Raw genomic sequence first — 121,896 nt, 5'->3', positions numbered from 1 at the left:
CTTCTTCCAGCCCAGCGTTCCTCATGATGTACTCTGCATATAAGTTAAATAAGCAAGGTGACAATATACAACCTTGACGTACACCTTTTCCTACTTGGAACCAGTCTGTTGTTCCATGTTGGACTGTGAAGAAAGCTGATCGCCGAAGAATCGATGCTTTTGAACTGTGGTGTTGGAGAAGACTCTTGAGAGTCCCTTATACTGCAAGGAGATCCAACCAGTCCATTCTAAAGGAGATCAATCCTGGGTGTTCATTGGAGGGACTGATGCTAAAGCTGAAACTGCAATACTTTGGCCACCTCATGCGACGAGTTGACTCACTGGAAAAGACTCTGATGCTGGGAAAGGTTGGGGGCGGGAGGAGAAGGGGACGACGGAGAATGAGATGGCTGGATGCCATCACCGACTCTGTGGACATGAGTTTGAGTGTACTCCGGGAGTTGGTGATGGACAGGGAGGCCTGGCGTGCTGTGATTCGTGGGGTCGCGGAGAGTCGGACACGACTGAGCGACTGAACTGAACTGAACTGAATGGCAGAACTGGTTAAAAGTAAATACAGTCAAGTGACAGAATATACCTTTACTTCTGCAAATGTAAGTCCTTCCCCTCCTTTCTGGGAGAAATACATTTTCAGAGTGTGGACTGTGAAACGGCATACGATGCAAAGACAGAAAACAAAGAAGTTTGCAAATTCTTTATATTTCCAGCTGTTGAGACAATATTTCTGAGAGCTGAGGTTACCTCTAGCGGCGAAACCAGAGCCAGCTATTAAGCAGCCAGAATGCTACAGTAATTGAATACATGACCATTTCTCTTTTAGCCCGTTCTTTGTTCTCCTCTTCCAGAAGTTGTAGAAGTCTATTTAGTTTGATTATCTGTCATCTTAATGAAGCTGTATCTACAACTGTCATGTCTTCTGAAGTTCCTTCAATCATTGCATCTATATTTGAAATGCCATACCTGACACTGTCATGATGAGGATTAGAAGTGGCAGCAGCAGACCCCCACCCAACACAGGTATGGAGTCAGTTTTGACCAGCTGTCCATTTTGGCGAACAGCGTTTTCACTCATAGAGCGTTCTCTTTTTAGCCTGCCAACTGCACGGATTTCTTCATTTTGAGGGGTTGGAGCAGGTCTTTCTAAATCTAGAAAATCTAGCGGTCTTTCACTCAGTGTAAGCACACCAGGTGGTGTTTTTAGAGCCAGAGGCTTAAAGGGAGTTGACTGTATAAGGTCAAGGTCTTCTGGTCTTGAAAATGGAATGTCTTCATTATTTCCTGCTACCACACCCTTCTCTCTGGAACTTGCATAATCACACTAGCGTTTGAAACTCCTTCCTGAAATCCTTGTTCCAGGTCAGCATTTGATGGTGCTACCTTTAATTTTTCTGGGACCCTCATTCGCTGACTAATACCTTCGGTATATTCCATTTCATACTGAATTCGACTAATTTTCTCCATCTCAGCAGCAGTGGAGAAGGAAAGGCCGCCCCACTCACTAAATGTGTACCAATTACTGCTTGCTCTTTGGCATTATCTGCTTCTGTGCTTCATATTAAATCCATTAACTTGCCTCAGTATGCACGTGCTGGATTTAGAACCACTTTTGTCCCCCTGGGCCCGCTGCAGGGTCCCCGGCGAGGGCTGCCGCCCACCGGCTCCCGGGGTGCTCCCTCCCCACCACTTTATTTGCTTGACTACTCAGCACGGGTGTTACCTGCCTGGCTCCCTCACCCAGAGGGAACCCCCAGTCTATTCCAAGCTATGCCATTCCCACTCCAGACTTGGGTGACCGCCTGCATGCTCGGCTGCTCCCTGCGAGCAGGGACTTTGCATGGATGTGGCCTGACTCCCTGGCTGCGAACTCCGTGTCAAGCACCCAGAGTGTAACAAGTGAGTCTGTAGAAATGCCGAATGAACGAATGACACAGCACGGCTGGACAAGTCAGGCTTTGCCCAGGAGAATGGAGGGGACTGTGGGCAAGGGAGAGCAAGGACAGAGGTCCTCTTGGTCTCCGCCAATGTGGGAAGAGCCCTTTCACTTCCTTCCAGCAGGGTCGTCAAACTCAGTGACACTGAAACCGATGCTCGGAGAGCATCAGGGAGGCAGGGAGCCTGGGCCACCTTTCAGAGCGGCCCCTCCGCCCCTCATATCAGCAGAGGTGTGGCTGCGGCCTGGATCAGTCCAAACCTCAGTCCTGCCTCAAGCATAGGAATGAACGATGCTTCCCGATTGAGAGTGAGAACCCACTCCACCTTTTATCAGACAGCCTCCTAGCCTCCCCGCCAACCAGCCTCCCAGCCCCTAGCATCCTAGTTTACTCTTGAGTGGGAGCCCATAGGGTCCAGAGCTTGCAGCTGGAGGCAGGGCACATGGCACACTCCTCTTTCCGGCTTCCCCCGTTTGCCTTCCCAGCAGGCCACCGCCTTCACCGCCCCCCCCCACCCCAGCACAGCCTGATGAAAGAGCAATGGTGCAAAATTCGTTGGGGAGAAAAACAGGAAGTGGAGCCAGAGAGCTCGGCTGCAGAAGCTCTACCCCAGCGGAGACTGTGGCAGCCCCCTGCCACCCGCGGCCTTACAGGAAAATGGTGAGGGGGCAGCCCCAGCCCGAGCATCGCGGAGGTGGGGGTGAGGGGAGAATCCGGTAAGAACCCTTTGTCCGTGAAGGGCTTCATCCCTAGATCAAACATCACACCTGCATCCTACATTTCACATCTTTTCTCACCTACTCAGGGCAACTCCTCAATGTTGGTACCTTTACCCCATCTTACAGATGAGGAAATAAACCCAGAGAGGTTAAGTGACTTGGCCGAGGCCACACAGCCTTTCCCACGGCTGGGTCACGGCTCCTCGAGTCTTTCTCAGGCTTTGATTTCTATTTGTGGTGTGTTTTTGTTCTGGGCCTGTGAGCGCTCAGTGGGTGAGGGGAGGGTGTGTGTGTGGTGCGGGAGGGCTGTTTCTGGCTCCTACGTCTGAGCACATCTGAGCTGGTGGGAAGACAGGGAGCAGGAGAAGAGGAGAGGAGAGCCTGGGACGGGGTGTGTGTAGGGGGGAAGGAACTGGAATGACGACCTCGGAGTGAGGCTCCCCAAATACTAAATCAGGCGTTTACAACCTCAGCTGGCCGACTGTCCAAAGGGCTTAGAACTCCAGTTGAGTTCAGAAGCTACTTTCCCTCCCAGGCCTGGAACTCGGGGAGCCCCAATTCTCTCTATATGTATACATGTCTGAGAAGCAACATCTGAATGGGGCCCCAGGGAAAAGAAGCAGGACTTGAGGTGGCCTGAGTGCAGCGAGGTAATGGGGTGGGGAGGTTTACCCCTCAAAGGCCGCTCCCCATCCAAGCCCAAGCTCTCACTTGGACCCCAGCTCTTCCCCACCCGGGGATCACGAAGCCTGCCTTACTCTGTCTGCCTCATCCCGGGACAGACCCTGGACCCCAACCTGGGGCTTCTGGGGACCTCCCCAAGGAGTTCCCACCCCAAGCCTCTCCCTGCCCAGGTCCGCCCCCAGATCTTGACCCATGGGCTTCAGCCCCACTTGCTACATGCACCTGTTTTCTGGTCACCCCCTCTACCTCCAGCCGTCGGTGGGCACCCCCTCTCCCTCACATTCCACAGAGCTGTCTCGCCCCTGCGCAAGCTGCTTCTGGCCCGCGGGCCTCTGAAGTGGAAACTGTGATGTCGTGCTGTGGCTTTCTGCACCGCCGCTGCCACCAGGCAACCTCCCTGAGATAGGGCGCCCTTCCCAGAAACGTCTGGGCTGTGAGACCACAGGGCCCAGTGCTCTCCCCGTGGGCTGCAGGCGAGAGGGGCCCCTGAATCAGCATCAACGCGTCCCTCCTCCCTCTGACCCCTGCGGGTAGCAGCATCCCCCAGCCTTTCCTCTGTGCAGGAGTCCGGGCCTCTGGTCCCCAGCCCCTCCCGTCTAAGAGGGCGCTGTGATGACCTGCTGGTACAGGAAAATGCTTAGAACAACGTTGGCCCTTAGGGAGAGCTCAAAAGACGTGTATTACCATCATCTCCTTTAATCCTCACAGCAATCCCCTAAGTGAGCATTATGCTCCTATTTAACAAGTGAGAAAACAGAGGCAGAGAGAGAGGCAGCTGCGGGCAGCACGAAGGGGCTGATGAGGGATTTGAACCTAGGTCTCTTGGAAGCTGTGCTATCAGGCCATGCAGAGGGCTTGCCCACCTCCCCTGGTTTAGGCCAGATTTGCATGTACACACAGGCATGCACACACACACACCAGCACATATACACACATACACACACCCCAGCTTTGGATGTACATACACTGCACACACATACATACACAGCAGCACACACTGCACGCACACACGCAAGCTTTGGATGTACATACATTGCACACGCACGCACGTACACACCTAGTGCCTCTCCCACCCCTGTAGAAGGGCTCGATGGGATGCGAGGCTGTACCTCTACAAAGAAGTTTGAGTGGAGCCCGGGGCGGAGCCTTCCGGCCGCGGGGCCACCTTCTCCCACGCAGCCTCTCCTTTGAACGCCAAGAGATCACGGGCGCCACCTGGTGGTAACTCGAGGTAACGGCACCGCTGTCCCAGCCGTGCTCCACTGCGCTCACCGCGCTCCCTGCGGTCCCATGGAAGTCGGCCAAGCTAGTGGATTCCAGGACTTGGCATTCACTCTCCTTTCTGCCTAGCTCCCTTCAGGGATGGGGAAATGAGCAACCCTTGTGTTGCTGTGTTTGGGCTGCTGGTGGTTTGGGGTGGATATTGTGTGGAGAAGCTTATTTTGCTGAAAATACTTTGTATATTGCAACAAACTTCCTGTTCTTTTCTTAATTCCTGTATGCAGTTCAGTTCAGTTGCTCAGTCGTGTCCGACTCTCTGCAACCCCATGAATCACAGCACGCCAGGCCTCCCTGTTCATCACCAACTCCTGGAGTTCACTCAAACTCATGTCCATAGAGTCGGTGATGCCATCCAGCCATCTCATTCTCTGTCGTCCCCTTCTCCTCCCGCCCTCAATCCTTCCCACCATCAGAGACTTTTCCAGTGAGTCAACTCTTCACATGAGGTGGCCAAAGTATTGGAGTTTCAGCTTTAGTATCAGTCCTTCCAATGAACACCCAGGATTCATCTCCTTTAGAATGGACTGGTTGTATCTCCTTGCAGTCCAAGGGACTCTCAAGAGCCTTCTCCAGCACTACGGTTCAAAAGCATCATTCGGCGATCAGCTTTCTTCACAGTCCAACTCTCACATCCATACATGACCACTGGAAAAACCATAGCCTTGACTAGACGGACCTTGGTTGGCAAAGTAATGTCTCTGCTTTTTAATATGCTATCTAGGTTGGTCATAACATTCCTTCCAAGAAGTAAGCGTCTTTTAATTTCATGGCTGTAGTCAGCATCTGCAGTGACTTTGGAGCCCAAAAAAATAAAGTCTGACACTGTTTTCACTGTTTCCTCATCTATTTCCCATGGAGTGATGGGACCAGATGCCATTATCTTTGTTTTCTGAATGTTGAGCTTCCTGTATGCAGGTGGCAGGTTATTCCAGAGGTGCTTTTCCTGTTTAGCTTGGCACTGGCAGCTCAGCTCTTCCCTTCTCCCACCCCCTTCTCCCAGAAGCTCAGTTCCTGGGTCTGGGGGTGCCGGCTGCACCTTGTTCCTGGACTTTGCTCCCAGGATCCTGGTTGGGTGGCCAGCAGCCTGGTGGCCTCTGCACTTGGGCCTGTGGCTGTCCCCTCCAAGGAAGCTTCCTGCAGCCTGACTTCCCAGCGGCCTGCCCTCATCCCGCACCCTCCCTGCCCCGGGGGCCGAGGCGCCTCGCTGTCTACTTCTCTTCTTTTGTGTGCCATTCAGGTGTCAGCAGACCTCACCATCCATGTGACCGTCAAGGGGTGGGCGCTGCAGGTGCCACTCATCCATTAACACACGTTGTCAAATGCTGCCAAACGTGGCCCGGAGAGCGCAGGGTGGCCTATGTCCCTGACCTTGAGGACACTCTAAAGTGTGTGTGGGGGTGGTTTGGAGTGGATGGGAGGCAGATGATACAGGAATAAGCAAGAAGCAAACAGACACATTCATAATACGTCACAGGCAGTGTGCGCTGTGCAGAAGAAAGCAGGCAGGGGGCCACCATCGCCAGACCCCCCAGGGGCCCTCCTCACCCTGCTTAGTCTCCACACCCCACATCAGGGGGCTGCTGCCCTCTCCCCATAAGCTGCCTTCCTCAGCGTCTGGGCTACTGGCCCCCCGCAAGGACCCGCCCCCTCCCCCCTTCCCCTGCCTCACCCTCAGGCTCTGATGCCTCCCACCAGGCCACCCTCCTGTGCGGGTCCCTGCTCACCTGGCTGGGACTCCAACATCCACACCTGGCCACCCAGGGCAGCCGCTGTGTGGCCTGTCTGCCCCCTCCCGGTGCCTTTTGGACAGAATTCATAATGAAGGAAAGGAAGGAAAGGAAGGGGAGGAGGGGGAGAAAGCCGCCTCTCCACCTGATATTTTGAAAAATTTCAAACTTTCCAAAAACCTGAAAGAGTAGTACAGTGAGTGCCGTACACCCTAAAGATACCTAAGATGGGAAGCAACACAGCCTGGAGGGAAGCAGGTGGAGGGAATGGTCCAGAAGGAAGGAAGACAGTAACAAAGCAGAAGTGGGAGGGGCTGGGCTGCTTGGGAGCACGGACGGTCCCTGGTGACAGGCAGGCGGGAATGGGAGCACCGACAGTCCCTGGTGACAGGCAGGCGGGAATGGGAGCATGGACGGTCCCTGGTGACAGGCAGGCGGGAATGGGAACACGGACGGTCCCTGGTGACAGGCAGGTGGGAATGGGAGCATGGACGGTCCCTGGTGACAGGCAGGCGGGAAGAAGACAGAAGACCGCTGTCCATAGACTGGTGGCTAGGTTGTGGGAATACAGGGACTTCTGGGTTTTTTTTTTTCCTGTTAATTAGGAAGCAAGCTCATCAGCTGAGAGAGACGAGAGGGGAAGAGGTGCTGAGAATGGAGGCGAGAAGCGGGGGCGTCAAAGTCCGTCTGGGATCCTGTGCAGAGGAGCTCTGGGAGAGGTGTGGCTGTGCGTTCTCCAGATGCTTTGGGCTTTGGTCCGCGTGAATCTGCACCTCTGTCTTCCCTCCCCAGCCCCTGCCCGGTCTCGCTCCCCGCCTCACCGTGGAGTTCCCCAGCTCTGGGGTTGGGCAGGGGAGGAGAGTGAAGCTCCTGCCTCCCCCTGGCCTGGGTCTCTCTGCTGAAGTTGGTCTGAGCCGGTTTCTCTCACTCTATCTCCTTGAACACTTTACTCGAAACTTCCAACTTCAGTTTCTCTCCTCTTATCCATCTGCCCTCCTGTCCCAGGCAGATCCTATTTCCAGAAGAATTCGTTGCTCTATAGGCATTAGCTAGGTGAAGACAAAGTTCTGGAAAGTTCCAAGGTCCTGAGTGGGTGTGATCACAACCAGTGCTTACCAAGCATCAGGCACTGTTGTAAGCAATCTTCACCCAGTTAACTTACCTGGGTCTCCCAGTCCTCCACTCAGCCTCTGCTATGATTTCCACAGCACCCAGGAAAGGTGGGGGAGCAGTCCAGAAGCTGCCAGGTCCCATGCAGCTGGATGGTACAGGAGGTCCTGGTACAGGGTTCTGGTAGGATTGGTGTGTTGCTGTTGCTGTCGTTCAGTCTCTTAGCCGTGTCTGACTCTGCAGCCCCATGGACTGCAGCACACCGGGCCTCTCTGTCCTTCACCATCTCCCGGAGCCTGCTCAAACACACGTCCATTGAGTCAGTGATGCCATCCAACCATCGCATCCTCTGTTGCCCCCTCCTCCTGTCCTCAGTCTTTCCCAGCATCAGGGTCTTTCCCAGTGAGTTGGCTCTTCACATCAGGTGTGAAAGTATTGGAGAACTGGTATATAAGAAGCAAAGGGGAGTTAAAATTTTCCAGATGAAGATTTCCCTGGTGGTCTTGTGATTAAGAATCTACCTTCCAATTAGGGGGACACGGGTTTGATCCCTGGTGGGGAACTAAGATCCCACAAACTGTGGGGCAAGTAAGCCTGCTTGTGGCAAGGAAGATCCAGCACAGCCAAAAAAAGAAAAAGAATTTCCAGATGGCTTTTCAAGCAGGTTATTAAACCGAGTGACAGGCCTCTTTGATCACATGGCTCTGACAACCAGAAACTGGGCGAGTGGTGGAAAGAGACAGGAGGACCTGCTCAGGGCCTCTTAAGGGAGGTCCAGGGTGAGTTGTCATGTATGAACGTGAGAGCTGGACCATAAAGAAGGCTGAGCGCCAAAGAATTGATGCTTTCGAACTGTGGTGCTTAAGAAGACACTTGAGAGTCCCTCCTAAAGGAAAGTCCATCCTAAAGGGAATCAACCCTGAATACTCATTGGAAAGACCGATGCTGAAGCTGATGCTCCACTACTTTGGCCACTTGATGTGAAGAGCCGACTCATTGGAAAAGACCCTGATGCTGGGAAAGATTAAAGACAGAAGGAGAAGAGGGCGACAGAGGCTGAGATGGTTGGATGGCATCACTGACTCAATGTACATGAACTTGGCAAACTCTGGGAGATGGTGAGGGACAGGGAGGCCTGGCGTGCTGCAGTCCATGGGGTTGCAAAGCGTCTGACACAACTTGGCAACTGAACAGCAACAACAGGGAGGCTTGTGGTAGGTGATGCTGGTGCTGTTTTTGCCTTCCCACAAGGGGCCCCCTTCCCAACCTTCCAGGGACCCCTTGTTAACAGTAAAAAGGTCCCCAGGCCCTGAGAGCCAGGAAGCAAGGGGCAGGGGAACAACCCACATCAGAGGGGGTGATAGGTCTTGCCTGCCAAGTGTGACGTGATCCTTCCTCTGTCCACATTCTCTCCTCTGAACTCAGAATCCCCAGAACCCAAAGGGATTCTGGCCTCAGGACCAGCAGCTGCTTCCCACCCCCTTCTCCTCCCCACCTTCTCCCGAGGTCCACTGGGGCAGGAACATTTTAAAATGTGTGGGAGATATGTTCTGAGCATTGCTCACATAGGACTCATTCTAACTCATCTTCCACCCAGGGAGCCCAGCGCCACTCACTGTAATGAAACCTGATTCTCAAAAGCAGGGGGTTGCTTAGAAAAACTTATGGTACCAAAGATGAAAAAATGTGCCATCATCAGGATCATGTAGAAGAATATTCAATGAAAAGGGAAAATGCTCAAGAGAGGAGATATTTTTTTTAAAAGCTGCCTTAAAGAAACAAAACTAGCATGCCCCAACATCATCCCAATTTAGCTAAACAAATATGCACATTTTAACTCATTTATTCCTTCAACTGACATCTATCAAAAGAGGAGCCTCCTGAGAGTCAAGCCTCACCCTGCAGGCAGCAGGGTAGGAGCGGGTGGGGGATGGCTGTGAGGAAGCCCACCTGCTCCAGCCTCTCAGGTAAGCCACAGGCAGTCTAAGCCACCGGAGGAAAGTGCCAGGGGCTATGGGAAGGCTTGGAGTCTTCCTGGAGGAAGCGGCACTGGAAGGAAAAGCTGCAGGAGTGAGATACTTGGGCAGAGAGAGTGAGGGAGACCCAGAGACTTTGGAGACCTCACCAGTTTGGGTACAGGCCAGATACAGCCCAGGCAATGCTCAGGCTGAACTGGAGGGGAGGTGGGGGGCTCCTGGCCAAGCCAGATGGGGCCCCGTGAGCCACCAGAATGGGAGCCGCCCAAGAGTCTGAGTTCATCCATCTCCCATCCCTCACACATAGTCTTACAAAGGAAATAAAAATGGGTGGGAAAAATGGGGGTGGCCAGGGAAGGGTCTTCTGAGGAGGTGAGATCTAAGCAGAGACCTTTGGGAAGAGTGTGGAGAGGGTCATCCAGGCAGGAAGTGTCACGTGTCTGTGGGTGCCAAGGCTTGGAAGTGGGAGGGGCCTGAGATATTCCAGCAGCTGCAGAAAGATCACTGCTTTGGAGGAGGCTGCTCCGCCATGTGCAGGGATCCTGGAGGGCGTTTGCGGGGCTTATGTGGTGTCTTAGACCATAAAGAATCTGCCAGCAATGCTGGAGACCTGGGTTTGATCCCTGGGTAGGGAAGATCCCCTGGAGAAGGGAATGGCTATCCACTCCTGTATTCTTGCCTGGAGAACGCCATGGACAGAGGAGCCTGGAGGGCTGCAGTCCGTGGAGTCACAAAGAGTCAGACACGACTGAATGGCTAACACTTTCACGTTTGTCTGTATAAACAATCCTGAAGAACGCAGAATCAGTGTGGCATCACTGCCTGTGCAGCCCAGTCTCATGTGATACCCCGAAGTAAGGCCCTGCTGGCCAGTGGGAGGCACCCTTTTTACCAGGCTCCTTCCTGGGCTGGCTGCATAGGTTTGAGGACCTGAACTTCTCAAAACATCTGGGTGGTTAAATGCCCCAGCTAAAAGACAATTCTAGTCTCTGTTGGTCCTAGGCATCGAGGAAGATGCTCTTTGAGGAAGGTGATCCAAAGTGTGGGGGACACTGAGGTGTGGGGCCTGCAGTTCCTGTACTCTCTTGTCTGGGTCCAAGGGTGGTACTGGGTTGGAGGGTGGGTGGTGAGCCAGGGAGCCAGGGATGAGGGAGGGAGGGGAAGGCAGGGTGAAAGGGGTGGGGCCCCCAGGGACTTGGCTGGATGCTAAGAACCCAGGGAAGCCAGCAGTAAGTGTTGGCAGCACTGGTCTCCTTTGGGTCCCAGGCATTGGGAAGCCATGAACAAGCCCCCCGCCTCCCAGAGCCAGAGGCAAGCCCCTAGTTGCACAGGCAGGACCAGTGAAGGCAATGAAGCTCTGCCTCTAGATTGCTGGGATCCCCAGAACAGCTGTGGCCAGCTTGAGGCAAGTGGGGTTTTCTCAGTGCAGGGTGGGAGCGGGGAGCCCCTCCCCACCTGTTCCTCCATGCACTTAGATGAGCTCGTCTCTCCCCAAACCTCTCCCTGGCACGGGTCCTGCGTAAGACAGAGGGCCCAGGTGCCCTCTCTGCAGCCTGGCCTTCCAGTGCGCTCAGCACCCAATTAACAGGTGAGCGAATGTGACCACCATGACTGAGCAACTGCTCGTCCCTCCCGCCCTGGGCTCTCCACCAGCCTGGTAAAATGCCATGATGTGACATCAACGCCCACAGTTTAGGAGAGCCAGAGACCTTGTGCACGCTGCCCAAGCCCACCCTGATGATGAGGGGCAGAAAGGAGATTTGAGCCCAAATTTATCTGGTGACACCAAGTAGCAACATCCTCGTGGGTCAGTCCCATGGACCAAGCACTGACTGGCGTCGTACTGACCGCCAGGCGTCTAAGCCTCACCACAGCTCTGGGAGGATCCAGATCCACCGTATCGCAGCCACAGGGGCATCCAGAGAGCCCCCCCATTATGAAACCCATGAGTCATTCTGCAGCAAAATGTATGGCTTGCATGCAAAGCATGAGGGTGCAGGGAGTGGGTGGATAATTGAGATCGTAGCCTCACCTCAGTGGTCAGAGATTTAGCCAAGGGAGTTTGTGCCAAATTCAAACACATTCTGTTTTCAGAGCTTTGGGGGCTTAGGGATTGACAATAATGGATTGTGAGTCTAGATTAATAGACTTAATTAGATTAATAATGGATTAATAACTAGATTAATAATGGATTGCTCCCACTTTATAGATTACAAAACTGAGGCACAAAAAGGATTTAACTTTATGTGGGAATTGGTTGAGTTTGAGATTTACATACTTTGTTTGTTTTTATTGGCCATGTTGCATGTCCTGCAGGATCTTAATTCCCTGACCAGGGATTGAACCCCGGCCCTGGCAGTGAAAACACCAAGTCCTAACCACTGGACTGCCAGAGAATTCCTTGAGTTGAGATTTAAATCAGGCCATGTTGTCAGCTTCTGTGCTCCCCTGCCTGCTGTATGCCCAGTCCAGTAACTATGTAACAAGCACCTTTATACTACAGACTCAGTCTTACACCAGCCCCAAAAGATAGAAAACAAGCCCCTAGTTTTTTTCCAGGAGGAAATTGAGTCTCAGGAGAGTAACTTACCGAAGATGAGCAAGCCAGTACCTGACTGGTAGAGGCAGTTTCACCCGGTTCTGCCCGCGCCAAGCACACGTTCTCTCCACTGGGCAGCTAGACTGTGTCCTGGGTATACACGTAAAAGTTTCAAAAGAGTAAATGCTCGTAAATACATACAGTGTACAGAAGGATACAAGAAATCCTGGTGTTTTCACGCCCTCCAGTCCTATTCCGCAGGTTATCAGGGCTGACAGTCGGATATGAGTTCCTTCCTGGCAGGAGGGGCTACATAATTGCAGGGCCCAGTGCAAAAGAAAAATATGGGGCCCTTTGTTCAAAAAAGATGAGGAATTTCAAGATAGTAAACCAAGTGGATCACAGAGTCTTTCTGGATGGGGGGGTGGTCTGTGCCACTGTCTGGGTCTCACACCCATGAACCCAGCTCTGCTCCTTGACCAGGGGTCAAACCCAGGCCCCTTGCATTGGGAGGGTGGAGTCTTAGCCACTGGACCACCAGGGAAGTCCTCTCTCTCTCTTCTTAAAAGGACCCCAGTGCTGTTGGGCTCAGGACTCCACTTTTATGACCTCATTTAATCTTTTTTTTTTTTCAGTTTTATTAGTTTTAACTGGAGGCTAATTACTTTACAATATTGTAGTGGATTTAGCCATACATTGACATGAATCAGTCATGGGTGTACATGTGTCCCCCCATCCTGAACCCCCCTCTCACCTCCCTCCCCATCCCATCCCTCAGGGTTGTCCTCGTGCACCAGATTTGAGTGCCCTGCTTCATGCATCGAACCTGGACTGGTGATCTATTTCACATATGGTAATATACATGTTTCAGTGCTATTCTCTTGAATCGTCCCACCCTCGCCTTTTCCCACAGAGTCCAAAAGTCTGTTCTTACATCTGTGTCTCTTTTGCTGTCTTGCATATAGAGTCGTTGTTCAGTTCAGTTCAGTTCAGTCCCTCAGTCGTGTCTGACTCTTTGGACCCCATGAATCACAGCACGCCAGGCCTCCCTGTCCATCACCAGCTCCCAGAGTTCACTCAAACTCACCTCCATCGAGTCGGTTATGCCATCCAACCATCTCATTCTCTGTCGTCCCCTTCTCCTCTTGCCCCCAATCCCTCCCAGCATCAGAGTCTTTTCCAGTGAGTCATACCATCTTTTAAATTCCATATATGTATTCATTTATATACAGTATTGGTGTTTTTCTTTCTGACTTACTTCACTCAGCATAACAGGCTCCAGTTTCATCCACCTCGTTAGAACTGACTCAAATGCATTCTTTTTTATTGCTGAGTAATAATCTATTGTGTACATGTACCACACGTTTCTTATCTATCTGTCTGCCAAAGGACATCTATGTTGCTTCCATGTCCAATCTATTGTAAACAGTGCTGCAGTGAACATTGGAGTACATGTGTCTCTTTCAGTTCTGGTTTCCTAGGTGTGTATGCCCAGCAGTGGGATTGCTGGGTCGTATGGCAGTTCTATTTCCAGTTTTTTAAGGAATCTCCATACTGTTCTCCATAGTGGCTGTACTAGTTTTCATTCCCACCAACAGTGTAAGAGGGTTCCCTTTTCTCCACATCCTCTCCAGCATTTATTGTTTGTAGACTTTTTGATGGCAGCCATTCTGACCTGCGTGAGATGGTACCTCATTGTGGTTTAGATTTGCATTTCTCTGATAATGAGTGATGTTGAGCAACTTTTCATGTGTTTGTTAGCCATCTGTATGTCTTCTTTGGAGAAATGTCTGTTTAGTTCTTTGGCCCATTTTTTGATGGATGACCTCATTTAATCTTAATGATCTTAAAGAGTCTGTTTCCAAATACAGTCACACTGAGGGTTAGAGCTCAACATATGAATTTTAGGGGAGCACAGTTCAGTCTGTAACATCATCCAGACAGGAAGGCACACGCATCCTAAGTGTACAGCTTGATGAGTTTTCACAAGCCATGCCAGCTGCATCCAGCTCAGGAAAAAGGTACCTAGAACACCACCTCTCCAGGTTCCCTTCCAGGCACTTTCCATCCCCTCAAAGACTAACTAATACAAAACAGACTTGGCTGTGCTCACCCGACAATGCATAGGAAGCCCATCTACCTACACTGGGCTGTGGTGAAGGAAAGGACAGTGTTTAGTGCAGGTGCCCAATGTGGGGCCAAGCACAGAGAATGGGCAGCTTGTGCTCAGAAGACCCGAACTTCCCAGTGGCTTTCAGGGAAGGTTTTTTGTTTTTTTTTAATAATTTGGCTGCATCGGGTCTTAGCTGCAGCACACGGGATCTTTGTTTCGGCACATGAACTCCCTGGTTGTGGTTCACGGGCTCCAGAATGCAAGGGCTCAGTAGTTTGTGGCATGTGGGCTTAGTTGCTTTGCAGCGTGTGGGGTCCTCAGTCCCTGACCAGGGATTGAACCTGTGTCCCCCACATTGCTCGGTGGATTCTTAACCACTGGATCACCAGGGAAGCCCCCCGGGGAAGAATTTTTAAAGGCAAGGTAAGGGAGAAGGTGTCAGAGTGCCTGATCAGCTTGTGGTCGGGAGGTGAGGCAACTGGGTGGTATTTCAGGAGTCAGCATCAACCTTCTGGCTCCAACTGGTCTGGGGTCCAGGTACTGGTGGTCAGCAAGCAGTTAACTTCTTCCACCTGGTGGCAGTTTTAGCATCTGCAAAACAGCTCAAAGAGATGGCTCAGTATATTATCTACAGTCCTTGAGGAGGAACTAAGGGTCCTTGACTTTGTTTTATGGCTAAACCATTCGTATTTTGTCTTGCTTGACTATTTTCCTTTGCTTCTGCATTTTCTCACTTCTCTGACTATATTTGCTCTTTGAAACTCAGAGAAGACCTAAGAGGTTAAACTTTGGTACAAATAAGAGGTGGGAGGGGAACACTGGAATCTCTTCCCAGGAAGGCCCCATGGGGTCCTTCTTGATTTTACAACCACTATTGTGATTCTAACCTTATAGATTACTGTCTGATTTTAAACTTTTGTTTTAGCAAATGTATTCATTTTTAATTATTATTTTTAAAAACAATTTTTTTTTGGCTGTGGTGAGTCTTTGTTGTTGCATGTGGGCTTTCTCTAGGTGCGGTGAGCAGGGGTTACCCTCCTGTTGTGGTGTGCGGGCTTCTCCTTGCAGTGGCTTCTCCTGTTGGGGTGGCTTCTCCTGTTGCAGAGCACAGGTTCTAGGCATGAGGGCTTCAATAGTCGTGGCTCCCAGGTTCAAAAGCTTAGGTTCAGTAGTCATGGCGCACAGGCTTGGTTGCTCGGAAGCCCATGGGGTCTTCCTGGATCAGGATCTAACCCGAGTCCCCTGCATTTTAAGGAGGACTCTCAACCACTGGACCGCCAGGGAAACTCTGTTTTAAATTAGTTTTTAATGTATCTTTTTATTTATTCAGTGTTTTGGACATTCCTTCCAGCATGTGGGATCTTGGACTAGTGACTGAACCCAAGCCCCCTGCATTGGCAGGGTGGAGTCTTAACCACGGGACTATCAGGGGAATCCCTGATTTTGAAATTTTTATATATTTATGTATTCAGTTCTGTGTTCAATGCTGTGTTATGGGTTCATCCATTTTTTTAAAAAAAATCATTGCATTTATTGAGTTAGTTTTTGGTTGTGCTGGGTCTTTGTGGCTGTATGGGCTCTTTTCTACTTGCGGTGAGCGGGGGCTTCTCATTGTGGGGGCTTCTCTTGTGGAGCACAAGCTCTAAAGTGCAGGAGCTTCAGTGGTCACAGTTCCCAGGCTCTAGAGCACAGGCTCAATAGTTGTGGCACAGGGGTTTAGTTGCTCTGAGGCTTGTGGGATCTTCCAGGATCAGGGATTGAACCCGTCTTCTGCACGGGCAGGTGGACTCTTTACCACTGAGTCACCAGGGAAGCCCATGAGTTCATGCATTTTGTTGCACATAGAAAAAAATCTGTTCATTTCATAGCTGTGTCAGTGTCTACATGTGGAAAAGTCCACTTTTACTGTAATTTTTTATTCATTCCATTGTGGATGGACATTTAGTTTGTTTCCTGTTTTGGATCTTGCAGCAACTGCAGGAGAGCAAACAGGGATTGTGAAATGAGGGTCAGCCTCTGAGAATCTAACAAGTGAAGGAATCAGATTTTTTTTAAAAAATTATTTATTTAGCTGTATCAGATCTTAGTTACAGCACACAGGATCTTTCATTGGCAGCACACAGACTCTCCAGTTGCAGTGTTCGGGCTTACTTGCTCTGCAGCATGTGGGGTCTTAGTTCCCCGACCAGGGATCGAACCCAAGTTCTCCTTGCACTGCAAGGCAGATTCTCAACCACTGGACCACCAGGGAAGTCACCCCAAAAGTGCTTTGTTTGACCTCTTGTGTTTATCTGCCTCCATATTTTCCCCCTTCCCTAGCTCATTCAACTCATCAGGATCTCTGGGGGTGGGAACCAGCATCAGCACTTAAGTTCCCCAGGCTTCCCAGGTGGCTCAGTGGTAAAGAATCTGCCTGCCAATGCAGAAGATGCGGGTTCGATCCCTGGGTTGGGAGGATCCCCTGGAGGAGGAAATGGCAACCGACTCTACTATTCTTGTCTGGGAAATCCCATGGACAGAGGAGCCTGGTAGGCTATAGTCCATGGGGTCTCAAAAGAGTTGGACATGACTTAGTGCCTAAACAATAATAGGTGATTCCAGTACCCTGCCAAGGCTGAGAATCAGTGATTCAGGCTTGGAATTTTAGAGCTGTGTGTTAGTGAGGCAAGGAGTTCCAGCCGGTGTGTGGGCGTTGCTTGGGTGATCTTGGTGGGCCCTGCATCAGGAAGTGGGTTCTAAATGCCAGCCTTGGATCAGAAGGAAGATTGGAGGTGGTGGGGAGCAGGTGCTGCCTCCTGGAAACACCCTCAGGGTCCCTTCTTCTGGCAACAGACCGTGAGCACCATCTCTGGAGCTTGTTAGAAATGCAGATACCTGGGTTCTTCCTCAGATTGAAAGTTCAGACTTTTAAGGAGTCCTGTGCACACAAAAGTTTGAAAACCACTGATTTTACAAGTCAGCGAGTTCAGGATCTGGAATCCAGAGCATGCATAAGATTCCTGCTGATGTTGCGTATTGCCACGGGGAGAGGCAGCGCCTGTTTCCTCACCTGTAAACTGTGTCCCGTGGTCTCTCATGTTGTTTCCAACAAGAGGTTCTGGTCCAGTTTGAACTAAGTCTGAGTTAGCTGCAAGTTGAACGCGTTTAAGTTGCCATCATGTACAATGCTAATACCTTTAAAAAGACACTACAAAAATTTAACTGGTGTGTTTCTTTATGGTTTATTTATTTATTTAATTAATGTAGCGATTGATTTTTGGCTGTGCTGAGTCTTTGTTGTGGTGGGTGGTCTTCTCATTGTGATGGCCTCCCTTGTTGCTGAGCACAGGCTCTAGGCTCACAGACTTCAGTAATTGCAGCATTTGGGCTCAGGAATTGTGGCGTTTGGGCTTAGTTGCTTCGAGGCATGTGGAATTTTCCCAGATCAGGAACTGAACTCATGTCACCTGCATTGGCAGGCAGACTTTTATCCACAAGCCACCAGGGAAGTCCCTGATGTGTTTCTAATAATGAGTTAGGGATCAAGTAGAAGATTAGGGATATTTATTAGGAGGAAAATGCATAAGAAAAATAATTAAAGCAACCATCCCATTAAGCAGTGTTATTGTAATGATCAAGGATCCCCCAAGTTCTGGAAATAAATTTTTTTAAATAAACATTTTACTTTGAAACAATTTTAGATTTACAGAAAAGAAGGCACAGAGAATTCCTGCTTACCCTACATCTAGCGTCCACGATTGCCAGTGTCTGGTACAATCTTCACAATGAATAAACTGATATTACTACTAGAAAAAACTCTCTATTTTATTTTTATTAGATTAATATTTTTGAAATCCATAGCAATTCCATGTGTTCTAGTGATTTTATGGGGGAAATATACAAGGTCAACAAAATGTGTTGAGAAGCAACTTCAGGCTGGTTACTGCTTGCTCAGCACGGAAGCAGAAAAAGAGACCTGCTGATGTGGCCTCTTCCTATACTGCTTGGCTGTGCCAGGAGTCACTTGGGGCCATTTATACCAGCCCTTCTATAAAGTCATCAGCTAATGCAGTTGGTAATTTGGCAGATTGGGGTGAAGGGGCCAAATAAAAATGAAATATTGAACACAACTCTCCTGCCCACTTTGCTATTTTTAAGGTCAGAATAGAGATCCATGTTCCTTGGGCTCCACTGCAGTGAATTTGGAAGCTGCAAGTTCATGAGAAGCTGTTGATGTCTCTGCAAACAGAAAATCGAATCTCCAGACACAACCCCAGCTCAGCAAACCTCTCAGCAGCTGCAGGCAGGCCTCAAGGTCATAAAAGTCCCTGACTGGTGATGGATCTAGATCTAGTCATCAAGTCAACCCTAGAAAACCATGAGTTTTCCCTTAATCCCATTTTCTTCCAGCATAATATCTAAGCACGTTGAAAGGGGGAAATCACACATCCCCTGGCTGGAAGGTGGCAGCTGGCAATTCTCAGGGAATGTTCTGGCAATTTGGTGGGCAAGCGAGGGCTATGCCACACGGATTTATGCTGACACGTGTGATTTAGATGGATGAACTTGGAAAGGTCCACTGGTATGGAAGAGTTCAAGTTGTTTAAAGAAATTCTTTCTACAGAAGGCACTGAGCGGCCCCAGCAAGGCACCCTGACACACAGGCTGCCTGACTCTGGCTTGGGTGCCGCAAGCAGTCAGGAAGCCACTACATACGTGTTGCTAGTAATTGCCACACTCGATTCAAGCTTGCTGCCGTTGTTGTTCAGTCACTAATTGGTGTCCGGCTCTTTGCGACCCGGCAGACTGCAGCAAGCCGGGCCTCCCTGTCCCTCACTGGCTCCAGGAGTTTGCCCAAGTTCATGTCCATTGAGTTGGTGATGTTATTCAAAGCTATGTAGCAAATAATTCAGTTAAGTAAAGGAAAAGACAAAACACAGAAATGCTATTATGCTCATAAATTTTTGGCTCAGATCTTACTTGGGTCTCCAAAAATTGAAGCGTTTTTATTTTTTATAATTTTATTTACTTATTTATTTTTGGCTGTTGGGTCTTTGTTGCTGCATCGGCTTTTTTTCCCCTCTAGTTGTGAAGAGCAGGAGGCTACTCTGTAGTTGAGGAGCCGAGTTTTTCGTGGCGGTGGCTTCTCTTGTTGAGGAGCACAGTCTCTAGGGAGCCAGGGCTTCAGTAGTTGTGGCTCATGGGCTAAACTGCCCCTTGACATGTGGAGTCTTCACCAACCATGGGGTCGAACCCATGTCCGCTGCTTTGGCAGGCAGATTCTTAACCACTGGACCATCAGGGAAGTCCCGATAAGTCATCTTTTAAAAATGCTTGTTTGCTCCTGTTCCTTCCTTGCTTGGATTCGACATTGGCTTTCCCTTTGCTCTTAGGATGAAATCTAAAATTCCTCATGTGCCCTTTGTGGGTGACAAATGACATCCTTTGTGGGTGGCTTCTGCTCTCCTGGGCTCAGCTGGAGCTACTCACACCTTCTGCCCCAGGGTTTTTGTCACAGTAACCTTCCAATTCCTTAGGCCACCCTGGGGCCTTTGCATAAGCACTTACTCCTCCTTACAGTGAACTGTCTCATCTCGCCTTAAAGTTTCGTCTCCAACCTCAAGGGCCTATGACCCATGACTTCGAAGCCCTTCAGCTGTGTCACTGTGTACTCACGGGGTGCTTACCTAAGCCCGCCCTCCTGCTCTTTGTAGCCCCCGGGGAGCAGGGACACCTCTATTCTGCCCAATATTGTAGCCCCAGCGCCCGGCACAGCCTGGCGCACTCTAGGGACACCACAGTGCTTATTGTGAAAATCTAGTTATGGATGAAGAAGACGCACAGGAATCCTGTTTCTCTCCCTTCCTTCACCGTGATCTAGCCCGCTCACTGTCACCTGCCAGATGCTTTGGGGGCTGAGAGCAGCTTCCCCCACTTTTACCCTCTGTAACAAAATGCCCTCAGAGCTGCTACAATGAAAAGCATTTTTTCTGGACTTCCCTGGTGGTCCAGTGGTTAAGAATCCACCTGCCAATGCAGGGGACGTGGGTTCGATCCCTGGCACGGGAAGATTCCCCATGGCTCCAGGCAACTAAGCCCTCAAGCCCCAAATACTGAGCCTGCTCTCTAAAGCCGTGTTCTGCAAGAGAAACGTCTACAATGAGAAGCCCCTACATTGAAACTAGAGAATAGCTCCTGCTCACCGCAACAAAGACCCAGTGCAGCAACCCACCCGCCCCCATCACCAAAAAAAAGCATTTTGCAGCGGTGGAGCCACTCCAGACCCCCCAAACATCCTCTAACAGGGGGCTTCTGTCTCTGATTGCCCCTCAGGAGGGACAGGAGGTCCACTAGGCCCTTCCGCTTATGTTGGATGGAGTGCCCCGAGTGCCACGCAGCTGGCCCGCAAGGTGGCTGCTATGCTGTTGGTGATTTTTCTTTTTAATCAGCACACCTCTTTTCTGACATACAGCCTCATGTGCAGCCTAGACTATGAAAACTGAGCTTCTCTGCTGGACTTGGTGCTGAGCACCTGCTCACTTCCCTTTTCCCCCCACCCACCGCCAAGTCCCTCCCTGGAGGCTGAATTGGGGTGGGGACCATCTCTTTACCAACATGACCAGGGAACTTGGATCCTCTGACTGTCTTTCTATCCCACCACATAAGCTGTCTGGGAACCAGGTGCGGGTATCCAAAGGCAAAGTTGGATCAAGGATTTTTGAAGGGAAAAAAACTCCCAAGACAAAAAACCAAACCCTAGATCACCTTCTTTTCCTTTCTAGAATGCAACCAGGCAATGCATATAAAATGCTTTGGGTTCCTCATAAAACTATGAATGGAACAAAACCCCCAAAACCTAAGTACAGAAGACACAGCTTCCCATAAGATGCTTACCCCTATCCCGATGATAAAAAGCAGGAATCGACAAGCCTTCTAGATGCTTGGCAGTAAGGCAAGATCAGATTACCTGCTTGTGCTCTCCGGGAAGGCACGCTGTAAGAGGGATGAGAAAGCACACTTGATACGGAAATAGGCCCGTGATAGTGTAAAGTGAGAAATAAAGTGGCAAGATGCAGGGGGCAGAAAGATGCCATTTTCATAAAAGAAAATATGAAGATACGTATGCAGAAAAAAAAAAGAGTCGACACCAATATTTTAATTGTGAGGTTATGGGTCATTTTCTTTTTTGCTCACTTGTATTTGTAGATTTTCTATAATAAACTTCTTTCCCTTTCATAAGGAGACAACAGAAGATGACATTAGTGAGGTGATAACAGTTCAGTTCAGTTCAGTCGCTCAGTCGTGTCCGACTCTTTGCAATCCCATGAATCACAGCATGCCAGGCCTCCCTGTCCATCACCAACTCCTGGAGTTCACTCAAACTCATGTCCATCGAGCTGGTGATGCCATCCAACCATCTCACTCTCTGTCGTCCCCGTCTCCTCCTGCCCCCAATCCCTCCCAGCATCAGAGTCTTTTCCAGTGAGTCAACTCGTCGCATGAAGTGGCCAAAGTATTGGAGTTTCAGTTTTAGCATCAGTCCTTCCAATGAACACTTAGGATTGATCTCTAGAATGGACTGGTTGGATCTCCTTGCAGTCCAAGGGACTCTCAAGAGTCTTCTCCAGCACCACAGTTCAAAAGCATCAATTCTTTGGCGCTCAGCTTTCTTCACAGTCCAACTCTCACATCTTTACATGACCACGGGAAAAACCATAGCCTTGACTAGACGGACCTTTGTTGGCAAAGTAATGTCTCTGCTTTTGAATATGCTATCTAGGTTGGTCATAACTTTCCTTCCAAGGAGTAAGCATCTTTTAATTTCCTGGATGCAATCAGCATCTGCTGACATTGCTTCCACTGTTTCCCCATCTATTTCCCATGAAGTGATGGGACCAGATGCCATGGTCTTAGTTTTCTGAATGTTGAGCTTCAAGCCAACTTTTTCACTCTCCTCTTTCACTTTCATTAAGAGGCTTTTTAGTTCCTCTTCACTTTCTGCCATAAGGGTGGTGTCATCTACATATCTGAGGTTATTGCTATTTCTCCCAGCAATCTTGATTCCAGCTTGTGCTTCTTCCAGCCCAGCGTTCCTCATGATGTATTCTGCATATAAGTTAAATAAGCAGGGTGACAATATACAACCTTGACGCACTCCTTTTCCTATTTGGAACCAGTCTGTTGTTCCGTGTCCAGTTCTAACTGTTGCTTCCTGACCTGCATACAGGTTTCTCAAGAGGCAGGTCAGGTGGTCTGGTATTCCCATCTCTTTCAGAATTTTCCAGTTTATTGTGATCCACACAGTCAAAAGCTTTGGCATAGTCAATGAAGCAGAAATAGATGTTTTTCTGGAACTCTCTTGCTTTCTCCATGATCCAGCGGATGTTGGCAATTTGATCTCTGGTTCCTCTGCCTTTTCTAAAACCTGCTTGAACATCTGGAAGTTCATGGTTCACATATTGCTAAAGCCTGGCTTGGAGAATTTTGAGCATGACTTTACTAGCGTGTGAGATGAGTGCAATTGTGCGGTAGTTTGAGCATTCTTTGGCATTGCCTTTCTTTGGGATTGGAATGAAGACCGACCTTTTCCAGTCCTGTGGCCACTGCTGAGTTTTCCAAATTTGCTGGCATATTGAGTGCAGCACTTTCACGGCATCATCTTTCAGGACTTGAAATAGCTCAATTGGAATTCCATCACCTCCACTAGCTTTGTTCGTAGTGATGCTTTCTAAGGCCCACTTGACTTCACATTCCAAGATGTCTGGCTCCAGGTGAGTGATCATGCCATCGTGATTATCTTGGTCGTGAAGATCTTTTTTGTACAGTTCTTCTGTGTATTCTTGCCACCTCTTCTTAATATTTTCTGCTTCTGTTAGGTCCATACCATTTCTGTCCTTTATTGAGCCTATCTTTGCATGAAATATTCCCTTGATATCTCTAATTTTCTTGAAGAGATCTCGTTTTTCCTATTCTGTTGTGATAACAGACACACCTAAATCTCTTTCAGAAACCAGGGGGGTGTCTCCCCACAGCCCTCTCAGCTGGGTCTCCTTGTCCCAGTGCAAGGCTGGGTGGGAGCTCTGAGCAGGAGAGCGGGTGTGACTTTTGAGGGAGCCTTGGGTTCTACCTGGGCATGCACTCGCAGGCTCCCTGGAGGAGAGGGCTGCTAAGAACTTTGGCCTCCTGAGGTCACAGTCTCAGAGGACATCACCAGACCTCTGAGATCAGTGAACTCAGATGTGTTTGTGGCTCCATCTTCAGGGCTTCCCAGATGGCACTAATGGTAAAGAACCTGCCTGCCAATGCAGGAGATCCCGTGGAGGAAGGCATGGAAACCCACTGCAGTGTTCTTGCTTGGAGAATCCAGTGGACAGAGGAGCCTTGAGGGCTGCAGTCCTTAGGGTCACAGAGTCAGGCACAACTGAAGTGACGTTGCACACAGGCGCACACACTTGGGGCAGCTTGACCCTGCCGCCACACACGGTCGGCTGTGACCTGTGCATGGTCAGAGTGAGTGGCCCTGCCCCATCCCTTCCCATCTGCTCTCAGGGCCGGTCAGACAGCCTGCCCCGCCATCCTCAGGGAGACAAGGACCCACTGACCACCCTCTCTACAGGTGCCGGGCCTGAATGAGTCCTTTGACATAGTGTGGTGCTTCAGTCATCCCATCAGCCCTGGATGGTGGGCCTGCTTCATAGAGTCAAATCAAGCCCACAGAAATGCAGACTCTGGTCACTGGGTAGCCTGGGCTCAGAACCTGTGCTGGGACATTCAGGAGGCCAGCCCCTGGGGTTCCCATCCAGGCTCCCAGATCACCGGGGCATCTCCCAGTGCTGTCAGGTCCTACCAGGGCCAGCGTGTGGGCTGGGGGTCCACCGGTGCACCTGGGGAGGCTGGTGCCAAGTCCACTTGCTGGGAGGATGGCTGGGCCATTCCAAGTGGGCTCGGGGGGAAAACAAGGTCTCAGTCACGTGGATGATCTAGGGCCAGGTCAGGGGCCGCTGGCTGGGAGGGGGGACGAGGCAGCTGAGCCCCTGCTCTCGCTGCTTACCCAGGGCCTCCTATCTCTGCTCCAGTTCACCCTCCCGCCCAGGCCCACCCAGGTAGCTGACTGTTGTTCAGTTGCTCAGTCATGTCCGACTCTTTGAGACCCCATGGACTGCAGCACGCCACACTTCCGTCCTTTACCATCTCTGAGTTTGCTCAAACTCATGTCCATTGTCGATGACACCATCCAGCCATCTCATTCTCTGTCTACCCCTTCTCCTCCCCCAGACATCTGCCCTCAATCTTTCCCAGCATCAGGATCTGTTCCAGAGTCAGCTCTTCATATCAGATTGCTAAAATATTGGAGCTTCAGCTTCAGTCCTTCCAATGAACGTTCAGGGTTGATTTCCCTTAGGATTGACTGGTTTGATCTTCTTGCAGTCCAAGGGAGTCTCAAGAGTCTTCTCTTTCAATCCACAGTTCGAAAGCATCAATTCTTTGGTGCTCAGCCTTCTTTATGATCCAACTCTCATGTCCATACATGACTACTGGAAAGACCATAGCTTTGACTAGATGGACCTTTGTCAGCAAAGTATGTCTCTGCTGATGTCCTGTTCAAATCCCTCAGCCCTTCTGGGCACACAGCCACTGGTGCCCACCACTCAACACCAGGAGCCCTGGGCCGCTCACCCTGGGCTCTGTATCGAGTGAATATGCCTCCACCCACCCTCCCCCAACACATACACACAACCCTGTCTGGCGCCTGAGCAAAGCAAATGAAGACAAGACAGACTTGTAGTTCAAAGGTTGGTATCTTTTTTGGTTTCCTTTTCTGCTTTTGTAAAGAAAAATAAGGTTGTGTTTTTATTTGAAAGAAAACATAAGTCAGTTCCCTCCGGGCCCAGGCTCTCCCCTGTCTCTGGGGGGCGCTGGGACCACAGGCCCTGGGCAGGAGGGGCCTGGCTGGCCGGGGTGAAAGAAGAGGGCTGGACACTCAGTTGGGGCTTCCTCAAAGCCAAAGAAGGGCATTCGGGAATGGAGTTTGGCTTGGTTAGGCAAAAAGTAAAATTAAAAAACTCGACACACATGCCCACTGTACAGATGGGGGCCACGAGGCATCACCTCCGAGTTGGAACCATCTCTGGCAGTTGGAGTCAGGGACCTGGCGTGGCCCCTGGCCCCCCCAGTTCCCCGTGTTCCGGGGTGGGGGGCAGGGCAGGAAACAGTAGCTCTCAGGAGTGGGGGAAGTCAGAGCAATCTCCTTCCCCACATGGTAAAAAAAAAAAAATTACTAAAAAAGCACCCGAAGCTTAAAAAAACTAAACCTCCCTGGCAGGGAGAACTGGGGGCATCCTGCTTAGAAGCCGAACGCCTGACCTGGCAAAAATGTGTAGAAAAATAAAATTAAAATTTATCCCTGAATGACAGAGTGAAGACCCTTCCCCTGCCCTCACGACCCTCCCCCTAAGGAGACTCAGAGTTCGCCGAGTGGCACAAATGTGCACTGACACACAGGTGTGTGCACGCATGCACGCTGCCCCACACCTGCATCCAGAGCCAGGGGCAGTGGCACAGGGATCCTGACTCCCGCAGGCAGTCTTCTCATTCCTCACGGCACCATGAGGGTCCCTGTGCCCAAGGTCGGGGGGCTGTGTGGGGGACAAACCCACAGCATCAGTTGAAAGGGCAGTGGCTGGACCGAAGTGTTCAGGGTAGGAAGCAGGCTGGCCACGGTGGCCTGCAGACAGAGGTCACACTGAGCCCACTGTGACTGCAGGATGCCTAGAGGAGCCGAATTCACGGCAGGATGGGGGCAGGGGTCCAGGGTCCTCAGAGACCTGCGGGCAGAGGGGCCCAGCAAAGCCCCTGAGGGCAGTGCATGGAGGGGCCTGGAGACGGGGTGGCCCTGGGTAGTGTTCTCAGGGTGGCCGGACTGCTGCCTGGGAAGGTCACCAGAGGTAATAAAATAGGGGTGCAGCAGGGAGAAGGGAGCTTGTCAGGGTGCTTACACTAGTCCAGCTGGGCCCCAGAGACCCAGGAACTCTGAGGAGCCCGGAGCAGGAAACTCACTGCCTCCCCGGGAGAGCCAGAGGGCAGGCCTAGCCCACAGCATGGTGCAGACAAGGGCAGATGGCGCCGGTCCTCACAGGGGTGTCCCCAGGGGCTTTCCTTTCCACTTGACCGGGTCAGGGATTACAGTACAAAGAGGTGACCGCAGCCCGGGGACGCGGGGTCGGGGGGCAGCCCAGCTCCTGCCCCCTCACAGTAGTAGTGGCATTCCTGCCAGGCAGGGCTGGACGGTAGGGAGGGGGCCCCAGAGTCACGCTGCCCCTCCGGGATCTCTGGCTTGGGGATCAGAGTGTCAGCACCAAACGCACAACTGATACCAGCCAAGGAGGAGGGCGGGGAGGAGTGCGCCCCCGAGACCACACCCAGCCCTGCGGTCTATTAGGTGCGGAGAAGGCGTCGGGGAACAGGGCGCCCTCCGGAGGCGAGGTCAAGGGCCCTGGAGAAGAGGGCGGAGGCGGCAGGCCCTCTGGAGGGCCAAGGCCGGCAGTGGTGGAAGCGGCATGCACCTGGGCGCACCCTCCGAGGTTCTCCGGGTGCCGGGAGGCTGCGGACCACGGGTCAGCGCAGGCTCTGGTACAGGTAGGCCGAGGTGAAGACGGCGTTGGCGGTCAAGCTCAAGGCCAGGAGGCCCCGGATCATGGAGGGGCCAAAATGACCTTCCAAGAGAAAAACCGAGAGACCAGTGAGCTGAGCGCTGAGGGGTCGAGGCCCCGACCCCAGGGTGGTGGTCTCCCCTGGGCTGAGGCCCCGCCCCCTTGAAACCTTCCTATCTGAAAAGACCCCAGGAACTTGCTGTCATGTTAAGTTCTGACTTTTTGTTTTTTGCACCCTGCAGCTTGTGGGATCTTCCCTGGCCAGGAACCTGGCCCTTGGTACTGAGAGCACAGAGTCCTAACCACTGGACTGCCAAGGAATTCCCAAGTCCTGACTCCTTGAAGGTGCCTCCGTTCCTGACCCTGCACCATCAGGCAGGTATCTGGCTAGGGCAGTAATACCTGTACCTTGCCGTGGGGACACCAGCTTTACAGTCAGGACAGGAGGAGGCCCTTGCCTGGGCCTCAAGGTGATAAGCTGCTGACTGAGCCCCCCACCCCCAAGTTGATGCTGCTGGGTCATGTCCCAGACCTGACCTGATCTGGGGGTGGCCCCCATTTCTGGTCAGCCCAAAATGTTTGTTTCAGGAAAATCCTTGCTCAATACACATGGCTTCCACATGCCCTGGGGGAGTGTCAGGACCTGACCACTGGGCTTTACCCAGAACCCTGATTCAGTCTCACAGCCCACCCCAGCTCACAAGCTGAGAAGCCTGGATTTGAACCCAGGCAAACTGCTGCCCAGCATGGCCTGCAGCCTCTGCACTGGCCGCCAGCGCGCCCAGGCCAACACCCTCCTGGGGACGTTTATGGAACAGTGACGGTGTTCTGTTCCTGCTGTCCTCCTGAGCTGCCGCAGGCCACATGTGGCCTTGGGACACCTGCTATGTGGCTGGTAACAGCTGGGCAGCCGGATTCTTATTCTGACTACACAGTAAGTGTTAGAGTTAAGCAGCCACCTGAGGCCAGAGGCCCCTGTGACAGCGCAGGTACAGACCCTTTGTAACTTGGGTGTGGGATGCTCTCTGCTGAGCCATAGTGGGCCCAGCAGGTGCAGGGGGTATCAAACCACCCTCGGCCACCCGAGGGCCCTTGAGGGGCTGTTCTCTGACGGACAGGCAGGGACAGTGGCTGCAGACCCGTGCCCCTGCCCTCTCCCTACATGTTCCACAGGGCGCAGACCTCGCCAGCTGCTGGGCTCCTCGGCGCACCCTCGGGTCGTGGTGTCCACCACGCAGGAGGACTGTGACGAGTCGTCCTCTTTCTTGATGGAGTGGCTGCTGCAGCTGCTGCCCCCTTCCAGCACTGACTTCGTGTCTGCAGGGAGAAGGGGCGTTTCAGTGGGAGTTCGGGGTGCACCCCCAGGGACGGATGTGGGCAGCTCCGCCTCCAATCCCAGGATGGTCCGTGAATGCGGCCGCTGGCCATTCAGCCTTGCTTGTCCCAACTCGCCTGGCCTGCCCTGGACGATGGGTGGCCAGCTCCTCACTCAGGTCCTGTCTGCGCAGCTGCCGGGAAGGGAGCTGGCTTTGGGTCAGGAGCCGCAAACTCAAACGCCACTAGGTGTGGAAGACGATGCCACAAGCAGGGCTGCGGAGGGGCAGAGGCTGGGGCGAGGGACCTCTGCCTGCCCTTCCACCTGTCTGGCCCGGTATGGCCTGATCTTCTGATGTCATGAGAGACATAGGAAATCCACAGGTTCATGGGAAACGTCTAGATGGTCAATGTTGAGGCCTAAGTTAAAACGTTCTAGAACGCTTTGTAGAAAAACAGCATTTGAACAAAATAAAAAAATCTGCAGCCCAATGCACGGGAACAGAGGATCCTCCAAGTCAATTGTAAAAGAAGGAAATAAAAGTAGCCAACTAGGGGCAAGGTCCTGAAGGGTTCAAGGTCACCAGAAGCCAGGCTGGGGGGTGTCTGGACTTGGGAAAGCGGCCACAGTCAGGTAAGAGCCAGGACAGGCCCCAAGCGACCTCTCGATGGTGTCCCCACCGCTGCACACTGACTGGAGTCCTCCCATGGCCCGCGGGGCTCTCCCACCTCCAGGGAGAGCTCAGTCAGAGGGCTGTACCCGCCGTGTGCTTTGTGTCCCGCGGTGGCTGCCTCTGTGGGGCCGGGGGTGACTCGACGGTGTAGAGGTTGCCGTTGTGGGGCGAGTGTTCGTCGGAGCTGCTGGGGGTGTGGGGGGCATCCCCAGGGGGCGAAGGGAACAGTAGCAGCTTCTGCCCCTTCAGGTTGAGCCGGGCCGGGCTGATGAGGGGCCGGCGGTGGCGCAGGGAGCCAGCACTGGAGGCCACCGAACCGGCCACGGAGGGCGCCGGGGAAGGGACTGGGGAGGAAGGGCAGCTGCCCGATAGCAGAGAGAAGTAATCTGGAGGTGGGAGAAGGCAGAGATGACAACATTGTGAGTACTCGCTCTGCTTACAGGAGCGCCTGTTCTGATCTGTTGCTTTCTCGTCTATTGACCAAGGGAGAAAGGCAAGGCTGGGCCTAGACTGCTGGCCACAGGGGGCCTTGCTGGGAACTGTGGGAGGGGGCACTCAGGGAGGGGAAGAGGATAGCGGAGCCTCAGCGATGCCCGCTCTGCCCCTCTCCAATTTCTGTCCAAAGTCTCTGCTGCCTCCCTCAGCTGAGAACAAGGCCTGGGGAGAAAGAAACCCTGGAGACCTGCGGTCAGCTAACCTGGGCCCTGCTCATTTCCAAGTGCCACCTCCATCTGTCACCACTGTAAGGACGACGGCACCAAAGCTAGTCCTAGACACTCTGGTGCCCATTTCACAGAAGAGAAAAAAAGAGGCACAGGGGCGTCAGGCACTTGCCCAGGGCTGCAGGGCTGGGAGGCCGGGGGCTGGGATTTGAACAGAATCCCCTCCAGGGGCCTGTCTGCCGTCCTGCCCTGCACACATGCTCTGGAAACCTCGGCTCACACGCTGCCTGCCTAAGCCAGCTTCCCATCACTCCCCTTGGCGTTCAGTTCTTCTTACCTGAAACTGAGACCTCCCCGGGTCGGGACACCTGAGATGGAGGGCGGCTCCCACTGAACAGGTACCCTGAGTCTGGAGACAGAAAGGCAACACAGGTCCCTGGGGAGATGGCCCGTCTCCAACCCCTCCCTGAGGCATGGCTGCTCTGCGTCACCCCACATTCTGTGTCCTCAAGGGCAGGTCCCTGCTTCGCAGATAAGGAAACTGGAACCCACGCAGGTCACACGGGAGGCCAGGCCTGGTGCCTGCCCTGTGCCCTTCTTTTCTCCAGCCATCTTGAGTCCCGTGGGGGAGGGGCCTTCCCGCCTGCCGTGAGCTGAAGGAAGCGGGCGCAAGGCCTGAAGCAGGAGCTGCAGAGGCAGGTAGAACTGGGCAAGACGGATCCTGGACCACCAGGGCCTCCTGGCGCCTGAGCCAAGGGCCGGCCCCAGTGACGGTGACTGTGTCCCAGCCCTCACACGCCACTCTGAGTCCAACCTGTGTACCACAGAACCACCCTGAGCCCTTGGGGCAGGGGGCCTCCTGAGCCCTCACCTCAGGCCTCCCAGGGCAACAACGAGACTGCCTGTGGACACAGCAGGCAGGGGCCATACCCATGCCGTCCGGCAGAAGCCCCAGGGCTTGGGTCCCCGACCCTGGAGGCTCTGCAGAGAACACCGTTCTGCAGATGGGCCCAGCTGTTGGGCCCCCAGGTTCCCAAGTCCAGGGCCTTCCTGTCCACTCCGCTCCCCTCTGTCCCAGCTCCAGGGGCTGTTCACAGAGGGCCCCCAGGGCCCCATCCATCAGTCGCAGGTCTGAGCAGGGCCTGAGCTGCGACTCACCTGCTCAGGGGACTGCTGAATAACCATGACCAAACGAGGCCCTTCTCCCAGCAACATGGCTCACGTCAGGTGACACGGAAATACCTGGAGTCCAGATCTTGGTACTGCTCAGGGCTCAGTCTGACCCCCGTCAATCCTACCCTACAGGCCTCAAGCACTACCCAGTGCTCGGCTCACAGTGTGTCCAGTGAGCCGCCCCTCCCACAGTGTGACCCCCCCGCTACCCAGGAGGGCGCTGGACTGCAGACAGGGCGAGAAGATGCCAGGGCTCCAACCCCACGTCCTGGCGGCCGCAGCTGCTGGGCAGGTTTTGGGGGAACAGGCCCAGGGGATGTCGGGCTGGGCCCACGCGGGGCAACTGCTGAAGGGCTTCAGAGAGACACTGCAGGTCAGGAAGCCCAGCATAACTGAGATGCCGCCCGTGTTCCTGGAGGCCAGATCCTGCCGCACCGTCCTGCCCCCAGGTTATCCCCCAGAGGATAAAGCAAACCCTGTGGGTACCAGGCAGCCTCCCCAAGTGAGGAGGGTCATTGAAGAAGACCCGGCAGGGCCCCTGGAAAGATTCTGCTGGGGAAGGGGAGGGACGAGACAAAGCTTCCTGTGGGGAAGCTTCCTGTGGGGACCAGATGCTGGTCCCACCTGGGCTCCATGAACATGGCAGGCTTGAACCAAAACATCACCTGGTTTAACCCTCACACAGGGTGGGTTCCATGATTGGCCTCCTTTGTTTCTTGCGGGAAACTGAGGCTCAGAATGGTTAAGCCCCTCGACTCAGGCAGTTACTGAGTAGACACCCCAGGGTTTGAACCTCGTTCCGCCAACTCTACAGCAGGACCAGCACCCCCACCTTGAGCTCAGCTGGGTGCCCCGAGCCCCGCACTGCCCGCCAGTGCCTTTGAGTGCCCTTACCTGCGCGTGTCAGAGAGGGGATGGTTCCCAGCGAGAGGGCCCGGCTGAGGCGGCCGGGCAGCGAGGAGGGCGAGGCCCGGCGGGGGGACCGGAACAGCTGCTGGCTGGCGGTCGGCAGGAAGCCGGGTGGCGGGGGGATGAACAAAGATGGCGAGGGGCCCGTGATGCTCAGGCTCGGGCAGGGGACGGCCAGACTGGGGCTGGTGGGGAGGAGGCCAGCGGAGTCTCCTGGGAAGCACCTATGAGAGAGCCGGGGGGGGGGCGTGGGAGAGAGGAGCAGGTCAGCCCCGGGGGGTTCTGGAGCAGGGCCTCCACCTCGGTGGACCCCTCCCCTCCCCCACGGTGCAAGGTGGGGCCCGAGTCGGGGTCCCAGAGGAGGCGTGTGTTAGTTGCAGCAGAAAAGCGGTCTGACCACATTCACGCCATTAGGAGCGGGTGGCTGGGAGGTGCTGGCGTGACCCACCCCTCCCTGCATGCCCCTTCTGGTCCCCCTCAGCCTCACAGCAAACTAAGTCTACTACGAGTCTCGGTATTAAAGTGACACTGTCGCCCTCGTCAACCTCACGCCAACCCTTCACCTTGAAGCAGAAATGCCCACTCCTGTGCCGGGCGCTCAACTGGGCCACTTCCTGCTAGGTGCCCAGAGCCTCCTCGCAGTGGCCGAGCTCGGGGAGCCCCTGCTCCCCCGGGCCTGACCCCGGGAACCCCACTGCTGCTGCTCTCTAGTCTCAGACACCGGACACTCCGCTAAAGCCCCTGGCTGAGCAGAGGGGGAGGCAGCCAGGCTTGGGGATCTCCGGGAAGAGGCTCTGGCAGGACGCCAGCCAGACTCCAACTTAGAAAGAGCCGTGAGCAATCGCGAGGCTGTCCGCAGACAGAAGGTGACAGTGTCTCTTTAACTTGAGCACGGTACAGATCACACGACAGGACCCAGTGGCCCCAAGCCAGAATGTCAACCATGCTTCTGATTAAGGCAACTGATTACAGAGGGGGAGGGGGCAGAGGCAGTTAATAAGGGATTAGTCTGCCGTCTGGACGGAGCTGCAGAGGTCCAGCCTTACCTCGGTCCCAAGGGACAACTGAGCCCAAGGACAGTGTGCCGACGGATGGGCAGGTTGGCTCAGGCCTTGCAGCAGAGCCGGGGGCTGGCTAAGGCGCCCACCCCAGCTGCACACCCGGGGTACCGCTGGCCAAGCTTCAGTCTACTGATCTCCCTGGTTTTCACCCCTTCCCCTCATTTTAAATAACTTCTATGAGAGTGGGTCAGCTGATGCCTGCCTGGAGAATCACGTGACCTTTTTATTGCCTTTCTAAGTGCCAGGAGGCCACCTGGACTTTGGAAGCAAAGGCTGGCCCAGCGTTTGGGGGACATGGAGGAATCAAGGCTATTGAACCTATCAAGCAAATCTATAGAGGACTCTGGGCACCTGGCTGGCTGGCCCCAGGCTGGATGTGCCTAATTCCACCCAAGGACCCGTTCTGCCTAGGGTGATACCTACCTCCTTTCCCCCAAAATGCCTAGGGAAGGTTCTGACTCTAAACACAAGACACAGGTTGGTGATGTCATTTTAGAATTGCGATACCACGCAGCAGGACAGTGACAACCTTGGGAAGTGGTGGGAGGTGGGGGGGACGCTCAGCACCGAGGGGCAGTGTGGGTGTGCTGGGACCCTTGGCTAACTTGCTCTAGTCATACATGGAGCCGTTCCCTGCACCTACCCCAGGACCCCTGGCTGTTGTGTGCAGCAGCAGCCTGAGGGCAGGGTGTGTGGGTGGGCCACAGTGGGGAGTGGGGGGCGGGGGACGACGACACACACAGATACACACATGCCTGGGCCTTTCCAGGGGGCGGCAGCATGTCTGCCTGCCCTGGGCTTCCTGTTGCCTCCACTGGGCAGCCCATAGGCCGGGCCAGGCCAGGCGCTGGCCGAAGTACACCCCAAGTAATTGGCAAGTTAAAGCCCAGTCGGGCCATGGGTCTTAGAGGTGGCCAGCTGGGTATGGCCAGCTCCTTCCTCCCAGATCCTACTCACACCCGGGGCTGCCCACTTGGCACAGGTGCTTTCCCAATCTCTGATGCGAATAAACAAGGTGGCACTGGGGGCTGGTGGGGGGAGGAGGGGACAGTTCTTGTCTGATCCTCTTGTTGGGACACGTGGTGGCATCACTCAACTAGCAGATCGTGTGACGTGTCAAGCATGAGCCTTTGTCCTGGCTCCACAGAAGACAGTCCCCGGGAGCCTCTCTCTGTCAAAGGAGCCCCACCTCTGCCAGGCTCCCAAGTGCTGCACACAGACCAACGCTTCCTCTTAACAATCCCCCCCACCCCCAACCGACCACCTGCGCCCTCAAACCGCATCTCAGAGAGGCGTCCGGCCCCGGAACCCAAGACTGTGTGCCCGCCATGGCTGCACTGCACCCCGTCTAACACTGAGGGGGGCCTTTTGTTCTCCAACCCCATCCCGGCCCAGGCCGGGAGCGGGAGGAGAGAGAAGAGGACATTTAAGGAGCAGTTTATGGAGACAAGGAAATAAATGCGCCACCCGAGGATGGTGGGCCGAGCTGCTTGGTGCCCATGTTGCCAGCTCCCAAACGTGACTCTGGTGGGCGCTCCCGTCCCTTGAAGCCCCCGCCCCTGGCAAAGAAGCCTCTGAAGGAACGAGAAAGAAAAAACAGAAAAGACGTGGTGCCTGACGCCCACCGGTCAAAGCAGGGCCCCGGAGGCATTTATTGAAAATACAGCATCAAACACACTACATCTAAGGCCGGGAGTTGTGGTTACAGCAATTACAGGGTCACTAGACAGTCATCCACGTCTACACAACAGAAAGGACAGGACACTCGGCGACAGTCGCAGGCAGAGGGGACACCGGCCTCTCCCAGGGGCTCCTGGGCAAGCATTATGGGGGAGCGTACTTGGCTTGGGGTGGGGGGAGAAGACGGTCCCACGCCCCTACCCCCCGTTCTGGAGGGCCTGGTGGCGGTCAGAGGGGAGAGGGGCCAACACACTCCCAGGGAATAAGCCACAGTTCCAGTGGCGCCTGCACTTCCTCAGCTGTCGCCAGTAATGTCGGAAGGTGCTGAAATATGCTCCACGTAATGGAATTTGAAGGGACAGACGCGTGGTTTTAAAAATCACACAAACTCTAAAAATGCCAGGAAGCCTTCCTTCGATGAGGTCCATCTCGCGACACGAGGGTGTCTTTCCGTCCCCGCCCGCTAGAGGGCAGGAGAGACATCTGCTCAGCAGGCTCCTGGCCAGCATGAGAGCTGGTTACGGTTATTATAAATAATTTAACTTAAATACACGCGTACACACAGATGTCCTGCTTCTACTCAATGCCAAGAAAAGCGGTAATTAGCACCGTGCTGCCAGTTTCCTTGAGAACAGGGGATTCCAGAGACCAGGGGATACACAGCCAACAGACACCGGTTCCCCGCCTGGCTCCTGCCGCCCCTCTCCAGGAGGCTGGCTCACAGAGGCGAGAGACAGGCCGGCCACCCCACTCCTCCACCTTGTCGGTGCTCTTCCACCTCCCCCTCCACCCAGAGCAAGCTGGGCCCAGCTCCTGACTCACCCAGCTCTCCGCCCACATATCAGGGTGCCGCGCCACCCGACACACAGGTGGGTGGGTGGGCTAGCTTCTCAGGACCCCGAGAATGGAAGGATAGTGGGGCTCGAGCCTGAGCTGGGCACTCTTCACCCGCCCCGTAGGCTCAGCGAGGTGACGGCCCTTTCCTGAGTGTTAACCTCGCACACGTGACTGGCTCGTGCAGTTCCCCGGGTGCATACCTGGAGCGGGATTAGTGCTCACCGTGATGAGAGTAGGACACGAGGCCCTGCAGGGGTGCGCAGCCTTGCTCTACCCCCTGCTCCGGCCCTGGGAGGCAGCTCCCAGGCTGAGAACAGCCTCCAGAGCATGGCCACACCCACGCCAGCACCCCAGGGCCCTGGAGGGGTCTGGCTCTCATTATACAGATGGCGCACAGGCGGGGGTGGCGGGGCCTGGCCCAGGGAGAGTGAGGCCGAGGCCCTATGGACTCTGCGGCTGCCCTACGGGGAGGAGGGAAATAGAAGCCTCTCCAAGGGGCTCCAGAGGCCAGGAGGAAAGTGGTGACAAGCCAAAGAGGGACAAGGGACAAGGACCTGGTGTCATGGGCCTGAGTGTCCCTTGGGCCCCTTACCTGGTGCTAACTTCGGGCAGGTGGAACTTTTTCTGGGCATCACAATGGAGGTGGGGTTTTGGGAGGAAACTGGGGACATCCTGGCATGGAGGGAGGGGGTCAGGGCCGCGCTACCTGCCAATCAGAGTCACCTTGGCCTGGGAAGCCTGAACCCCAGCCCTGCAGGGAGCGAGTGGAGGGCTGGGCTGTAAGGGTTGGGGTCTTGCCTTTCCAGGGCAGAGCCAGGGGCTTCCCAGGAGAGTGGGCAGAGTGTGTGCGCTTTCTGGCTCACAGAAGTGCCCAAAAGATAGGGAAGTAAAGAGCATGCAGACCCCTCCCTCCACCCTCCTGGGCGACCTCCCACCATGGCCTGGCTGTTAGGAGAAACCTGCTGGCTGCGGGAGCAGCACAACTGTCTACCCTCCACCTCCACGTGGGCCTCGCCCCCCAAACTCATGGTCAAGGCCAATCTGGGTTTAAGAACTGCATTCTCCAGCCCTGAGGAAGGAGGCTGAGGGATAATGGGCTCTCAGAGCGGGGAACCCAGGGGGTCAGCCCTGCCTCCTCCTGGTTTCATGAGCTCCTGGGGGGCTGACTGGACAACAGGTAGGACCAAAAGGACAGACCAGAGAAACGAGGGTGGGACGAGGTAGGGGGCTCTGCTTGGCCCTGACTCAGCAGCACCTGCCCACACCAAGCAGCCCGAGTGGTCAGGTCATACGGCGGGGCCCAGCCTGCAGACACCGTCGCCAGCCCATGCTAGGGGCTCAGAGATGGTGCAGGGTGAGAGAAGCAGCAGAGAGCAGGCCCGTATCCCTCTTCCGACGGTGTCAGAGCCAGGAAAGGGGCCATGGCCAGTGTGGGGGTGCCTGAGCTGCCAGTCGAAGCCACGGGGCAGAGGCAGGCAGTATGGGCACTGCCCTGTTCCGGTCTCAGGGCAGTGGCGGTGGGGTCTTTGGCCAGAAAGGTGGCGGCAGTGGTGACCAGCTAGAAAACACTTGGGGGTGCTGGGTGTGGGGTGGCTTGGTGGAGCCAGAAAGGAATGGGGGCGGCCTGATTCCTAGGGGAAGTGGAGGGGCTGGGCCAGGACCCAAAGGTGGGGGTTGGGAGGTGGGGCAGGAGTGAGGCAGGTAAGAAAGAAGCAAGACAGAGGTGCCCTGTCCGGGCTGCGGGCAAAGCCCGGGGCCTGTGGTCCGTCTGTCCTCCCCCCGCAGTCACTGCTGCTTCTCTGACCTTCGGGGCCGGAACCTCCGCGGGCCCGTCGCCTTCCTCGTGGCCACGGCTGCCGTGAAGCCCACCAGGCAGCACAGGGACGTGGTGCTGAACTTGAGCGTGTCCAGCCAGCTGGGTGAGGTGGCCTGCAGGTACTGCTCAGCCAGGTGCAGCCCAAGCAGCAGGGCCCACAGGCCGGTGGAGAAGGCATCGATCCTCCGGAGCCTATGGGGAGAGTGGGAGTGAGGGCCCAGCGAGGGTGGTGAGACCCCTCCCGCCTCCTGCATTCACCCCGGCCCTGCTCAGAGGAGAGGGCCGAGGGCCTGAGCAGAGCGCGGGGCTCTGAACGTCGCTCCCGACACTTCCTCAGCCCACGGCTCTGAGTCAGCATTTCTCTGAGCCTGGGTGCTCCTCCCTCCGAGCTGCGGTGAGAGGAAGGGGACGCCATTCGGTATAGGGTCTGCACCTGCACAGGCAAGCGCTACACCCTGTGAGCCAGGCCACCACTGCAGACTGAGGTGAGGAGCCTGGGGTGGGGAGGGGAGGCAGTGTGGCCCCGGGGCCCTGACTGCTGAGCTTCCTCCCGCTGCGTCCCTGCCCCTCACGCACCTGATGCGGCCGGCCAGCAGCATGGCCAGCAGGCAGGTGAGCAGGCCCAGCACCACGACGCCCATCTGGTGGCTCTGCCCGAAGGCCCAGGCCTCGCGCAGCTTCTCGGCCGCGTGCTCGGGCAGCAGGCCCAGCAGCTGCCGCCAGCCCTCGGCCCCGATGGCTGTTCCATTGTCTGGTGGGGCTGAGCCATTGCTACCAGGTGGTAGGGCCGGGGGTAGCGGGGCTCCCGGGGCAAAGGGGTTGCTGGTGCCGTAGAGCGCAGTGGTCAGCAGGAAGGCACAGGCCAGGAAGGCGAGGGCCCGGAGCACAATGACCTGCGCCGGGGCCTTCACTGCAGACGTGCAGAAGCTCTGAGGGAGGGAGAGGCAGGTCAGCGAGAGGGCCAGAGCCACTGACAGCCCTCCGGGTGCCCACTCTGTGCACGGGGGTCTGGCCAGGGGCCCCAGCACTCGCAGAAGAATCACCAGCTCCTGGTGATCAGAGGTGCCCTAAACTCTCATGCACTCTTGGCTTCGTTTCTGGTTCACCCCTGGGTCCTGTTAACCTGTCTCATTTCTGGGCCTTCACTCCTCTGTGAGCTACTGTGAGTGGGGGCGACTGTGCTGCCACGTTCTCTACAGCAATCCTTCTGATCTGATGGTGACCTCTTCGTTCCAACACATTTTCCAATCATTTTCAAGTTATCATAAGAATCTCCTACTGTGTGGTTTTAACTAGAATTGTAATGAATATACATACAACTCTGGTCAAAGTTAGAAAATATCTCTTATTAACTTTGTTAACTTAGGCCCATTACTATGTCTCTGAATCTATCACAGTGCTGTTATTCAGCTATGCTCCAAAATACAAAGTTAAAGAAAAAGAAAAAACAATAAGTTGTTCAGTCTGAAGGAAGTGGAGAGGAGGAAAGCAAGGGTCAGCGCAGCTCTCTGTGCAAATAGGCGTGTGGGCCAGTGGTCAGGGGCCTGGCTGCAGACTGGAAATCTCACACCAGCTGGTTGGTCAGATGGCCACCACCAGCTAGGCACCTCTGCGGACCCGGGGCAGGGGGAGAATTTCTTTGGGGAGGATGGTTTTTACTTCTAAACCCACCTGCTCCTGTATCACACTTTTTTTATGCCAGGAGACTCCAGCATCTGAGCACAGTGACAAAAACTAATGATGGTTTTAGTCAGCCGCTCCAAGGTTCAAACCCCAGGGACGCTGCACACTAGGCCCTCTGCAAGCGACTCAACCTCCCTGAGCCAGGTTTCCAGGGTACCTTGGAGAACACCCACTACGAAGCTGCTAGAGGAATCTCCAGAGGTGCTGGGAGGTGCCCAGGCTCTGAAGGGCAGCCCAGAAACCCTGGCCATGCACGCAAGTGACACACATTCTCCTTGGGACCCCCCCCGCTCCACTCCAGGTTGGGGCACAGGTTGGGAGGTGGCCCCACTGGAAGGTGGCTGCCCCAGGTGAAGGGCCCAGCTCTGGAGAGCTTCCCCCAGTCACCACCCCAGACTCTGGGGAGGGGTCTCCTGCACAGACTCGGGGGCCAGGACGCCCCCCGCACCTGCATGCAGGCCTGGTCGGCCTCCCGGCGCTTGAACTGGTGGCTGAGCAGCAGGGCGCGGAGCTGGCGGTTCTGGTGCTTGATGTAGTGCTCCACGGCCGCCTGGCACGGCCGGCACAGCTTGTACATCTGCTCCAGGTGATGCCGGTACACCTCGATCTCCTCGTCGAACCTGCCCTGCGGAGGGGTACAGGCTCAGGGTCCCGGGCGTGACCATGAGCAAGTCAGCCCTGTCTGCACCTGCTTCCTTGGGGGCTCGACAGGACCAGCGGCCTGGGAAGAGGGGCCGCCCACAGCCTGGGACACAGCAGGACCCCCAGGGGACGTTCCAACCAGTTCTGTGGCTGCCAAAGACACACCTCGAGGCCAGAGCCTGGCATGTGGCCCCTGCTCAGGCCCTGCTCCCGGACTCCGGACACCACCCAGGCTTGAACAGATGGGCCACCTGGAAGCAGACCTGCCTCCCCACTGACGCCCAGCGGTCCAGGATACACGAGAAAGCCCCTGGCCAGGTCAGGGCCTCAGGAGGAACTGAAGGGCCTCTGCACTTCAGGAACAGCCCAGGAAACGCGAGGCCCACCCTTCCTTCCCCAGGAGATGCAGCACACCCCTCCCTGTTTGCAGAGGAGCCAGACATTTCAGTCTGCAGGGGCAGGAGGGTCCTGGTTTGGTCTCTTACTAGGAGCGAAGGTGTGAGAAACCCACCCTGGCTGCCCCGTCACACATGCCTGCCCTCCTCTTGGCAGCCTTCCCAGCTTTCCCCACTCAGCCCCAGCTCACCTCTATTTTCCTCCCTCCCCACTTCTCTCCCAGACTGGGCCTTGGGAAAAGTCAGGGTCTCTGGGCTTCAGCATTTTCTGTTGAGGTCACGGAACCCCCAGACTGGACGAGGAGAGATGGGCTAGATGACAAGGCTGCTGGCCTCCATGTGGACCCAGGAGGCAAAGGGCTGACATCCAGCCTCTGGGCAGCACCCGTCTCCCCTCGCCCTCCATGAGCCAGAAGCCTCGCCCCTTCCAGAGCAAACCGCCCGCCAGGCAGTGGGCAAGACAGACTCAGAGGGATACGGACAGGATGGACCCAACAGGGCCCCGAGCTGGAGCCCAAGGACCCTGCCTCCCCTTGTCCAGGGACAAATCCCTCTGGACTGGTAGGTGCTCCCAGGCCTGGGGCCCCCACAGCAGTGACCACAAGACAGGAAGTATGAGAATGGGTGCGATCGCACACCCGGAATGCGGGCCAACGCGGGGTTTCAGGTGAGGAGGGGGCGCCCCTCCAGAGGGCTCCCCTCAGCGCTCTATCGCCTCCCGCGCCCCCATCCTGCACCCCCCACGCACCTCGTCGCGCGGCGAGAAGGCGGCCAGCTGCTTGATCTTCGTGGTCTGGTGGTGGCAGCACCGCCGGCACAGCAGCACCTGGCTGCTCACCCACTGCGGGGGCTGGGTGGGGGCGCGGGGGCTGGGCGAGCCGCTCACCACGTGGTTGAGGTGCTCCAGGTACTGTGCGGGGATCGGCTTGTTGTAGTCACCATTCTGAGGGAGGAGGACCTGAGTCAGGGGGAGGCCTCCCCACGGGCAGGAGCCTCCCGCCCCCGCCCAGGCCGGGCGCCGGATGGAGGCCCCACATGCAGACACTCCCCCAAGGTGGATCGCTAACGCTCCCTCTCTTCACATGCAACACAGAAGCTCTTCTTCCAAAGGAACTTCACAGGGAACCCCAACTCGGGCGAGACGCAGAGTCCGAAAAGATCTGGGTCTGAACATAAACCTGCCCGTGTCAGTGCCGCGACTCTGCCCAAGTCACCCTGGCTCCCTGCGCTTTGCGCTGGTCCTCAGAGGAGGCCCTGGATGGTGGCCGGGGCGGGCAGGGGGCGCACCTCCTGGAAGCCGTTGTACTGCTCGCAGTGGGGGCAGTCCCAGCAGTTGCGGTTCCCGTAGGGCACCACCGTGTCCTGGTTGCAGAACCAACAGTTAACGACGGTGTGTGTTGGCTTCACCCTGCGGACAAGGACAGAGTGGAGTCTGCGGGAGGACGAGAGACAGGGACGGTGGGTGGCGAGCAGGGCGGGGGGGCGCCATGGACCTGGGCTTATCCTCAATCAACCAGGCCAAGCCTCCTTGACCCTGGGGTCAGCTGGAGATGCACCAGGAACCCGGGGCCAACCAGGCTACGGGCCGACAGGGACCTGGCTCCAGGACCTCCCTCCCTCTCTCCCTGCAAGGCCCACAGACCTGGGCCCATTCCCAGGTTGTAGAAACGGTGCTCCCTGGGGAATTTCCAGATGGAAGGGGCCTCGGTGCTCACAGAAGCCCCAGGAGAGCCAGGGCCAAGGAGACCAAGGGTGGGGACTGCAGACAGCTGCTCAGTCCGGGGCCAGCTCTCCCTGGCATGGAGACAGGACAGGCTGGCCACAGTGGCCCTTGCCGGTCACACGCGTGGTGACAGGTGGGTGTGCAGGATAATCCCGGCCCAGACACTGAGGGATCTGTGCTCGAGTCCCCTCCATCCATGCCCTGGCTGTTTGGTGGATGTGTGTCAGCGGGTGGGGGAGGTAAGGACATAGCAACTGCCAGGCAAACCCCTCCAGTCCCAGAAATCTACGATAACAGGTGGTGGCAGCTCAAGCCTGGGGTCCTGGCCTTGCCACTACTGTCCCCCTGCTTGTCCCTAGAGTCCATCTCCAACTGTGGGGTTGCCATCTGGGCCTCTGCTGGGATGGGCAATCATACCACACGTGGACACACCTGTTGTCCAGAGGATGGCACGGTCCCTTGCCTCTGGAAGCCAGAGTCCTGGCTCTGCCAATCCCTCTTCTCCCAGCCTTGGCATTCAGGGCCCAAAGACACAAGACACGTAAAGATGCTTTGCAACAACAAGGCGCTGGTTCTGTCACTCCCCTGATTTTGGGGTTATCGGGGGGCCTGGTCCCCTGGGAAGAGAGCTTCTGCTTCTGACTCTGAGCTGCCTCCTGGCCTTCCCTGTCCATGGACCATGGGCAGGTCACAAGAGATCTCCAAGCGCCAGTCTTATTACCCATCATCCGTGGACAAGACAAGTGTGGGAAGTGCTTCCAGAGCCTGGCTGACTGCCCAATAAACAGCAGTTAGATGGGGAGAGCAGGGGAGGAGAGGAGCAAGCCCAGACAGAGAACATGGAACCAGACCCTGCAGGGAAGGGTCCCAGGGTCCACAGTGGGCACCCTGGCTTGCCCCAGCATCACTGAGCTGCAGGGCAAGGTTCAGAAACAGCAGTGCTGGGCAGCCTGGCCCTGTGGTCATGGTGCGGCCTTCAGGGAAAGTCATTTTTTTATCTGGCCGATGGGGATAGTGACAATGCCTGCTCCTGAAAGGGTGCTGAGGGATCAAGTGAGAGAACTGAGGGAAGCACTGGGCTGGGCAGGTGGTCAGCAGAGGCATTCTGACAGCCTCACTGGCCTTCAGGCCAAGAGCAGTGGAAGGAGGCGACTAGCGGTGTGGGAACCCTCTCTGCCGAGAAGCTGCACTTGAGCAATTAAGCACTTGGCTTTCTCTCTGTTAATCTGTAACTGCTTTACAGGCTTTTCTGGAATAGTGCACCGAGGGGGGGTGTGTCCAAAGGGCCGATGAGGCAGGCCCAAACACCTCTCTCCCTGCTCTCCCTGCTGTCCTCACGATGGGCCCCTCTGCTCCCTCCACCCCAGATGCCCACCATACCACGCCTGCCACTGGAGAAAAGCCGGCAGAAGAGCTGGAAGCCCACGAATAAAGACAAACAGGAAGCAAATAAAGACGACCAGTGGTGGGCACCCGTGGTGGGCGATCAGGAACTGAGGCTTTGTGCTTGGGAGCCAGGCATAAAGCCCCTTCCGCCCAGGAAGTCATCATTCTCACCCTCAATCACCAGCTTCGTTGGTGGGGAAGTGAGCCCGGACTGGAAAGGGGTGGCCAGGAAGGGAGCGGGGATTAGCCCTGGGGCAGCCCAGGTGGCGCTAGTGGTAAAGAACCCGCCTGCCAATGCAGGAGACGGGGTTCCATCCCTGGGTCGGGAAGATCCCCTGGAGGAGGGCGTGATAACCCACTCCAGTATTCTTGCCTGGAGAATCCCATGGACAGAGGAGCCTGGTGGGCTACAGTCCCTAGGGTCACATAGAGTCCCACACGACTGAAGTGACTTAGCACGCACACACACGCTGAGCCAGCAGCTCTGGCTTGGTAATCCCTGCCCAGGGTTGTGGGGGTGAGGGTCTTCTCTCACACAGAGAACAGCTGCTGGCTACCCTGGCCAGACGGGTTCCCTCTGGTGGGGTGTCATCCCCCACAGCTCCTTTGGGGAGTGCCCTGAAAGTACGCTCAGGCCTGCGAGCGGCAGACGGACCAGCGATGCCAGGTGTGGATGTTAGTTCTCCAAGGACCAGCGGTGCTCCTGCCTGCCCAGAGCTTCACATGCCAGACACGTGGGCGCATGTGACTCACACTCGCGGGCTGCACTTGACAGCCGACCTTGCAGCTCATAGTCCCCGTAGCAGCTGGGTGGCCCTGGCCTGTGGGGCTGCACCCACCTCCACCGGGCCTGATGCGGGAGCCAGCTCAGCCCCGTCCTGCTCCTGATCAGGCTAACGCCCCCACCCTGTGCGCCTCCTAACCCCTCGACCTACTTCTCTCCCGAGCCAACCACCTCTGTCCCCAGTGAAGCTCTGGTCAAACCCCTTGTGGTGGACAAGTTCGGAGGGGCCAAGAGAGAGTGACCCCGTGACACAGGCAGGAGTGACTTAGATGGGTCGAGGTCAGGCCACCTCCGGTAGAAGACCAGGTCCCAGGGGATGGGTGGTTGGCTTGGAGGCTCTGGAAGGTGCTCGCCCAGCTCCTGCTGCCTGCATGCTGAGCTCCTGGGCTCTGCTGGAGTCAGGGGAGGCCTGAGGTAGCCAAGGGCAGGATGGGCCCCATGGGAGGAACCAGGGGGCAGCCGTTTGCTCTGGAACCATCCCTCCACAGCCCCAAACACACAACAGGAAAAAGATGAACACAGGCCCTAATGATGGTATCGCCTCGTGAGCCCCAAACGTGCACACTTAATCATAGAAAACCTTTTGCCCTGACATCCTGCCATGTCCTAACTAGTCAGGTGGGGGCAGGGGCTTAGTTCCAGCCCACCACTCTGAGGGCTGCAGCTCCATGCCCCTTGGCCCTGGCCCCTGCCAGGGGGCGGGCATCAGCTGTGAGCCCAGCGCCGTGTGACACGGAGGAGACACTGTGTGGGCTCAGTCCCTCTTAAAGGTTGGGGGTAGGGGGGCTCAGAGTCTGGGGGAGGCCGATGTGTCAAGCAGTCTGCCTCACAACAGGCTCTGCGAAGTCCTCCAAGGGGGACCAGCACACAGTCTGTGACCTGTGTACTGGTCCAGTGGGTCTGGAAGATGGTCTCTGACAGTTAGACTGGTTTCCTCAGGGCTTGAGAGGGCAGCCTCCCGCAGGGCGCCAAGAGGACAGCCTCCCAGGTGAGGGGCCCCTGCAGGACCCCATGCACTGCCACGCTTGCTAGTCTGCACCCTGAAGATTGTGACATCCACCTGTGAGAATCCAAGGGCCTCCTGCAGGGCAGAGGCACCAGCACCAACGGGCCTCCAGGCCACCCACTCCAGCCTCGAGGCAAAGCACGCTTTGGTCCACAGCGGTCCAGCCAACACCAGACAGAAGGTCTGGGTCTGCTCTCGGTGGACGGCCCTGGCTCCTCAGCATTGCCCGGCTGGAAAGGCACAGGCTGGGCTGGCAAGGAGACAGAGATGCACGAGGCTCCCCGCTTCTGACCCGGACGCAAGGACAGAACAACGACTGCACAGGGCAGCTGCGACAGATACCATAGCAGAGGGCCAACGGGCAGAGCATCAGCCGTCACCCTCAAGGACAGGCCTGCCGGCCAGCAGGGCCAACAAGCAGATGGCCTTCAAACAGCCGGGACTGCCAGGCAAGGGGGCGGGGACCACCCAGTGTGTGTGCAGGGAGCCAGACTGCATGGCTGCAGGAGAGCGTGGTGAGAGGTGTGCAGGAGTGTGGCTGAGGCCCCACTCTTTTACCCAGGAGGCTGCGCCCTCTCATCTCCAAACACCAGACGGCGGACAATCCAATAACCACGTCTGGGGGCTCCAGCAGCCGTGAGGAGGCTGTGTTGGCAGAAGATGAACACGATGCCCAGCAGCAGAGTACGGGGGTGGGTGTCTGGGTGAAGGAGGCATAGGAAGCCACCAAGACTGCCCAGGTCCAGGGCGAGCAAGTCCGGCGAAGTATAATCTGGGCTTCCACCTGGCCTCCTGGGTGCAGAGCGGCAGCCAAGGTGCTCAGTGAGGACCCAAGGCACGAGGCTTGGTTAGGAGCTGAAGGGCTGTTGTGTCGCTGGGCAGGAAGCCCAATCTGCCCAGCCTCCGTTTTCTCATCTGCTGAATGGGGCCACCAGCAGCACGTACTGCCCCCCAGGTCACAGGCAGTCCAGTCAAGAGGACTCCATGGTCAGGAAGCCAGGCTGGCCCTGCCCGAGGCTCTGGGGACCACAACCCTCAGAGAAGCAGGCTCCTGCCCCTGCTCCATGGGCAGTCCTCCGTCCCTGTCCCTCTTTGCTGAGCCTGCAAACACCCACCTGGCCAAGTCCATTTCCAAAAACAACTCTCCTCATATGCCCTCTCCAGGGTCATTTAAAACCCACACTATGGCCAAAGCTGTTCCTCACTGTCACCAATCTCCTCCCGGAGGAAGAAGGGCTCAGTCTCGGGGCTGATCTTGCTTCTGAATCATGACAGTGGCCAATTTATGACCCCAGACAAAAGCCAGCACTCAAGGAGAATCTCAGAGCCTCCTGAAAAAGGGCTGTCCTCTCGGCCGATGGGTCCCAGTGCCACACCACGACTCAGGTGTACCACTGGTACCCTCGTGGCTCCCCTCAGAGCAGCTCGCAGAACACTGCACGCAGGTCTCAGGCTCTTGCCTCCGGGAAAGGGAAGGCTGTGGCTGGCAGCCCAGGAGGGGAGACAGGCCCCCACCCCCCGCCACCGGAACAGCTGCAGCACAGGACGGAGACACAGTGGGCATATCCAGCGCAAATCCAGCCACACAATGTGGGTGGGGGCCACAAAGCCTGGTGGCAGTGCCTGACCCAGGCTGTGATCTCTGGGCTGACATTCTTCATTCCATTTCCTGGGAGGCAAACCGGGCTCTGGATACACCGCTGCTGTCAAAATTGCTCTGGGAATCTGAGCAAGTGGCGGGCACCTCTGCACCTCAGTACCTTTGTGTATAAAATGACTGGTGTGAACCAGCTGGTCCTGCGAGCCCCTCCAGCTTCCAAAAACTGGGCAGAAGCCAGGACATGTTGAGATGTGGGCTGTCAGGGGTCCCGCGAGGCCGCCCCCTCCGCAGCCTGCCATTCTGGCTCATCCTGCAGACACAGCTGATGTCCCTCCCACCCCCTTCCTCCCCCGGGAAGACTGTGACTCAGTCGCTCTCATGTCTTTTCCCCTTGGGTAAGAAGCGGTACACAGTGGTGGCTAAGGAAGAACAGACAAGCCCTCCAGGTTCAAGTCCCAGCTCCCCCGCCTACTGCTGACTCCCTGGGCAAGTTCCTTCGCTTCTCCCACCTAAGAGCTGGGCTTCCAACATCTGCTGCTGAAGCTACAAACCCATCCATCTCCAGAATGTTCTCACAACCCCACCTTTTTTCCTGTCCCCTGCGAAGGTAGATCAAGTGGGGAGACAGTGGAGCTGCCCTTGAAGTCCTCCTGAAGTAAGAGGGCCAGTAAGCTTTTACCCCTGACCACGGAAGCCCATGACAGGCCAGCTCTGCATAGGGGTCAGCAAGGTCTGCGAACCCGGGCCAGGGCAGGGGGCCGCCACTGAAGCCACCCAGGAGGAGCCCAGCGCAGTATTTAAATACCCCTAAGGTATGTCAAGCTTTCCTGCTTTTAGAGTCCAGGGGTTAGGGACGCAGGCTCCACGGTAGGGATGCTTCAGTTCACATCCTGACTCGTCTAACTGGTAACAATTTTTGCAGCTCTTTTGTCCCTCCGCTTCTCTAGACAGCACCGTTGTGACTGAAATGGACTTATGTGAGATTACAACAACGCCTGAGGCAGCGTATGCCGCCCCAGGAACCGCCGGCTAGTACTTAACCTACCCCAACGTGCTCCTGAGGACCAGGGATCAGGGCTCCGGGCGGAAGAGAGCGCGGCCCGATCCCCGCTCGACTCTCCCGCAGGGTTTGGGGGCCCTGCAGATCCTGCGGCTCGGTCTGCACGGGTCTCCGCGGGGGAGGAAGTTCGTACCCCCCACGCGCCCCACGTTCCTGGGCTCCCCCAACCCGCTTCTCCGCCGCTTCCCGACAGAGGAGCCCCAGCCCGGTTTTCTTTCCGGGGGCGGGGCGTGCACGACGGGTCTCGGCGCGGGGGCTCGCGGGCCGGGCCCACCGCCTCGCCGCGGCCTCGCGGCTGACGGACAAGAAGGCGCCGGGCGACCCGGGAGCCGGCGCGGCTGGGGGCGGCCGCGGGCGGAGGGCGGGGGCGCGATACTCGCAAGCCGCGTGGGCCGCGCGCACTCACCTCCGCGCGATCCGGTAGAGCAGCACGCCGGCGGCGGCGCACGCCGTGAACCCCAGGCCGCCGGCCAGGCCGGCCGTGGGGCAGCGGGCCAGCAGAGCGCTCACTCCCTCCATGGTTCCCGGCGCGAGCGGTGGGCGGTGGCAGGCGGCGGCGGCGACAGGGCCGAGGGCCGCGGATAAGACTCGGAGCGGCGGCGCGCGCCTCCTCCCGCCGTGACCTTCGTCGCTTTGTAGCCGGCGCGGGCCCGCCCCCTGACTCGGCGCGCTCCCGCCGCGCAGCCAATCGGAGCGCGGGGCGAGCCCGGTGGGCGGGGCGCCGGCGGAAGTCGCGGTGTTGGCCCGAGCGCGCCCTCCCGTGGCCGGAGGTGGGAAGTGACGCGGAGTCCGGCCCAGCCCTCTTTTGCTCCCGCCTCTCTCACTGGCGCCTTCCGCAAAAGTGCGCCAACTTCAGCATCTCAAGCTAGCGTCTTTCCCCTGCTTGTCCTGTTTTCCCAATACCTCATCAAACCCGGCCCGTGCACGCGATGCTGTTTTGCGGCAACTTGGAGCTTCTTAAGCTGCTTCCACTGAAGCCACTCCAATGGTCAAAAAATTAGTTTGTAGAAACATGACCCCCGCTCCTGAGGGTAATTGGATCATGAGACAGCCAATGCTTCGGAACGTAATCCAACTATTAGAATGTCAGAACTATAGGTATTGTCCTAGAGGGATGAAACACTTTAAAAAAAGCAACATGCACATTAACTTTAATAATATATGTTTGAATAAACTATCATGTGTTGTTGTTCAGCTGCTCAGTCATGTCCGACTCTGCGACCAGGTGGACTGCAGCACACCAGGCTTCCCTGCCCATCACCATCTCCTGTAGTTTGCTCAAAATCATGTCTATCGAGTTGATGGTGCCATCCAATCATCTCATCCTGTCGTCCCCTTCTCCTTCTGCCTTCAATCTTTCCCAGCATCAGGGTCTTTTCCAATGAGTCATTTCTTTGCATAAGGTGGCCGAAGTATTGGAGCTTCAGCTTCAGCATCAGTCCTTCCAATGAATATTCAGGACTGATTTCCTTTAGGATAGACTGGTTTGATCTCCTTGCAGTCCAAGGGACTCTCAAGAGTCTTCTCCAACACCACAGTTCAAGAGCATAAGTTCTTCAGAGCTCAGCTTTCTTGATGGTCCATCCCTCACATCCATACCTGACTACTGGAAAAACCATAGCTTTGACTATATAGACCTTTGTTGGCAAAGTAACATCTCTGCTTTTTAATATGCTGTCTAGGTTTGTCATAGCTTCTCTTCCAAGGAGCAAGCACCTTTTAATTCATGGCTACAGTCTCCATCTGCAGTGATTTTGGAGCCCAAGAAAATAGTCTCTCACGGTTTCCATTCTTTCCCCATCTATTTGCCATGATCTTAGTTTTTTGAATGTTTTGAGTTTTAAGCTAGCTTTTCCCCTCTCCTCTTTCGCCTTCATCAAGAGATTCTTTAGTTCCTCTTCACTTTCTGCCATAAGGGTGGTGTCATCTGCGTATCTGAGATTATTGATATTTCTCCGGGCAATCTTGATTCCAGCTTGTACTTCATCCTGCCCAGCATTTCACATGAATTACTCTGTATATAGGTTAAATAAGCAGGGTGAAAGTGTACAGCCTTGACATACTCCTTTCCCAATTTGGAACCAGCCCATTGCTCCATGTCTGGTTCTGTATGTTTATAGAAACAGATGATTGTTAATACTAAACTGCAGTTACCTGGGCAGGGGGTGGTAAAGATTCACTTCATGCAAGTGTTTTAGTATTGGTTTGCACTGAATTACTTCTGTAACTAAAAAAAAAAAGGAATATTTGTATTTAATTATGCAGTATCTTAGTGTCGCCACAACTATTCATGTTTTGAGGTTAACATTAGAGTCCTTACTGTCCTGGACTGTCCTGGGTGATTTAGCAGCAGTTACCTTTGACTCCTGTTGCTGGTCAATCTGTCCCACATCCTAGATCTGAGCCTTCACCAGGAATTGCAAAGAGGCAGGGCAGTGATGAGTCTGGTGGATGCTCCACTGTCTTGGAAGTCTTTCCCACATTTCTGCTTTCACCATAAATGAATATCAGTGAAATTTCCCTTCAAAATGTGAGACGCTGCATTTAAGCACCATTCTCTTTCCAAGGAAGACTGCTGGCATGACATTCCCCTTAAAGGAAGGGCTCTGTGATGTATGTGGACAGAAAATGCACCCCATTGTTCTGCACTGGGCATGACTAGTACAAACTCATCCTGAACATCGTAAGCCTTAAGTAAATGGAGTGGAACTATTTGCTGGACCTTGGCCTCAGAGCCAGATCATCGCACAGGCTCTGCGACCCCTTCCACCCGACATGCATCGACTCAACAAGCAGCACAAAGCACGAGCGGTCAGTTTACTACTTACCTCGACAAGTGAGGCAAGCCTCAGTGCCTCTCACATCTGTAAAATGTCGTCGAAACTACACGCCCCACAAGGTTGTCAGAATTAAATGAGAAATTAAGTAGCACCTCACAAACTGCTTGGCACAAAAACAGGTAAGCGATGGGTAAGCCACAGGACTACTGAAAAATGGTGACATCTCCATGATTAAGCTTGTGGAGAAGAGAGCAGTCAATCATGGCATTTTTCCATTAGCAGCTCAGTGGTATTTCCCACCTTAAAATCCAATAACCCCTTTAGAGAGAAAGCACTGCTTTTTCCCTGCTTGGTCTCTCCCTGTTTGTACTCCTGGTACTCAACATTTCTTTCATTTCAATGCCCTGGTTCAGCAACAAGCAGAGAACTAAAGGATGTCAGCTCAACATCAAATTTACCACTTCAAGAATGTGTGAGAATTACCTCCAAAAATTCTCATACCCACCTAGTGGATATTAAGCAACCTAACTTTTTTCTAAAAAAAATTAATTTTGGCTGTGCTAGCTAGGTCTTTGATGCTGCATGGGCTTTCTCTAATTGCGGTGAGTGGGCAGTGCTCTCTCATTGAGGTGTTAGGGCTTCTCTTGTTGCAGAACAAGGGCTTGAGAGCACAGGCTCAGTAGGTGTGGCAAATGGGCTTAGCTGCCCTAAGACATGTGGAATCCTCTCGGATTAGGGATCAAACCCACATCTCCTGCATTGGCAGGTGGATTCTTAACCACTGGACCACCAGGGAAGTCCGAAACCTAACTTTTAACCTATTAAACTCTTGAAAAATTCAGACTTTCATGCATGCAAAGGGTTTCATTCAAGCTGCTTCGGTCAGGTCCAACTCTTCTGCAACCCTGCAGACTGTAGCCTGCCAGGCTCCTCCGTCTGTGGGATTCTCCAGGCAAGAATATTGCAATGGGCTGCCATTTCCTCCTCCAGGGGGTCTTCCCAACCCAGGGATCAAACCTGCGTCTCCTGCATTGCAGGTGGATTCTTTACTGCTGAGCCACCAGGGAAGCCCCCCTTAGATTTTCATATGAATATTAAAATAGGAAGATGTTGCTCAGTTAAATGAGCTTCTGGAATAGAAATCTCTTTGCTGTCAAGCACTACAGAGCTTGACTAAAGTCATTTATTTTTATTTTCATTTAGTGTTGACAGTTGGAGCAAATTATACTAGAGGGCTCAGAAACACCAACCAACCTCCTTTTTGACCAAAAGTGAACAAGTTAACTCAACTGTATTTCAATTTGAAAATATCCTCCTCTCATCCCTACCAGAACATCTGCCACTGAAACTGAAGCTACAAGGTATCCATGATTAGAATCAATTATCCTTCTAAATATTCAGGTTGAAAAATAACCTTACTGTATAATACATACAGACTGCAGTGACAGGGCTAATGGGAAGATTGTACACTGATCTTACCTGCCTTCTCTCTTACTATCTTATTAAAGTTCCTTTATAAATGGGGGCAGAGCCAGGGGTGGTTTAAATCTCTGGTAATTTCTCATTTCCAGGACTTTTAACCTTGTACTAGGGTATTTCAGCATTACCAGTGCCTCCTATCAGGATAAAAGGGGACTCTCTTGGAGGAGCAGGAAGTCAATCCTGCACCCTGCCCCTCTTCTCCAGTGGTGGAGCCCCCAAAACAGGACTGAAGACCCCAGAGGGCAGGTCTGCTGCTCACTAGCCACGTTCCACACTCAGCCAACTAGGGAGGCGCCTAACGCTCTCACAAGTTAGCTGGGCTTGAATAGGCTGAACCTGGGGAAATACATCCAGGGGCAAGGAAGTTGGTAAACTGTCCTTTAGAACTCTTGCCTTTGGCACTTCCCTGGTGGTCCACTGGTTAAGACTCCAAGCTTCCAATGCAGGGGGAATGGGTTTGTTCTCTGGTCAGGGAACTAAGATCCCACATGTTGTGCGGTATGGCCAAAATAATATAAACTCTTGCCTTTGGTTCAGACTGGGAACAGAGGATAACTTCTGGGAAAGGTTTATGGATGCTTAGTTGCTCAGTCGTGTCCGACTCTGTGTGACGCTATGGACTGAAGCCCGCCAGGCTCCTCTGTCCATGGGATTCTCCCAGTCAATACTGGAGTGGGTTGCCTTTTCCTCCTCCAGGGGATCTTCCCAACATAGGGATCAGACCTGAGTCTTCTGTGTCTCCTGCACTGGCAGGTGGGTTCTTTACCACTAAGCTACCTGGGAAAAGGTTTATAGTTTAAAATATTTAGTGTCAGGAAGTTGTATTTATTTTTTTTTTACCTTGGCAGCTGGAGAGCTCAGATGATCAATCTGTAGGAGATCTAGAAATGAAGAAAGGAGACCAGCTGGGAGGTATGTCCTGGTCTGCCCAGTGCCACCAAGCTGTGACATTTCTTACTTTTCCATCAGAGCAGGACCTAACATATTAGGAAACAACTGTACTTTACTTTTAGTTTTTCTCTGTGTTTCTAAGCTTATGCTTAACTGAGGTCGTTCGCTACAGTTTACCAGAAGGTAGACATAAAAGAGGACACAAGCCAAATTCATACGGAAATTAAATACCGTGATTTAATTTACTGGCTGCTTAATCCTGTATTAAGTTAAAAAAACAAAACAAACACAAACACCAACCAAAAGTAGTTATAATTAACTGTTAACGTTAATGAATTTAAACCTTCCAGAAAGCATGAATCCAAAAGGAAATGTCCAACAGGTGATGCAAGCCAGATATTCTATGGCTTTCCTGTTTCGGTCTCAAACATTCTACATGTCAATGGAAAAAAAAAACCTCTCTAGGGTTTCTCAGTTTTATTCTTCTAGAGCACAGTTTTCTGGCCTGTTACTAAGCATGGTCTTCTAACAGGTACACAATTAACTCGTAGGTAGACAACACAATGGCAGTGTTTGGTATCTGCCGGATGAGCTGGGCAAAGAGTCCTCTATAAAAGGCCAGGTAACCTTCTTCCCGGAAGACCAGCCGAGCAGTTTGGATGAAAGACTTGTACTTTGTGCCCTCCTCCCGGAGCCGCGTCCTGATGACTTCTGCGGAAAGAAACACGCATTTCAGGATATGGACAAACTGTACTTCCGAATGGTGTCTGGAGAGAAGGCAAAGCACACAGCATTATACACGTTAATGTGCAACTATGGCTCTTTGCCATCTCAGCTCTGTTTAGATGGGGCAGCCACACAGACCATGAAGAGTTCTTTTCAGAACATTTTCTAACTCTAGGAATTGGTCAATTGTCCCAAGACTTATGTATACTTCTAAGGGGTAAGAGTGCCAAATAACTTCTAAAGGATTAGAAAAATAAAAGTTTCATTTGAATGAGACAATTTTAAGACAGTTTATCGTTTTCTACTCTTAAGTAAACACTGTCACTTCCCTGGAGGTCTAATTTATATTAAGTATAGTGAGTGGTATCTCCAACAAGGCTTTCTTCCCATGTACTCCCCAACTTTCTCCTCCTACTAGGATCCTTCTCCATTCCATTCAGCTTGAAAAACCACCTCCTCCTTTCTCAGAGTCTTGCCCACCTGGCCCGGCCTCACCCTGGCCCCTGCGGCATGACACCTGGCACTGCCCATCAAGCGGACTTCAGGGCATGTGATGTGGGAAGTGGCAGACCCCCTCCCTGAGAGCCTGTGGGGCTGCTAGGTGCCCCAGCACATGACGGGAACTCAATGACCTGTTACAAGTTGGCCGTGTGCAATGCCACAGCTGACAGTGCAGCAGGCGTTGGAAAACAAAACCTGTTTTTCATGGCACAATAAACTGAGCTGTTTATTTTAAAAAGTAGTTCAGTAGAACATGAGGTCTATCATGAATTCCTTACAAAATAAACTTACCCAAAGTAGCTTTCCTCAGCACTCCATTCAAGGTGGAAACCGAGAGAATTTTTTTTCTTAAAAGCTTGGCTCCCATATCATTTTTTTTAAAGTTGAGGAATTTTAAACAAAATCCAGATTTTTTTGTTTCTTTGAAAACATCAGATGTTCCACAACACAGGACTCACATTCTGCCGAGTGCTGGCCACAATCAGGTGGAGCCAAGGAAAGCAGAGCTCCCACCGCCCGCGTGACCTGCACACATGAGCTGAAGCTGGCTGTACTGGGACTCAGCTACCTTGCATCACCCGCAGGTACCTGCATCTCCATTTGAACCCCAGAGGCCTGGAAGAGGCACTAACACACACCAATGGCCACTGGACCGCACTGGAAGGCCAGGCAGGACCTACCGTGGGGGTAAGCGACACAGGAGGCGCATCCCTTAGAAATAGCAGCAGCTGCCATGAGTCCAAAAAAATTTGTGGAATTTTTCTCAGTTCCATTTGTAGAAGAGGCTAACGGAGCTTCTTTCAGATACTTCTTTAAACTTTCATAAATAGCAAAACAGATGATGGTTTCCGAAATCCCAGCATACGAGGCAGTTAATCCCCTGTAGAAGCCGCGGATGCCTTCCGTCTGGTAAACGTAGCGGGCACACTGGAGCGTGTTCATCTGCTTGGAGCCTCGCACTCTGCACAAAGGAGACCAGTGACAGGCCGTGATGACACGTGCTGAGGAGCCCGCCTGCTGCCCCGAGTCTCAAGGGTGATAAAGGGAAAGGACATGGGGAGGCGCCACAGTCCTCCTTGGTCTGGGGTTGGCTGAGTCCTGTCCACTGTGAGGCCAGGTCCATCAGCTATGTGGGGCCACAGGCCCATAGGATGGCACGAGCATCTGTCCCAACTCGCAGACAAGTGCTCAGAGTCTCTGATCCACCTTTGGGAAGAGCTAGATGGAAGGTGTTCACCAAAGAGGAAAATATGACTGTAATAGAATCAAAACCATCCATGTGTCTAAACATGTGGATGGATGGTACACAGACTAGATGAAAAGAGTCTTGAAGGCAGTAAGACACGGGGAAGTGCTTAAAGTGGAGAGCAAGATGAAATTCCATGTAAAGTACAATTATGATACAAACATGCTTTAAGGAAACTCTGAAGGAAAATCCGCCAAGAATCTCACTGGCTGGCAAGTTTAAGTGCTCTTTGTTACCACTGTAGCCTCCAAATGCTGTTATTTTGACTCTATTCTTTCTTTTATGGGTTTACCTATCTGGCTGCACTGGATCTTAGTTGCGGCATGCAGGATCTTTAATTGCAGCACGTGAGATCTCAGTTCTGGACCACAGATTTGAAACCAGACCCCCTGCATCAGGATCTCAGAGTCTTAGCCACTGGACCACCAGGGAAGTCCCTCCATTATTCCCACATTTGTAAAATTATAAACACGGAAGAAACTATACAATAACTAAAAGGCCTTCAGCTTGGATGCTCCTGCCCCCACGACAGGAGTTTTCATGAACTGCTTGGATACACACAGAATCCCAGGACTGGACAGCGTTCACACTGCGTGCCATCGGAGACCCTCCTGTGGGGGAGCAGATCAGTGTACTGGGTTCCCCACTCCTGCCCCCTGCCTGGAATGGCCTTTGTAATGCAAACGCAGGCACCCCTCCCGTTTACCAGACCTCTATGTCTTGGCACTACCGGGGTTTCTGGGCTGGACAGTTCTCTGCTGGGGGTGGTCCTATGTGTTGTAGAGTATCCAGCAGTCTCCCTGGTCTCTATGCACTAGATAGAGAGACAAATATCCAGATGCTGCCACACATCCCCTACGGACAGCACCCTGGAATCCCTGCTCTAATAGCTCTACACTGCCTCCAAATACAGCCCACCGAGTCCAAGCTCCCGTTCCTCCCCAGGGCTTTTAAGGATGCGGCTTCTCCAGCCTTATCTCCCCGTACCTCCCTCCTTCCCCAGCACATTCACATGCACGACACACCCCTTCTTTCTGCTGCTCAGAATGAACAAAGCTTCACTGTCTCCAAATCTGCTGCACACCCGAGTCTCTGCCTGAGGCACCTTCACTGCCAGTGCCCACTGGGCTCCTAGGCATAGGGAGACATCCCTGCCACAAGAGTCCCTCCCTGGCTGCCTCCCTGCACGTCCCACGCAGACTGCATAAGGGACCCCCCCGAGGGTCCTGGAGCACTGCTGGCCCCTTCTCCCACCAGCCTATAATTCTCTGTATTTTCTGTGAAGCTGTGAGCTTTGGGAAGTCAGGGCTTGTGTCTTATTCTCGGCTGTTTCTGCTGCCACTGGCGCAGAGGAATACATGCAACAAATCCTCATTGTTGAGGGCTCTGTCAAGAGAACCCACCCAAACACAGCTTTAAAATGTCCTGAGCACAGGTCATTACCAGGCAAATTTTAACAAATGCACATAAAGAAGGCTCTCAGCTGACCCATGCGTTTATCCCCTGCTAAACAGAAGTGATGTGAGGACACTGTGTGCACACTTGGAAGGAACTGCCCAAAGGTTCTAGGAAGGGATTGGTCAGGAGGTCGCAGGACAGGAGGTTCTTGAGGGTTCTATTCCTGGTGAGGAAGGCAGATTCAAGGAGACCGAAGCAAGAGACCACGTGACATTGTCTGAAAACTGCCAAGGACATTGAAGGCTAAGCTGAGAAGTTAGGATTTGACCCTGACAGTAACTGACATTCATTGAAGGCTTCTGAGCAAGATTATCTCTTCTAAATGATTAGACCTGGTACATTTTAGAACGGACAGGGAATGTCAAAGACCCACTTCAGAGGCTACCCGGGTCATTGGAGAGAAAAGCAAAGGCAGAGCCCACCTCCATTTCTAGGTGGAGCTCTTGCTTGCTCTCTCCCCTCCTTTCTCTACAGGTAGCTTAAGGTTAGACTGGACTAGATGGAAGTTTCCAGCGCCCCACACACATTTCTAGGCAACCTAGTAACAAAAGGGTACTTAGAATCCTATCAGAAAACATTGTTTATCATCATCACTGACTTGAAATCACAGTAGTTACCGGGACATTCCTTGATCTTGTTATTTAATATACTAGAGAAGTATATTAATATATTGTAACTTTAAAAAACACTGATAATTGTATTTCAATAATTGGTTTTCATTGCTTTTAGAAAGATCATTCTAGGGCTTTCCTGGTGGTACAGGAGTTAAGAATCTGCAGGGGACATGGGTTCCATCCCTGATCCAGGAAGATTCCACATGCAACTAAGGGGCAACTAAGCCTTCGAGCCACAACTCCTGAGTCTGTGTGCCTAGAGCCCGTGCTCCAACAAGAGGTGCCACTGTAATGAGAAGTCCAAGCACCCCCGCTCACTGCAACTACAGAAAGCCCACTTGCAGCACTGAAGACCCAGTGGAAAAAAGAGAGAGAAAAAATCATTCTAAAAAGTGCCTGTAGGCTTCACTAGAGACTGCCAAAGAACCCAGAGCATAAGAAATGTTAAGAATTCCTGGCTACAGTTTTGGGGGAGAAATACAGGATATTTGAGGGCCTTGGGAGACTAAAATGCCCCTTCTGAGGCTTTGGGCGCTGCTGTTCTGGCATCTTCCCAAAAGAGAGGTCATTTAGAGCACAGTTCACAGCACTCCACCTGGGGGTGGGGTCTCCCAGGAGCAGAGACCCAGGACTACCCCTGGGATCAGGGGCCACGCCTGAGCGAACTCCTGACATCCCCTTGTGTGTTATTTCTGCTGGCCTGTCTCCCCCTGGGGCTTGGCAGTATAAACCTCAACACAAGAGAAGTTTCTACATATGTTTATATGCAGATAAAACAAAGATGGGGATGGTTAAGGATGCTACAGGTCTCACTCTACAGCTGGAACTGGCGGAAGAAAAGAAACCCCTAAGAATTTAAGTCTTACATTAAGGACGGAACAAGTAAAAACTTACTTCCGTTCTAGCTGCATCCGGGTTTTAACCATCCATATAGGGTTCATTAAGGAATTCGTGACAAAAGCTGGAAAAAAAAAAAGAAAAACACAAATAGAAAATGTTATCACCGAACAGATCCAATGCTTATTAAAGCCATGTCTTCCATATGATAAACCTTGAAATCAGGCTTTCAATGGCTTAATAATAAAAATGGTAAGAAGCAGTTCCATTTCCACACAACAGATGGAAAATATAATCCCTTAAAATGTAACATGCATCGGTAATGCTGAACTAAAGTAAATCTCAATTTTCTAGAGCCCGGTCCATGGACAGAGGAGCCTGGAGAGTCGAAAGGGTCACAAAGAGGAGGATGCAACTGAGTATGACCACCAGTGCTTCCAGACTCTAGTTGGCGCTGCTGGTTTTCCTGTTAGTGTGATCCCTATGGTGGTAAATATGAAACTATTCTAAAACTCAATTGAAAGCATCAGGTCCAGAAATAATTTGTTTTAAAGAAATGATGATCTAATCCAAAAGAATACCTTATATTTAACTTAAAATAGAAGAAACTAAATCTCCATTTACCTGAATCCAAACTTAGACATTATGATACCTGACTGATCATTTTAGGAAATTGACATTTTAAGACTGGTCTGCCTATAGGAACCATCTTTAAGTCTTCTCTATCTTAATGTTGTTAATTACTCTACACCAACCAAAAAAGCAGCAGTATCGTGTATCACTGACCTGACACACAGCAAGTCCTCTGGAATATGTCATCCCCTCCAGTCTAAATAGATTGATTAGATAATATGACTCTAGACATGCTTCAGTCGTGTCCGACTCTTTTTGACCCTATGGACCCTGCCAGGCTCCTCTGTCCATGGGATTCTCCAGGCAAGAATACTGGAGTGGGTTGCCATGTCGTTCTCCAGGGGATCTTCCCGACCCAGAGATCAAACCTGCACCTCTTACATCTACCTATACTGGCAAGCAGGTTCTTAATCATTAGTGCAACGTGGGAAGACCCACGCAGATAGTCCATAGATCAACAGGACCTACTGTACTGCATGGGAAACGATATTTAGTATCTTGTAATAGACCATAAGAAACTGAATCACTCTGTTGTATACCTGAAACTAACACAGCTTTGTAAATCAACTACACCTGCATTACAAAAAAAGAAAAAAAAAGGCTACCAGGAAGGAGGGGGAAAACCAATTACAGCAACATTAGCTCCTTGAAACAGCAAATTAAAGATTATTAAAAAAAAAATTTCCCTTCAGGTCTATTTTATTTACCAAGGGTTTCTCTAAGTTAATTTGTCAAAAGTTGCAAAACCGGTGCACAGCTTTTAGTTTATGGCTAACTCACTGTTGGCTGAGGCAGTGAGGCCCCACCTCTTCTTAACTCCACACTCCATCCCTTTGACCTCCCTGCCAGCTCCATATCCTGTAAACACCTTTCTTGTGAAGCATCTCTGCTAATGTCATTTTCCATCTGGGATCCAAAAATTATCTGTAACTATTCAGATGAATTCCTAGTACTATAATTTGGAGGAACAGGAACAAAATGTATGCATACAATTTAGACGTCAGCAGAGGGTGGAAATTTTTCATAAAATGTCAATTCTCTAAAATACCTATTTAAACAGATATAAAATTTATATGGAAAATGGCATGGCTTTCTCACAGCAATCTATAACTGACATATTTCTGCCAAGTATTTCCTTTCCTGGGAGAAACATCCTGTTGTGAATTTTCTATGGTAGGTGAAATGATTCCCTCAAAAAAGAACAGAAACGACACCTGACCTATCACCAACCCTGCTGAACAAACCCCATTACAAGCCCCGAGCCCTCATCACAGAATCCAGCTGCTAAGGACGACTGTACACAGGGTGTGCTAGACACCTGGGAAGAAGCCACAGGAAAAGCAGCTCACAGTTTAGAAAATAATGTAATAGAAAGACATGAAAACACATTAATATTCCTTTAAAAGATACATCACACTAGCCAACAGCAAGCATGAGAATATGTCAATCTTAAGGGAGAATAAATGGAAGCAAGTTACAAGCTGTTCTCAAATACTCTGCTGCTGCTAAGTCACTTCAGTCGTGTCCGACTCTGTGTGACCCCATAGACGGAAGCCCACCAGGCTCCCCCGTCCCTGGGATTCTCCAGACAAGAACACTGGAGTGGGTTGCCATTTCCTTCTCCAATGTGTGAAACTGAAAAGTGAAAGTGAAGTCGCTCAGTCGTGTCCGACCCTTAGCGACCCCACGGACTGCAGCCTACCAGGCTCCTCCATCCATGGGATTTTCTAGGCAAGAGTACTGGAGTGGCTTGCCATTGCCTTCTCCGGTTTGCCTCAAATACTCAGATTTTATCAATTCTAACATAAAGTTTCAGAAAAATAAGTTTAGGTGCAAAAGAAGCAGAGAGCTAATTTTTAACTCCTGGAAAGAGGCTTTCTGGCACAATGCATGCTTTAGGGAGCTGAGACATTCATGAGCACTCACTGGTGAAACACACCTGCAGAACCAGCTGAGAAAATGTGCACGATGTTGCTGTTTGGCACGAAGACGCCATTGAACTGTTCTTTGGCTTTGGAGTAGCAGGCGAAGTACACAGCCCTGTCAGAGCAAAGAAAGAACACGGTCAGGACACCTTGGGACACTGGCTCCATGCAACCTCTGACAAATTCAGGAATATGGGGAAGAGGTTAATAGGTAACCTCAAGCTTAACCTCATCTGGGCTCAAACCAAAACCTGCTGTCCTCAAAACAAGCTCCTGCTTGTCCCTCCAGAAAGTAGTCTGTGATGAAGGAAGTGCCCTAAATAACTGAGCAAGATGAGGTTTTGATAGTATACATATGAAGTCCATTTACATTCTTCATCCTGGATAAATGCCAATCCTTTTAAGCACCAACATATATTGTAACTGTTAAACTTTATAATACATTTCCAACGCTTATCACATGTGTCCTGCCTTACACCATAACGAGTATGTCACATGTAATTTGAACTTTTTTCCTGATGACTCAGGATCACATAGGAACATGTAGGCTGGCTCACGTTTCCATAAAGGGCTCCCTCCACTGATGCGCTCCCTATCCCAGAACGGGACCACTGGAGGGGTGGAACCCGCTCCCACCCCACCCCAGCTCTCGTCTCCTCTGCCCATCAGCTTTCCCCTCGTCTGTCTCCTCTCAGATCTGGACTGAGGAGCAGAGCCTGCTTGTGGTTTTCCCTGCTCTTCACCAGCAAAGCCAGGGAAAATGGCATTCTTTTTTGCAAGCTGGCCAATGGATCAATTATAGAATGTATTTTTCAACCTCGGATGCTGACTACTTATCTCATATGATTGTGTTATAAAACTGTCTTTTGTTTTTTCCCTAGGTCCCAGCTGTTCTAAATGGGTGTGGTGGCCAAGACTCTATATCAGACTGACAGGCATTACCAAGTTAAGCACTGTCCACAAGTAGAATGACTTTGTGTTCTTCATCAACTACATATATGCAGCATGTCTGTGTTCTCTTAATAATGCATGCCCCATATAATCTCACAGGCTAGTACTTCCTTTATTTTCAATAGATTACACACACACAAGCTACGGAATTCTAAAGGAACAAAAAGGTTTAATAAGAATCTGCATATTTATGATATCTTCAGGAAATCTGTATATGAACTGGAGCACTGACCTGTAAGAATTCAAGAAGCTTTTAGTTTTCACTTCATATAAAATGACATTCTTATTTTTGTTATAAAGATTCTCCTTAAAGTCCGTTGTATATGTCGATTCATGGAAGTGTCCTAGCAGTCACACCCAACTCCCCTTTCCAGAAGGCAATTTCTAGAAACAATTTCTTACCTACTTTTCAGAGACACACTGCCCCCACCCCTCCACATGCAGACACAGTCATCCTTTCATATCCACACGTGTGCATCCTCTGCATCAGTCCTGCCCAACAGAACTTCTTGCGGAGCTGGAAAAGCTCTACGCCTACGGTCCCCTAAGCAGGAGCCACTAGCCACATGTGAACGTTAGGTATCTGAAATGTGGCTGGTGAGACCAAGGAATTGAATTTTTAACTTTAATTAATTCAAGTAGCCCCATGTGACCAGTGGCTATTGTATTGGGACAGTGCAGCTCGATGTATTCAAATAATGGGGATTTTTAAAAATACGTAAAGTAAAACCTAGAAGCCTTTAAAATTCCTTCAGATGAAGGCTTCCAAATGCAAATTCTGATGTGGGTCTGCGATCCTGTCATTTAAATCAGCTCTTCGGTGATGCCACTGCTGCTGACCACACACCACACTCAGTAGGAGCAAACAGAGAAAGTTCTAGGTGATGGGAGCAAATAATTTTCAACTTAAGAATACAACAACCAAGAACCTCTTTCTAACACACACACATTGAAAGACATACCAGCAATTAACACTATTTCTATACATCAGATGCATTTAGGAATCTCACATAGAAAAATAAACTAGTCATCTAGCAGTACTGCCCCTTTGGTTAAGAAAGGACTTGGTATATTACATACTGTATGTTGTGGGCTAGCTGAAAGGTTCAATGCTTACCTTGATGGTGCAACTCCAACCAAATTTGGACCCAAGCCTCTAAAAAGTGACTTTGGTCCCTCCTTCTCCAAGATTGACCTGAATAATAAGAAAAGATGTATCTTTAAAATCCTTAGGCAAGGGCTATGCAAAATGATAAGGGGTCAATCTTCACATTAGCTCCTTGAATAAAGAACAGAATGTTTACAAAACCCCTGAGGTCTTATCTGATAATATTACAATACAGAATCAGAAGACTGAAGAATACTGCCTTCATTCAGTTCAGTTCAGTCGCTCAGTCATGACCGACTCTTTGAGACCCCATGAATCACAGCATGCCAGGCCTCCCTGTCCATCACCAACTCCCGGAGTTCACTCAAACTCATGTCCATTGAGTAGGTGATGCCATCCAGCCATCTCATTCTCTGTTGCCCCCTTCTCCTCCCGCCCCCAATCCTTCCCAGCATCAGTCTTTTCCAGTGAGTCAACTCTTCGCATGAGGTGGCCAAAGTATTGGAGTTTCAGCTTTAGCATCAGTCCTTCCAATGAACACCCAGGATCGATCTCCTTGCAGTCCAAGGGACTCTCAAGAGTCTTCTCCAACACCATAGTTCAAAAGCATAAATTCTTCAGCGCTCAGCTTTCTTCACAGTCCAACTCTCACATCCACAGATGACTACTGGAAAAACCATAGCCTTGACTAGATGGACCTTGGTTGGCAAAGTAATGTCTCTGCTTTTTAATATACTATCTAGGTTAGTCATAACTTTCCTTCCAAGGAATAAGCGTCTTTTAATTCCATGGCCGCAATCAGCATCTGCAGTGATTTTGGAGCCCCTAAAAATAAAGTCTGACACTGTTTCCACTGTTTCCCCATCTATTTCCCATGAACTGATGGGACCAGATGCCATGATCTTCATTTTCTGAATGTTGAGCTTCAAGCCAACCTTATCACTCTCCTCTTTCACTTTCATCAAAAGGCTTTTTTAGTTCCTCTTCACTTTCTGCCATAAGGGTGGTGTCATCTGCATATCTGAGGTTATTGATATTTCTCCCGGCAATCTTGATTCCAGCTTGTGCTTCTCCCAGCCCAGCGTTCCTCATGATGTACTCTGCATACAAGTTAAATAAGCAGGGTGACAATATACAACCTTGACGTACTCCTTTTCCTATTTGGAACCAGTCTAAACATGCTTCAAAAGCTCTCGTGTCCACACAGGAGTAATGTTCAAGGTTTGCACAACATATGGGCATTCTTGTAAGGCAAAAAGAGCACCTGACAGGTATCACAGAATCTTCTCCTTACTAGCCAGTATCAAGTCCAAGCCTTGTAAGTGACCCCAAGGTGCACTCTTGTCTGCAAGGCCCTGACTAACTCTCTGGTCATGCTAAGGGTCACATGAAGGAGCTCTGTTCACCACACTAGACAACTAGAGAGCATACCTCACTAGAAGTACAATGCACATTTCTTTCTTCATGGCATCTGGGGAAGGTCAAAGCAGTGTATTTCAAATGAAACCTGGCCACACAATGGAATATCATTTGGTAATAAAAAGGAGAAGACTTTTGAGAGTCCCTTGGACAGCAAAGAGATGAAATCAGTCAATCCTAAAGGAAATCAACCCTGAATATTCATTGGAAGGACTGATGCTGAAGCTCTAATACTTTGGCCACCTGATATGAAGAGCTGACTCATTGGAAAAGACCCTGATGCTGGGAAAGGTTGTAGGAGGAGAAGCAGGTGACAGAGAATGAGATGGTTATGGCATCACTGACTCAATGGACATGGGTTTGAGTAAGCTCTGGGAGACAGTGAAGGGCAGGGAAGTCTGGCACACTGCAGTCCATGGGGTTGCAAAGGGTTGGACACGACGGATTGAACAACAGCAACAACAAAAAGGAAGTACTGATGACTCAGACAAGGATGAAGCTTCAAAAAACATCAGGTTAAGTAAAAGCAGACACAAAAGGTCATATGTTATATGATTTCATTTAGACGAAATAATCAGGAGACAAGCCTATCGATAGAATAGTGGTTGGCTGTCTAGGGCTGTGGTTCTGGGGATGGGGAGTGACTGCAAACAGTGAGGGGATTCTTGTAGTGGGAAGGAAAACGTTCTAAAATCAAACTGTTGTCAAGGTTGCACAAAACTCTGTGAACATATTAAAACAGGTGAACTGTATGCAGTTAGAGGGCAATCATATGGTATATGAATTACATCTGTTAGGTAGGTAGAATAGGGAAAAGGAGTCCAAAATGGCGGTGGCCAAAAGACAAGGAAAGGAAAAGCCCGTGAAAATAGAACAAAGGAAGGTCTGAGGACCGGAGTGAGGACCTCAGGTAAATCAAACAACACTCCTGGCTGGCCCAATTTACATAGGGCAGGCCCAGGATAAAAAAAAAGCATATAAAAAGAGGAGCCAAGCTAGCTCTCTCTCTCTCCCACGCGCTGGGCCGCTCTTCTCTTCGTGTCTTTGGATCAACGTGCCCTCATGTCTTGAAGATGGATTTTCCTGCTATCTTCTAAATAAAATAGAGTTGTAACACTGAGCTGTAACACTGATTTGTCTAAGAGCTATAACATGGTCCATTTGAGACCTGAGAGCTATAACATGGTCTATCCAAGACCCGAGAGCTGTGACACGCCGAGGGGGCTTTAATGTCCATCACCCCAAATTTCTGTTGTGACGAGACAAAGAACAGAGGAACATACATGTGTGACACATCTTAAGTGCATTTTGAAAAATTTTTTAATTGAATTAATTTTTTTATTTGGCCACACCATTTGGCATGTGGGATCCTAGTTCCTGATCAGGGATCAAACTGATGCCTGCTGCAGTGGAAACACTGGACTGCCAGGGAAGTACTCTGAATTACATCTCAATAATGGGGAAACAGTGGAAACAGTGTCAGACTTTATTTTTCTGGGCTCCAAAATCACTGCAGATGGTGACTGCAGCCATGAAATTAAAAGACGCTTACTCTTTGAAGGAGTCATGACCAACCAAGACAACATCTTAAAAAGCAGAGACATTATTTTGCCAAGAAATCTCCATCTAGTCAAGGCTATGGTTTTTCCAGTGATCATGTGTGGATGTGAGAGTTGGACTGTGAAGAAAGCTGAGCGCCGAAGAATTGATGCTTTTGAACTGTGGTGTTGGAGAAGACTCTTGTGAGTCCCTTGGACTGCAAGGAGATCCAACCAGTCCATTCCAAAGGAGATCAGTCCTGGGTGTTCACTGGAAGGACTGATGCTGAGGCTGAAACTCCAATACTTTGGCTACCTCATGTGAAGAGCTGACTCACTAGAAAAGACCATGATGCTGGGAGGGATTGGGGGCAGGAGGAGAAGGGGATGACAGAGGATGAGATAGCTGGATGGCATCACTGACTCTATGCACGTGACTTTGGGTGAACTCCGGGAGTTGGTGATGGACAGGGAGGCCTGGCGTGCTGCGATTCATGGGGTCGCAATGAGCTGGACACAGTTAAACCAAGAAACTCAGAGACTCACTGAAGAAGTTCTAAAAGATGAAAGAAATATTGGCAGTAACAGTTTTCAGGTTTTTGCTCTGTGCTAAATCAATCGCTTAACAAAAGATAAATGAAATAACTGGAATACAGAGTGGATTAGTTATATCAATATTAAATTTCCTAAATTTGAAAACTGTACTCAGGTTTTAAGAGAACACTCTTTTCGTAGGAAATAAATGCTCAAGAATGAAGGGTAAAGGGACATAATGTGGCAACCTATTTTCAGACGGTTCAGAAAAAAAAGTATGTATATAGAGTAAAAACAAACAAATGTGGCAAAATGTTAAACACAAGAGACCTGAGGTAGAATATAAGCAAGGTATGTGCCCTGTTCCTGTCACTTTTAAGTTGGAAATCATTTCACAATAAAAAACTTTTAAAAATGAAAAAGCTATTGGTCATAGGTTATAAAAATACTGAAGTCATCCTAACACTCTAAAGGAACTACATGTTTTACTGCATTTTCACACTGGCCAGAACCAAGCCACTCGGTCCTTAACAGAGACATCAGAATTTGGTGTTTTCAATTTTAAATTCTTTAAACTCTTTTTCAAAACAGGATTCAGTTAAAAAAAAAAAACAAAACCATGCTATCTGGAAAAAACCTCTCAAATAAGCACACCTTGAAGTGACCTACATCTTACAGTATAGTACGTGAAAGCTTTCAAATGGGTAACACATTTAGCATTTCCTCAAGTTTAGGCTCTGTCTGCGGTCCCCACAGCTGTTCACTGTGCCGCCAGCCCTAGGAGCCACTTAAACACAATTAGGGGTGTCTCTGGCTCCAGGAAGCTGGGAGCCACGCATCTATAATGCAGTGGGGAACTGGTGTCCTCAAGTGACTCAGGCCTTTTAAGAGCTGCAAAAAGGCTGTCTCCATAGTGACGCATGTTAACAGTGGGCAAAAAGTCAAATCTGTTACATAATTCGAACTTCCAACCTATCTGAATGTTTATAAAACTTTTCTGGAACAATCAAGTGCCTACTATAAATGGTACTCCTCAGCTTTCAAATAAAGCATGTTTAGGGCCCAGACTAAATTTCCCACAGTCCTATAAGCTTTCATTTAGGAAAGAAATGCAGAAGGGAAACTAGGGTCTTGTCTAGCGTGTTTTATTCTCTTCCCTCTTTTAGATCAGACTATGTATACCCCAGATCAAGTTCCAAGACAGAGTTCTGAGCTGAAGCCATCAGCTTTTAAAAGAAAAACTACCTCACTAACATATTACTTTTCACATTAAAAAGGTACTTGAAAAAACAAAGTACCTGAAATAGTTTAAAGAACAAGAGTTTTGATTGGAAAAAAAAATTTTTTTTAAAGATTATGTCCTAAGACTTTTTAAGGCAGATACTTGAATAAATGGATTATGAACCTTTGGCAAATTTAACAGAGAGAGCCTAATTGTGTTAACATCTTGTCTTCAAATAACTATATTCAAAATATAAAGGTAATCAGTGCTCCAATGGAGAATACCTTTTCTCTAATAGATCAACCTGAGACATACATAAGCAAACACTGATTTGTACTTTGAAAAACAAAATTCCTGTAAACAAATTCTGTTGTCTGTTAAGTGTTTAAATGTAGCACTTCCTGGAAGAATAAGACTAAAAATAAGCAGCTTAGTTTTAAATGAATAACCATCTGACTAAGGCCACCAGGCTCCTCTGTCCATGGAATTCTCCAGCAAAGAATACTGGAGTGGGTTGCCATTCCCTTCTCCAGGGGATCTTCCCAACCCAGGGATCGAACCTGGGTCTTCTACACTGCAGGTGGATTCTTCATTGTCTGAGCCACCAGGGAAACCGCCTGATAAACCCAAAGGCTTCTAATTGTGAACAGATGACCTTGGTGGGCTTTGTGGCACAGAGAAAAGGCCTGGATCCCTGCTCTCAGTTCACCACTTCCTAGAAAAAGAGCCTGCTCAGTAGCCCCTCACCACTGCTCTAGCCTAGGGGTGATTAGTGGAAGAATCAGAATGCACAGTCCAGTAATTCAGGTGGGTGAGGAGGGTGGTGGGAAAATAAAAAGCAGTCATCTTCTATTAAACTATCCTAAAAGACAATGCTGCTTACACTGGTACACTATCTGATGTAAGTACTGGGTAACATTCTGCTTTCAGAACTTAGTGACAAGAAACAACATATGTCTACCCTGAGGAGCATGTGTGCTTCTCCAGATGAGAGTTATGTAGGGTGACAGCCCCCCTTTTGCCTTCATTACCAGGAAACTCAGCTATAAATCTTATGTTTAAAAAGTACAGGAATTAGGTATTATGACAGCAGCTAATATTGGCTATTTACATGGCAGGGGGAGGAGTGGGTATCAAGCTCTTCATATTCAACACCTTACTGATGTGTCACGTTCTCTTTGTCCTGCATTCTTGCCATGTGGCATGTGGCATTCTCAGAGACTGGGGACACCTCAGTCGTCAAACATATCGAAGCCCCTACCTGTGGAGAACTTCTGTTCTGGGGAGGGGGGCCCGTAGGGAGACAAAGTAAACAATATAAATCAGTACATTACAGTATATGATGGACAGAGGTAAATGCTGGGGATAAAAATAGAGCAGGACGGAGAGAATGTGAAGGAAGGGCCTGGTTTTCAATAGCATGGTCACTGCAAGGCCTTCCTGCAAAGGGGACAGCTGAGAGGCAGCCATGCAGATAATGTCCAGCAGCGAGGCCCTGCTATGGAATGTTCCGACAGTCTGGTCTTTTAAAGGGCCAGTAGCTGGAGAAGACTCTTGAAAGTCCCTTGGACTGCAAGGAGATCAATCCTGGGTGTTCATTGGAAGGACTGATGCTAAAGCTGAAACTCCAATACTTTGGCCACCTCATGCGACGAGTTGACTCACTGGAAAAGACTCTGATGCTAGGAAAGGTTGGGGGCAGGAGGAGAAGGGGACGACAGAGAATGAGATGGCTGGATGGCATCACCAACTCTGTGGACATGAGTTTGAGTGAACTCCGGGAGCTGGTGATGGACAGGGAGGCCTGGCGTGCTGTGATTCATGGGGTCGCAAAGAGTCGGACACGACTGAGCGACTGAACTGAACTGAACTAAAGGAGGCCAGTATAGCCAAAACGGTTCAGGAGGGAAAATTCAAGGGGGTGAAGTCATGAAAGTAATGAGAGGGGTCCAGGAGGCCCCATGGGCAGCTTCAGCTTTTACTCAGAGCAAGGGCAAAGGATCTCCTCTGCTTTGCTGAGAATAGCCTGAGGATGGAGCAAGGTGCAAGGTCTTCCGCCAGGCCAGTTAGGAATATGGGTTGTCTTGCATGTGGCGTGGGCACTGTTCATGTGTTTTAAAAGATGGAGAGGTTTTTTTTTTTTAGTTTACATTTTAGTAGAAGATGTGTCCTAACACACTTGAACTAGAGAAACATTCCCATTTACCTTAAGGGCTTAGCCCCAGTGACACCCTCGACTTCTGGGTAAGAGGTCCCCAGTTACAGTAAGTAAATAAATCTACTAGTCATGCGAGATTGGCAAGTATGTAAGAGGAAGTTCACCTTGGATGTTAGCAAAGCTGGCAAATTACCTCTGTTTCACTATGTCCAAAGCACTTCAAGTTCCTCAGAAGCAAGGCATCACTGGAGACACTGCTAGTGACTATACTTACTAAAGGCGAACGTGGACGGGGTGTCTTCAGAGCCGGTCTCTCTCCTTACTGACAGCAAAGCAAGTCTCCCATCTCAGTGCCCCACCTTTCCTGGCCTGCCCCTGACCTTCTGCATTTTGTGTCTCCACAATCCTTCTCAGCATTCAATTAAAAAAAAAAAAAGATTTGCCTCGAGTCTTGGCTATCAGTGACCTCTTTCTCTAGTTGGGACCTTGCCCTCAGCAGCTGATGCTGCTGCCCAGTTTGGCCCGAGCTCGGATGTACCCTGGTACGTGTGTTTGGTGTGGGTGCCTGACTTGCCCAGAAGTCGGCTTTACAAACAAAACATACCTAAAAATAAATTAAGCACTTTCAAATCCATCCTACCTTATCTAAACTGTGACTGAACTCTGCCCCAAATTCAAAGTGTTGTCATTATGAAGACAAAGCATCTCCATTTTACTGCATCTTTTTCTAACGCTTCCCCACTAAACATCCACACTGGTACACAGCTGTGACTCTCTTGAACCCACGCTCTCCCAAGATCAGCTTTAGAGCTCCGAGTAACACGTGAAGTCAAAGTCATCATTTTAAAGTTTTCTTTTAAAAGCACAGGGTCCCCAAGCTAAAATGCAGACATTGCCAAGTGCTCTTCTGAATTTCTGATTTTGCCTTAAGCATAGACACTGATAAGCCAAATTCAACTTAAGAATATTCGGCGACTTGGTAAGCAAATGAAATATTTTAATACAGTAAAAACAGATAAACTAGGTAGGCTAGGTATGAAACAAAAATTGTAAAGATCAGCTTACTAAACATATATTGTAGTTTTTCTATAAATGTAAAATTATTTTCAAATAAAAAGTAAAAAATTACAACATTTTGTTTCCATATTCAGTTCAGTTCAGTTCAGTCGCTCAGTCGTGTCCGACTCTCTGCGACCCCATGAATCACAGCACGCCAGGCCTCCCTGTCCATCACCAACTCCCGGAGTTCACTCAAACTCATGTCCGCAGAGTTGGTGATGCCATCCAGCCATCTCATTCTCTGTCGTCCCCTTCTCCTCCTGCCCCCAACCTTTCCTAGCATCAGAGTCTTTTCCAGTGAGTCAACTCGTCACATGAGGTGGCCAAAGTATTGGAGTTTCAGCTTTAGCATCAGTCCTTCCAATGAACACCCAGGATTGATCTCCTTTAGAATGGACTGGTTGGATCTCCTTGCAGTCCAAGGGACTCTCAAGAGCCTTCTCCAACACCACAGTTCAAAAACATCAATTCTTCAGCGATCAGCTTTCTTCACAGTCCAACTCTCACATCCATACATGACCACAGGAAAAACCATAGCCTTGACTAGACGGACCTTACTTCCTCTTAAAATATTCACAACACTTCTCTTGTGCAATTTTAAAATTCATTCTACAAGCCTCAGAGCTTCTGGCTAGCACTCAAAAGACTTGGGGCAAGGGCAACACTCTGATGCAACAATTTAAACTGGCTGGTTCTGAGTTTGCTTTGTGAGGTTTACTTTAACTGTCCCTGGGTGGTGATCACTTGCATGCCAGAAGCCCTGAGGCCATGAGAGCAAAGTCAGAGTTAAAGATATTGGTATAGATACCTAGGTTCTTAAATTTGGCCACAGCCTCTACTAACAGAACATCCCATCCGATGGGCTGGATAAACATTCTGCATTGACACTGGGTGAGTGGGGGTGCGGGTGGCATGAGGCCAGAACTGGGACTGAACTTACTTCAGAACCTGTAAGAGTCCAGGCGTCACTGACGTTTGTCTCACCACCCCAGCTCCGCTGATGGTCCCCAGATGAACCTGAGGATAATAGACTGTCCGAAGAGCTAATCTTGAAGACTGCAACCTTGTCTTAATGACTTCTAGTGGACAAGTGAAAATAGCACCAACCGTGCCCCCACACCTGTAAGAAAGGAAATCACAACAGGATCAGAAAAGCTATACTGAGCTATGCATATATGAAATGGGAAATGGAATTTTTCTCTATTAAAAAAAGAATAAAAAACGTACCTATGTTCATTTCATAATTAGAGCATACCAACAGGGTGGGCCAAACGGAGAGAGCAGCATGGAAACATTAATACACTAACATATGTAAAACAGACAGCCAGTGAGTATTTGCTGTATGACTCAGGGAACTCAAACCAGGGTTCTGTGACAACTGAGAGGGGCGGGACGGAAAAGCTCAAAAGGGAGGAGACATATGTATAGGTACGGCTGATTCATGTTGATATATGGCAGAAACCAACACAATACAGTAATTATCCTTCAATTTAAAATAAAGAAAAAAACTGGCTGAAATCCCAGCAGCTAAAAAGATAACCACTGTTAACATGTTAGTACATCCTTCAGGGCTTTTCATTACTGGCTTCTTAACCTCACATCTTTTTCTTCTTATCTAGATATTATGAGTGTCTTTCCATGTCAATACATATACACCTACATCACCATCATTTGCAATGCCTGTATCCTATTCCTATCTATCAATGCATAATATTTTAACCTATTTTCTACCATTAGATGCTCACATCATTTCCAATTTCACTCTCATGCTGCAATGAATATTCTAGAAAATCTATCTTTTCATGGTGAAATAAAAGTTATTCAGGTAATGCTACTATTTTGAAAATCAGTGTTTACTACAAATCAGATTTTTATTAAAATCTGACTATCTTAGACTTCACTGAAAATCAAACTAAAGCTTACCTTTTAATAATGAAGTCTGTGTTTCACTCAGAACTAATCAATTCATCCTCCAGAATTTCATTAGATGCACTGGCTCTGTGAGTCAGAGTTCCCTTAATGATCCTTCAGAATTAGTTCATATAAAAATATTACTTGAACTTAAAATTTAAATATTTTCACCTATTTATCCTAATACACAGTACGTCAAGGCTGTGTGTTGTCACCCTGCTTATTTAATTCATATGCAAAGTACACCATGTGAAATGCCAGGCTGAGTGAATCACAAGTTGGAATCAAGATTGTTGAGAGAAGTATCAACAACCTCAGATACCGCTCTAATGGCAGAAAGTGAAAAGGAACTAAACAGCCTCTTGATGAAAGTGAAAGAGGAGAGTGAAAAAGCTGGCTTAAAACTCAACATTCAGAAAACTAAGATCATGGCATCCGGTCCCAACACTTCATGGGAAATAGAAGGGGGAAAAGTGGAAAACAGTGGCTGACTTTATTTTCTTGGGCACCAAAATCACTGCAGATGGTGACTGCAGCCATGAAATTAAAAGATGCTTTCTCCTTGGAAGAGAGCTATGATGAATTTAGACAGCATATTAAAAAGCAGAGACCTTACTTTACCAACAAAGGTCCATCTAGTCAAAGCTATGGTTTTTCCAGTTGTCACATGTGGATGTGAGGGTTGGACCAAAAAGAAGGTTGAGGGCAGAAGAACTGATGCTTTTGAACTGTGGTGTTGGAGAAGACTCTTGTGAGTCCCTTGAATAGCAAGGAGATCCAACTAGTCAACCCTAAAGGAAATCAACCCTAAATATTCATTGGAAGGACTGATGCTGAAAAGCTCTAATACTTTGGCCACCTGATGTGAAGAGCTGACTCACTGGAAAAGAGCCTGATGCTGGGAAAGATTGAGGGCAGAAGGAGCAGGGGGTGATAGAGGATGAGATGGTTGGATGGCATCACTGACTCCATGAGCATGAGTTTCAGCAAACTCCAGGAGACAGTGAAGGACAAGGAGGCCTGGCGTGCTGTATAGTCCATGGAGTCGCAAAGAGTCAGAGATGACTTAGCAACTGAACAACAATCATAACACAGCTATTTCTGTCTTTTCTTAAACAATAATATCCATGAACCTGAATGTCTGGTGGGCTGGTTCTAGATAACAATGTCCCAGTATCACCTGAAGCCACTCCTACACCACCAGTCACAAAGGTTCTTCTCTTTGGAGAATATCAGAACACTGACGATCAGAACCTGCATCGTATTCATCTTTGTATCCCTGGCATTAAGATTCGCACGTTCACAAACAGTATTTGTTCATCAGAAGAGGAATTACTAAACTGCCCTGTAAGGGAGCTAAATGTCTGAAAATAACACTTACTGTCTACCTTGTATCACAGGCCGGAAGGCAGGAGCTGTGTACTCTATGTTCTTGCACTTGGTTAGAGCACAGTACCGGCCAAACAGGCAGTTCAATAAAAATGAAACAGCAGCGGCATCTATGATTGGGAAAAGCAACAAGAGGAGGGACAGGCCTTGGCAAACACAGAATCTGTAAGTGAGCTTCCTGATTCAATGCAGGTGTTAAAAATCTGGAAGCGAACCCAGCCCCTCAGCCCCCAGGGCAGGCCCTGAGGTAAGGGGTAAAGTCAAGTTCCCAGGCAGCATTTTAAAACCAGGAGCCTATAGTTACATATAGCAAGTAAAATCCTGAAAACTAAGAGCTAGATAGATGTTATCAACTTAATTGCACTTCTGCTACTGATGAATGATTATTTTACGACAAGAATTCAACCCTCCAACAATCCTAGTAAGGTAGGATTGTTTAGCTTCAATTTACCACAAAGAGCCTGAAAAGAGAGCATGACATACAGACTAGCGAAACAGGGAGGAGAGGAAAATAGCCATTTTGGAACTATGTAGGTAAACCTGCCTTGAAATCACGATGGTAAGAATACCCTAAACTGAGCTTTCACTGCCAAGTGCCTGGATTCAATCCCTGGTTGGGGAATTAAGCTCTCACAAGCTGTGGCAAAAAAACAAATGTAACAAAACAAACAACAGAGCTGGTCTCTTTACACAGTGTTTGGTGAACTGTGGCCAAAACCCATCGAACACAAACAATGTAGAGGATCTCAACCAGAACAGGAAGGGAGGATGGCAGGAAGGACTTGACCTGTGGGTGGGACAACTATGTAAGCTCCTGATTTTGCAGGGTGGTATCACAGGGAAGCTGGGTCTCAATGAGATTTATATACTTTCTCAAAGCCACAAGTGCCTAAGTGTCTCAACTGAAAACCAAATCCAGACCCTTTGTCTGCAAAGCCTGTGCTTCCCTCTATACTAAGGTATCCTCTCTGGGAGTATTACAGAAGGACAGGTATTTATATACAGTTTGTTAAGCTAGTTCACACTACTTGCAATTCACAGTTAAGATGGAAAATTGTCAATTAAGACAACTAGGACTTATAACTTTAATGTGTCTTTCAGTATGAAGAAAAATTCCTGAGCCCAATTGAATGTTGGTTGATATAACGTGCTCCGAACACAAAAATATATCTAAAGAAAATGGGATATAATAGGGAGCGTTTTAAAAAGAAAAAAAAAAAAAAAAACACCTTCCAAACCTGTATTGATTCACATAAAATAAATTGCTCTTAACCTATTACAATAAAAACTAGGTGATGATTCCACATCGCTGAATAAAAAAAAAAACAAAAAAAACCCAGAGCTTGCAGTAAATTCTTGCATCAGAAAGTCAACAAGTTCCAATAAGACACGGGTCAACCACCTTTGCCTTGTTCCCAGGTCAGCCGTGCTTCTTACCTCGGCCAACTATCGTCTACACGGATGTCACTGGTCAGAGGACAGCCTGCAGAAGTGCTAAGCAAACACCCACTGCCAGTGAGCTGGTCACCTCCTGGGTGGGGGTGGCAGGTCACACTTGCTCCACAGCCACCGTTCTGTATGTTACACACCCACCTGCCCAGGGCAGAGGGCCAGGTGGTGAAAAGACCCCGGCCTCCTCCAGGGGCAAACTGAGGGTCTCCACGTGCCTCTTCTACAAGAGCAGTGACGCCGCCCCACCGCATCCCAGGAAACAAGTAGAAAGTGCTGGGAAAGCAGTGCAAACTGTAAAGTGAGTGTGGTAAGAAGTAACTGCTCAGTAGCTAAGTCCCTCCTCATCTACCAGGAAAAAACACTTAATGAAAAATACCCAAAGGATATTTAATTAGAAGAAAAAGGTTCTAACATTACACTAAATTGTGCAAAAGAAGATTCTTCCCGAAATTTAAGACATTCCATAGCAGAATTTTAAAAGCTAATCTTTCTGGGACTTCCCTGGTGGTCCAGTGGTTAAGAATCTGCCTTGCAGTGCAGGGGACACGGTCGGGAACTAAGATCCCACATGCCTCAAGGCAACTAAAAACTTGAGTTCTGCAACTACTGCGCGCCACAATAAAAGCCCAGCACAGTAAAAAAAAAAATAAAAAAAGTTAATCTTTTGGTTCAACTGCTTTTTCTTTCTTTATAAACCAAACACACAGGACATTCATCAGTCTGAGGAGACAGCAGACAAAAGGAATCAAAATACTGACTTCTCTGAGATTGGCTTTCCAAATTCTCTAAACATATTTAATGAGGTTGGGTCCAAAGCACATAAGAGTACAACAAACTATACTTTGTAGAAAAAAAAGGCCCTGTCAATTCTCAATTCTTCAATGCAAAGACCTTCCAAGTTAGCCCAGCTCCTCACCATGGTCAATTACCCGGGATGAAGCCCCATCGACAGTGACTCGGCCGAAGGTATTACTATTAACCGAGCTATTCAGGAATCTCCTGTCAGAAAAAGGGTGGAGACCTCAGCTCTGTCTGCCAGTCCTCCCCAGCCTTTGTCAGTACTTCTTTTCAGCTGTTCTCCACCTCTCCTGTCCTTTCAGTTTTTCAAATTTACTCTCTAGAACTTCAATCTCAAATCTGATTCACATCTTGCCTCTGCCAGTGCCAGCTAGACTGAGGGGACTTGGTCTGCTCTTTCACCTTTTCTCCATTCCCATCCTTTTAGGGCTCTCTGGGCATAGGTCTAGGTCTAGCTGTGGGTCCACCTGGCTACGTGTTACCTATACTGGTGGCCTCATCAAACATCATGAGTCAGTGTAAATGGTGTGCAGGCCTCCTTGGGGCGCTGCTCAATTCCACCAAGAGCCCCATCACTGAGAACCCCTGTATTCAGACCACCAGCAGTCCATCCCTCCATGTCCTTTTGGCCTGAGGACCGTGCTGGGAGCACTAGGTGTGTCTTTCCTTCCTCTGGTCCTCATACTCCTTGAGATTAAGCCAGCGGGGCCCACTAGTGACCTTCTACGCCCACCACGAGGCAACAAGGCTGACACTTGGTAGGAAGTCACCCCGAGCCCTCCCCAAGCACGCTACACTGGTCCCTTCTCATCCTGCTGGCGCTGGCTGATAAGGCAGCAGCCTTCCCCCTGCAGGAAGCCTCTGGACACAGAACAGTTCAGTTCAGTTCAATTCAGTCGCTCAGTCGTGTCCGACTCTCCGCGACCCCATGAATCACAGCACGCCAGGCCTCCCTGTCCATCACCAACTCCCGGAGTTCACTCAAACTCATGTCCACAGAGTTGGTGACGCCATCCAGCCATCTCATTCTCCGTCGTCCCCTGCTCCTCCCACCCCCAACCTTTCCCAGCATCAGAGTCTTTTCCAGTGAGTCAACTCGTCGCATGAGGTGGACAAAGTATTGCAGCTTCAGCCTTAGCATCAGTCCCTCCAATGAACATCCAGGATTGATCTCCTCTAGAATGGACTGGTTGGATCTCCTTGCAGTATAAGGGACTCTCAAGAGTCTTCTCCAACACTACAGTTCAAAAGCATCGATTCTTCGGCGATCAGCTTTCTTCACAGTCCAACTCTCACATCCATACATGACCACGGGAAAAACCATTGCCTTGACTAGACGGACCTTGGTTGGCAAAGTAATGTCTCTGCTTTTTAATATACTATCAAGGTTGGTCATAACTTTCCTTTCAAGGAGCAAGCGTCTTTTAATTTCATGGCTGCAATCAGCATCTGCAGTGATTTTGGAGCCCAAAAAAATAAAGTCTGACACTGTTTCCACTGTTTTTCCATCTATTTCCCATGAAGTGATGGGACCAGATGCCATGATCTTTGTTTTCTGAATGTTGAGCTTCAAGCCAACCTTTTCACTCTCCTCTTTCACTTTCATCAAAAGGCTTTTGAGTTCCTCTTCACTTTCTGCCATAAGGGCAAGGTACCCACATCTCAGCCTCACAACCTCCCTTAACCTACAGCACAGAGCAGTAGGGGCTGGTGTCAGGGATGGGAACAGTGATGGGCACAGCCTAACACTCCACAGGCCACAACGCTGACAACTATAATCTACAGCCTTTCTGCTCTGTGTAAGAAGCCTTGGATGCAGCGGTCAATGGCTGTCCTCCTTCTAAGTCTCAGAGTAGGTTCAGCTGAGGGCCCAGGCAGCCGATGCTCAGACAGCAGGGAAAGTCACACTGGACCTGGAGTTTCATGGTGACACAGTGCTAGCCCCACACAGTTGGGCAACTGACGAATTCTGATCGGACACCCGTATTTTAGGCCACTAACCTCCACAGTGGGGGAATGCTCTAAAAGGCATACACAAAGATCCATGGCACACAGGAAGAAAGTATTACAGTCAAAAATAAAATTTCATTGTATTTAGAATCACCACCATTTAACTTCTATTTCATTTATATGTTTTATAACAGGTATAGAATTAATAGATTAATATAAATATATATGGGGATATGCACAAACATTTTATTCACAGGCTTGTGTGATCATTCTGAAGGCCACTCTTCTAGACCAATAGTCTCAGCCAGGATGCTGCTGCCCTGGCTCCAGTGACATACTGCAATGCCTGGAGACACTTTTGGTTCCTGAAATTGGGGGAGGGGTTACTAGTACCTAGGAGCTGGAGGCCAGGGACGCTGCTAACATTCTACAATGCACAGGACAAGCCTGACCTCTAAACAACTGTTTGGCCAAGCTTGAGAAACCCGGCTCCAGATCGGTAAAATGGACAGTGTGTGTATTTGAAGGTGGTATAACCAATGCGGAGTACCGTCCCTAGCAGCCATTCCTGCTTTCTCTGTCCCAAATTTCTTAAGTCATAGTTTGGACGGGCTTCCCTGGTGGCTCAGCTGTAAAGAACCAACCTGCAAAGCAGGGTTTAATCTCTGGGTCGGGAAGATCCCCTGGGGAAGGAAATGGCAACCCACTCCAGTATTCTTGCCTGGAAAATGCCATGGACAGCTCATGGGGTCACAGAGAGTCAGACACGACTTAGCCACTAAACAACAAATAGTTTGAATGGGATTAAACCCATTTCTAGTTTAGTCCTTGTTCAGTGGAGAAGAACAAGCTGAGAGGTGCTGGAAGGCATTCTGTGTTCATGCAAGGACCAAGCTTGGAATCAAGCAGATATGTCTGGAAAGCAGAGCAGTCACTGAGGGGTCCCACAGTGACACTATTGAACTATTTAGGCAAGCCCTCCCTGAAGCCTGTGCCCGCTCTAGAATTTGGGTGTACATGCCAATAATCAAGGCAACTGGAAGTGAATTTGATTTACTACTTATAATTGAAAGTCTCCCAAATACGCCTAGTCAATTAAAAAAAAATTATACCCAAGCTTCTCAAGAAAGTACTTAAAGGGATTTACTATTATCAGTAATCTTCTAAAACACACTGAGGACTTGTGTTTCCAGTGGACTATGTTTCTAATGGCTATGAGGAAATTCCCTGGATATTAACTTAATTTCGTTCCTAAAATCCCGCTCTAGTCACGGATGCCAAAGCCAGAGACCACTGGACTATTCCATACCCAATAACTCTGGGATATTCCATTCAGTGAAACCATCCCAAGGGCTTGAAAAGGGCAGCAGAAAGGCCATGAATAGCAGTTAACTCATACATGTCTCAGAGTAGCAACAAGAGGCTCTCTGAAATCTATCTGCCCGATTTTCTAAAACAAAACAAAACTTACGACCTGCATTTTTCTGCACCTTTTTCTTCTTTTAGTACTTGTCCTTCCCCTCCCCCTCACTCTCTACCTTCTTTCATTCTTCCTGCTCAGAACTGAAGTCTCCTGTTTATTACATAAAGATGTATCTGTTTATCTTTACCCATGTAGGCCTTGCTTGTTATTTTTCTAAAGCCTGTGGATTAGGCTCCTCCCCTCTACAGAAGAACAAAGCTAAGTCGGACCATTTACTACTACAAGACAAACACTAAATTTTTTTCTATAGTCCTTATGTGATCAAAGATGAATTTTTACCTTTTAATACATTTTTACCTTTTAACTCTGAGTTGCAAGTAACAAAGAGAATTTTAAAACCTAGATGTTTTCAACAAAAAGATGTTTTCTATACATGGGCTCACTCAATTTAGACACTAAAGCCAAGACCAAAACACTCTTTATTATCACTGCTACCCAACTGACTGGTTTCCAGACTCACAGCTTATACCTAACTACAATATGGATTCTACTGACTAATAATTCGGCCAGACACCCTGTGATCCCTAAATTCGGAGTCTTTGATAATTTCTCCCTTTCATCTGCTATCTCTATAGTCACTACCTGAAAAAAAAGGAAGGAATACCTCTTTACACATAATTTTCTGGAATGTTTTATTTGAATACTTAGCACAAGGCTTAGAAGATTACGCAAATTCTGTGTTCACGCAGTAAAAGCCAAATGCTTTTTTGATGCAGCTACCTATCCTTTAGATGCTATTTTCTATATCCTACCTCACTCAGGAAAAAAAAATGAAGTAGCACCCGAACAAAAAACTCTACAGTGGACTTCCATGGTGGTACAGTGGATAAGAATTCGCCTGCTAATGCAGGGGACACGAGTTCGATCTCTGGCCCAGTTAGATTCCACATGCGTGGGGTCACTAAGCTGGTGCGTGCCCCACAACTGCTGAGCCCCTGGCCCTAGAGAACTACTGAGCTCCCTTGCTCTAGGGCCCATGCTCCACAACAAGAGAAACTCCCTCAGTGCAATTAGATAAAAGTCTGCGCACAGCAGCAAAGACCCAGGGCAGACAAAGATAAATAAATAAGGACTTAAAAAACAACCTTACAGTACTTTCTGAAATTGAAGAGAATCAGTATCTTTTACAAACACACAAATCCAAAATGTTACCTTAGGCTAATTGCAGTTTCAGCAAACTTTACTACAGAGCCATGTTTATAATTACAAATACAGTAGTGCTTTTCTTTATTTGGGACAATTTAACAGGCTACACATTGGAGAAGGAAATGGCAGCCCACTCCAGTGTTCTTGCCTGGAGAATCCCAGGGACGGGGGAGTCTGGTGGGTTGTGTGGTTGCACAGAGTCGGACATGACTGAAGCGACTTAGAAGCAGCAGCAGCGGCAGCAACAGGCTACACACCTCCAGGTTAGATGCACAATACCTTTTACTCATCCAGTTACTTGTTAAACAAGTAGCAATGACGTTATCTCTAACATGTGGGGGTTACTGTATTTGGGATGGATCAGTGAAGAAAACAGACCCAGCTGCTACCTGTGAGACTTAAACTTACATGACGCTTAAATTTTAACAGGACTTTCATCCAAACATAATACATTAAAAAAAAAAGTTGCATGTATGAAATACACTGGAGAAAATCAATTTACAGCCTTAGTATACTTATATAAACCTTATATAAAATACATGGGCACACTATATTTGTCTTATCAAAGCTTCTTTAATCATTGCAAATAAATCATGCACCTTCTCTATATGGTTCCTCACCAAATATATTAACGTATGCCTAATGAAAGTGAAAGTTGCTCAGTCGTGTCTGACTCTTTGTGGCCCTATGGACTATACAGTCCGTGGAATTCTCGGGGCTGGAATACTGGACTGGGTAGCTGTTTCCTTCTCCAGGGTATCTTCCCAACTCAGGGATCAAACCCAGGTCTCCCACATTGCAGGTGGATTCTTTACTGTCTGAGCCACAAAGGAAGCCCAAGAAAACTGGAGTGGGTAGCCTATCCCTTCTCCAGCAGATCTTCCCAACCCAGGAATTGAACCGGGGTCTCCTGCATTATAGGCAGACTCTTTACCAACTGAGCTATCAGGTAAGACTAATACTTCAAAGCTAACACGTAGCTGATACAGATTAAACCTGCAGGGACAGGGACAGTACAGAGTACAACAGGTTGACAGCTGTTCGCAATGAGGGAAAAGACTGAACTGTGAACATATCTTAGATTATATTATTCTTAAAACCTTAAAGACATACATATCCCCATTAAAGTACAGTTTAAAGGTCCTGTAAATACATTTAATGACAAGAGAAAACACCATGCCATAAAAATAAGACCTAAAGTGTATAATCCAGGCCATCAAGCTCTAATCTAAGGACAGCTTGAAGTGAAGTCGCTCAGTCGTGTCTGACTCTTTGCAACCCCATGGACTGTAGCCTAACAGGCTCCTCCCTCCATGGGATTTTCCAGGCAAGAGTACTGGAGTGGGTTGCCATTTCCTTCTCCAGGGGATCTTCCCGACCCAGGGATCGAATCCGGGTCTCCTGCATTGTAGGCAGACTCTTTACCGTCTGAGCCACCAGGAAAGCCCTAAGGACAGCTTAGTAGAGCTATTTCAGGTGCCAAGTATTCTCCTGAAAGCTGCTTGTTCACAACCAGAACTGCCAAGTCACTCTATGTATGTGTGCTCAATTGCCTGGTCATGTCTGACTCTTTGCAGCCCTATGGACTGCACCACTCCAGGCTTCTCTGTCCAAGGGATTTTCCAGGGAAGAATACTGGAGTGGGTTGCCAAGCCCTCCTCTAGGGATCTTCCCGACCCAGGGACTGAACCCCTCATCTCCAGTGTCCCCTGCATTGGCAGGCAGATTCTTTACCTCTGGCACCATCTGGGAAACCCAAGTCATTCCATAGGGAAAGTTTAATAGATTTTTCTCCGTCATGAGGCTTACACATGGAAGGGCTACTTTGGAGGATTTCCGAGTTTCTCTTAATGGGATGGGTTTAAATAGTAGAAAAGGAATGATAGGTTTTGTTAGGTAGTAACAATAAAATTGGTTTAGGTTTTTCATTTTGACAATGCCACCCAGATTTTGGGATAGGAGAGAAGAAAGCAGAGAACAGTAGAATCCCTAAAGATACTAAAATGAAAGTGTTAGTTGCTTAGTCAGGGCTGACTCTTTGTGACCCCATGGATTGTAGCCCACCAGGCTCTTCTGTCCATGGGATTCTCCAGGCAAGAATGCTGGAGTGGGTTGTCATTCCCTTTCCAGGGGATCTTCCTGACCCAGTGATCTTGAATTGCAGATTTTTTAGCGTCTGAGCCACCAAGGTAGCCAGAGCCACTAAAAACCAACATAAATGAAAGAGGTTTGCTCACACAAAGAACCCACCCTAGGAGATGGCTAATGAAGGTGCTGATAGCTATCAAAAGTCTTAAAAATGTGTTTGACTCAGCAATTGTACATACCATGATCACAGTTTACCCTCAGGAAATAATCAGATGACTACACAGGTACACATAAAGACGTCCAGTTTATAATGGCAAAAATTCGCAATGAGGATTTCCCTGGTCGTACAGTGGGTAGCAATCTGCCTGCCTATGCACGGGGCATGGGTTTGATCCCAGGTTTGGGAAGTTTTCACGTGCTGTAGGCAACTAAACCCCAAGGGCCACAACTACTGAGCCCAAGCTTTAGAGCCTGCCCTTGAGCAGAAGCCACCGCAATGAGAAGCCTACACAGCACAGCTAGAGAGTAGCCCCCACTTGCCACAACTAGAGAAAGTACTCACAGCAATGGAAGACCCAGCAGAGCCAAACATAAAATGAATTTCAAAAAAATGCGCAGAGAGGTCAGAAAGAAATTATGTAATCAGATTAAATTAGGTATTCCTGTCATAAATTATGGTAACAGCCTCACTGAACTCCTGCCACTGGGCTTGGAAATGTTTACATTCTTCACTGCAACCATGGAACAGTGAGGGTTGATTAGAAGTCTATTCAGAGAATTCATTACCATGCTGCCATCAAAACTCAACATATTTCTAAGGAGGAAGCAACACATAAAGAAGAGGAGCCTATTTTAAAATTAACTATGAAATTACCTTTGGTGCATATATATATGCACACAGACCTGATTCTGAAGTGCTTATTTCTAGGTGTTGGTTTGTGGGTGGTTTCTCCTTCAGCTCTCCTCTTTCTTAAAGGGCAACGCTATACTAAAAAGATGACTATTAATAAAAACCTGACTATTACAGGTTAATTTAGGAGCATTTTTGCCTCTGCAAAGAACCCATGAAACTGCTTTTAATAATGTAGGAAATTTAAAAGACTATATGAGTTGTTTTTGGGTGTAGTTTTTATTTTCCAGGATCTAAAATTAATTTTCAACTACAGACCTGGTAAAAATATTAACTCAGTATCATCAATGAGTGATAGCATTAAACTTGTCTGATGTTAGTTTCCAATCGCTATTCAATAAATAGGAGAAATGTGACAGAGTCTACATTAAAAAGCAGGGTCTCTGACTTCTTTTCAAAAGCAGTAAACTCAGTTCTCTGGAAAGAGGGCAGCTTAACAGTGGAAGGTAGTTACTTTGCAAAGCAACAGAGCCTTCCAACAGACAGGGTGGGACCACTGCACTGCCTGATTTTAACTGCAGGATACACCCACCCATTTGATATTTTAGCTCCTTTAATGTTCTTCCTTAAAAGAACTGGAAGCGCTGTATTTTAGGCTAGTGGGAATGAGTCAAAATCCAATTAGCTACTCAGAAAGCATCCTTTTCAAACACTTATTTTCTTTCTTGCAGATCAGCAAGGAATCTTGAACTGCTAATGAAGGAACAGAAACCTGTTAAATACAATGGCCCCAGGCACCACCCTAATACACTCCACCGTTTTAATCAGTTCAGAGCTGTGCTGGCTAATGCAGTTTTCCTCCATCACAACGAAAGAGGCTGGTGCTCCAGTAGGAGAATCAGCAGCCAGAGGGCACTGTGAAGGGCGCGCTGGGAGATTCAAGTCGACACGGGAATCAATTACGCAGCGAGCCTCACAGAAGCTGCTCCAGAGCAAGGAACTCTCTGGGTTCAGAATACAAGCATTAAAAAAAAAAGACCACCTCACTAGAAATAGTAAATAAAAATCACTGAGAATAAAATATTTTTTTAAATCCCTGTTAGCTTGAGAAATGACTTTAACATGACTATAACACGACCAACTCGTTTAAAATCCTCTAGAATGACAAATCAATATTCTGTCTTAATTTAGGAACGCGGCCCCCTCCCCAAACCTTGTGTTACTCTCAAAATAAATCCCAATGGAAAGATGAAGCAAAATGAGAGGGAAGGGCAGAAAAGAGATGAATGAGAAATCATGCCTATATCTGAACAACAGTCAAATTTTCTGACCGGAGAAACAAAAGTACCTAGGTAAACAACTACAATAAAAAGTACCAAAAAACTCAGCAACACTCTCATCTAGGCTATTTTTGCAGACAAATTCTTAACCACTGCTTGTTTGTAGTAAGAAACATACCTGGGTAGCAACTAAAACACAAAACTGCAACTAAAATACTCAAATCAAAACAATAGGATAAGTACTACTTTACGTAAAATTGTCCTACACTTAAAAATGGCTGTGCCAGGCCTGTGAGGTCCTTAACCAAGACTCCAAACACCTAGAAGACTCCAAAAGGACCCAAAGGGTGTACTGAAAGAAAACAAATCACTAATACAAAACATTTTAACTTCTATCTCCTGAAAAACAAAAACACCAGCTCCCTTCCTAACCTCCCTAAAAAATACGCTGCCGCCACTGAAACATACGTGATGCCATGACGATCCGCCAAATGATTCTTTCAAAACAGGGCACATCTTAGAATTACGTTGTTTCTGACGCTCCAACCAGCAGGTAAGAAGCATTTCAACACACCTTCCCGTTCTCACTTGATCCTGCGGTCCCCCATCAGCCCTCCCACCGGTTGCTGACCCCAGCATCACGGTTCACCAGCACTTCCCAGGCCCCTGCTGATGCACAATACCGGCATCTGTACCTTATGAACTCGTCCCTGCGCTACCCTGAGGAACTCCCGGGCCACAATAAGCATCTCCAGGGATGCACTGGAGAAGGAAATGGCAACCCACTGCAGTATTCTTGCCTGGAGAATCCCAGGGATGGAGGAGCCTGGTGGGCTGCCGACTATGGGGTCGCACAGAGTCGGACACGACTGAAGCGACTTAGCAGCAGCAGCAGCAGCACCCCGCCTAGGGCCTTCGGGAAAAGGCCTTGGGGGAGAACTCTGAGGTTGCCAAGTGCAGCGTGGCCAGACAGGACCGCCGAGCGACACTCGTCAGACCAGCCACTAATTGTTTAAGAGAAGAAAAAGGAGGAGACGCCGCGGGGGTGGGCGTGGACGCCGCGTAAAACCACCGTCGGGGGATGTGGTCTGGAGGGGGACAGGCCCCGCGCCCCTCGGGCCTCTCCGCTGCCCCATCGCCCCGACTTCCTCTTCGAGAGCCCGCATTTCCACCAGGGAAGGGCTGGTAACCGGCCCCGGTGCACCGAGGGTGCGCGGCGCGGCACAAGGGCGGGGGCGCGGGGGCGGGCCGGTAACTCACCCGCCGGCGAAGAGGTGAAGCAACGTGTTCTCCTTCTGCTGAGTCCCCGTCGCCATGGCCGCGCCGGCTCCGCGGCCCGCAGCCGCTGGGTGCCGCGGGCTCGAGGCGGCTCGACGGAGGCGCGAGGTAGTCGCTCCGCTCTCCCGGCTGCCCTCAGGCGGCCTCCGGTGCCGCCTCCATGCGCGCGCAACCCCGCGACCGGCTCCCTCAGCGTGCGCCTCGGCCGCGTGGCTGAAGGCGCCTCAGCGGCCACTGCGGCGCGAGCGCGGCGGCCAGCGGGAACCAGGCGCGCGGCTGTCACGTGCGGGGGCCGGGTCGTGACGTCACTCGGCGGCGCGGGCTCGGGGCGGCGCGCGACGGGGGTGTGGGCCCGGATCCCGCACGCCTACTGGTCAGAGGGCGGAGCTGGGCGGAGCGACAGCGCAGCCCGGGAGGGAGAGACGGGTGGGAGCCGCTGGAGCCAATGCGCTTGGAGTGAGAACCGGCTAAAGCTGCCTGGTCCCTGATCCGGGAGGCTTAGAAACTGGGATTGGTGGAGCCCAGCGAGACTGTGCGCCCGGCCTTTATTCATTTTTAAAGTCGTTTGCTTTGTGATACTTAAAAAGTGTAAAGAAGTGTATAAATTACGTATGACAACTCAAGCTCTGCGCTTATCACCCAGTTGAGGGGACAAACAAGATCCAAACAGCTTTAACTCCCAGTGGTATCATTTTGGGTTTCTTTGATTTTTCTAGAAATAGCTTTTTGGTCTCTTTTTCTGATCATCTCTAGCTCCAAGTTTCTGTATCCGAGCTGTTTCTCTACTTGTGTGTCCTTGGGTCATCGTCAAGCTTAACCTGGCAACTTAACTCCCAGTCTCCACGCGCACGCAGGCCTTCCTTTGCCCGGGTTTGCTATACATTCTACCACGTGACTGTATCTAATTTCCTCACATAGGCTTCTGCAGTTTTTTCTGTTTTGTTTTATTTGTGTAAATTGTCCTTCTGCCCCTAGAGTGTAAGCTTCAGGAGTGCAGGGACTTTGTTCCTTTCGTTCAGGGTTTTCCCTGGGAAGGTGTCTGCCCCTTGGCAGATACCAAGGTATATGCCCAAGAAAATAATGAATGAATGCCCTGAATAGGACTCGTCACTTCATTCTTCCCCTCCCCCAAACCTGTCTGCCTCTTGTATTTCCTGTCCTGGAAGAAGATGATGCCACCATCTGCACAGCCACCAAGGCCGATAACTTTGCTATTACTTTAGACTCCTCTCTCTCTTTCTCTCTCTCCTCAGCCCACCAGGCACTTCTGTCCTTGGAATTCTCCCAGAGTCATCCCCCTCTGTGTTCCTTCCACTGCGGCAGCTGGTTTCAAGTCTTCCTGTCTCTTGCAGCAAAAATCTTCCACCTGTCACAAGCCACCCTTTCATCCCTTTAGTTGGTTGCCCTCCACTCTCATCCCCCTCCAGAGGCACCAGGTACAGACTATACCAACACTTTGTTTTCAGTCTCCCAGGGCTGCTAAAAGCAATACCTCAACCAGACTAGGCTGCTAGCTGTCCTGTGTGTAAACACAGTGAGAGCTTAGGCAGAAGGGAAATTGTGTGCAAACACAGGAGCTGGGTATTTGATTGCTGGGGCTCTTTAAAAACAAGTCTTAAGAGCAGTCATCCAAAATACAAATACGGTGACTACTGTATATTAAAGCCATTACTCCCCTTGGGAGCAGGAAAAGTCAAATCAGTGCTCCATATATGGGGAGAAATAGGGAAGAAGGAAATGAGGCAGCCAGGAAAAAAAGAAACCTGTTTCTTCCTGCTTCCTGGATCTCTAAGTCAATGTTCGTTTTAGCTGAAGATGGTTTATGAGGCATGAGTAGAAAACAAGAGAGAGTAATGCAATCATGTTAACCAGGAGGAAGCTGTTCCCATCCTGGTGAGATTCTAAACCCAAGGAGATGCGCTCTTGGATCACAACCCTGCATCTTGGCTGCTTTCTCACACAGGTGTCGGAGGCTGGAACCCAGGCTTCTCTTCCACAGCAGCATCCTGCCTCCTTCTCTTTCCCTAAGCACTGTCAGTCTAGTCTGTGCCAGACACATAAGTGTGTGTGTGTGCCAAGTCGCTTTAGTCATGTCTGACTGTTTGTGATCCTATGGACTGTAGCCCACCAGGCTCTTCTGTCCAAGGAATGCTCCAGGCAAGAATACTGGAATGGATAGTCATGCCCTTCTCCAGGGGATCTTCCCGGCCCAGGAGTCAAACTCATGTCTCTTATGTCTCCTGCATTGGAGGCAGATTCTTTACCACTAGCAACACTTAAGCAGGCTTCCCCATCCCCTTGTTAATAGTAATGCTGCCTTCATGTTAGAGTTTTTCCAAGGTCTTTCTGTATTCATCTCATTGGATACTCACACTGTTTGGCAACCCTCTTGTTTTCCTTCCCTTTTATGGATAAGCAGGGTAGATTTGCCCAAGGTCACTCAGCTAGTTGGTAGATGATGCAACAACCTTTCATGACTCTCTGACTTGGAACATGCTGTTGCTTATGATGTCCTCTTCCTCAGTTGGCCAGACTCCTTCTGGACCTTCTCTGAAACCAGCTCAGAAATCACCTTCTCTGTGAAGTCACCCCATTGAGTGCTTTTTCTCCTGGTCTTCACTGCTCAGCCTAGATAGCTTATTAAAAAGCAGAGACCTCACTTTGCTGACAAAGGTACCTATGGTCAAAGCTATGGTTTTTCTAGTAGTCATGTATAGATGTGAGAGTTGGGTCAAAAAGAAGGGTAAGCACCAAAAAGTTGATTCTTTCCAATTGTGGTGCTGGAGACAACTCTTAAGAGTCCCGTGGACTGCAAGAAGATCAAACCAGTCAATCCTAAAGGAAATCAGCCCTGAATATTCATTGGAAGGACTGATGCTGAAGCTGAAGCTCCGGTACTTTGGCCTGATACAAAAAGCTGACTCATTGGAAAAGACCTTGATGCTGGGAAAGATGAAGGCGAAAGGAGAAGGGGCAGCAGAGGATGAGATGGTTGGACAGCATCCCTGACTCAGTGGACATGAATTTGAGCAAACTCTGGGAGATAGTGACGGACAGGGGAGCCTGGGGTGCAACAGTCCATGGGGTTGCAAAGAGTAGGACATGACTGAACAACAACAAGACTCCAGCATTCATTCCCTGGTGTATGTGTTGGTGGGAGTGAAGACTGGGACATTTTCAGAGAGAAAAGAATTTCTGACAATATGTTGAAATGCATGTATGCATACATCATTTGATTCCCATGTCAAGGAAAGGAAGCTATCTGGTTCATTTTTTCAATACATTTTTATTGAGCATTGACTCTGTTCAGAAAAAGCACTTGAGGGACTTCCCTGGCAGTCCAGTGATTAAGACCCCGCTTTCCAATGCAGAGGGTGTGGGTTCAATCCCTGGCTGGAGAAGTAAGGCCCCACATGCCTCCGGGTATGGTCAAAAATTTAGAAAAAAGAAAAGACATTTGATAACACAGAATACCCATTCCTGAAAAAAGTTCTTAGCAAACTGGAGCAAGGAATGAAAGGTATCACAATAAACCTATAGCTGACATCATAATTTTTGGCATAAATCTGCATGTCTGTCCCCCTAAGATGGGCAACAAGGAAAGATATTTACTCTTACAATTTATTCAAAGTGGTACCTGAGGTCACAGTGCAGTAAGACAAGAAAAAGAAAGAAAAAGCATAAAGATTGAAAAGGAAGACATATAACTATCTTTAGTCATAGATGATGTAATAGTTTACTAGGAAATCCTAAGGAATCTATATAACAACTGCTAGAACTAATCAGTAAATTTAGCAAGATCAAAGGAGAGAAGGTAAATATACAAAAAAAGAAATACTTCTTTTGCTAGCTACAAAAAATCTGAATATGAAATTTTAAAAATTATTTATAATAACATCAGAAAACCCCAACAACAATAAAGGAGCCAGACATAAAGGAGTACATGATTCTATGAAAAATGTGAAAGTGTTAGTCTCTCAGTCGTGTCCAACTCTTTGCAACCCCATGGACTGTAGCTCACCAGGCTCCTCTGTCCGTGGAGTTTTCCAGGCAAGAATAGCAGAGTGGGTAGCCACTCCCTTCTCCAGGGGATCTTCCCAACTGAGGGATCGAAACCAAGTCTCCTGCAATGCAGGCAGATTCTTTACTATATGAGCCACCAGGGAAGGCCACAGGATTCTATATTCATGAGAAATTCTAGAAAAAAACAAAACTAACCTTTAGTGACAGAGAACAGATCAGTACCTGCCTGGGGCTAGGGCTGAACTGGGTGCTGGGAAGGGGATTAATGACAAAGAGGCCAGAGGAACTTCTTGGGGTGATGAAAATGTTCTGTATTCTGTTCTGGTCAGGGTATATACACTTGTCAAAACTCAGTAAAACTTACACTTAAAATGGGTGCATTTTATTATATGTAAATTATATCTGAATAATATTATCAAAAAGAAAAAATAAGGCAGGCTACATATATGCATATGTGAACATCGTATCAAGTTTAGAAATGAGAAAGGACAGACAGATGGTCACACTGAGAGAGATCCACCTAGACATTGCTGAATTTCAGACGTGAACTACTCCCAGAATTGGCGGGGTCTGGAGGAGAGGCTTGTTCAGGTTTTTGGTAACCAAACCTGAGGTTTTGGTTTTAAAGGGCCTGAACCTTCCTGCTGACTTATGAACCTGTTTCTTTGTGCTTTTTTCCTCTGACTGTCAAACCTCTAATTGCTTCTTTAATCCTTGTTTTTCTGCAAAAGGGATAGCATTAGAAAAACATTCTACCACTCACCCTGCCCTCCAAGGGGCTGGGGTTTCGTTTTTATTTATTTACTTCTGTATGGCTGTGCTGGGTCTTCGGTGTTGCGCAGGCTTTTCTTTAGTTGTGGTGGGAGGGCTTCTCATTGCCGTGGCTTCTCTTGTTGCAGAGCACAGGCTCTAGGCGCAATGGCTTCAGTAGTTGCAGCCCATGGACTCTGTCGCTGTGGCTGGGATTTCATTTCTTTGCAGAAAATTGTAAGGAGCATTTCAGTTTTGCAGAGCCTAAGGCTGGGATAGGCCCCATGTGTGCATGCTATGTCACTTCAGTCATATCTGACTCTGTGTGACCCCACGGACTATAACCTGCCAGACTCTTCTCTCCATGGGATTCTCCAGGCAAGAATACTGGAGGCCCTAAATCCCCACATGGGCTGAAAGGCCTGTGCCTGCCTGGTGGCTGGAGGGAAACAGGGGCAGGTGATGAGATTGGGGGCAAAGGACACACACACCCAGCAGGCCTCTATCCCTCCTTTCCTTTCTCTTTACTAGACCCAGCCTGAGCCAGGTTTCCGGTTACAGTTCTAATGAGGCTCTACAAAGCCAAGCCTTCTTGCTGATGAAAGGCTGTGTTGTTCTGGCTCTGGCGAGAATAAACCACTGCCAGTGGGTCTCTCTCTCCTTGTCCACCAGGCTGGAACCTGTTTTTTCAAATGTTTTGTGAGCTTTGTCCCTACCTCCACGGTTTCCTGACGGTTTCTTAGAAGGAAAGCACCTTAGGTAAAAGGTCAGTTCTGGGAGGCCCAGACTTGTGTTCCCATTATGTTTGGAATAAAACTTGGAAGTTGACTGGACAGCCTGTCTGGCTGGGCAGGCACTGCCAGGGTGGATAATGCCCTTTTTCTTCACTCCTCCCCCTCTCCTACTCTTCCCTTTGTCCCAAATTCTGAGAGGCAGTAGAGCATAGGGCTGTGTTGCCCAATTGCCAAGTTACTTAATCTCCCCATGTCACCTATTCAACAAGGCTAGTTAAGGGACATACTTCAGAGTGAGGGTTCACAATAATTCCGGGGGTTTCCCTAGTGGTCCAGTGGTTGAAAATCTGCCTTCCAACGCAGGAGACTTGGGTACGATCTCTGGTCTGGAAACTTAAGATCTCACATACTGTAACTACTGAGCCTGTGCCACAACTAGAGAAGCCCACGTGCCACAACAAAGATGCCGAGTGCAGAAACTGAGACACGACGTGGTCAGATAAATAAATTTAAAATAATAATGATAATAATAATAATTCTGCCTACACTTATTATGTGCCAGACATTGTTCTGAGTGTTTCTGGGACCCTTTCAGTTGGAACTTTGATTTGTATCCCCATTTACTGTGCCATGGGGTAGAGTAGTCACACAGCATGCCTTGCTAGTAACTGACCAAACTGGAATTTGAACAAAGAGAATGCACTTAACTACCCAGTTGCATGGTCAGAGGTAGGACATATGATGGGTTTAGACCCTACCCATGATCAGCACTGAAAACCCAGTAGTTTTTACCAGAATTTGCACCACTATCTATTTGCATCCATTGAAATGCACAAGAACTCTTGTTTCTGATTTAGAAGAGCAGAGTGGGCTGGAAAGAAGGGTTACGGACATGAAGAAGAGAGGAGGGTTATTTGCTGATCACCTGCTGTATGCCAGCCTTATGCAGAGGATGCTATAAATAACTCCTTATCTAAAACCTCGGGGGTGTTTCACAAGTCTGAGTTATTCTGACGATTTTAAAAACATCGGACAGTCCATACACTGTGTGCTAGATGACACTCCAGGCCCAGGGCAGCAGTCCATCAGCAGGAACATAACAGTTCTGAATAGCCACACTGTGTGGGATTAGAAAACATTGTGTAAATGGAACTTTTTAAGATGGCAGAGGGACTTGCCCGGAGGTCCAGTGGGTAAGAATCCATGCTCCCAATATGGGGGGCCCAGATTCCATTCCTGGTCAGGGAACTAGATCTCACATTCCCCAACTAAAGATTCCACATGCCACAACTAAGATCCGGCACAGTCGAATAAATAAATTTTAAAACAAATAAGATGACTGAAATGCTCTCTATTGTGAATGTATGGTGATTATATTGGTATATACTTTGATTAAATCTTATCAAAGTATACACTTTAGATATATACATTTTATTTTAAATTATGCTTTAATAAAGTTTACTAAAAAAAAGAAAGAAAAAACATTGTGTAAATAGCCTCGTGATCCAGCAGGGTCAGAGTCTGCTACCAAATGAGGCAGATCCAGATCCAGGTCAGGTTCTGCTGCCAAGGGAGTTAGCCTCCGATTTTCAAGGCATTTTGGAATTTAGAATGGTGGTTGAGGGATAGTGGAGTAGTGTTTCACTTCATCCTCCCATCAAGGTTGGGAGGTGGGTATTCTTCCACCCGAGTGGCCAGGCTGAGGACTTTGCCTGAAGTTACAGAGTCTTGAGTGAGACGTTGCAAGATCATTTACACCAGCCAGTTTGTAGTCCAGCTTTCTTTATAGTCCAACTCTTACATCCATACATGACTACTGGAAAAACCATAGCTTTGACTAGACGGACCTTTGTTAGCAAATGTCTCTGCTTTTTAATATGCTGTCTAGGTTTGTCATAGTTTTTCTTCCAAGGAGCAGGCATCTTAATTTCATGGCTGCAGTCACCATCTGCAGTGATTTTGGAGCCCAAGAAATTCGATTGTTTCCCCATCTGTTTGCCATGAAGTGATGCGACCGGATGCCATAATCTTAGTTTTTTGAATGTTGACTTTAAGTTAAGTTCAGTCGCTCAGTTGTGTCATGACGCTTTGCGACCCCGTGAATTGCAGCATGCCAGGCTTCCCTGTCCATCACCAATTCCCCGAGCTTGCTCAAACTCATGTCCATCGAGTTGGTGATGCCATCCAACCTTCTCATACTCTGTCATCCCCTTTTCCTCCTGCCTTCAATCTTTCCCAGCATCAGGGTCTTTTCCAATGTGTCAATTCTTCACATCAGGTGGCCAAAGTATTGGAGTTTCAGCTTCAACATCAGTCCTTCCAATGAATACTCAGGACTGATTTCCTTTAGGATGGGCTGGTTTGATCTCCTTGCTGTCTTCTAAAGAGTCTTCTCCAACAGCTCAAAGCATCAAATCTTTGGCCCTCAGCTTTCTTTATCATCCAACTCTTACATCCATACATGACTACTGGAAAAACCATAGCTTTGACTAGATGGACCTTTGTTGGTAAAGTAAGGTCTCTGCTTTTTAATATGCTGTCTAGGTTGGTCATAGCTTTTCTTCCAAGGAACAAGCATCTTAATTTCATGGCTGCAGTGATTTTGGAGCCCAAGAAATTCCATTGTTTTCCTATCTATTTGCCATGAAGTGATGGGACTGGATGCCATGATCTTAGTTTTTTGAATGTTGAGTTTTAAGCCAGCTTTTTCACTCCCTTCTTTCACTTTCATGAAGAGGCTCTTTAGTTCCTCTTCGCTTTCTGCCATAAGGGTGGTGTCATCTGCATATTTGAGGTTGTTGATATTTCTCCCGGCAATCTTGATTCCAGCTTGTGCTTCATCCAGCCTGGCATTTCACATGATGTACTCTGAATATAAGTTAAATAAGCAGGGTGACAATATATAGCCTTGACATACTTCTTTCCAATTTGGAACCAATCTATTGTTCCATATCCAGTTCTAACTGTTGCTTCCTGACCTGCATACAGATTTCCCAGGAGGCAGATAAGGAGGTTTGGTATTCCCATCTCTTTAAGAATTTTCCAGTTGGTTGTGATCCACAGTCAAAGGCTTTGGCGTAGTAAATAAAGCAGAAGTAGATGTTTTTCTGGAATTATCTTCCTTTTTCTATGATCCAACAGATGTTGGCAATTTGATCTCTGGTTCCTCTGTCTTTTCTAAATCCAGCTTGAATATCTGGAAGTTCTGGTTTCGTGTACTATTGAAGCCTGACTTGGAGAATTCTGAGTGTTACTTTGCTAGCATATGAGGTGAGTGCAATTGTGTGGTAGTTTGAACATTGTTTGGCATTGCCTTTCTTTGGGATTGGAATGAAAGCTGACCTTTTCCAGTCCTGTGACCACTGCTGAGTTTTCCAAATTTGCTGGCATATTGAGTGCAGCACTTTCACAGCATCATCTTTTAGGATCTGAAATAGCTCAACTGGAATTCCGTCACCTCTACTAGCTTTGTTAATAGTGATGCTTCCTAAGGCCCACTTGACTTCACATTCCAGGATGTCTGGCTCTAGGTGAGTGATCACACCATCATGGTTATCTGGGTCATGAAGATCTTTATTGTATAGTTCTTCTGTGTATTCTTGCCACCTCTTCTTAATATCTTCTGCTTCTGTTAGGTCCATACCATTTCTCTTCTTTATTGAGTCCATCTTTGCATGAAATGTTCCCTTGGTAACTCTAATTTTCTTGAGATCTCTAGTCTTTCCCATTCTATTGTTTTCCTTTATTTCTTTGCATTGATCACTGAGGAAGGCTTTCTTTTCTCTCCTTGCTATTCTTTGGAATGCATCAGGTCCAGTGCTACCTCCTTTAGTCCTCCCATCAAGCCATGTCTTCTTATTATACCCATTTTACAGCTGAGCAAACTGAGCTTAGGAGAGGTTAAGCAAGCAACCCTGCCTGCAGAACGGGAATGCTTTATCACCAAGAGGGGGCAGAAGATAACCGTACTCACCCTGGAGTCAAGCCATGTAGGTTCAAATGCTAGAACCTTGGGCAAGTCACTTAACCTCTCTGAGCATCTGTTTCCCAACTATAAAGAGGAGATGGACAATAATAGTACCTGCTGGGAATTCCCTGGCAGTCCAGTGGTTAAGACTCCGTGCTTCCATTTCAGGGGACACAGGTTCGATTCCTGGTAAGGAAACTAAGATTCCACATGGGAAGTGGTGCAGCCAAAAATAAAATAAACAAGTAAAAAATAATGCTAGTGCTTGCCTTTCAGGGTTGTGGTAAGGATTACATAAGCTAATTATCCCTTGGTCATAGCAGTTGCCAGTAAACATGCATGCGTGCATGCTAAGTCGCTTCAGTCATGTCCGACTCTGCAAACTTCTGCCAGGCTCCTCTGTCCATGGGATTTTCCAGGCAGGAATACTGGATTGGGTTGCCATTTCCTTCTCCAGGGGATCTTCCCGACCCAGGAATCGAACCTGGGTCTCTTGCATTGCAGGCAGACTCTACCATCTGAGCCACCAGGGAAACCCCTAAAAGTGAAGTGGCTCAGTTATGTTCAACTCTGCAAACTCCTGGACTGTAGCCCACCAGGCTCCTCTGTCCATGGGACTTTCCAGGCAAGAATACTGGAGTGGGTTGCCATTTCTTTCTCCAGGGAATCTTCCCGACCCAGGGATCAAACTTGGGTCTCCCACATTGCAGGGAGACTCTTTACCGTCTGAACCACCAGTAAGACTATAAACCCATAAGGATTTAAGCTACACTGATTGGTGGGGGCTACCGGCAGTTGTCAAGATTGTTAGGCGAGAGACTTTGAGAAGTGGGGTCTGGGTCCTTGTCCACAGGGAGGGGCTCTGAACTGGGGAGAGGCCCTTGTTCTCCTCAACCTGGTCCCTGAGGCTGACTGTGCTGACCTCTGAGGGATGCTGGGCCAGGAGTATCAACATGGATGCAGCCATCCCAGGGAGAGGCAACGGTGTCTAAACACAAAGCAACTTCCAACCACTGAAGAGTTGGGCTGAGCAGGAGGGAGAGACAAGGCAGACACTACTCATTTATTCATTCATGCAACTAATACTGATTTGCCCCCTACTCTGTTGCAGAGCTGAGCAGAGCAGAGGGCATCTTTATGGGCTAAACTTTAGAGGGTCGTGCATGCCTGGGGCTTCAATCTCTTGGAGACCTGACGGTTAACGGGTAATGAACTAAGTCGGGGGACTAGAATCCCACAAACTGCGTGACGTGGCCAAAAAAAAAGTGTGGACCCAATGTAGATGACCTAGAGCCTGGGTGCTCATCTCAACATTAATACTGATGACCACAAATGTCAGAGCCCAGTGGGGACCCCCGTCACCCTTTTGTGAAATCCTTCACCCGTGTAAGCAAACGGGGAGAAATGTGCTGAGAACTTCCCTTGGGGAAGCTGAGAGAAGAGCTCTTTGTCTCGGGGCAGTTTCAGCTCAGTTGTAATTGACAAAATCAGGACAGTGGGGGGGAACTGCTCTCTCTGTCCTCCTGTTGGGACCTCAGGGAGTTGGTAGATGGGGGATATGGGAGCAGGGCTGGGAGTCCCAGCAGGTCCCTGCAGACGTGCAGGGGGGCACAGGTGCCTGTGTATCCTTGGATTATCCTTCAGGCTCAGATGGTCACTTCTCAATGGGCTTTTGTCCTGGGCCTACTCACCCAGGGAGGTGGAACCAAGGCATGCTTCAGAGGGCCGAAGGGGTGATGTGCCAGCAATTCCAGGGTTTGAAGGATTCATTAGCTCCTGGAAATTATCCCATGTTTGCAGTCCTCCCAGGGAGCTGGCTCTGGTTGCAAGCCTGGCAGCCTCACAGTCTAAGCAGGGGCCGAGCTGGGCTGCTGCCCTGGGCCCAGGTCAAGGGGAGGTGGCAGTTCTAAAAAGCGACCAGGATCCTAGCTAACCTTTTTTTTTTTTTTTTAAATATGTATTTTTAAAATTTATTTGGCTATGCTGGGTCTTAGTTGTGGCATGAGGTCTCAGTTGCGGCATGTGGGATCTAGTTCCCCGACCGCAGGTCTAACCTAGGCCCCCTGTGTTGGGAGTACAGAGTCTTCACCACTGGACCTCCAGGGAAGTCCCCTAGCTAACCTTTATAGAGCACCGGTACCTGTGTGAACTCATTCAACTGTCCCCAGATGCTGTGAGGTGAAGACTGCTATTCTTGTCCCCATTTTACAGAGGAGGAGACTGAGGCACAGAGGTTTTGAACCAAGGTTGTTGAGTTGACTCACTGGAAAAGACTGATGCTGGGAGGGATTGGTGGCAGGAGGAGAAGGGGACGACAGAGAATGAGATGGCTGGATGGCATCACTGGAAAAGACTGATGCTGGGAGGGATTGGTGGCAGGAGGAGAGGGGGACGACAGAGAATGAGATGGCTGGATGGCATCACCGACTCGATGGACATGAGTTTGAGTGAACTCTGGGAGTTGGTGATAGACAGGGAGGCCTGGCGTGCTGTGATTCATGGGGTCGCAAGGAGCCAGACAAGAGTGAGCGACTGAACTGAACTGAACTGAGTTGAGCTCCAGAGTCCATGTTCCAACCCTCCCAGGACTGGATTAGGAACTCTCAGCAGAATACATTCCCGTTCTTTCTCCCTGACCTGTAAGCCACCTTCCCACTGATCACTCCTCTTTGTGCTGACTGGTAAATCTGTTACCAGTGAAGGGGGAGGAACGCGAGGGTAGGGAAGGAAGACAGACTGGGTTCTTACCAGAAGGACTTTGGCTGCCATGGCCATGACCATCAAAGTTAATAACAGCTGAGCACGTCACTATGTGTTGTGCTACTTAACGGGCTGTATAACTTGGGTTGAGTTACCTGACTTTCCTCTTTTATAAAAAGATGCTTGTAGTGCTTACTTCACCAGGTTGTTCAGAATCTCCCCCACACATACCGTCTCTCACAGGTGGCTCAGTGGTAAAAAGTCTGCCTGTCCATGCAGGAGATACAGGTTCAATCCCTGATCTGGGAAGATCCCACATGCTGCAGAGCAACTAAGCCTGTGTGCTGCAACTACTGAGCCTGTGCTCTAGAGCCTGGGAGCCATTATTACTGAGCCAACAGTTCCTAGAGCCTGTGTTCTGCAACCAGAGAAGCCACGGCAATGAGAAGCCTGAGCACTGCAACGAAGAGTAGTCCCTGCTCCCTACCACTAGAGAAAGCTCGCATACAGCAACGAAGATCCAGTGTAGCCAAAAATAGATAAATAAATAAAAAGAAGGACATTGTCACCCACAGGTTGTTTTCTAGGTCTAAGATCGGTTCAGGGCTTAATGGAGTCATTGTGATTTTTTTTTTTACACAACTTCTACCTGAATTCCTTCTGATCTGGGTGCTAGGAACTCAAGTAAGAAAAAGAAGTAGTCCCTGCCCAACACAGAGCTCAAATTCCAGCAGAGGTGACTGTCAATAAACAAAGGAACAAATGGTCCGTGAAGTTAAATTATTACCTCGTGTTCCACTGCATGAAGGAAGTAAGTGGGGTGCTGTGATGGTAAATTGTTTTAAGGATCTAACATTCATTTCAGAGAAGATGGTCAGGGGAGGCCTGTCTGCAGAAGTGGTATTAGGCTAGATGTGGAGGATGAAAAGGAGCTAGATGTGTGGGAGCCTGGGGAGAGTGTCCCCATCAGCGACACAGCAGGTGCAAAGGCCCTGAGGTGGGAGTGAGCTTGGATTTGTGAGAAACTGGAAGAAGGAGGCCTGGGTGGCTGGAGCCTTGTCAGAAAGGGAGGGGAGAGGCCAGGTCAGCATTAGGCCAGTCAGGCTGTGCACAGACATGGACTTTAGGATCTGGTTTTACCCCACCCACACCCCTAGTCTGGGGATTGTCTTGCAGCAACCTACACTCTGAATACATCCTAGAACTTCACTAATTCAAGCCCCATGAGTCTGTAACAGTGCAGACATGGCTGAACCACACACTCACGGAGAAGCAGGTTCTCTGATGGCATTTACAAGACTGTGAAGGGGATGCTGATGGGGACTCTGAGGGATCTTGCAGGCCCTTCATGCTTTGGTCCTAGAGCCTGTGTTTCTGGAAATGTGACAGATTTGAGATCCTGAAAAGCACTCCTTGCTGCAAAACTCCTCTTGTCTCATCAAGATGAGACACAAAGGAGAACTTTTAAAACACAAAATCAGTTTTTCTCTCATTCATTTATTTAAAAAAATTTTAATATACCTTTTAAAAAATATTTATATTTTTGTATATGGTCTTTTAAAAAATACTTTTACTATCTCACATTTTTGCTTTATTTATTTATTTTTGACTGCACTGGATCTTCATTGCTGTGCACGGGCTTTCTCTAGTTGCAGTGAGGTGGGCGGCTACTCTTTGTTGCGGGACGTGGGCTTCTCATGGCAGTGGTTTTTCTTGCTGCAGAGCACAGGCTATTAGGCACTTGGGCTTCAGTAGTTGTGGCTCACAGGCTTAGTTGCTTCATGGCATGTGAGAACTTCCCAGACCAGGGACTGAATCCATGACCCCTGCATTGACAAGTGGATTCTTAACCACTGGACCACCAGGGAAAGTGGAAGTGAAAGTCACTCAGTCATGTCTGACTCTTTGTGACCCCATGGACTATAAAGTCCATGGAATTCTGCAGGCCAGAATACTGGAGTGGGTAGCCTTTCCCTTCTCCAAGGGATCTTCCCAACCCAGGGATCACACCTGCATCTTTTACATCTCCTGCATTGGCAGGCAGGTTCCTTACCACTAGAGCCATCTGGGAAGCCCAGATTTTAACATAACTGCCCGTGAAGTCAGGGGACAAAACTTGTCTGTTCATCTGGACACAAGGAGGAAGAAAAGAGCTCCTTTGGAAACTTGTGCCCACAGGCCTGCCTTCATGTGAGTTTGGAGTTTGAATTTATACCACCTTTGTGATCCAGAAAGAACCAAAGGGGAGGGACTTCCCTGGTGGTCCGGTGGTTAAGACTCCGTGATCCCAATGCATGTGGTCTTGGATTCGATCCCTGGCCAGGGAACTATATCCCACATGCCACAACTAAGACCTGCCACAGCCAAAAAGAAAGAAAGAACTAAAGGGTAAATTTATGTTTGCCTTTCAGTTCAGTTTAGTTCAGTTTAGTTCAGTCGTTCAGTCATGTCTGACTCTTTGTGACCCCATGGACTGCAGCACGCCAGGCCTCCCTGTCCATCACCAACTCCCGGAGTTTATTCAAACTCACGTCCATTGAGTCCATGATGCCATCCAACCATCTCATCCTCTGTCATCCCCTTCTCTTCCTGCCTTCAATCTTTCCCAGCATCAGGGTCTTTTCCAATGAGTCAGCTCTTTGCATCAGGTGGCCAAAGTATTGGAGCTTCAGCTTCAGCATCAATCCTTCCAATGAATATTCAGGACTGATTTCCTTTAGGATGGACTGGTTTGATCTCCTTGCCTTCCAAAGGACTCTCAAGAGTCTTCTCCAACACCACAGTTCAAAAGCATCAATTCTTTGGCCCTCAACTTTCTTTATAGTCTAATTCTCACATCCATACATGTTTGCCTTTGCTTTTCCTCATAGTAGGGCCTGTGAGCAGAGAAGGCAATGGCAAGCCACTCCAGTACTCTTGCCTAGAAAATCCCATGGATGGAGGAGCCTGGTAGGCTGCAGTCTGTGGGGTCGCTAAGGGTCAGACATGACTGAGCGACTTCACTTTCACTTTTCACTTTCACACATCGGAGAAGGAAATGGCATCCCACTCCAGTGTTCTTGCCTGGAGAATCCCAGGGACGGGGGAGCCTGGTGGGCTTCCGTCTATGGGGTCACACAGAGTTGGACACGACTGAAGTGACTTAGCAGCAGCAGCAGCAGGGCCTGTGAGAAGGCCCTGGGTTGGTGTGGGAGGTGTTTACAGGTGGGGCAGGGAGGTGAGCAGGGAGAATAAGGATAATGGGGTGCCAACGAGCTGTTACTCATGTGGGGATGTGGGGCCAGGCCCTGAGGGGACCCCAGGGAGACTGAGTGGGACGAAGCGGGGGGTGGGGGCTGGGCATCTCTCCATCAAAGTGACTCTCAGGGGACCAGCTCCTGGTTCACTCTGAACACGTGTCTCCACAGCCCAGAAATGTTCTTGTCCTCACAGAGGATTCCAGAAGCCACGGGGGCCTACTGGGAAGTGTCCGCCATGACGTGGGGCTAGTTGAGGAGATGCAGGTGAATCCTGGACAGTGTTTAATCCATTAAGTTCTGTTGTCCTGGGAGCAGTGTTGGAGGGTCTGGCAGAGGCCTCACACGCTCAACCCTGACTCGGCAGAATTCCCATTCTAAGGTGCCCAGCTGAATGCGAGCCCAAATTCACCAGGGTGTCCCTGCCAGTCCAGTGGTAAAGACCCCACGCTCCCACTGCAGGGGACACGAGGCTCAATTTCTGGTGGGAGAACTAAGATCACACATGCAGTGCGTGTGTGTGTGCTCAATTGTGTCCAACTTTTTTGTGACCCCCATGGACTGTAGCCTGCCAGCCTCCTCTGTCCACGGGATTTCCCAGGCAAGAATACTGGAGTGGGTTGCCATTTCCCCCTCCAGGGAATCTTCCTGACCCAGGGATCAAATCCACGTCTCCTGTGCCTCCTGCATCGGCAGGTGGGTTCTTTACTACTTGAGCCACCTGGGAAGCCCTCCCACATGCTTCGAGGTGTGGCGGAAAAAAAAAGCACAATCCACTCTGGGAGTATCACCAGATTCTTTTTCCCCGTGACACTTTCATGTCCCCATGCTTTTGTGCATGCCATACCCTCTCCCTGGGATTCTTTCCCCTTTCCCTGATGGAAAGTAACCTTAAATGTCACCTCCTCTCGTGCGGGATCCCTGCTGCTGTCCTCCCCACCCCCAGAATTCCGTCCTCTGCACCCCTAGGGACACTCTAGGACATTTCAGCCGGATGTCCCAGGGAGAAGCTTTTGTTTACAGTTGTCTTTCCTGCTAGAGTGTTTACAGCTCATCCTGTGCCCAGCCCAGGAAGTACAAGTAAAATGGGTAGACAAGAGAGTTGTGAAAGATACTGACCTGCCGCGACCTTCTCATCCATGGCCTCGACAAGGGTGAGTCTTGCTATGGAAAAGCTGGTCAACTTAGTTTCAGTAAGTAACTCTGTACCCATGAAAATAATAACACTTACTTCTTTAAAACAGTCTGTGTATTTTATGGGACTTCCCCGGTTTGATCCCTGGTCGGGGAACTAAGATCCCACGTGCTGTTTTGTGCTGCCATAGATTTTTAAAAAGTCTATGAATTTTAGACCAGATCTCCTTTTTTGTTGTTGTTGTTGTTTTTTTCATTTTCTGTTTTTTTTTTAATTTATTTTTTATTGGAGGCTAATTATTTTACAATATTATATTGGTTGGTTTTGCCATACATTGACATGAATCCGCCCCAGGTGTACATGAGGTCCCCCTCCTGAACCTTCCTCCCACCTCCCTCCTCCCTTTATCCTCCCTCTGGGTCATCCCCGCACATCAGCCCCGAGCATCCTGTAACATGCATCGACCCTGAACTGGCGATTCGTTTCACATATGATAATAGACATGTTTCAATGCCATTCTCCCAAATCATCCCACCCTCACCCTCTCCCACAGAGTCCCAAAGACTGTTCTATACATCTGTGTCTCTTTTGCTGTCTCATATACAGGGTTATCATTTGCATCTTTCTAAATTCCATATATATGCGTTAGTATACTGTATTGGTGTTTTTCTTTCTGGCTTACTTCACTCTGTATAATAGGCTCCAGTTTCATCCACCTCATTAGAACTGATTCAAATGCATTCTTTTTAATGGCTGAGTAATACTCCATTGTGTATATGTACCAAAGCTTTCTTATCAGATCTCCTTTTAAAGTGTTTTTGTTTTGGCTTTAAACTGAGGTAAAATTCACCTCCCGTTTAGTGTAGAGTGAGGTTTTGCTTTTTAACTTATTTTATTGATGTATACTTGATTTAGAACGTTGTGTTGATTTCTGCTGTACGGCAAAGTGATTCAGTTATATTCATTACATACATATTCAATACACACACAGACTTTTTTTTCATATTCTCTTCCATTATGGTTTATCGCTGGGTATTGAATATAGTTCCCTGTGCTATACTGTAGGATCTTGTTTATCTGTGTGCTCAGTCACTGAGTCGTGTCCGACTCTCTGAGACCCGATGGACTGTAGCCCACCAGGCTCCTCTGCCCACGGAATTCTCCAAGCAAGAATCCTGGAGTGGGTTGCCATTTCCTTCTACATGGGATCTTCCTGACTCAAGGATTGAACCTGCATCTCTTGTGTCTCCTGCATTGGCAGGTGGGTTCTTTACCTCTATTGCTATCTGGGAAGCCCCTGTTTATCCATAGAGGGAGGTTATAAACGCGCTTCTTGGTTTGGGGCATGCACTGGCTGGCTTGATGCCGCTTCCCTTCTTTCTCTGTTTGTGCATCCCTGGGAGACCAGCTGGTCCTGGCAGTGGTCCCGGGAACTTGCTGTACTGTGAGGTTGGAGATGTTTCCTTCCTCTAGCTCTGCCCTCACACTCCTAGGGCTTTCCCCTGGGGGAGCACAGAGGAGCTCGGCTGATGCTCTAGGATAAGCCTGGGGTTGCCAGCACTACTTTAGCAACCACAGGGGTGAGCCAGGCTTCCAATGGAGGAGCAGAGCTGGCACTTCACTCTTACTTGTTAGGGACACCACGCTGGGACTTGGCTCCCATCTGTGCCCTTACAGGCAGCCCTGCAGTCACAGATCAGATTTCCATTCCCAGAACTTTAGAAGCAGATTGGGTCACGAGTATAAGTCTTGAGTGATGAGTAAACTGGGAAAGTGAATTTAAGTGAATATTTTCTTTCCAGAATCAACTGTCCAGGGTGGAGGTGGAGATACCCATCCTGCAGAAATAGCCCATCTTATTTTTTCTTTCTTTTTTGGCCATGCTGTGCAGCATGCGGGATCCTAGTTCCCTGACCACTGATCGAACCTGCCTCTCCTGCAGTGGAAATGCAGAGCCCTAACCATTAGACCACTAGGGAAGTCCTGCCATCATTTTAAAAAAAATTGACATGTAGTTGATTTTAGGCTTCCTTGGTAGCTCAGTTGGTAAAGAATCTGCCTTCAATGCAGGAGACCCAAGTTTGATCCCTGGGTCAGGAAGATCCCCTGGAGAAGGAAATGGCAATCCATTCCAGTATTCTCGGCTGGGAAATCCCATGGATAGAGGAGCCTGGAGGGCTAGAGTCTGTAGGGTTGCAAAGAGTTGGACACGACTTAATGACTAAACCACCAACCACCACAGTTGATTTACAATGTGTGTTTGTTTCTTTTTTTGGTTTGTTTTGCTTTTGTTTGTGCTGTGCTGGGTCTTCATTACAGGAAGCAGGCTTCTGTAGTGTCTAGTTGTGGCAAGTGGCTTAGTTGCCCTGCAGCGTGTGGAACCTGAGTTCCCCAACCAGGGATTGAGCCCAAGTCCCCTGCATTGGAAGGTGGATTCTTAACCACTGGACCACCAGAGATGTTCCTGTTGTGTTAGTTTCTGTGGTATATTCTTTTTTAAATATTCTGTCCCATTATGGTTTATTGGAGGATATTGAATATAGTTCCTTATGCTATACAGCAAGACCTTGTTGTTTATCCATCCTACATATAATAGTTCAGATCTGTTAATCCTGAACTCCCAATCCATTCCTCCCACCCTCTCCCTCCCCCTTGACAACAAGAGTACAGCAAGTCTGTACTCTAAATCTGTGAGTGTTTCTGTTTCTCAGGTACGTTCATTTGTGTCATATTTTAGATTCCACTTTTAAGTGATATCATATAGTATTTGTCTTTCTCTTTCTGATTTACTTCCCTTCGTATGATAATCTCTAGGTCCATCTGTGTTGCTGCAAGTGGCATTATTTCATTCTTTTTCATGGCTGAGTAGTTTTCCATTGCGTCTTTATGCCACATGGTCTTTATCCATTCATCTGTTAGTGGACATTTAGGTTGTCTGCATATCTTGGCTATTGTGAATATTGGAAGGAACCCATCTTAACTTCGATTTTTGTAGCTCAGATATGACATCGAGAATCACATCCATCTGGCCTCCCTGGTGGTCCAGTGGTGAAGACTCAGCTTGCCAATGCAGGCGACATGGGTTTGACCCTTGCTCCAGGAAGATTCCCACATGCCACTTGGCAACTAAGCCCGTGTCCACTACTACTGAATCCCGGGTGCCTGGAGCCCATGCTCCACAACAAGAGAAGCTACTGTAAAGAGAAGCCTGAGCGCTGCAACAGGGAGTGGCCCCGATCACCTCAACTAGAGGAAGCCCTCGTGCAGCAAGGAAGACCCAGGAAGCCCAGCCAAAAATAAAGAGACATGTAATCAAATAAATCTTAAAAAAGGCTCACATCCATCAACAAAGCATTGAAACAGAGGAACCCCTGATGAATCTGTTAGACTCTGGGTCATTTTATTACATATTTGGCTTGATGAATTTTTTGAAAAATTAGAATAAGGATCATCAAACTACAACCTTAAGGTCTGTTTTTGTATAGCCCAGAAGCTAAAAATTCTTTTTATACTTTTAAATTTTTTGGCTGTGCTGAGTCTTCGTGGCTGTGAGAGGACTTTCTCTAGTTGCAGTGCTTGAGCTTCTCACTGTGGAGGCCTTTCTTGTTGCTGAGCATGGACTTTTGGTGCCCAGGCTTTAGTAATTGCGGTACATGGGCTTAGTTGCTCCCTGGCATGTGGAATCTTCCCAGACCAGAGACTGAATCTGTGTCCCCTGCATTGGCAGGCAGATTCTTAACCGCTGGACTACCAGGGAAGTTTTATTTTTACTTTTTTGATTTTTTTTTTAAGTTGTATTTTTTTCTTGGCCACATCATGTGTCTTGCTGGATCTCAAGTTTCCTAGGATTCTCTGGGAATCCCTAGTTGCCCAACTAGGGATTGAACCCATGTCTCCTGCATAGGGAGAATGGAGTCTTAACCACTGGACCATCAGGAAGTCCTGGTTTTTTAGATTTTTAAAGAATTGGGAAAGAATCACCAGGATAATAATATTTCATGACAGGTAAAAACTACAGAAATTTAAATTTCTGTGTCCTTCAAGTTTTGTTGGGACACAACACTGCCCGTTCATTTACATAGTGCTCATGGCTGCTGCTTTCCCTATGTAGGCAGAACTGTGTAGTAGACATAGATGGGATGGCTGTAAAGCTGAAAATAGTTACTACTGTTTGGTGCGGAAAGTTCACTGAGCCTTGGGTTGTGATACTGGAGATAAAGGAGTTAATGATACTGCCGCACCCGGTACGATGCCCCTTACACTAAGCGTTACTTACATTGAAGGAAGGAAGGAATGGATGCTGGGAATGAGCGAGATCACTTGGTTTCCCATGGAGGTTTCAAAGCTCTTGTTACCAGATCCAGGTTCCCCTACCCCCGACTCCCCAGCTGACTCAGTGATAAAGAATCCACCTGCTAACGCAGAAGACACAGGAAACACGGGTTCAACCCTGGTTCGGGAAGATCCTCTGGAGTAGGAAATGGCAACCTACTCCAGTATTCTTGCCTGGAAAGTTCCATGGACAGAGGAGCCTGGTGGGCTACAGTCCATAGGGTCACAGAGTTGGACACGACTGAGTTGGACCCACTCAGCCCAGATCCAGGCTGCACCAACATCAGACCCTGAAGGGAGATGTGCTGGTCAAGGACTCCAGAAGCCCACACACTTCTGGACAATGAGGGTTGTACCAGGGTGATGAGATTCTCCGGGTTAGGAAACTGCTCCCTGGCCAGTCACCCAGGAACCCACCCACCCTTCTCAGGAATTCACCCCTCCCATCCTGGTGGGTGTCAATGCCACTCCTTATTCTCAAATGTCAGATTACCTAATGTCTCGGTCTGCTTGGGCTGCCTGAACAAAGTACCAGACTGGGTGGCTGCAACCACAGAAATGGATTTTCTCATAGTTCTGCAGGCCGAGAATCCAAGATCAAGGTGCTGAAGGTTTGGTTTCTCCTGAGGCTTCTCTCCTAGGCCTGCAGACGGCCACTGTCTCCCTGTGTCCTCAGCCGGTCTTCCCTCCCTGAGGTCTCGCTCTCTTAGGATTTGAGCCCATCTGTATGACCTCACTCAACCTTAGTCACATCTTTAAAGGCCCTGACTGCAAATACAGTCACGTGTTGAGGTCCTACCAGTTATGGCTTCTGAAACCAAGTCTACCTCAACCTGAAAAAACTGAAACCGAGTTTTCCTGCCGAGTTTATGATTAACCTCTCTTTCCAAAACTTTATTTTCTTTCTTATCTGTTGCCCGTCCCCCTCAGGATTAAGGAGTATCTAAGAAAAGTGGGGAATTGAAACTAAGCAGGACTCTCAGGTGTCCCCCTGGGAACAACAGTACCTCCACTGTCTCTTGTTTCTTGTTTGTAGAAAATAGACTTTAGTCTCCTAGGCTTTCCCCGAGTTCCAAAGAGCAGATCCAGCAGTTAATGATTAGGACAATAAAGTCCCAGGACTCCTAGTTCCTCCTGAAGGGACAGAGATAACAATCTGATTCAACCCTTTGAATTGTTCTGCATAAACTTAGACCCCACCTAGTGGAGGATGGTGATGACATGCTGACCACAAGCACCAGACCCCAGATGGGTTGGAACCAGAGGTTGAAGACTGAGATTCCCATTCATCACTCTATTGTCACACCACCAACCAATCAGAAGAAGGTCCATGATCAGCCGTCCTACCCCCTAACACTATCTTTAGTGTCACGCATTCAAAAAACTGAGATCATGAAATCCAGTCCCATCACTTCATGGCAAATAGAAGGGGAAAAAGTGGAAACAGTGACAGATTTTATTTTCTTGGGCTCCAAAATCACTGTGGATGGTGACTGCAGACATGAAATTAAAAGATGTTTGCTTCTTGGGAGGAAAGCCATGACAAACCTAGACAGTGTATTAAGGAGCAGAGACAAAACTTTGCCAACAAGGGTCCATGTAGTCAAAGCTATGGTTTTTCCAGTGGTCATGTACAGATGTGAGAGTTGGACCATATAGAAGGTTGAGCACCAAAGAACTGATGCCTTTGAATTGTGGTACTGGAGAAGACTCTTGAGGCTCCCTTGGACTGCAAGGAGGTCAATCCTAAAAGAAGTCAACCCTGAATATTCATTTGAAGGACTAATGCTGAACCTGAAGTTCCAGTACTTTGGCCACCTGATGGGAAGAGCTAACTCATTGGAAAAGACCCTGATTCTGGGAAAGGTTGAGGGCAGGAGGAGAAGGGCATGACAGAGGGTGAGATGTTTGAATGGTATCACCGACTCAGTGAACATGAGTTTGAGCAAATTCTGGGAGATAGTGAAGGACAGGGAAGCCTGGTGCACTGCAGTCCTTGGGGTTGCAAGAAGTCGGACGTGACTTAGCAACTGACCACCACCACCACCACCACTGTCCTTAAAAACCCTTGCCGTTCAGAGAGTCTGAGTCTTTCAGTCATGAGCTGCCCATTCTCCTTGGTGCTCTGAAAATAAATCTTTCTTTGCTCCAGAAACTCAGGTGTTTTGTTTTGTTTGGCCCCGCTGTGAAGCACTGATGCTGCAGCTGCAGCTGAAACTGCTATACTTTGACCACCTGATGCAAAGAACTGACTCACTGGAAAAGACCCTGATGCTGCGAAAGATTAAAGGCAGGAGGAGAAGGGGATGACAGAGGAAGAGATGGTTGCATGGTATCACTGATTTGATGGATGTGAATTTGAACAAGCTCTGGGAGTTGGTGATGGACAGGGAAGCCTGGCCTGCTGCAGTCCATGGGGCTGCAGAGTTGGACATGACTGAGCGACTGACCTGAACTGTGCAGCAAGCACACAGAATTGGGTTTGACAATTTCAACATGAATTTTGGGGGAGACATGATTCAACCCATGCCACTTAATTTTCTTGATTTTGTTTAAATCAGAGTGTATCTGGGGACTTCCCTGGTAGTCCCATGGTTAAGAATCTACCTTGCAATTCAGGGGACACAAGTTAAATCCCTGGTTGGGGAAATGAGATCCTACTTGCCTGGGAACAAATAAGCCTGGGCACCATAACTAGAGAGTCCATGTGCTGCAATGAAAGATTCTCCAAGGACTTTCCTGGTGGCTCAGTGGTAAAGGATCTGCCTGACAGTGCAGGAGACATGGATTCGGTCCCTGATCCAGAAAGATCCCACATGCCTCAGAGCAACTAAGCTTGTGCACCACATCTATTGAGCCCTTGCTCTAGAGCCTGAGAGCCGTAACTATTGAAGCCTGTGTGCTGTAGAGCCTGTGCTCTGCAACAAGAGAAGTCACAGCAATGAGAAGCCAGTGTATCGCCAACTAGAATAGCCCCCACTCTTCAAAACTAGAGAAACGTCTGCACAGCAGGAAGACACAGTACAGTCAAAAATTAAAAATAAATAAATATTAAAAAAAGATTCTTCCAGCCCCAACTGAGTCTTGACACCAGCAAATAAATTATTTTATTTAAAAAATAATTTATTAAAATTATAATTTATTAAAAAATAATTATATTTAAAAAAGTGTAACTGCTCTGGAACCCTGTCAGGCAGCATGGAAGGGAAATTCACTCTCAGGTATTACTGCAGCTCCGGCCTCCTGCCTTCCCAACTGCAGAGATGCTGAGGGTCTCCGGAGGCCATTGAGACCCTAGGGGGCAGGACCCCTGGAACTTCCCTCCTCACTGGTCAGTGCTGATCTGCCCTAGTCCTAGCTGCCCACTTCCAGATGAAGCTGGGAGCCCCACTCCCACCTGCCCCCACATCGTCCAGGTGCTTGTTCCCCTGGGGCCCCCAAGGATACAGACCAGCCCCTCAGACCAGGGGCTGCTGGCCCCTCCCTCAGCCCCCAGCCGCAGGCAATTCAATTCTTTTCTGAGTCTAAGAAGACTCTGAATTTGGCCTCAGAGAAGAGAATTCTTAAGGGTCCAGCCTCAAAACCCAGTTGGTATGTCTTAAGGAGGAAGGGAGGGAGGGAAAAATAGCTGGGTTCTTTTTTCCAAGAGTAGGGAAACCAAATGCTCACATTCCATAGTTTAGTAGATGATGCTGGCACATTCAAGCTCTCTGCCCTCCATTGGGCCCTCTCTCAGCAGTGGCCTCTGCAAACCTCTATTCTGCTCAGAACCACCCTCCGCCACTCTCCTCCATGCCCCCCGCCCCCGGCTGACCGTGAATGATGCCAGCTTGTCTGCCTCCTTGAACTCCTGTGACTTCCTGCCAGAGACCCTGGCACACAGCACCATCCCTTCTCCCCTGCTTCCTGGGAGGTGGAAAGGGGTCTTCCTGCCCCAGGCCAAGTGCTCCCCACCCTCCTCCAGCTTTGTCAGTGGCCCCTCCTTATATATTTTAGATTTTTTTAAAAATAAAGTTTTATGTTTGGTGGTGGTTTAGTTGCTAAATCCTGTCTGACTCTTGCGACCTCACCATGGACTGTAGCCTGTCAGGCTCCTCTCTCCATGGGATTCTCCAGGCAAGAATACTGGAGTGGGTTGTTATTTCCTTCTTCCTGACCCAGGGATTGAACCCGGGTCTCCTGTACTGTTTATGTTTAGAAACATTGATGATTTACAGAAATGTATACAGAGACTTCTCGTATACAACCCTGTTACCCAGTTGTACACTATTATTAACTAAAGTTCACACTTTATTGAAATTCCCTTACTTTTTGCCTAATGTCCTTCTTCTGTTTCAGGGTGCCACCCAAGTTATCATGTGACATTCTGTTGTCATGCCTCTTTGGGCTCCTCTTGGCTGGGACAATTTCTCAGACTTTACTTATCTTTGAGAACGTTGATGGTTTGGGGAAGTACAATTGTCAGTAGACTGTCCCTCATTTTGGTTCATGTGGTGGTTTGTTTGTTTTTCTTATGACTAGACTGGTGTTTAAGGGCTTTTAGGAGGAAGACCACAGAAACGAAGTGTCATCCTCATCAGGACGTTTCAAGGCTGCCTGATGTCAACATACTCACCGCCGTGGATGTTGACTTTGATCACCTGGCTGAGGTGGTGTCTGTAAAGTTCTTCTTTGTCTCCCATTGCATACTGTGCTCCCTGGAAGAAGTTGGTAGGTGTAGCCCCTGATTAGTGGGTGGGGAGTCAAGCTTCACTTCCTCAAGGGGTCAATATTTACATCAATTATTGACAATTTTCCCATACAGAAACTTTCTCTCTCCCTCTTTTATTTGCTTATTCAATCATTTATTTGTATCAATACAGACTCACAGATACTTATTTTATCCTTTGAGTTGTTATCAGATATGTTATTTCTTTTTTGTTCAAATTGTTTCTACCTTTGACTCTGGGTTGATTCAGTTTTGGTAGATTCTGTGGTCCTTTGATATGGCTCCATCCCTTTGTTTTGGAAGCACTTCCTTCCTTCCTTCCCAGCTTCCAAGATGCTCCAGGCTCGTCCTCCAGGCTAGAATCAGACACTTCTTCCAGGAGCCCTGGTATCTGTTATCAAGAAGAACAGGCTTAGGAACCTAGGTCTGGGTGCTAGTGTCCTCTAAAGGAACAAAATTGGAAATTTATGTGGAAATATAGATAACCTGTGTATAATACACAAGACTAGGATGCTGGGAGAAATGTCAACAACCTCAGATATGCAGATACCACTCTGATGCCAGAGAGTGAAGAGGAACTAAATAGTTTCTTGATGAAAGTGAAAGAGGAGAGTGAAAAAGCTGACTTGAAAGTCAACATTCAAAAAGCTAAGGTCATGGCATCCAGTTCCTTCACTTTGTGGCAAATCGAAGGGGAAAAAGTTAAAGCAGTGACAGATTTTATTTTCTTGGGCTCCAAAATTAGTGCAGATGGTGACTGAAGCCATGAAATTAAAAGATGCTTGCCCCCTGTAAGGAAAGCTATGACAAACCTAGACAGCATATTAAAAAACAGAGATACCACTTTGCCAACAAAGGTCCATCTAGTCAAAGCTAAGTTTTTTTCCAGTAGTCTTGTATGGATGTAAGAGTTGGATAATAAAGAAGACTCAGCACCAAAGAACTGATTCTTTCAAATTGTGGTGCTGGAGAAGATTCTTGAGAGTCCCTTGGACTGCAAGGAGATCAAACCAGTCAATCCTAAAGGAAATCAATCCTGAATATTCATTGGAAGGACTAATCCTAAAGCTGAAGCTCTAATATTTTGACCACCTGATGCAAAGACCCAACTCATTGGAAAAGACCCTGATGCTGGGAAAGATTGAGGGCAGCAGGAGAAGGGAGTGGCAGAGGATGAGATGGTTAGCTAGCATCCCTGACTCAATGGATATGAATTTGAGCAAACTCCAGGAGATAGTGGAGGACAGGGGAGACTGGCATGCTGCTTTCCATGGGGTCACAAAGACCTGACTTAGTGGGGACCTGACTGACCAACAACAACAGCATTTCATTGTCTCCATTAAGGTTTGCTCTGTGCTGTATAGCTCTGGGGATTTGACAGTGGACAATGTCCTGCATCCATCATCACAGTGTTATACAAAACCGTTTCATTCCGTCCCCCCATCTATATTTTTATAAGCTAAATGAGTTGCTGCTGATATCGCCAACTCTAAACCAGTACCACGTGGTTCATTCCAGCCTTTCCCTTGCTTATTTATAACTTCCCTCTGCAAGTGGGAGAAACTCCACTCCCACCACCCGTCATCCTTTTACTTATTCATTTATCCATGTGATTCAGGAGTGTTAGCTTGCTCACCATGAGCAATGAATTTGTCAGCAAGAATACAGCCCTACGTGCAGCTCCCTTTGTCAACAGACTTTGGCAGCAGGCGAAAGGGGCAACAGAGAATGAGATAATTGGATGGCATCATCGACTCAGTGGACATGAGTTTGGGCAGACTCCGGGAGATAGTGAAGGACAGGGGAACCTGGCGTGCTGCAGTCCATGGGGTCACAAAGAGTTGGACACAACTGAGTGACTGAACAACACCAAAGTCTTATGGCCACCAATCATTCCCACAGTTGCTTAAGAAACTTTAGATCAGCACCTTTCTCCCCCATCTCCTTCAGGAAGGTTATGTGACTTTTCTAATACAGTTACATTCTTGTTTCACAGTCTGCACTCTATCCTGGGATTCCCCCACTATTTCCTAAATGATTTTTTTTTAAAAATTGTCTCCATTAAGGTTTGCTCTATGCTGTATAGCTCTGGGGATTTGACAGTGGACAATGTCCTGCATCCATCATCACAGTTTTATACAAAACCGTTTCATTCCATCCCCCCGATTTTCCTGTGCCTTCCATCCAACCCTTGGCAATCACTGATCAGTTTTCCATTTCTATCTCCTGCATTTTATTTATTATTTTATTTTTGTCTTTTCATGGTTTTACAGCTCATTTTCTTTTTCAAAGATTCTTCCTGGAGTACAGTTGGTTCACACTGTTGTGTTAGTTTCAGGTGTACAGTAAAGTAAATCAGTTATACACACACACACATTAATATATGTGCCGTGCCATGCTCAGTCGCTCAGTCCCGTCTGACTCTGCAACCCCATGGACTGTAGCCCTCCAGACTCCTTTGTCCATGGGATTTCCCAGGGGAGAATACTGGAGTGGGTTGTCATTTTGTCCAGGGGATCTTCTTGACCCAGGGATTGAACCTGCATCTCCCATATCTCCTGCATTGGCAGGAGGATTCTTTACCACTGAGCCACCTGAGTATCTATATGCATATATATATATATACACACACCCCTTTTTAGATTCTTTTTTCCCTACAGATCATTACAGAGTTGAGTAGAGTCCCCAGTGTTCTACAGTGGTTCTTATTAGTTATCTGTCTTGTATATGTATGTGTGTGTGTGTGAGTTGCTCAGTCGTGTCCGACTCCTTGCGACCCCATGAGTTGGGCCCACCAGGCTCCCATGACTTGGGGCCCACCAGGCTCCTTCATCCATGAGATTCTCCAGGCAAGAACATGGGAGTGTGTTGCATTCCCTTCTCCGTATCTTATGCAAAGTAGTGTGTATATGTCAGTTCCAATCTCCCAATTTATCCAATCCCCCACTTCTCCTGCTGCTGCTGCTAAGTCACTTCAGTCGTGTCCGACTCTGTGTGACCCCTAAGACGGAAGCCCACCAGGCTCCCCCGTCCCTGGGATTCTCCAGGCAAGAACACTGGAGTGGGTTGCCATTTCCTTCTCCAATGCATGAAAGTGAAAAGGGAAAGTGAAGTCGCTCAGTCGTGTCCGACCCTTAGCGACCCCACAGACTGCAGCCTACCAGGCTCCTTCATCCATGGGATTTTCTAGGCAATAGTACTGGAGTGGCTTGCCATTGCCTTCTCCGCCCACTTCTCCTAGTGACCATCCTTTTTTTCTACATCTGTAACTCTATTTCCGTTTTGTAGATAAGTTCATTTGTATCCTTTTTTCAGATTCCACTTATGAGTGATATCATATGTTACTTGTTTTTCTCTGTGTGACTTACTTCACTTGGAATCATAATCTCTAGGTCCATCTCTGTTGCTACAAATGCATTTTAACTGTACTCGACTTTCACCATGGACTCCTGCCCACCAGCATTTATCATCTTTGAAAATCCTTCTCTTTAATCACTTTGGATACCTCCCACTACGACATCACCTGTTGTCTCCCTTTCATAGACAAACTCCACATTTGCCCTGAATTTGATTGAACTTTATGGCCAGCTAGACAGTGCATGTGGTTCCCTTAAGGACATTTGTACATCTGCTGGCTGGTGATTCCAAAAGGAAAGCAATTTGAAAACTTGCTTACATGAATATTCATAGCAGCATATCCTTGAGAACTAAATAGCATAAAAATCCAAATGTCCATCAATTGATGGATGGATAAACAAAATGTGGTCTGTCCTCACAATGGAATATTACTCAGCAGAAACAGGAAAGAAGTGCTGATACAGGCTATGGCACAGATGAACCTTGAAAACATTGCAGTATGGGAAAGAAACCAGAGACAAAAGTCCTCGTCTTATGTTACTATGATTCCATTTACAAGAAAGGTCCAGAACAGCCAGATCCATAGACAGAAAGAAAAGAAGACTGGCAATTGCGAGGGGCTCAGGGGAGGGAGAATTAGGGGGCGATGGCTAAGGGGTGATCAACGTGTTTTAAAATTGATTGTGTTGATGATTGCACAAGACTGTGACTATACTACACACCATCAAATTGTACACTTTAATAGGTGGATTGTATGCTATGTGAATTACAGCTTCATAAAGTTGTTACAAAACAACACAAAACAATTCCCTCACTGATTGTGCTAAGGCGATATCCACTGAGATGAGTCATACTCACTGTGTGAATTCTCAGGATGACTCAGGGTTACAGGGTTATTTTCATGACAGCCCCACGTTGGGCTTCAGGTCGACCCAGGACCAGCCAGGGAGGCTTATTCAAAGGTACCCAGAACTGCTTTACGCAGGAGCTGGCCACACACACCTGTGAAGCCTCTTTGGCTATGAGGTCCCAGAGATGGAGCAGGCCATGAACAAAAGCACTGTCAGGGTCATTTCAGCTCTGGACCCTCCTTTCCCTCCATTCTAGGGCTTGAATTGGGATTGAAACCTGGGACAGTTCTGCAAGTAAGAATTTGAGCCCTGTCTGTAGGACTGTGGTGCATGCCTCCAGGGTGGGGGTGGGGTGGGCGGACCACTTTCTGACGCCAGATCCAATGTGGTCACAGCAGTAGGGTTAGGTTGGTTTAAGTCGCTCAGTCGTGTCCGAGTCTTTGTGATCCCATGGACTGTAACACGCCAGGCTTCTCTGTCCTTCACCGCCTCCTGGAGCTTGCTCACACAGCAACAAAGCAGCCAAAGAAATTGGTTCCAGAATCTAATCTGAGAGGGAGTGTCACACGTAGAGTCATATGCATTTGTTCTCAATGGGAGTGACCTGTCACGGGGGCCGGAGATCAGGTGGATTGTCAGAGCAATTACGTAGGATAAGCTCTACTTGCTGACCTGTTGGCCTTGCTCAAAACCTCTCAGCATGTTCGTCAGTAGGAAATCTGGACACTCTGTATTTCCTGCTGCTCGGTCTCCCTGTCCATCACCGGAGGGCAGACAATGAAGGAGTTGGTTTGTCTTCCTTTTCACCACTAACTCACCTGGTCTTAGGCTCTGTGGTGGGTTGAATGGTCCCCAAACCCCTGCCCCCATGGATCTACCTAGAACCCGTGAACATGACCTTATCTGGAAAAAAGTGTCTTTGCAAATAATGTAATTAGATATTTATTTATGTATTTGACTGCATTGGGTCTTAGTTGCAACATCCGGGAGCTTTAGTTCCAGCAGGGTAACTCTTCGTTCCAGTAGGTGGGATCTTATTCCCTGACCAGGGATTGAACCCGGGCCCCTGCACTGGGAGCACAGTCTTAAGCCACCAGACCACCCGGGAAATCCTCTGCAGATGTAATTAAGTTAAGAATCTCTACTTGAGATCATCCTGGATTATCTGTCACTGGCCCTAAATCTAATGACTGATATTCTCATAAAAGACGGAAGAAGAGGAGAAGCCACGGAGAGGGGAAGGCTGTGAGAAACAAAGGCAGAGATTCAGGTGGTGCCCCTCAAGGTGAGGAAGGCCTGGAGCTGCCAGAAGCTGTTAGAAGCCAGGAAGCCTCCTCCCTGAACGCCTTTGGAGGGATTTGGGTCCTGCCAACACCTTGATTTAGGACTTCTGGCCCCTGGAACTTCAAGAGAATACATTTCTGTTGTTTTATGTCATCAAGTTGGTGGGAATTTGTTATGGCCACGCGAGGAAATGAATACATCCCTGAGTCTCTGAACTTCATCTGTAAGATGCATTAAAATGAAACAGCATGGACCATATGCCAGGGACTATGTAGGCTAAGCCTTAACCTCCTTATGCCATCTAATTCCTGGTATTCTCATTTTGCCACGTTGGAGGAAGGTGAAACAGGAGGCTGTGACTGTGCCGTGGACAGGCAGGACCTGCTGTGTGGTCAGCTCCCCCAGGGCTTTTGTCCTTGGCTCCCTAACATTCAAGCACTGGGAGTCTAACTCATATAGCCTCTGGCCTGGCCTCTTTCTGAGATCTTCCATACTGTGTGCCAGCGAGCACTGCAGGGACTTGAGGGGCCACTGGGGGATTAAAGGGTTAAACCCAAACCTCAGTGGCCAGGCCTCTGATGTGGTCCCGTTGTTGTTCAGTCACTAAGTCATGTCCAACTCTTTGTGACCCCATGGACTGTAGCACTCCAGGCTTCCCTGTGCTTCACTATCTCCCGGAGCTTGCTCAGACTCATGTCCATTGAGTCAGTGATACCATCCAACCATCTCATCCTCTGTCCATTTCTCCAAATTACAGGGAGGGAGCACAGCCCCATCTATCAGTAGAAAATTGGATTATTGGATTAAAGATTTACTGAACATGGTCCTGTTCACCAGAGCAAGACCCAGTTTTCCCCACAGCCAGTCCCTCCCGTCAGGAAGCTTGCACAATCTTCTTATCCTCATCCATCAGAGAGCAGACAGAATGAAAACCACAATCACAGAAAACTAACCAAATGGATCACATAGATCACAGCCTTGCGTAACTCAGTGAAACCATGAGCCATGACGTGAAGGGCTACCCAAGGCAGATGGCTCATGGTGGAGAGTTCTGACAGAATGTGGTCCTCTGGAGAAGGGAATGGCAAACCACTTCAACTTTCTTGTCTCAAAAACTCCATGAATAGCATGAAAAGGTAAAAAGTGGTCCTGGGGTTCTCCTATTGCCCTGCCCAGAAGGTCCTCTCAGCAGTTCTTCCCATCCCTGCCAACCCCTAATGTACCCTGATTTGGAGAGGGATGCTTAGGCTGGGAAACAGCGAGTAGACCCAGAAGTGCTCCCAAAGAGCATCCTCTCCTCATCCAGGGAGACACTGAGTCCAACCTGGGTGGTGACAGGCAGATTGGCCTGATGCTTCGTTATGGCACTAGTATGGGCGGTGACTGCAGCTGTGAAATGAAAAGACACTTTCTCCCTAGAAGGAAAGTTATGAAAAACCTAGACAGCATATTAAAAAGCAGAGACATCACTTTGCCAACAAAGGTCTGAAAAGTCAAAGCTATGGTTTTTCCAGTAGTCGTATACAGATGTGAGAGCTGGACCATAAAGAAGGCTGGGTGCCAAAGAATGGATGTTTTTAAATTGTGCTGGAGAAAACTCTTGAGAGTCCCTCGGACTGCAAGGAGACCAAACCAGTCAATCCTAAAGGAAATCAACCCTGAGTATTTCTTGGAAGGACTGATGCTGAAGCTCTCATACTTTGGGCACCTGATGTGAAGAGCTGACTCATTGAAAAGACCTTGATGCTGGGAAAGATTGAAGGCAAAAGGAGAAAGGGGTGGGACAGGATAAGGTGGTTAGCTAGTATCATGGACTCAATGAACATGAATTTGAGCAAACTCGGGGAGACACTGAAGGACAGGGAAGCCTGGCATGCTGCAGTCCATGGGATCACAGAGAGTTGGACACAACTTGGCAACTGAACAACACCAACAAGTGGGAGCCATGGCAAGATGTTGACAGCCTGGCGACAGAGATAGGGCCGGTGAGAAGAGTCATGGTCACAGACAGTGCACAGGGCAAGTGGGCTCACTGAGACCCCCACCCTCAAGGGTGGGGACCCCGTGTCCCTTCCCAGAGCCACAGCTTCTAAGCACGATGGCTCCTAGGAGGCTGCCGGCAGGTACCCCTCATCTCTCATCCTTTAGCCCCAGAACAAAGCAGCATGGTTGTTAAAACACATTTCATAATAAAGTAAACAAGTTTGGGTCTCAGGCTGCAGGACACGTGTTCAAAGCAAGTAACATTAGCCCTGTGACCTTTCCCACGCTGGCCGGCTGGGAGCTTGTCCACCTGTTGGGCCAGAACAAGTGCACCCATGAAAGTCACCCAAGCTGCCTCCTGCTATTCCCTCTTCCTCTAGCAGCAAATAGCAGCTTGCAGATGCCACAGGTGCCAGCTGAGGCCCAGGCGGGACGGGCTGTACACAATGACTCCTCCAGGGCTGGGGCCACAGCGCAGTTATTTATAAGATCTGGCTGCTACCAGCCCTCCTGGATCAGGCTAGTTTGTTTGAGTCTCTGGTGCCAAGTGTTTTCCTTTTTTTTCTTTTCCCAGTGAGAATCTGAATCTGAACATCGCTGGGGAAACCCAGAATCCAGTCACTGGATCAATACTTGCTCAGCACCCACTGTCAAGGCCTCAAAGGTACAAATGTATGGTTAATCATCCACTCTCCCCTGGGATGATGGTAGGGATGCTGGGTGTGTGTGTTGGGAGGGTACTTCCAAGAGCACCTGCCTAGAATTTGTCCTGGAGTGTGTCTGGTGGCTTAGTGGTAAAGAACCCGCCTCCCAGTGTGGGACACCCAGGTTCAATCCTTGGCTTGGGAAAATCCTCTGGAGAAGGAAATGGCAACCCATTCCAGGATTCTTGCCTGAAGAATCTCATGAACAGAGGAGCCTGGTGGCCTACAGTTAATGGGGTGGCAGAGTCAGACATGACTTAGCGACTAAACTGCAGTGTCCTTTTGTTGTTATTTACCAAGTAGATTGATGTCCCTGGAGAAAGGATGTCCAGAGTATTTGCATAATGCCGGAGAAGGCAATGGCACCCCACTCCAGTACTCTTGCCTGGAAATCCCATGGATGGAGGAGCCTGGTAGGCTGCAGTCCGTGGCGTCGCTAAGGGTTGGACACGACCGAGCGACTTCAGTTTCACTTTTCACTTTCATTCATTGGAGAAGGAAATGGCAACCCACTCCAGTGTTCTTGCCTGGAGAATCCCAGGGAGGGGGGAGCCTGGTGGGCTGCCGTCTATGGGGTCGCACAGAGTCAGACACAACTGAAGTGACTTCGCAGCAGCAGGGCTCAGGGCTGCACTGTGACTTCCACAGGCCCTGAGCACTTCTGTTTTTTTGGGTCTCATCCTTCATTAAAAAATAATAATAATAAAAAATTTTTAATTAAAAATTGGTATTGGGTTGGCCAAAAAGTTCATTTGGGTATTTTCATTCATATTATCTTTCAGAAAAAACGGAATGAACATTTTGGCCATTGTGGCCAACACAAAGCAGACATAATTCAGGCTGGATTTGCTGCTGCTGCTAAGTTACTTCAGTTGTGTCCGACTCTGTGTGACCCCATAGACGGAAGCCCACCAGGCTCCCCCTTCCCTGTGATTCTCCAGGCAAGAACACTGGAGTGGGTTGCCATTTCCTTCTCCAATGTGTGAAAGTGAAAAGTGAAAGTGAAGTCGCTCAGTCATGTCCGACCCTTAGCGACCCCACGGACTGCAGCCTACCAGGCTCCTCCATCCATGGGATTTTCTAGGCAAGAGTACTGGAGTGGCTTGCCATTGCCTTCTCTATATTCATTATTAATGTATTCAATTTTTCCTTTTGATTTTGTAAATTGTGTGTGTGCCATGCTCTCAGTTGTGTCCAATTTCTTTGTGACCCCGTGGACTGTAGTCCACCAGGCTCCTCCATCCGTGGAATTTTCTGGGCAAGAATACTGGTGTGGGTTATCATTTTCTACTCCAGGGGATCATCTCAACCCAGGGATTGAACCTGAGTCTCTTGTGTCTCCTGCATTGGCAGGAGAATTCTTTACCACTGCGCCCACCAGGGAAGTAATTAAAACCTTTTTGAGGGCTCTTAAAAGTCCCAGGGTCCAGTGAGTGCCTCCTGCTAGGCCTCCCTCCCAGAACTGTTTTATTCTCTGATGGTCACCCACATTCAGATTTACTGTGCTAAGTGATTTACATGCAAAGTCCTATTTCTTCTCTGCAAAGTCCATGGGGAAGGTAGCCTCCCTACCCCAAATCCACAGATGGGGAAGCTGAGAAATGAGATCACTTGTCCAAGGTCACGCACAGCTGGGGCTGCACCCACTGCTGGCCACACCCAAAACCTTGTCCTCAATCTCCAGGCTAGATGCCTCTTCACCCACATTTGACTTTAAAAAGCTTTCATTCCCACAGTTCATGCTTCCTGGAGGCCTCCATTAACAGTAGCCACTTGCTCCTGGCCCAGTGAGATGCTTGCTACCAGGAATAGAAGGTCCAGGCAGAGGGAACCACAGGGGTATGCCTGTGTCTGGAGACAAGCTATTCTCTCTTCCACTTCCCTGGACATCCCTGGGCCCAGTGCCCTCAGTGTTGTTCAGTACCCGAGGCAGCTGGTTCTGTCCGGCCTTGACTGTCTCAGACCCAGGGCCACTGCCCTGTGAAAATTAGTAAAAGGCGTCCCTTCCTCAAGACCTTTGATTGTCAGGAAGCTGGTGCACTAAACACCCAGATCTATGATGTGCAATGTGTTTGTTATGTGAATGGGGCCCCTTGTAATGTGTGATGTGTGGATGCTGCCCAACCGGACAGGGTGGCCCTGGCCAAGCTCCCAGAGCCCTGGTGCCAATGCCCGCTCTCAAGGATGCTTTAAGTGATAATAGGCCAGTCTTGGGAGAAGGCTGGAGATTAAAGCATTTGCAGCAGAGAGGAGGGGGGCAGGGGAAAGGCCTCAGGCTGGCTCCAGAAGGAGGGTTGGGGGGTCGCAGTTG

At 49.5% G+C, this 121,896-nt stretch overlaps 2 protein-coding genes and 1 pseudogene across 2 annotated transcripts; all 3 read right to left on the bottom strand.

Annotated features, from left to right (window-relative positions):
• Positions 1-679: 679 nt before the first annotated feature.
• On the bottom strand, positions 680-1,666 carry LOC129551085 (mitochondrial fission factor pseudogene; annotated as a pseudogene).
• A 22,542-nt stretch (positions 1,667-24,208) lies between these two features.
• Positions 24,209-48,803, bottom strand: TMEM201 (transmembrane protein 201). Its single transcript, XM_055419510.2, has 11 exons — positions 47,521-48,803; positions 40,843-40,963; positions 40,304-40,498; positions 38,967-39,143; positions 37,412-37,764; positions 36,824-37,027; positions 31,427-31,665; positions 29,697-29,768; positions 28,784-29,083; positions 27,892-28,026; positions 24,209-26,772 (listed from the first exon to the last, which is right to left on the bottom strand). The coding sequence occupies exons 1-11, from the start codon at positions 47,631-47,633 to the stop codon at positions 26,675-26,677; spliced, it is 2,007 nt and encodes a 668-aa protein (XP_055275485.2). The 5' UTR covers positions 47,634-48,803; the 3' UTR covers positions 24,209-26,674.
• Positions 48,804-52,478: 3,675 nt separating this feature from the next.
• Positions 52,479-86,086, bottom strand: SLC25A33 (solute carrier family 25 member 33). Its single transcript, XM_055419509.2, has 7 exons — positions 85,804-86,086; positions 71,137-71,316; positions 62,276-62,353; positions 60,222-60,322; positions 57,707-57,773; positions 54,175-54,455; positions 52,479-52,978 (listed from the first exon to the last, which is right to left on the bottom strand). Exons 1-7 carry the CDS (start codon positions 85,857-85,859, stop codon positions 52,779-52,781), a joined length of 963 nt encoding a protein of 320 aa, XP_055275484.1. The 5' UTR covers positions 85,860-86,086; the 3' UTR covers positions 52,479-52,778.
• Between the last annotated feature and the right edge of the window lie 35,810 nt (positions 86,087-121,896).

Source organism: Moschus berezovskii, chromosome 17 (genome assembly GCF_049115385.1).
Source record: "Moschus berezovskii isolate FMDL1 chromosome 17, NW_MosBer_1.0, whole genome shotgun sequence".
NCBI classification, from domain to species: Eukaryota; Metazoa; Chordata; class Mammalia; order Artiodactyla; family Moschidae; genus Moschus; species Moschus berezovskii.
This window is presented reverse-complemented; position numbering and strand designations above follow the sequence as displayed.

Bases quoted from the DNA above. Each gene is read 5' to 3' on its own strand.
- TMEM201 (XM_055419510.2), bottom strand. From the start codon at position 47,633: ATGGAGGGAGTGAGCGCTCTGCTGGCCCGCTGCCCCACGGCCGGCCTG. The intron at 39,144-40,303 runs GTGCGTGGGGGG...ACCCCTCCGCAG, and splicing joins CCTTCTCGCCGCGCGACGAG to GGCAGGTTCGACGAGGAGAT. The intron at 26,773-27,891 runs GTCTGCGCCCTG...TTCTCTTGGAAG, and splicing joins GGAGCCCAGCAGCTGGCGAG to GTCATTTTGGCCCCTCCATG.
- SLC25A33 (XM_055419509.2), bottom strand. From the start codon at position 85,859: ATGGCGACGGGGACTCAGCAGAAGGAGAACACGTTGCTTCACCTCTTC. The intron at 54,456-57,706 runs GTAAGTTTTTAC...TCCTTTGTGCAG, and splicing joins CGGATGCAGCTAGAACGGAA to AGTGCGAGGCTCCAAGCAGA. The intron at 52,979-54,174 runs GTAGGTCCTGCC...TTCTTTCCGCAG, and splicing joins CTGTGTCGCTTACCCCCACG to AAGTCATCAGGACGCGGCTC.